The sequence below is a fragment of the Cervus elaphus genome, chromosome 6 (genome assembly GCF_910594005.1).
Source record: "Cervus elaphus chromosome 6, mCerEla1.1, whole genome shotgun sequence".
Taxonomy (NCBI): domain Eukaryota; kingdom Metazoa; phylum Chordata; class Mammalia; order Artiodactyla; family Cervidae; genus Cervus; species Cervus elaphus.
In genome coordinates, this window is record NC_057820.1 from 19,345,644 (window position 1) to 19,465,000 (window position 119,357).

General features: G+C 42.2%; 3 protein-coding genes and 2 pseudogenes across 11 annotated transcripts in view; 4 read left to right on the forward strand and 1 right to left on the reverse strand.

The window, feature by feature from the left end:
* Positions 1-18,690: 18,690 nt before the first annotated feature.
* ENOPH1 (enolase-phosphatase 1) lies at positions 18,691-54,082 on the reverse strand. Of its 3 annotated transcripts, none has more exons than XM_043906364.1 (6): positions 53,747-54,082; positions 29,050-29,151; positions 27,123-27,325; positions 25,500-25,632; positions 23,101-23,224; positions 18,691-19,781 (listed from the first exon to the last, which is right to left on the reverse strand). In XM_043906364.1, exons 1-6 carry the CDS (start codon positions 53,828-53,830, stop codon positions 19,642-19,644), a joined length of 786 nt encoding a protein of 261 aa, XP_043762299.1. In that variant the 5' UTR covers positions 53,831-54,082; the 3' UTR covers positions 18,691-19,641. The 3 variants fall into 3 exon arrangements, with proteins under 3 accessions (XP_043762299.1, XP_043762301.1, XP_043762300.1); XM_043906366.1 differs by having other exon boundaries at positions 53,776-54,080; XM_043906365.1 differs by lacking the exon at positions 53,747-54,082 and adding an exon at positions 53,423-53,444.
* A 450-nt stretch (positions 54,083-54,532) lies between these two features.
* On the forward strand, positions 54,533-60,072 carry HNRNPDL (heterogeneous nuclear ribonucleoprotein D like). Of its 4 annotated transcripts, XR_006341743.1 has the most exons (9): positions 54,533-55,429; positions 56,232-56,400; positions 56,497-56,658; positions 57,170-57,301; positions 57,458-57,572; positions 58,101-58,271; positions 58,562-58,653; positions 59,026-59,130; positions 59,811-60,072. XR_006341743.1 is itself a non-coding variant. In XM_043906362.1 (8 exons), the coding sequence occupies exons 1-7, from the start codon at positions 54,987-54,989 to the stop codon at positions 58,630-58,632; spliced, it is 1,263 nt and encodes a 420-aa protein (XP_043762297.1). In that variant the 5' UTR covers positions 54,533-54,986; the 3' UTR covers positions 58,633-58,653; positions 59,026-60,072. The 4 variants fall into 4 exon arrangements, 3 of the variants coding, with proteins under 3 accessions (XP_043762297.1, XP_043762296.1, XP_043762298.1); XM_043906362.1 differs by having other exon boundaries at positions 59,026-60,072; XM_043906361.1 differs by lacking the exon at positions 59,026-59,130.
* A 10,721-nt stretch (positions 60,073-70,793) lies between these two features.
* LOC122696158 lies at positions 70,794-71,842 on the forward strand (annotated as a pseudogene).
* A 422-nt stretch (positions 71,843-72,264) lies between these two features.
* On the forward strand, positions 72,265-74,419 carry LOC122696627 (annotated as a pseudogene).
* Positions 74,420-105,997: 31,578 nt separating this feature from the next.
* Positions 105,998-119,357, forward strand: part of HNRNPD (heterogeneous nuclear ribonucleoprotein D) — a 17,015-nt gene continuing 3,655 nt past the window's right edge. For 2 of the 4 annotated variants that reach the window (XM_043906367.1, XM_043906370.1), the window contains exons 1-4: positions 106,001-106,536; positions 108,401-108,457; positions 117,233-117,401; positions 118,004-118,165. In XM_043906367.1, the coding sequence (XP_043762302.1) occupies positions 106,304-106,536; positions 108,401-108,457; positions 117,233-117,401; positions 118,004-118,165 (621 nt within the window). In that variant the 5' untranslated portion in view covers positions 106,001-106,303. Of the gene's footprint in view, positions 106,537-108,400; positions 108,458-117,232; positions 117,402-118,003; positions 118,166-119,357 lie in introns of all 4 variants that reach the window. The other 2 variants (XM_043906369.1, XM_043906371.1) reach the window with 2 other exon arrangements.

The following is a 119,357-nucleotide window of genomic DNA, read 5'->3' on the forward strand; positions in this document are numbered from 1 at the left end:
TGATCAAAGGGGCTCATTTTGAGAAACAAAAGCTCCCCCTATCACTTGGAAAATTCCAAGCTTTAGGAGCTCTTGGCAGGAACCAAAGACAAAGACCAAATAAAATTTTGTATTAGAGCACAGAGACACGTAAAGATCTAGACGACAGAACCTCCTAGGAGTTAAGGACTCCAGTATTCATCTAGGAGGACAAGACCAGGGAGCCTGCATTTGGGGTGAGCATCCTTAGAGGAGCTAATGCAGACGACCCAGAGAACACAGTAGGAAATAACACTGCACTGTGTTTCTGGTAGTCCAGCTAAGTCTCTTGAAAACTGCCCTTCCTGGTTAGGAGAGAAATATTTTAAAAACAACATTCGAGGTTCAAGTTTTTGATTCAGTGGCGAACTGACAGTGAGGTCAAGTTGCATTACCTGTGTTACGTACTGGATTTTCTTTGCACACGGTATGGAAAAGCAAAACTTGCATATCCTGAAATTTGCAATTTGCTAGTTATCATGGAGACTGGTATATCACTGCTTATTTTTGTCCTTAGGCGCTGAGTCAGGATGAATTAGGTTTTTGCCTTCCCAAAATAAAACTAACAAAACTAAAGTTTATTTCTCAAACTAGGTGTCTATCCTAGATGAGCAAGGAGGCTCTGCTCATCATTATGACTCAGATGTTGGCTGACAGAGGCTTCATCTTTTTTTTCCCTCTAGCCACACCATGGACTATGTGGGATCTTAGTTTCTCGACCAGGGATTGAACTCAAGCCCCCCTGCTGTGGAATGGTGGAGCCCTCACCACTGGACTGCCAGGGAACTTCTAAATCTTCATCTTAAAACTGCTTTCATAGCTGCTTGACAGCCAAGAAGATGTGGGAGACTGCTCACTGGTTTTAAAACCGCTATGAAGTGACAAATATCACTTAGCTTGCGTTTCACTGGTGAGGGCAAATCACCATAGCCAAGGGTGGCTCTCTGGCTGTGTGCCCAGAGTAGGAGAAGCCTTTGTGAACAATCTTGTGACTTACTGCCACAAGATTCATATTTAGGTTTTTTTAGGGGGGTTGGAGGTGGGATGTTACTGATTTACTTTTATTGAAATCTCATTGACTTACATTAAGTTTTAAAGACTTTTTGAGTTACTGTCCTTCCTTTGAAATGGGAGAATTGTTAAAGAACTCATCAACAGGGACTTCCCTGGTGGTCCAGTGGCTAAGACTCTGTGCTCCCAATGCAGGGGGTCTAGGTTTGATCCCTGGTCAGGGAACGAGATCCCACATGCTGCAACGAAGAGTCTGCATGCCGCAACTAAAGATCCCACATGCCACAACCAAGATGGAAGATCTTGCATGCCGCAACTAAGACCCAGTGCTGCCAAAAAAAAAAGAAACTCATCATCATACAGAAATGGAGGAAGGAGGCGAACTGTGGGGTTAGTTAAACACCTAATTACAAGTGTGAAGAACCATCTAAACAGCAGCTAAATGACAGAAATGCAATTCCACCAAGCCTAAGGACTCTTAGCCACATTTAAAATGTGTCAGTCCTCCAAAGTAGTGGGAAGTTTGGAGAAAGAGAATTCCACATATGAAACAAGTTGACTTTCACATGGTATAGAAAAGCAAAACTTGCATATCCTGAAATTTGCAATTTGCTGGTTATCGTGGAGACAATAACTAGTTCTCTATCTGTTCAGAGTTCCTATTAACATTCCTCAAAGTGAGGGTTCCAAGGAACAGCAAATCTGAAGTGCAAGGAAGGGAAGGGGAGTGAGAAGGTTAGGTCCGTCACTGGGAAAGCAAAGATCTTTTCATTAGCATAAATATTCTTTTATTTCTCCTGTCTTAAAAAGTACACAGGGGCTTCCCTGGTGGTCCAGCGGTTAAGAATCCACCTGCCAATGCAAGGAATATGAGTTCAATCCCTGGTCCGGGAAGATCCCACATGCTGAGGAGCAACTCAGCCCATGCACCACATCTATGGAGCCTGTGCGCCCAGAGCCATGCTCTGCAACAAGAGAAGGTGCCACAATGAGAAGCCCGTGCACCGAAACCAGAGCAGCCCCCGACGGCTGCAACGAGAGAAGGCCCCCAGGCAGCAGTGAAGACCCAGCTCAGTCATAAAGAAACAAATTTTAAAGCAAACAAAAGAAACAACAAAAAGTCCATATTTGCTGTTCCCAGCCCCTCCCACTTTTTGTTTTTAATTTATTGAAATACAGTTGACTTACAATGTTGTATTATTTCTGCTGCACAACAAAGTGACTCAGTTATCCATTTTTTTTCATATTCTTTTCCATTACGGCTTATCACAGGATGCTGAATACAGTTCCCTGCGCCACATAGTAGGACCAGTTCTTGGCTGAACCCACTCCAGTCACGCTGTGGCTGGTACCACTTCACTGGACCTGCTGTCCTCAAGTTCTCCTTGTCATGTTGTAGACACAGTTTAATATTTTACAGAGCTTCACCACTGGATCACCTACACTGTCTTCATGTGGCTTCCAGAACATCACACTCTTAGTCTCCTTCCTGCTCCTGTCCACTCCTCAGTCTCCTTTCCTGGGCCGCCTTCTCCCAGACATCCTGACGTCGGATGACCATCCTAACACTGGTTCCGTGGCTCAGGCCTTGGAACTGTTCCTTCCCATCCACACTCCTGCTCTTGGTGACTTCATCCAGTCTTCTAGTTTGAACTGTTGCCATATACTCACCTCTCCCAGCTTTTCCAGCCCAGACCTTTATCCTAAATGCCAGGCCTATATATTCAACTACCTTTGTGGCATCTCCCCTCAAGCGCACCTCAAGTTTAACAGTCCTGATTTGATCCCTTTAAAGTCATTCCTTCAGGCATGTTCCCGTATAAGTTAAAGACAACTCATCTTCCAGTTGCCAGGCTGAAACCTTGAAGTCATTCTTATCTCTTCCTTCTTTCACACCCACATCTGTCAGCAAATTCATTCTGCTTTATCTTCAAATTATAGTAGAGTTTATCCCCTGCTACCATCTGGTCCAAACCACTTCCATCTCGCCTGGATTTTTATAATAGCTACAAAAACTAGTTTCTCTGCCTTTTCATTTGCTCCCTTCAGACTGTCCTCAACATAGCAGTCAAAATGATCTTAGATCATCATACTCCACTTAAAATCCTCCAATGGCTTCTCTTTTACTTAGACTAAAAGCCCAAATCACTGAAATGCCCTACAAAGGTTAATAACACCTGCCTCCTCATCTTAAAAAAAAAAAAAAAAAATGTGGCTGCAAGCCAGATCTTAGTTGTAGCACCTGAGATCTTCATTGCCACATGAGGGATTAGTTATGGTGTATGGGATCTAGTTCTCTGATCAGGGATAGAACCCAGGCCCCCTGCTCTGGGAGCGTGAAGTCTTAACTGCTAGACCACCAGGGAAGTCCTTGCCTCTCTCCTTTTCATTCTCTCTGATCCGGCCCCTCTGACTCCATGTGTTCCCCTAAGAGCCAGGCATGCTCTGAACTCAGGACCTTTGCACTTGATAAAAACCTCTGACTTGGATAATCTTCCCCCAGATACTTAAAACTCTTACCTTCTTCACCCCCTCAAGTGTTACTTTCTCACTGGGGCCTCTCTGGCCTCTAAAATCCACCCCCTGCAAGTCCATTCCAGCACGGTCCCTCTTTTCAGCTTTATTTTTGCTCCACAGCATTTTTAAAAAAACATGGTCCTATAATTATGAAAATGTTTAACATGCATAACACTAACACACTTTACTTATTTTATTATCGCATCCTCTCTACCCCTAAAAGGCAAGCCCCATGAGGGCAGGGATTTTTGTCTGCCACATACCTGGTTCCTAGAACAGTGCCTGGCACACAGTTAAGTGCTTAGCAAGTATTTTTTAAATAAATGGCTCTTAGTGACAACCCCGCCCGCTCTGTTAGTTTTATTTTCATTCTTTTTTTTTTTTTTTAAATATTTAGTCTTGTAAATATGAGCTACTCAGTGTCCAAGACACTTAGGAAACAATGGTAACAGGATGTCAGAGGATGCAATTGTTCCTCCACTTCTCATAGGAAACAGCTTTCCTGTGTCTTAAGGAGGAAAGTCTAGATTATAAAAAGGGTTATTTCTTACGATGTCTGCAGCAAATAGGACACATTAAATACCCAGGTTCTAATTAGGACCTGAAGTAATCTTCATGCAAGCTCTGTGTCATAACCTGATTTTCTCTTTTGGAGCTTCAAAAATAAAATCATTATTTTTGGATAACTGGGTACTTACCTGAAGAAAATTGCATCTATTTCATGGCTTTAAGACAGGAAGCTGAGATGAGCCTGCAAGTCATACTCAAATTTAAAAAAACTTTTTTATTCCCCGCCACCACACACACAGTATGGCATGTGGGATTTTAATTCCCTTGACAGGGATTGAACACGAAACCCCTTCATTGGAAGCATGGAGTCTTAACCACTGGACTGCCAGGGAAGTCCCATACTCAGATTTTAAAAATTTAGCTTGTCAAAAACTCTCCTTACAGATACTGTTTGGGTCAAGATAAAGAAAAAGGTGTAAGTTAGAACTAAGAGCTAACAGTCAACACCTAACACCTCCAGATGTCTGTAAACCAAGTTCAGATTTACAGCCAAGGATCACTCAGAGAGGCTGGAGGAAAAGCGCTTTGATTAAACACAGGAAGCAAGTGGACCTAGGGATTAGAAGCACTCCAGAGAATTCCCCAGCAGTCTGGTTCCGGCTCCGAGCTTCTACTGCAGGGGGTCCAGTTTCCATCCCTGGTCAAGGAGCTAAAATCCCACCAGTCACAGGGTGCAACAAAAAAATAAAAATAAATTTTTGTCTTTAACTTAAAATTAAAAAAAAAAGTACTCCACAAACTACCCACTTATTTGCTTCTCAAATAGCCCTGGAGGCACTTTCTCAAAATACAGCAGACTTCCACATACTGTCTATTAGTATTATCATCACTTGCCCCTGGAAAGCTTTAAACCCTACCCTTTTCTAGTATGAAACCTGGGAGCATGATGCCTGTTATTACTGGGTGTCTATTTCCATCTCATTGCATTGTATTCTGTAGGTAACAGTGAACTGGAATTTCAAGCACAAGCTGTTAGGAATGGAAAGAACAAACTTGTGAGGCGCTGTGAAAAAGACGGTGGGTGTGATTTGTTACTCAGGAGGGTGAAGTGTTAGTCGCTTAGCTGTGTCTGACTCTTTGTGGCCCCACCAGACTTTCCTGTCCATGGGATTCTCCAGGCAAGAACACTGGAGTGGGCTGCCATTCCCTTCTCCAGGGGACCTTCCTGACCCAGGGATCAAACCTGGGTCTCCTCCATTGCAGGCAGATTAATTTACCATTTGAGACACCAGGAAAGCCCCAGGAGGGTGAAGGGAAAGGAAAAATCAAAGACATTCTGAGGTTTCAAGCCTGGATGATTGGGGAGGTGGGGACACTCCGAAAATGGAGGAAGACAAGAGAGGCCGCTGTTCGGAGGGAGGAAAAGGGAGCTTGTGATACAATCCTGCTGGCCATCCCCTCCCCCCACCCCCCACCCCCTACACTTGTGAACACAGGCCCTTTAAATCCATCTGCACGCAAAGGGGCAAGTCTGTCCACTGCTTGATACCGTATGACTCACTTGGTGACTTTCCAGTTACTGTGGCTGCCTAGCAAATTACCGCAAAATGTAGCGGCATAAAAACAACTGTGTATTATGCTCAGATTCTGCGGGTCAGGAATTCAGACAGGGCACAGCAGGGACGGCTCATTTCTGCTCCAAGAGGTCTGAGGTCTCAGCTGGAAGCCTTGCGGGCTGAAGGCTCAAAGCCTCTGAAGGCCGGTTTATTCATATGTCTGCAGATTGAGGCTGGCTGTCAGCTTGGGACCTTTTTTTGAAAATATTTACTTGGCTGCACTGGGCCTTAGTTTATTTATTAGTATTTATTTATTTATTGGGGCGTCCCTGTTGGCTCAGAAGGTAAAGAATCTGCTTACAATTCGGGAGACCCAGCTTTGATCCCTGGGCTGGGAACATCCCCTGGAGAAGGGCATGGCAACCCACTCCAGTATTCTTGCCTGGAGAATCCCATGGACAGAGGAGCCTGGCGGGCTACAGTTCATGGGGTCACAAAGAGTGACTTAACACTTTCACTTTCATTTATTTATTTGACATGAAGGATCTTTAGTTGTGGTACGTGAATTCTTAGTTGCAGCATATGGGATCTAGTTCTCTGACCAGGGATTGAACCCAGGCCCCCTGAATTAAGCTTGGCGTCTTAGCCACTGGACCACCAGGGCAGTCCCAGCTTGGGGCCTCCTCTCCTCTCCCCAGGGGCCTCTCCACCTGGGCTAATTTGGGCTCTCACAGCACAGTAGCTGGTTCCCCAGGGCAAGTGGCCAACCCCTAGCTCCTGAAAAAAGTCTATAGCAGCTGTATCCTTTTCACAGTCTTGCCTGCAAAGTCCGAGTGTCACCTCTGAGGGCCTCTTTAGGTTGGAGTTGTCATAAGCTCCCACCCAGACTCAAGGAGGGAACAAAGGTCGCCACCTTCTTGGTGGGAGGAGTGTCAATGTCATATTGTTAAAGAGCATGGTGGGATGACAGTGAAAATGTAGGAGTACGGGAAGGCTTCCTGGAGCAACAAAATAGTGTGTCTGACTCCAGACCAGAAGGTTGTTGTTTAAATCACATTGGGGTCAAAGTGTTATTTTTGGTATAACAGAATGGGGCTTCCATGATGGTTCAGATGGTAAAGAATCTTCCTGCAATGTGGGAAGACCCAGGTTCGATCCCTGGGTGGAGAAGATACCCCAGAGAAGGGCATGGCAACCCACTCCAGTATTCTTGCCTGGAGAATCCCATGGACAGAGGAGCCTTGTGGGCTACAGTCCATGGGGTCATAATGAGTCAGCCATGACTGAGCAACTAACACACAAGGAACCTCAAAAGTCCTTCCCTCCAAGGGATTTCTCTGGTGGTCCAGTGGCTAAGATTCCAAGCATGCAGTGCAGGGGTCCCAGGTTCGATCCCTCCTCAGAGATCTAGATCCCTCATGCTGCAACTAAGAATTCACGTGCCTCAAGTAAGACCCAGTGCAGCCAAATGAACACATTAATTAATTACAGAACAAGTCCTTCCCTCCAAGGAAGCACAAATAGACTGGCAAAACCTGTCAGAATCAACTTTTTCAAAATTCTGGAAAGTAAGTAAAACCTTGCAGCAGCCCAGAGGGAAGGCTTAAGACAAAAACTGCTGAATCTCAGTAAAAACAGAGAGCATGGTGGAGTTTTAACTCTCTCTGGTCCCAGCCCTGCTCCCAGGCTCAAGGGTGGCCTTGACAGTGACAGCCTGCATTTCTGGTACAGGTAAGAGCAGAAAAATGGACCCCATTTGTTGAGAATTGTGGCTGTTCGCTTTGAGCTATGTGTTAGTTCAAGCAGCAGTTTAAAAAAAAAAGCACAGGCTGTTTGTTGAAGTTTATTTTTTCACAGTCTGGAGGCTGGCAAGTCCAAGATCAAGGTTCTGGCCAATTCAGTTTTCGGTGAGGGCTCTCTGGGGTCTCTTCCTCCTCTTGTAAGGACATAAATCCCATTGGATCAGGGCCCCACTGCGTGTGTGTGTGTGTGTGTGTGTGTGTGTCACTCAGTTGTGTCTGACTCTTTTCAACTCCATGGACTGTAACCCACCAGACTCCTCTGTCTATGGGATTCTCCAGGCAAGAATACTGGAGTGGATAGCCATTCCCTTCTCCAGAGGATTTTCCCGACCCAGGGATCGAACCAGGGTCTCCTGCGTTGCTGGCAGATTCTTTACTGACTGAGCCACTAGGGAAGCCCAGGGCCCCACCCTGCTGACTTGATCTAACCTTCGGTTTCAGTTCAGTTCAGTGGCTCAGTCGTGTTCAACTCTGCGACCCCATGAACTGCAGCACGCCAGGCCTCCCTGTCCATTGCCAACTCCCAGAGTTTACTCAAACTCATGTCCATTGAGTCGGTGATGTCATCCAGCCATCTCATCCTCTGTTGTCCCCTTCTCCTCCTGCCTTCAATCTTTTCCAGCATCAGGGTCTTTTCAAATGAGTTAGTTCTTCACATCAGGTGGCCAAAGTATTGGAGATTCAGCTTCAGCATCAGTCCTTCCAACGAACACCCAGGACTGATATCCTTCAGGATGGATTGGTTGGATCTCCCTGCTGTCCAAGGGACTCTCAAGAGTCTTCTCCAACACCACGGTTCAAAAGCATCAATTCTTCAGCGCTCAGCTTTCTTTAGATTTAGAGTCCAACTCTCAAATCCATACATGACTACTGGAAACACCATAGCTTTGATTAGACAGATCTTTGTTGGCAAACTAATGTCTCTGCTTTTTAATATGCGGTGTAGGTTGGTCATAACTTTTCTTCCAAGGAGCAAGCGTCTTTTTTAATTTCATGGCTGCGGTCAATTACCTCCTAAAATTCCCATCTCCAAAGACAGTCACAATGAAAGTCAGGACTTTAACATATGAATCTGAGAGGGGTTGGGTGGGGGGTGGCGGAGGGCCTAGAAACCTACTTCAGTCCATAACAACCATCTGGTGGCTTCTTGGGGGACTGGCTCAAAGCATTTGCCTTTTTCGTGCCTAACTAAGAATTCCGCCAGGCTTGAGGCAGCTACCCCACCCAAGGGCAATTGTCAAAAATGTCCCTGGTGGTGCAGTGGATAGGAATCTGCCTTCCAATGCAGGTTTGACCCCTGGTGTGGGAAGATTCCACATGCCTTGGAGCAATTAGGCCCCTGTGCCACAACTACTGAGTCCAAGTACTGCAACTACTGAGGCCCGTGTGCCGAGAGCCCATGCTCAGCAACAAGAGAACACACTGCAATGAGAAGCCCATACACTGCAACAAAGGCTAGAGGAAGTCCACACTGAAACCAACGAGGACACAGTGCTGCCAAAAACAAACAATAGATTTTTAAAAAAAGTTTAAAGTCAGTGGATCAGGCACAGCTACCCGGAGTACTGCAGAACAACTGGGATAATGACAGACTGACTAAAAAGCTTGAGAGGAAAGAGTAGACAGTGAGATTCGGCAAATGAGGGCTGTGAAAAGTTCTGACATGTTCCTGGTGTTATGGGTTGAATTGTGTTTCCCCAAAAAGATCTGTTCAAGTCCTAATCCCCAAGAGCTCAGAACGTGACCTTATTTAGAAACAGAATTGTGGCAGATGCAATCAGTTAAGATGAGGTCATGCTGGAGGAGGGTCGGCCCCTAATCCAATCTACTGGTGAGCCTGTAAGTCAGTCTGTGAAGACGCAGACACATGGGGAGAAAGCCACTGGAGATGGAGACAGAGATCAGAGTGATGTCTCTGCACGCCAAGTAACACTGAGCATCGGCAGCTGTCAGGAGAAGCGAGAGACAAGGGGCGGATTCTCCTTCGGTGCCTCCAGCAGGAACCAACTCTGCCGACACCTTCATTTCAGAGTTTTGGCATCCAGAACTGTGAGAGAACAAAGTTCTGTTGCTTTAAGCCACCCAATCTGCGGTTCTCTGCAGTCCTAGGGAACTAACACAATATTGATGTTGTTAAGTTGCTAAGTCATGTCTGACTCTTTTGCAACCCCATGGACTGCAGCCCACCACGGGATTTCCCAGGCAAGAATACTGGAGTGGGTTGCTATTATTTCCTTCTCCAGGGGATCTTCCCAACCCAGGAATCGAACCCATGGCTCCTGCCGCATCCCCTGCACTGCAGGCAGATTCTGTCCCACTGAGTCATTAAATGAAAATATAAATATAATTGCTGTTTGTAACTCCTTTTTTTCCTCATATCTGGTTTAAAAGACAAGGGCATAAAGAAATGATCATAAATCTATGTTCATGGGCACACAATAAAGATGTAATTTGTGACAAAAATATAAGCAGAAGAATGGCAGAGAATGGAGTTATATACGAGCAGAGTTTTATATCTATTAAAATTAAGGTAGTGCTAATTAGAAATGGATTGTTTTAAGATGTTAATTATAACCACCCAGAGAAAATATAACCACCTAGGAAAATACAATAACTCAAGAACATAATGTAAAAGAAAGAAACAAGGGAATTAAAATGGCATACTAGAAAATACTTATTTAACACAAAGGAAGGCAACAATGGAGGACTGAGGAACAAAAATGATACAAGAAATACAGAAATGAATTTTGAAGTATATAATGTAGTATTGTTGACCATAATCACAACATTATGTGTCAGATCTCCAGAACTTATTCATCTTCTAATTACAAGTTTGTACCCAATAGAAAAATGACAGAAGAAAGTCCTTACCAGTAATTACATGAAATGTGGAGAAATGAACTTCAATCAAAAAGCAGAGACTGGCAGAATGGATTTTTAAAATATAAGCCACTATACACTATCTACACAAAACACATTTTCAATGCAAAGGTAAAAACAGATTGAAAAGAAAAGGAGGAAAAAAGTCATGCCTTGTAGACAGTAACCAAAACAGGACTGGAGTGGCTATACTGACATCAGGTAAAATAGAGGTTAAGACAAAACTGTTACAAGAGACAAAGTTCACTCCTTATAATGAAGGGCCAATCTAGCAAGAAGATTATAAACATATATAGACCTAAAACAGAGAACCAAAGTAAACGAAGCAAAAACAGTCAGTGGAAGGAAGAAACGGTTCAACAATAACACATGGAGAATTGAATACTCCACATTCAACAATGGAAAAAACAATTAGAAGACTCAATACTACACACCAGTGAGACCCAGTGAACATCCATGGGGCACTCCCTCCACCCAACAGTGGCAGAAAACAACATTCTTCTCCAGGGCACAGAGAACACTCTCTTGGATAGACCATATGTTAGGCCACAAAATAAGTCTCAATAAATTTTAAAAGATCAAAATCATACAAAGTTCTCCAAGTATAATGGAATGAAGTAAGACATCAGTAACAGAAGGAAATTTAGAAAATTCACAAGTATGTGGAAATTCAACAACACACTCTTAAATGACTAATAAGTCAAAGAAGAAATCACAAGGGAAACCAGAAAATACTTCGAGATAAATGAAAATGAAAACACAAGATACCCAAACCTACAGGATGCAGTGAAAGCAGTATTCAGAGGGAAATTCCCAGCTATAAATGACTATATTTTTTTAAAAAAGAAAGATCTCAAAGCAGTAACCTAACTATCTACCTTAAGGAACTAGAAAAAGAACAAACTAAACTCAATACAAGCAGTAGAAAAGAAATAATGAAGATTAGAGTGAAGATAAAACAGAGAATTAAAATACCCAAAAGTTTGTTCTTTGAAAAGATCCACCAAACTGATAAGTCTTTAGACCTCATATTCTCTCTTCAGCTTCAACTAATCTTACTTTTAAAAAAAAATTATTTATTTTCGCTGTGTTGGGCCTTCATTGTGGCACGTGGGCATAGTTGCCCCTTGGCATGTGGTATCTGAGTTCCCCAACCAGGGATCGAACCTGCGTCCCCTGCATTGGGAGGCAGATTCTTACCACTGGACCACCAGGGAAGTCCCTAAACTCATCTTACTTTTATGCCTACTACTCCCGAGACTGCATTTGTCTAATCCTAGTACCACTGCTATTCTCAACTGACTTGCTTACCAGCACCTAACACATCTGAGCACTCTCTTCTTCATCTGGCTCACATGTCACTCCCCTGACTTTCCTTCCTCCATGCCCAATCCTTTTCCAGCTCCTTTGCTGACTATTCTCCTTAGCCTGATCTGTAATGTTAGAGCCCAAGGGCTCGGTCTAGGCTTTCTATCAACATTCTTCTTATGTGTTATATTTTTAAAGGATAAATGACTTGGGTTTTGATAGCATCTTCAGGCCATTGAACTCACTAATCTGATTTCCAGCCAGGGCAAGACCCTCAATTCTGGGCTTGGCCATAGAACTCACTAATCTGATTTCCAGCCAGGACAAGGCCCTCAATTCTGGGCTTAAATTCAACTGCTTGTTAGTCATGTCTACAATGGCATTTCACACTTGACATGCTACAACTCCTCAAGCTAAAAAATAGAAAAGTTTTTCTTCCAAATCCAATCAATAAACAAGTGCTATCACTGTTGCCTCTAAAACATACTCTCACTGTGTCCACTTCCATATATTTCCACTTCTGCCATCCTAAGCCAAGCCACCACCATCCTTTACCTGTATTACTGCAATAATCTTGTCTTAGATCTAGCAAATTGTCTCTCTCAAGCACCATTTTATTCACAAACTGGAGATGTTATAAACCTAAAAACATGTCCCAGACACTCTAATGTGTAGGAGCTCTAGGTTAGAATTCAATACTGTCCATTAAATGTACTAGCACAAAGTTAATAAAGAGAAGCAAGACCCAGAGGCAACCTTCCTATTGGTATTGCTGTTGGTAAGCAAGGTGACAGAGTACCAGTGTTTGGAAGAAGCTGTAACAGGCTAACTTGGTATTCCAGCGTCTGGCCAGCCCTAAGTAGCAATGTCAGTGGTGGCAGGATTCTCAAACTCTGGACTCAACTACTGCAGGTTTCCTTCAACTCTGTAATCCAGCAACACCACCTGCCACTACTCCTCCTCTAGTCCTTCCTGTTGATTTCACAAATGTCTCACTCTGCGTTTTAAATCCCTCTCTGAATAAAATACCTAAAGCGGCTTCTGCCTTGGCATTCAACTCTGATACATCTAACTGGTTTTCCTATGTCCACTCTTGCCCACCTATTATCCATTCTCCATCCAACAGAGAATTCCCTTAAAAATATAACTTACATCATGCCATCTTCCATTTAAAATTCTCTGGGAGCTTCCCACCACCTGCAGAAAACAACCCAAACTCCTTATTGTGGTACCAAGGCCTGATGACTTAGTTCCACCTGCTTCTCTGATGCTATCCAGCCACTGGCCTGCTCTCAATTTCTGAAATAAGCCAAGCTTTGCCCTATATCTTTACTGCATGCTCTTCCATCTTCATGGAATATTCTTCCTTCCAGTTGCTTGTCTAGTCTTTCATATTCAGATTAGATGGAAGAGCATCCTCCTTGTAAAAAGCCACTGTGTGCTATTTTCTCTTCAGGGCACTTACTGGTGTCTAATTTTCTATCATTTATTATCTGTTGACTGCTTCCTCCAAAAATGAACGTACTGAGGCTTCCCTGGTGGTCCAGTGGTTAAGAATCTGCCTTGTAATGCAGGGAATACCAGTTCCATCCCTGATCAGGGAAGATCCCACGACTCTGGACAACCAAGCCCATGTGCCACAACTACTGAGCCCGAGCATGTAGGGCCCAGGAGCTGTAACCAGTGAAGCCTGAGTACCCCAGAGCCTGTCCTCCACAAGAGAAGCCACCGCAGTGAGAAGCCTGCGCCCCTCAACTGAGTAGCCCCTGCTTACCGAACCAGAGAAAGCCCTCTGGAAGCAATGAAGACCCAGCACAGCCAAAAACCAATGAATTAAAGTTTTTAAAAAATGGATGTACCCTGAGAGTAGGGAGGGACTTTATCCCCTTATAGCACACTGTAGATGCTTAATAAATATTTGTATGAATAACTTGGGTAAAATCTGCAGAGTGAATTTTATTTCTGTTAGAGAGACTCCAATGCTTTGGCGAAAACTACAAAATTATTCTTAAACATGAGGCTGAAGATAACAGCAGTTTACCATCTGGGCACGGGTGGTGGGAATAACAAACTCTTCTAGCACATAGTACATTCAACTTTGTACTCCAAGGTTTTGTTTTTTTACCCCAAACAAGTTCATTTTAACACTGCATCTAGAAAAACCAGTTATCCAAAATCACGGATTTTTTTTTTTAATGTGACGTAGGGAACAAAGAAGGAAGAGAAATATTAGTGGCTAGATTTCATTATCACTGCTGTTTTTTCCCAAACTACTCTGACTTCCGCAACATCATGTTATGAATTTAAGGATAAATACTGTCATGGATTTAAGGATAAATACACTCATTTTGGGAGAAGGAAATGGCAACCCACTCCAGGATTCTTGCTTGGAGAGTCCCAAGGACAGAGGAGCCTGGCAGGCTACAGTCCCCGGGATCACAAGAGCCAGACACGACTTAGCAACTAAACCACCACCACCATAGCTGAGTTGGGAAATCATCTTCCTGCAATGCAGGAGATCCGGGTTCGATTCCTGGGTCAGGAAGATCCCCTGGAGAAGGAAATGACAACCCACTCCAGTATTCTTGCTTGGAGAGTCCCAAGGACAGAGCAGCCTGGCAGGCTATAGTCCCCGGGATCACAAGAGCCGGACACGACTTAGCAACTAAACCAGCACCACCACCACACTCATTTTGGGGCTTCCCTGGTGGTTCAGACAGAATCCGCCTGCGATTCAGGAGACCCACGTTTGATCCCTGAATCAGGAGGATCCCCTGGAGAAGAGACTGGCCACCGACTCCAGTATTTTTGCCTGAAGAATCCCATGGACAATGGAGCCTGGCAGGATAGTCCACGGGGTCTCAAAGAGTCAGACACGACTGACCGACCAACACTCACACACTCATTTTCTCTCTTAACGCTACCTCCTCATGCGCGCGCACGCACATACACACACACACACCTCCGGTTCTCTCTTAACGCTACCTCCTAGCGCCATCTGCTGTTAATTTGGGAGGACGCACACTTCCTAGTCCCCAGAGAAACAGCACCCTCTGCTGGACAAAGGCTGCCGTGCACCTGTCTTGGTGAAAAGTCACCAGTTAAGCTTAGCAACTCAAGCCAGCCTTGCAGAAGGCCGAACAGCAAGCCCTGCTACCCCAGAAGTGCTGCTAAGATTAGAGAAGCCCCTTTGCGGGAGGCTTCTCTTCTAAGAAACCAACTTTATCGACCTAAGATCGAAAGTGAGTGCTCCTGTGGGAGGAAGCACAACTAGGCTTCCCTGGTGGCTCAGATAGTAAAGAATCTGTCAGCAAAGTGGGAGACCCGGATTTGATCCCTGGGTCAGGAAGATGCCCTGGAGAAAGGAATGGCTACCCACTCCAGTATTCTTGCCTGGAGAATTCCATGGACAGAGGAGCCTAGTGGGCTAGAGTCCATGGGATTGGATATGACTGAGCGACTAACACAAGGCAGATCTGGATTAACAGGAATAAAAAGAGCCACGGCTTTAAGAGGCCTTTGTGCCCTGATATCTCTGCAGGCAAAAGCGAGAGGGAAAGTCAGTCAGTTGAGTCCAATTTTTTGTGACCCCCATGAACTATACAGTCCATGGAATTCCCCAGGCCAGAGTATGGGAGTGGGCAGCCTATCCCTTCTCCAGGGGATCTTCCTAACTCAGGAATCGAACCAGGGTCTCCTGCATTGCAGGGGACCAACTGAGCTATCAAGGAAGCAGGTAAAATGCTTAGCAAATTTAGTACCTTTGTCTCTTTCTGGAAATTCCAGAGGTGAGATTTTTCTTTTTCTATTACTAAGGATCATGATTTGACCTGGACTCAGCTCCTAGCTCACTCCCTACTCTCCAGGCATTTTTTCTTCCTCAGAACCAGCCTATTTGATAACTCAAGTTCTTCTAAGATCTTTTTCCATCACATTAATTATGAATGCATTTCTTAGGACCTCAGAAAGACCCCACTCACCTTTTCTTTTTCCCCTTCATTCCCAGCCCACGCTGACAAACTGAATCTAATATTTCAGTTTTCTCTTAATTTTTTAATCTATTTCTATCCTCAACTACTCATCATGAATTAGTGTTTCTGGGACCCGTTTTAAAAATGTTTTAACTTTACAATATTGCTTTACAATATTGTGCTGGTTTCTGCCATACAACAACGAGCATCAGCCCTAAGGTACACATATGTCCCCTCCCCTCGAAGTTCACTCCCACCCCTCATCCCACCCCTCACCCCACCCCTCCACGTTGTCACAGAGCACTGCGTTGAGCTCCCGTGTTATATACAGCCACTTCCCACAAGCTCTCTGTCTCACACGTGATAGTGTATATACGTCAATGCTGCTTCCTCAGGTCATCCCACCCTACCCTGCCCCTGACCACATCCACAAGTCTGTTCTCTGTCTGCGTCTCTCTTCCTGACTTACAAACAGGCTCATCAGTACCACTTTTCTAGATTCCATGTACATGTGTTAATACGGTATCTAGTACCCTTTTTATTATGCATAGTAAATGCTTCTAACTGCAGAATGAATGCTTGTGTTCCCCCTTCCTACCCCAAATTCTTACGTTGAAGTTTAACCCCCAAGGTGGTGCATTGGAGGCAGGACCTTTGAGAGGCCTTTGGGGCCATGAATGGGGTTAGTGTCCTTATAAATCCTCCACCACCACGTGCGGTGACAGCGACAAAGACAGCCAGCAGCAAGGGAACAGGCCTCTGCCCTCGTTTCTCATCTTCTCCTGCGAGAACACCAAAATCGCAACTAGCTGCTGAACAACCATCGACAGGGGGATGTTGGAACCCACAAAAAAAAGATATCCCCTGTCCAAAGACGAAGGAGAAGCTGCAACGAGACAGTAGGAGGGGGCACAGCCAGGTTAAAATCAAACTCCATATCTGCTAGAGACTCTTGGAGGACACAAAGAAAACCTTCTGCACACCAGGACCCAGAGGAAAGAAGCCGTGACCCCACAAGAGACTGAGCCGGACCTGCCTGTGAGTGTCCAGGAGTCTCCTGTGGAGGCGTGGGTCAACAGTGGCCTGCTGCGGGGACAGGGCCACTGGCAGCAGCCGTCCTGGGAGGCACAGTGTGTTGGCATAAGTCCTCTTGGAGGAGGTTGCCATCAGCCCTACCACAAAAGAAAAGTGAAAATGAAAATGAAAGTCGCTCAATAGAGTCCGACTCTTTGTGACCCCATGGACTATACAGTTCATGGAATTCTCCAGGCCAGAATACTGGAGTTGTTAGGGGAAGCACACTGATTGAAACTGCCCACCCTGGCCAGGCACCATAGTAACCATTTGCATGAGTTGTTTTATGACAGGAGATCCTGATAAGGAATACGGAACTAATAAGCCACCACCAGCCAGAAGAGTTTGGGAAAGGTCGAGAGGAGACCCTGCCTGTCCGTCCACTTCCCAGAATCCCTCTCGCTAGCATCCATCTTGGCTGAGCAATGCGTGCGCCACCAGGAAAGACTCTGAATTAGAATGACTGGCCAAAGACAACCCGGAAACTAATCCCATCACCATAAAACCCGAGACTGTGAGTCACGTGGCAGAGCAGTTCTCCTGGGTTCCCTTACCTACTGCTCTCCACCCGGGTGCCCTTTCCCAATAAAATCTCTTGCTTTGTCAGCATGTGTCTCCTCGGACAATTCATTTCTGAGTGTTAGACAAGAGCCCAGCTTCGGGCCCTGGAAGGGGTCCCCTTTCCTGCAACAGAGTGGTAGCCTTTCCCTTTTCCAGGGGATCTTCCCAACCCAGGGATCGAACACAGGTCTCCCACATTGCTGGTGGATTCTTTACCAGCAGAGTCACAAGGGAAGCCCAAGCTCTACCATAGAGGTATCATATGACAGCTCGACCATAGAGACTGCAGACTCCAGGACTGGGCAGCCTCAGGCCCCACCCGTCAGCAGAAAACTGGATTAAAGATTTACTGAGCATGGGCCTGCCCACCAGAGCAAGACCCAAGCTCTCCCCAGATGATGACTTCACCAGCACCTTGGTCTTGGACTTCCCAGCCTTCAGAACCGTGAAAAATAAAGTTGTGCTGTTTCTAAGCTACCTAGTCTCTCTGATTTTGTTATAGCAGCCTAGAGGGACTAAGATACTCTCCAGCTCAATTCTCCACTGGCTAGAAACTGAGCATTCTCCTTTTCATTTCTTTCTGATCTCGTCCCTGGTGCATAACTTTCTCTCATTCCTTCCTGACTTTTCCAGTTGTTCCTCTATCATTAAGCCATCCCCTTTCTTTTGTCTTCTCATAAGCTTTTTCAGAATCTGTATGAAGTTCATCCTTTATTACCATTTGTGGCTTTACTAACACTTACTAATTACTCCCATTTCTAAGATTTACTTACATTCATCTCCCTTTTACTACTCTTCTATATCTTCACATATCTTGCAAAGACCTTGAAGCTGGAAAAGATTGAAGGCAAGAGGAGAAGGGGATGACAGAGGATGAGATGGTTGGATGGCATCACCGACTCAATGGACACGAGTTTGAGCGTAGTCCGGGAGAGGGTGAAGGACAGGGAGGCCTGGCGTGCTGCAGTTCAAGGGGTCACAAAGAGTCAGACATGACTGAGCGACTGAACAATATCTTCACAGTCCTTAGATTTCTTAATTAGCTACTACAACACAGAAACTATCAACATAAAATCTTTTATGTTCCCTGTCCTCTCCTGTTTGCAAGGCTACTAAAATTATTACTCCACGATTCATTCATTTTTCTTGATTAATTGGGAGAATAGTTGCCTCCTCCAAGCATTATCTTATATACCTTAAACATAAGATTCTCAAAAATCTAAGAAATCCACTTATATCTTGAATGTTTACTATCCAAATGAAATAGTAACTACTAAGGCTACATATATATATATATATAACTCAAATAATGGTCAATGATTTTCTACTGGCATCTATTAAAATGCATACACACATTAACACCCATATCACAAACACACACTCAAGATTAAGGCAAAAGCTAAACTAAAATTCTTATTTATCCAATCTCTCTTCAGCTACTTTTTTGCTTATGGCAATAAGTAAGCTTCCATTAAAACTGAGTGAAGAAGAAAATGCTTTTATTAATCACATGAAACTGACATGCCATCCCATTAGGCTGAACCAGGATAAATAATGCTGTTATAAAATTTACATTTCTTGCATCCATTTCATATTAGATATCAGGGCTCTAGGTCTTTTGGACAAATTTCAGTAAACCATTTATTTTTTAATAGTAAATAGGAATTAACATATGTTCTCAAACTGTGCTAAGAAGTAGTTAGCTGGGCAACTCTGAAATCTGTAACAATGGGCAGGATTAGGGCTATTTGGTTAAACCTTAGGAAGCACATTTCTATTTCAGCTGTTACATTAGTGCATCTTTTCCACTGGTAAGGCAACTGCTTGCTGTGGGTACCACAATGATCAGCAAGTTTCTTAAGTAGCGGACACTTGGTTAATCAAGACTCACATGCCTTTTCTTTCCCAACTCTGCTCTCTTCTGGAGCAGAAACAAATAGCTTTGTCATTTGTAAATAGAGATTAATAGTTTCAAATTAGGTTGTTGTAATCTTAAACTCACAATTTAAAAGGGGAAGTAAATTATTATTAGGAATGTCTTTGAAAAACTTCTAGTTTCATAATAACAAGGCTTCTGAGAAACAGCTCAAACCAAACTATTTTGATACTTGACTTGATAAACATTAATACATTTGACCTGTTCAGTCATAATTTCTTCTCTCAACTATAAGTTGCCCTCCATAAGGGTTAGGGTTGTGGTCCCAAACAACTTCTACATATAGAGCATCTTTAAAATAAGTTTCCTTTTCACTGAACAGAGATTCTTTTTCCCACTTATGTGCTTGTGAAAGTAAGTCTGAACATACACACACTTAACAAAACTTCCATGTGTGTTTATCTGTATTTTTTTAGCAAATGCCTTTTACCATTAGAATAAAACTAGACGACAGGGACGCGCTGTGAAGACAGTCTGGTCTCCTCGGGGCCCCTCCCCTAGGCTGAGGAAGGCAGGTACAGTTCGCTGAAGGATGTGATGAGGCTGAAGTGGGTCTTCTCATCATCAGTTAACCCTGCGTTGCCCGGTCTTACCACCACGGCCACATGCACGTCCGCCTCCTCAGCAGCGCTGGCCTCTGTGAGAAGCAAAAGATATGTCGGAAACAGCAGAATAGGATGCTTGGGATTTGCTTCCAAGCGATCAGAGGGAGGTGGGACTGCAAGAAACAAGTCTCGGGACTTCCCTGATGGTCCAGAGGTTAAGACTTTGCCTGCCAATGCAGAGGGTTCGATCCTTGGTAAGGAAAGTAAGATCCCACATGCCTTGTGGCCAAAAAAACCAACACAATAAAACTGAAGCAATATAGTAAGAAATTCAACAAAGACATTAAAAAAAAAAAAAAAACTTAAAAAAAGAAAGAAATCTAGTCCAGATTCTATAACTATTGAAGCTAAAAAACAGGCACGTGGGGACTTCCCTGGTGGTCCAGTGGCTAAGCCTCCAAGCTCCCAATGCAGGGGGCCAGGGCTTGATCCCTGGCCAGGGAACTAGATCCCACATGCTGCAACTAAGTCCCAACACAAATAACTAAATAATCTTTAAAAAAAAAAAAGGCACATGGGGGTGGAATTATTGTTTTAAACTTTTCCAGAAAACATTTTTTCAAATATGTAACTGTACTGACAGACTAGAAAGATGATGTATCCTAGACTCCTGAGCTTTATTAACCGCTTATGAACGCACAAAGACAGAGCCGTGTCCTGCCGACAGCTTTCTTCCATTCCCTCCCATCAGTCCTCTAGAGACCTGAGCTGCTTCCCAGAGGACAGGCTGTCAGGAATAATTCCAATTGAACAGATACGGGACAAATGGAACCCCAGGATCTAATCAGGCTAAATACCTACTTATACCTGGAGCCCAAAGATGTCATAACCCTTGGCTAGACTGCCCCCCGTTTTCACCTGGCGGATTCCTACTCTTTGAAATTCAGCTCAAATATTCTATCTTCTAGAGCCACCACCATCTGTGTTAGAGCATCCTAGGTGCTCCGTGTATTTAGTTCCATCGGGACAATATGAGGCACATCCCAAGTGGCGCTGGTGGTAAAGAACCCACCTGCCAATGCAGGAGACATTAGAGATCTGGGTCTGATTCCCTGGGTCGGGAAGATCCCCTGGAGGAGGAAATGGCAACCCACTCCAGTATGCTTGCCTGGAGAATCCGATGGACAGAGGAGTCTGGAGGGCTACAGTCCGTAGGGTCGCAGAAAGTCGGACATGACTGGCGTGACTAAGCGTGCACAGGACAATGTGACCCGACCCGTCACTACCTGTTGTCTCTCTTCTCACTGGACCGGGAGTGCTTTAACATCAGTGACAGCATGGATGTGTTAGTCACTCAGTCATGTCCGACTCTTTCCAACCCCACGGCCCGCCAGCCTCCTCTGTCTAGGGGATTCTCCAGGCAAGAATACTGCACTGGGTTGCCATGCCCTCTTCCAGGGGATCTTCCCAAACCAGGGATCGAACTCAGGTCTCCTACATGGCAGGCAGATTCTTTACCATCTGACCCACCCGGGAAGCCCATAGCATGGATGGGTAGAAATAAAAACAGGATTAGTCAGAACTTCCCTGGTGGTCCACTGGTAAAGAATCTGCCTGTCAATGCAGGGGACATGGACTTGATCCCTGATCCAGCAAGATTCCACATGGCAGAGGGCAAGTAAGCTCTATGCCTCAACTACTGAGCCTGCAACCCTAGAGCCGGTGCTCTGCAACAAGAGAAAGCCCAAGGAAAGCAACAAAGACCCAGCGCAGCCAAAACAAACAAACAAACAAAAAACAGGACTAGTCAAATGAAACCAAGTAAGCCACATATTGCGGGGGATATCTCTAACATGTCTCGGGTTACAATCCCCTGCTCCTTTTGTTTCTGTCTGAAAGATAATAGCTAATACCTTGTGTTAAATTAGCAGCTACTATGTGCCAGGTACTATGCTAGGACCAGAAACAGGAACAAAGCAAAGGTCTTGTCTTCATGGAGTTTTCATTCCTATCTAAATCTTTCCAACAACCCTTAGGTAATTAGCTTTACACTACCATCCCCATTCTACAGACATGGAAACTGAGAGCTAGCCAGTGACAGAGCTGCAGGTTGAAATCATGTGTTAGGCTCTATGGTCTGTGCTCTAGAACGAAAGTCAGCAAATGACAGCCTACCGCGTGTCTTTGTAAACAGTTTTATTGGAAACAGCCAGGCCCACTCACTTCTATACTGTCTATGGCTGCTTCTGCGTTTCAAAGACCAGAGTTGAATAGCTGCATGGCCTGCAAAGCCTAAAATATTTACTGCCTGGCCCTTTACAGAACACCACTATCAACTCCTGCTCCCGAGCACTGCTGCTCTGAGCGGTCCCTGGACCAGCAGTGTGGGAATCACCTGGAAGCTTGTTAAAAATGCATGACTCAGGTCCTCAATGTGCAACTACTGAATTAGGACCCGCAATTTAACAAATGACTCCTCTGCACAGACTGTGAGCTTTGATCAGAAACTTCAAGGAAGGAAAACTGGCAAGAGAGGAGGCGCTGCAGGCAGACATAAAATACACGTGCAAACAGTGGAAGAAGGAGACAGGACACAGGTCTGCGGTCAGAGAGATGGGCAAAACAGGGCAAGAATCTGAAACACATGCTCTGGAATTCAGATCTGGTGTAATAAGAATCCCCAGTAGTTTCTCAACCTGAGGAAAACAGAGCAACAGAATGCATTAATTAAAGGGCGACAGGCTTCCTTCATGGCTCAGAAGGTGAAAACTCTGCCTGCAATGCAGGAGATCTGGGTTTGATCCATGGGTCGGGAAAATCCTCTGGAGAAGGGAATGGCAACCCACTCCGATTATTCTTGCCTGGAGAATCCCCATGGACAGAGGAGCCTGGCAGGCTACAGTCCATGGAGTCGCAAAGAGCTGGACACGACCGAGCGACTAACAAACTTTCACTTTAAGTATGAAAAGTAAATGGGGCAGAGCAGTCTCTTCTATGTTCCCACCTTCTGTGAAAGGACTGTCACCTCCCCGAAAAAGAGTGCTCCACACTCCCCTCCTCAGATGCATTCACTCAGCAGCAGGGCCACTGCCTTCCATGCACCCCGAGTTCCCAAGCACCCCTGCCTCTAGCACAGTCCTCTCGACCAGCAACCCAGCTTCTCGACCAAGCTGGGTCATCACTGTCCACGTGGGACTTGACACTGGTCAATGACCGTTTAGCATTAGACCTCTTACCAAGATCACCACCGAGCAAGTTTTGTCCGTAAGCATCTATTTGCAGTTTCCTTTAGAAACCTGTTTCATTTCGCATGGCTCCCCATGGAAACCTTCTTTATGAAGGCGAAGTGTTTCCAGTGCCCAGCTCCGCTCCCAACCTGGAGTGTACAATGCAAGAAGTCAGATTACTCACCTCGGGAAACATCCGTCAGAAACAAGATGTTGTTGGTTGAACAGCCGATGCTGCTGGCAATCTTTCGGTAACTCTCACTCTCCACCTTGTGTCCAATCTTGGTATCAAAGTGACCATCCACAAGCTGAACGCACAGGAGGGGAAAGAAGGATGCTATGAGCACATGTGCAACCCAGCCCCTCTGGTTCTCATCCCTTTTCTTTGAAATAACCATCATAGTCACTTCATCCACTCAAGAAATATTCCCTGTAGGTCTACTTCATAGAGAACTTTGTGGAGGCTATAAAAAATAAAGTAAGATTTTATAGAAATAAACATCTGGAAGAAGGAAACTACTGATCCAATGTATATAAGATCATTCTGTAATCTTTTCAGCTTTCTTTCATTTTCAATTTTATATCCAAAGTCTTTTACATATATATGCCCTATTTTCTACCATTACAATACTATATGCACTCAAACTACTTATGGACTAGGTTTTACCTCTGATGAAAAGGTTCTCCACATTGTCCTTTTGATGCCACCATGAACGGATTTCTCTAACCTGCCTCATTACTAAGCTGTTATCTTACTTCCAAGAAACTTTGATTTTCTAAATTAAACATTTTGAAATTCTATCCAACCCAATATTTTATCTAGCATTTTTGAGTAGTAATAGTGGCAGCCTTCCCAGGTAGCTCACTGGTAAAGAATCCACCTGCCAATGCAGGAACTGCAGGTTCGATCCCTGGGTCAGAAAGATCCCCTGGATGAGGAAATGGCAACCTGCTCCAGTATTCTTGCCCGGGAAGTCCCATGGACAGAAAAGCCTGGTGGGCTACAGTCCATGGTGTTACAAAGAGTTGGACACGACTGAGCACACATACACATTATATAATGTGATCTCTTGAATATTTTCAGAACTTTTCACAAACTAAAAATAAGCCTAACTAAAAACACTCAAACTAAAAACAATCACTCAAAGAAATTAAGGTATATTAATATTATGATTTTTAAAGTTAAGAATGGTTTTGCATATTTTCTTTCTCAAGTCTGTCTCACAATGAGCAAGTGGAGAATAAAGTATTCATTACTGAACCTAGCAGGTAATTATTACATCCTGTCTCCTATCACCTGATTGTTTTATCAGAGATAGCAGAAAAGAAGCTTAAATCTGTATTCAGAGGAGAATAGTTACCAAACAATGAAAGGGTTTTATCAATGAAAGCATTTTATTTAATATTTGATTTAGAATTAAGATGAAAAGAAGGAAAGTAAAATGAGACTGTGACAGTCTCCAACCAAACCTTTCTCTGTGTATGCTAAAGGGTCAATAAATATTTATTTTTAAAAAATAGTTAGTTCAGTAAACTATTGTGCTACATTAAGTTTGGCCTGTATTCAATTACTCAGCATTTTTTCTCTTTTCCAATGACCATCCTATCCACCAGGGGGCGCAGGGACAGTGGGACAGAAAAGCTAGCCAGACTTTTCTCAGGTACAAGAAGTGTTCAAAGATGGCCTTAAGTTATTTTGTGCAATAACATGGCCAGTTCTCTTCGAGAAGAATGAGGATTCTGCTAAAATAAAATCTGTCTCCAAAGTACCAGAAACAAAGGAAACTGCCGTGTCCTCTCAGGCACTCAAGAAGTCTGTGTGTCCTTTTCTGAGACCCAGGTTCCATCCCTGGGTCAGGAAGATCCCCTGGCGAAGGAAATGGCAACCCACTCCAGTATTTCCTTCCTGGAAATCCCATGGACAGAGGAGTCTGGCGGGCTGCCCCACATGGGGTAGCCAGAGTTGGGCACGACTTAGCGAGTAAACCACCACCACGAAGTTATGCGCCACTACTGTACATCTTACCTGATACCTTCAACAACCAAAAGAAGCCATCAGTTTCCCTTCCTTTAGGCTGACAATTTTCTAATACTGACAAGATAGCTGGTTGACAAGCTAACTCATGTCTTATTCAGCTGTGATAAATGTGTGTGTGTGGATGGATATATAGGTAGGTCAATCTATATACATATATAAATAAGTATATATAGCTAGTTTCAATACTACGGTCAACAGAATCACTTAGGGTGGATATTTTAAAATGCACATGCGTGACCCTCACCCCAGACCTGCTGATTCAAGATGTGCTACCAAGCGGGGCCCAGGGATCTACATTCTTAACAAACTTCTCAAGTTCCTTATGGGCAGCAAAGTATAACAACTTCTTACAAAGTGGTGCAAACTCTGGAACTATGGCTACAGTTCACCCTTCCATAATGTAATCCCCATTTTTTCCACTTTTTTCAACTCGCACATATGTAAAGGCAATTACCTGAATGCTGACTTAGTTTATAACTGTAGCACTCACAGTCACTATTTTATGCTTTGAGAGTGTCCAAAAAACAAAGTAATCGGCAACCTACCTCAAGAATATCTCCCTCTGTAGAATGCCCAAATAATAGTTTCTGTGCTTCCACGCTCCCTGAAGAATAGACATACACCTTCATCCCAGCCTCCCGCCACTTCCTGACGGCCGGAACCACGTCTTCAAAGAACCTAGAGGGAAGAGCACGGAGGTAAAATGCGGGAAAAGGTTATTCCAGCCAGACGAAAACCAGCCACACAGCTGTCACGAGCTTCTCTATTTGTGGACAAATGGACACCAGGGAAAGCACCTCCATGAGGCTGAGAGCTCCTGCAAAGGTCATGAGCGTGTCCCCAGCGTGCCATCGTCACAGCAGGTTAGGAGCAGTTTCAGGGGAGAGGGGAAGGGTTTTTGACACACAGCCACCCTAATGACAGTAAAAAGTGATTACGGACAAAGAGATAAAATAAGAAAGCAATTTTTTGAAGTCCTAAGGAATTCCAAAAAGCAAACAACAGTAATACTGCACTGCTGTGTAATCTTTAATTAGTTCATGACTAGAAAAGGTTATGTCCAGAGTGCCTTAATAAGAAAGCATGGAAATGCTTTTAGAAAGATCTGTATTCAAACAACTAAAAAAATGCTGGAGGAGTCTTCTGCTGGATGAAACACAACTCAATATATTACACAAATTGAAGGAAAGGGATCGACAATTTAGTTAAAAACCAGTTCACAAAAAAAAAAACCAAAAAAAAAACCAGTTCACATAACTGTGAGTTACTTCCTATGTTACTTTTCACTCAGAGGCAGGATTATTCTATGTTGAATCTACAGACTGATACTGCTCCAAAGCAGGGCTTAGAAGTCTAAGATGATTTACTTCAAGCCCTTGGTTTTACAATTAAGGAACGAAGACTATGAGAGGGCAGGGCTGACTCCTGTGACATGGTCTCCTGGCTCCACTCCTCTGGGTGTTTTACAGTGTGAACTAACTGATATTGATTTTCACATCACTGGCCTAGCCTGAAATTCTCAAGCATCCTTAAAAGGTAGAAGCCCCCTTGTAAAGCACCTAAAAGGAATAGCATCTCAATCGACAGAAGAAAGAAATATAAGCAGCTAGTAAGTCTTGGGTCTCAGGCTTTACATCAGGCAATGCCCTAGAATCCTAATAGATGTGACTTACTAAGACTCTCTTAGCAATACAGGACTCACGAGTCTCCTTTGGCAGGAGGGCTCAGACCCCAAGGTCTGTGGAAAAGTGCGGACACTGAGTAAGCCCACAGTGGCGGGTGCATCATTTCACAACATCGTTCCTTCTCCAACAGAGCGGAAGCAGGTGATCTAACAGTCCTGGGAAGCACCCAACGGTGCCATCACTCACACCCTAAGGATCAGGTATTGACTGAGCTCAAGGAAGTCGCCGTTTTCTACGGCTGGGGTTAAAAGTTTCCAACCATCACACCAAGCCAGATATAGGCCTGGGCAACTTAGCTGGGTGAACTAAATTTATCCCAGCTTTGAAAAAACAAAATAACACACTCACTTGTTGGAGTAAATAGAAGGATGATTTTAGCTACTTTACAAATCGTGCAACTAGCACCGGAGAGAGAAAAGCAGTGGAAAATGCATGTGCTTCAGGGGGCGGGTGAAGGGTTGAGTCACTTGAGGGGCTACGTACTCTGCTTTCATGTGCCCCGCCTTGAACGCCGCCCTCCACATGTGGCCCTGCAGCTGCTTCAGCGCCGTGGTCTTCCGGTCCAGCGACATCTGCCAGTACACGTTATCCACCACGGCCTGGATCATCCACTGCGGGTCGTCCGCCCCATTACCAGAGGCTGCCGGGATCGGAACAGCCCCATCCAGGTGGGAGTCCTCTTCAGCCTTTAAGTCAACAACAACACGAAATCTGTCAAGAGATCCCTTAAATGATACCTGAAAACCAGCAGACCCAACTTTCTCCAACTACCGTGAGCTCCGAGCCCTGTCACAAATTAAAGTATCCTATACTTTGGGACTGAAATGAATGATTCCTAAAAAATAGTGGATTATAATTCGTAAGTTTACAACAGCTTTCCTGTATCACTAAAGCTGAAACTTAAACAGAGAGGCATGTTGTGAGAAGAAAGAGCATAAAATGATAAAATGTTATAATAAGACCTGGTTTGTTGATTCACTTACCAGGATCAAACTTACTAGGATCAAACCAGGGCTTCAGTTAAATCTGATCATTTTCTCTGCACTATATCTAACTGAGGAAGAAATCAAGAAAATCTTAGTTTATGCTTGGAATTCAATGAAAAGAAACTAGTGAAGCAATGCCTGGGGTTGGTTCACATAGTCTCCTGCAATCAGCCTACATCTTGCAAAACCCTAATAGCTATTGAGCCTGTGACAATGTGTATGCCCAACCCCTAAAGATGCAATGATTCACATACTACAATGGGGGAATACATATGTATGTTTCCACAACAAGAGTTGAGACACCAAAAAAGGTGAAGAGGGGAATGTTTCAGACTGACCCTGAGTTATCTGGAAAATTTAACAAACCCAAATGCCCCATGCCCCAAAGGCTGTGACTCTCTTCAATCCGAACTCCTGAAAGAACTTACAGAGCCTCCCACACTGTCTGATGTAGAAAATTAACTCTAAAAGGACTGCCAGAGAGCGTGCTCTGCACAGCATGTAAGACCTTTGCCAGTGAAGCAATTTTAATAAGAAAAACAACAGAACAGCAGCTCCACAGAGCACAGTCGTGGGGTCAGAGCAGGACAGAGCATGTGCAACTAAAGGCAGGTATAAAGACTGGGCGGAGGGGCATTCCTGGTGGCTCAGTGGCAAAGAATCCGCCTGCCAACGCAGGAGGCACAGGTTCGATCCCTGGCCCAGGAGGATCCCACATGCCACAGAGTAACTAAGCCTGTGAGCCACAACTACTGAGCCTGTGCTCTGGAGTCTGGGAAGCACGACGACTGAAGCCCACGCACCTTAAAACCCAAGCTCTGCAGCAAGAGAAGCCACTGCAGTGAGAAGCTCTTGCACCACAGGAGAGTAGCCCCTGCTCACCGCAACTAGAGAAAAGCCCGCGTAGCAATGAAGACCCACTGCAGGCAAAAAATAAAATAAATAATAAATAAAATTTTTTTAAATTAAAAAAAAAAAAGAAGACTGGGCCGAGAGTGAGCTGGCCTGAGAGGTGCGGGCCCAGGAGTTCTTTGGCCAGGCAGCAGGGCCTTATGCCGTGGGGAGGAGACAGTGGAGAATGAGGTTAAGACGTGTAGTCACAAAGAGACATTCATGAAAAATGTGATGAAATGGCCCAAGACCTTTCTACATTCCACCCAGAAATGACTTAGTTTTATAAATACATGATATCTGCATGCAATTGAAACAGCTTCAGAAAGAGGCAACTGTAGAGACAATAAACTGCCATGATCTGGCCATTTAATTACATGGATTCCTAAGCAGGCAAGTCACGGCAACTTTCACGCCCTGTGAATCTAGAGCACTTATTTTAAAATAAGCCCAGAGCATATTCTAAGCCTTCAGGCATCCGCAGCTCTAACACCCTTGGGAATGTAGAAGCAAGGGAACAGAAACATCCCAACCTGTTTCCTCAAAAGACTGACATCCTGTTGGCACTCCTCTTCTTCCCAATGTGTCTGCAGATACTCTTTAACATTTTCTTTGATGTAAGGAAATAAAATGTCCTAGATAGAAGTGCAAAAGAAAAAAACAAGCATTAGCTTTTAGTTGTTTGCATGAGATCAAGTTCTTTAAAAATCACACCTCAGCTAATTCTAGCAAACAAGACACTGAAAGTTTCATTGAAAATATGAAAACTGTTGCTCTGGATATGAGTTAAAGACAGAGAAACGAACTAGATCAAGAGTCAGCACCTACAGCCCATGTGCCAAATTCAATCTCCTCTCGTTTTTATAAACGAAGTTGTATTGGAATATGGCCACACTCACTAGTTCACAGGGTGTCTGTGGCCACTTTGGGGTCACAATGCGAAGGTGAATACTTGTAACCAAGACCATATGGCCCTCAAATTTCAACATTTAGTATTTAGTCCTTTATAGAAAAAGTCAGCCGACTCCTAAACCAGATGGCTAGACCACGTGTCCGTGAGGGTGGGGATCAAGACTATCCAGTTTACACTAAGCACCTGGGACCTCGACATAACAAATATCTGCTGACAGAATGATGTCCACATATAACAAACATTTTAAAAATACCTGATCATCATGATTCCTGTTCGAAAATCAGAATACCTACAGAATATCCTAGGTATTCTTTTTTTAATTTTAATTGGGATATACTTGCTTTACAATGTTGTTAGTTTCTTCTGTACAACAAAGTCAATCAGTCATATGCATACATATATCCCTTCCCTCTTGGACTTTCTTTTTACTCCTCCATCCCATCCATCCTATTCTGATGTGCAAAACAATTCAGAAATAACCTGTCAGTAACCCATGCACTGGGAACATGATTTCTCTTAGGTCAAAATTTTTATATTTACTTGCAATTGTAGCATATGTGTCTTTTCAAATCCAGTGTGACACATTCAATAAAAACTGAGTGTCAACTATATGCCAAGTGGGGCTTCCCAAATGGCGCTAGTGGTAAAGAACCCGCGTGTCAATGCAGGAGACATGAAACATGAGTTCAATCCCTGGGTAGGGAAGATCCCCCAGAGGAAGGCATGGCAACCCACTCCAGTACTATTGCCTAGAGAATCCCACGGACAGAGGAGCCTGGCAGGCTACAATCCATAGGGTCACACAGAGTCGGACACAACTGAAGTGACTTAGCATGCACGCATATGCTAAGATAGGCTAGTGGGCCTTGGAGACGGGGACTGAAAAGATAAACAAGTCACAATCCCTTTTTATTTTTTCCACAATCCCTTTTCTCAATAAGTTTCTCAAGAATCTAGTTGGGGGGTGGGGGGGATGGTGATAAAATGATGCAGTCACTCTATAAAGGAGTCTGGCAGTTTCTTTAAAAGTTCAGCAGCTTATGATATGACTCAATGATTCCATTCAATGTTCCATCCTAAGAGAAATGAAAACTATTCACAAAGACTTGGATGTGAATGTGTCATGAAAAAGTAAAAGTGTTAGTCACTCAGGCGTGTCTGACTCTTTGTGATTCCATGGACTATAGCCACCGGGCTCCTCTGTCCATGGCATTCTCCAGGCAAGAATATTGGAGTGGGTAGCCATTCCCTTTTGCAGGGAATCTTCCCGACCCAGGGATGAAACCTGGCTCTCCTGCATTGCGGGAAGATTCTTTACCATTCAAGCTACCAGGAAATGAGTCATACTAGTGAAAAAGTGGAAACAATCCAAATGGCCATCAACTGGCAAATGGGTGAACAGAAAATTCATACAACAGAATACTGATACATGCTACTGCATGGATGAACCTCAGAAACATCATGCTAAGTAAGAGAAATCGGACACATAACCATATAAGATATGATCCCATTTATAATGAAATGACAAAAAAGGAAAATATCTAAAACAGATACTAAATTGGCGGTTACACTGGAGTGAGAAGCATGCAAATAGCCACAGATGGGGTCGTGAAACTTCCTCAACTATACTGATACATTACCTCCAGGTGTAATAACTCTCTTTTCTCATCTGGAAGTTAACCCAGGTTTGCTCACAGAAATTTTGGAAAATACAGAAATGTATAAAATACAAATCATGATAATCTCATGATCATCTTTCTTTAGAGAATTTTTTAAATAAATAAATCAGAGACTTCTCTGGTTGTCTAGTGGCTAATGCTATGCTCTCGATGCAGGGGGCCCGGATGAGATTCCAGGTCAGGGAATTAGATTCCACATGTCGCAACTAAGACCCAACGCAGCCAAGTGAATAGATATGAAAAATAAAAATACTACTTTAAAAAAATTAGTGAGGTGGGTGGGGGAACTATAATGCAGCGCAATGGGTGAGACAAGAGTATGAACAGAATGCTTGGCAGACCCAGGGAGTAATGGGCCTGCAACAGTTTTAGCAAGGATCAGCCTGAAGAAAAAGGAAAGGAACAGATGCCGTGAATGTAGACATCAGATAGACAATTCAGACAAGGGCTTACATTTCAAAGCAAAGTCTATAATCAAGTTGAATCCAAGAAGTCTGCTTATTTAAACTGACTTACTCATTTATTCAAACATGTCCTGAATGCCCAGCCCAGGGGCAGGCCCTTGCATAAAGGCTGAGGATATAATTGTGAGCAAAACCTACACATGATCCCAAATCTCAAGGAGCCAAGTAGCAGAAATAGAACATTATAAAGATGGTATTTTAATAAACTGTACAAACGAGAGGTACAATATTAAGGCATAAAATAGGAAAGTCTGACCTGGGAGGGAGGTCAGAAAAGGCGTCACTGGAGAAGTGACCACAGAACTGAGATCTAAAGCAATGATTCTCAAAGTGAAATTCAGGAGTCCTGGGGGTCTTGAGAACCCTTTCAGGGGGCTCCACAAGGTCAAACTATTTTCATAAAAATACTAAGATTATTTGCCTTTTCCACTTTACTCTTTCCCGAGTGTACAAGAGAGTCTTCCAGAGTCAACAGAATGAGTAATGCTATGAGAGACCCAATGTAGATGAGAATCCAGCCATCTTCCAGCCAGCTTATAAAATGCTAAACACTGTCTAAACTAGTCTTCCAGCCACATTTTCTGAAACAAACAAAAGAAACATTTTTCATAAAATTATATTATTGGGGCTTTCCACTAGTGGTAAAGAACCCACCTGACAATGTAGGAGATGTAAGAGATGCGAGTTTGATCCCTGGGTTGGGAAGATCCCCTGGAGGAGGGCATGGCAACCCACTCTGGTACCCTTGCCTGGACAAGCCCATGGACAGAGGAGCCTAGCAAGTCCATAGGGTCGCACAGAGTCAGACACAACTTAGCACACACATGCATATTATTTATTAATGTTAACAAAGCAAAGGGGTTTATTGTTTAAAATGAATAAATATTTTAAAATTTGTTTCAATTGCTAATATGGTAAATATTGATCAGTATAGCCCACATAAGTTCTTTGGGGCCGCAGTAATTTTTTAAAAATATTTATTATTTGGCTGCGTTGGGTCTCAGTTTTGGGTCTCGGGCTTTCCCTGAAGCATATAAGATTGCAGTTCCCCGATCAGGGCTTGAACTCACGTCCCCTGCATTGGAAGGTGGAATCTTAACCACTGGACCACCAGGGAAGTTGGGTCCTCAGTAAATTTTAAGTGTACAAAGAAATCTTGAGAATAAGAGGTCTGAGAACCACCAAAAGGAGATAGACCTAACCTGGAGAAGACAAGAGGAGAGAATTCCACACAGAAAGAACAGTGTGGGTAGGAAAAGGCTCCAGGAGGGTCGTCACCTGATTGAAGCCGGGTGTTTTCAAACGTTTCAAATGTTTCTGGGGATGTGCAGAGGCCCTGAAGAAAAGCAATCCTCGTCCCTGCAAAGCGGGCTCACTTACTGTAAAATAAGAACGGGCTCCAATTCATGAAGCACCAGCACGTGCCATTACAGGGTCATTGTGCCCGACAGAACGGCTGGCTTCTGTGGATTAGTGCTAGCTAGTACCAGCCCACCCCCCAGCTCCATGCTGAAAACCACTGATCTGTGTTCGTCTCCCTTCCTTCCCTTCCCACTTCCTCCTTATTACTTCTAGATCATGAGATTTCTAACTAGTAACACTATTACAAGAGAGTAAACACGGGCAAAAAGAGAAGAAAGAGGCTGGTTGTGGGGCGGGGGGGGTGGGGGGGGTGGGGGGGGGTGGAGGATGGGCAAAATAGATGGAGAGAATTAAGAGGCACAAACTTCCAGTTATAAAATAAATAATGGGAATGTACTGAATAGCATAGGAAATACAGTCAATATTAATGTAATAACTCTGTATGGTGACAGATGGAAACTAATCATGGTGATCATTTTGTAATGTAGAGAAATATTAAATCACTACGTTGTACACCTAAAACTGATTTAATATTTTAAGTTTGTGATTCTTCAATTGAAAAACAAAAAAAGGAAGCTGGCAGACAACTTATTTCATTTCCTACTAACAGGCCCAAGGGATGACATGATTAGGACATAGCTAACAGATTGTTACGAACAAAATCATGGGTTTTTTTTTTTTGGTGTGCATAGAATTTTTCTGACTCAAACAAGGCTTGGCTCCATAATCAGAACTTTTTTTTAACATTTCAGAAGATTCAACTCTAAGTTCAACTTAAATTGCACTCCCAAAAGAAAATATACAACACAAGAAAATTATTACAGATTTTTTTTTTTAATGGTAGGACTCTTCATACTATGTTATTCAAATTTCACCTGCCCCAGTAAAAACAAAGAAATCATTCAGTTTGCTTGTTCTCATGTGGCATTCCAGTAGCACTCAGCAGATTCTGAAGCATACAAACTGTGTGATCAGGCAAAATTTTCAGCATATTTGACATAAAAGTTTTGTTTAAGCTCAATAAAAACTTTCTTGATCTTAAAGGAAAACAAGCTAAGATTGATAGCTTTCTTTTTCTGCAAGAGATTCCTTTTACTGTACTGATATATCTCTTAAAAAATTTTTTTTTATTGACATATAGTTGATTTACAATGCTGTGTTGGGTTTTCTTCTCGGCCACACCCTGTGGCATGTGGGATCTTAGCTCCCCATCCAGGGATCAAACCTGTACCCCCTGCGCTGGAAGGCAGAGTCCTAACCACTGGAACACCAGGGAAAGTGTTAGTCGCTCAGGCATATCCAACTCTTTGCGACCCCATGGACTGTAGCCCGCCAGGCTCCTCTGTCCATGGACTTCTCCAGGCAAGAACACTGGAGTGGGCAGCCATTTCATTCTCCAGGGGATCTTCCTGACCCAGGGATTGAACCCGTGTTTCCTGCATTGGTAGGTTTACCCTTTCCCATACATTTCTGATTTTCTTTAAATAGTCAAGTTTTCCCAGGATGTTCCTCCTCATTGCCTTCCTTTCTCTGGCTTAGCATCTCTCCTACACTCATGCACCACGGCAGGACTGTAAACCAGCCCCTACTTGAGAGAGTGCTATCTGAGAAGATGTAGCAGAAGGAAGGTGCACATACACAGCTCTTCCTCTCCTAGGCAGACATACCTGTGCAGAGAGGAAAGCAAAAAAAGTGCTTCCTTGTCACCCTGTCACACTGGGGAGGCTGAAAGTTAACAGAAACATCCTAAATCATCATCAGCTAGAGAATATAAGGGCATATTCACACTCTCACACTCTAAAACATTAGTTAGCAGTTAACAATGAATGTACTAAAATTTTATTTATCAAAAAAAAATTGTATTTATCAATATGAACAGAAACTCTAGCATATGAATAAAATTAATACAAAATGAGATGTACCAAGGGCTTCAGGTATAGCTGTCATGTTTTATTTCTTTAAGATCTGCAATAAATATCATATGAGAGTTTAGTTAGCTTTGTGGTTGGTGTGCAGTTACGACATTAGTCTTTATCCTTGCTTCTTTTAAATGTATTGAAACAAACCAACTCTGATCCCTCATGCTACACCTTTCTCATCTGGTCCTTCTCCAGCATCCTGCCTCCAACATTCCTCAACTTCTAAGCAACTGAAAATACTCCCCATGGAAAATTTTTGGTCAGATTCAGGGCCACTCAGAGCTGAAGTCCTCAAAAACTTTTTAAACACATACAGTGCTATACTCTTTGTGTGCCACAAAATCGAATTTCCTATATCCAGCTTTATTGGTACCAAGAACCACTCAAGAGCCTGTTGATCCTGAGAGCAGGTACAGACTCTGGGCAGTAGGCCACGCCAGGGTTCCACCTCTTTCTTTCACTAACTGTGTTCGAGTAACTTATCCTCTTTGAGCCTATTTTCTCATCTGCTAAATGGCGATGATAATACCAAGCAAAGTCACTGCGGTCACTAGAGGTAATTAGATAGACGAAAACACCCAGTTCCTTACCACTAATTATATACTTCAGCATAAACATTTAAACACAGCAAGATCACCTTTCCCCCAATTTAGCGACAAATGATAGCACAGAAGTCCCCAGAGAACAAATCACAAAGATAACCAATTCATTCCTTCAACATCTACTGAGGACTTACTGAGTGCCACACGTTTCTAATTATATATATTTTTATTTACTTCTTGGCTGCTCGGCATGTGGGATCTCAGTTTCCAGATCAGGGATCGAAGCCGGACCCTCTGTAGTGGAAGCGCAAAGTCCCAACCACTGAACCACCAGGGAAGTGCCACCAGACATTTCTGATAGTGGAGAGATAGACCACAGACCTTATCCTCGGAGAACAGAAATAAACACAGAAATAAAAGGTCCAGATTTCAAGCAATTCTGTTTAGGAGAAGCTTCAGAAATTAGAATCTACTTTGAAACTTCTGATCATCCAACTTGCCTCTTTCCTCTACACGTAAAACTCCCCTCTGCACTGTCTGTCTGCACACAAAGGGAGGCAATGAAGTTAGAACTCAGGGTAACTGGAACTGGGAGGTTAGCAGACTGAAGTCTATTTTAGTGTGAGTGTTACTGCACAACATAAAACTACATGGGCAAAATAACTAAACTGTGAAGATTTTATCCATTCTTTCAACATCCTTACTATCATGCAAAACTAATAAAATGCCTTCAAGATGCTTATTGTTATTTTTTTATTTTTAAGATCCTTATTTTTAAAAGCCAACAATTACAGTCTGATAGGTACTATGGTACCAAACTGTTGTTGTTGTTCAGTCACCCAGTCGTGTCTAACTCTTTGTGACCCCATTGACTGCAGCATGCCAGGCCTCCCCGTCCCTCACCATCTTCTGAGGTTTGGCCAAGTTCATGTCCATTGCATTGGTGATGCCAACCAGCCATCTCATCCTCTGATGCTCTCTTCTCCTTCTGCCCTCAATCTTTTCCGGCATCAGCGACTTTTCCAATGAGTCGACAGTTCCCATCAGATGGTCAAAACACTGGAGCTTCAGCTTCAGCATCAGTCCTTCCAACAAGTATTCAGAGTTGATTTCCCTTAAGATTGACTGGTTTGATCTCCTTGCTGTCCAAGGGACTTGCAGGAGTCTTCTCCAGCACCACATTTCAAAGGCCTTAATTCTTTGGCATTCTGCCTTTTTTAGGGTTCAGGTCTCATAACCATACATCACCACTGGGAAGACCACAACCTTGATTATATGGACCTTTGTCACCAGAGTAATGTCTCTGCTTTTCAACACACTGTCTAGGTCTGTCATAGCTTTCCTGCCAAGAAGCAATCATCTTCTGACTTCATGGTTGTAGTCACCATCTGCAATGATTTCAGAGCCAGAAAGAGGAAATCTGTCATTACTTCCACCTATTCCCCTTCTATTTGCTTGAAGTAATGGGGCCAGATACCATGATCTTAGATTTTTAACTAATATTTAATTTTAAGCTGGCTCTTTCACCCTCATCAAGAGGCTCTTTAGTTCCTCTTCGCTTTCTGCCAATAGAGCGGTGTCATCCACATATCTGAGGTTGTTGATGCTTCTCCTGCCTATCTTGATTCCAGCTTGTAACTCATCCAGCCTGGCATTTCTCATGACGTGCTCAGAGGTTAAACAAACAGGGTGACAGCTGACAGCTGACTTTCCTCAATCTTGAACCAATCAGCTGTTCCATACAGGGTTCTAGCTGTTGCTTCTTGACCCGCACACAGGTTTCTCAGGAGACAGGTAAGATGGAGGAGGAGGATGAAATGGAGGAGGAGGGAATGGCAAATCATTCCATCATACTTGCCACGAGAACCTCATGAACTGTATAAAAGGACAAAAAGATACGACACCGAAAGATGAGTCCCCCAGGTTGGAAAGTGTTCAATATGCTACTGGGGAACAGCAGAGAACTACTAACAGCCCCAGAAAGAATGAAACGTCTGGGTCAAAGCGGAAATGACGCTCAGCTGTGGATGTATGTGGTGAAGAAAATAAAATCCGATGCTGCAAAGAACAGTACTGCGTGGGAACCTGGAATGTTAGGTCCATGAATCAAGGTAAATTGGACATTGTCAAGCAGGAGATGGTAAGAATAAACACTGGCATCTTTGAAATCAGTGAACTAAAACTGGACAGGAATGGGCGAATTTAACTCAGATGACCACTACATCTACTACTGTGGGCAGGAATCCCACAGAGTAAACAGAGTAGCCCTCGTAGTAAGAGTCCGAAACGCAGTGCTCAGGTGCGCCCTCAAAAACGACGGAGTGATCTTGGTTCATGTCTAAGGCGAGTCATTAAACATCACAGTAATTCCAGTCTATGCCCCAAACACCGATGCTGAAGAAGCTGAAGTTGATTGGTTCTATGAAGACCCAGAAGACCTCCTAGAACTAACACCAAAAAATGTCATATTCATCACTGGGGACTGGAATACAAAAGCAGGAAATCAAGAGGTACCTGGAGTAACTGGCAAGTTACTTCAAGGCAAGTTTGGCCTTGGAGAACAAAACGGTACCAAATTAGAATGTTCTAAAAACAAATTTTTTAAAGCTGGTAGTAGGACTTCCCTGGTGATCCAGTTAAGACTCTGCTTACACTGCAAGGGGGCATGAGTTCAATCCCTGGTCAAGGAACTAGGATCCCGTAGTGCCATGCAGCATGGCCAAAAAATAATAAAGAAAGAAAGAAATAAAGCTAATGCTTATCACCCAAACCTGCCCATTGAAAATTTTCAGGCTTTAAAAGTAATTCGAGAACAGCAATGATAAATTCTTTAACTTCAGTTATAATCCACTTATAGGCAATTCACAATTCTACCGTATGAAAACAACTGCTGTAATAAACCCAAGATTCTACAAACATGTAAATATTTTTAGTACACCAGGCACCTAAAGGGTTGTTACAGTTTCAGTAGTATGTATGAGGCTTCCCTGGTGGCTCAGCTGGTAAAGAATCCCCCTGCAATGAGGGAGACCTGGGTTCGATCCCTGGGTTGGGAAGATCCCCTGGAGAAGGGAAAGGATACCCACTCCAGTATTCTGACCTGGAGAATTCCATAGACTGTATACTCCATGTGGTCGCAAAGAGTGGGACACGACTGAGCGACTTCCACTTTCATAACAAAAGGGGCTTCCCTGTTGGGTCAGACAGTAAAGAATCTATCTGCAATGCAGGAGACCTGTGTTCAATCCCTGAGTCAGGAAGATCCCCTGAAAGAGGGCATGGCAACCCACTCCAGTATCTTTGTCTGGAGAATCCCATGGACAGAGTAATCTAGCGGGCTACAGTCGATGGGGTCGCAATAAGCTGGACATAACCGAGACACTCACACACACATGACAAAAGGCTATAGAACTAAACAACAGTACCTGTCTTTCAGGGGACTATGATTATTAATAAATTCTACTAAATGCTAGTGGGAGTACTATGCTAGCAGCACTTTATATTACTCTGCACAGCTCAGTGATAGCATTCTGAAATTACTCCATTAAGGGCCACAACATTTCTGAAGATCTAATTAAAGAAATTGCCTCATAAATGTTCAAAAGTCTAGATATGGATTTGCTTTATTGTCAAGTGGTTGTTTTAATGAAAAGGTCATAGAATCAATAAAAATAAAACTGTTGCTATATTTACTCATGTCTCCTCTGAAGAAAATGGGCAATAAAAAGGTAATGGGTGATACTTAAGAGTACTACAGCTATTTAAAGAAACTATTTTAAAAGCTTTCCAAAGGGACCACAGGGTGCAAATGATTTACAATATTTGAGAATTTAACATTTTCCAGCCGGAGAATTAAACATCACAAAGGCAATACTGGTGGACCTATTATTTCTGTATTAATCCCAGAGGATAAAAAACAAAAGAAAATCAAGTGGCTTGATGGGAACCAATCACATTCTCTAAATAAGAAATGAAAAAACAGGGTAATCATAGTTTGGGGACTATCTAAACAGATAAAATGAAACCTAGGAGAACAGGGACATAACAGGTTACAAAGGTTTTCTCTGGGACAAGAGATACCAAGGGAGGGGGAAAACTTTTTTTTTTAACATATCTATTTCTACAATGAAAGAGTACAGTCTTTTTTTAAGTTGATATAATTGATACAAAGCATTATATTAGTCACAGGTATGCAATGTATTGGGCTTCCCATAGCTCAATGGTAAAGAATAGGCCCACCAATGCAAGAGATGCAGGTTCGATCCCTGAGTCAGGAAGATCCTCTGGAGAAGGGAATGGCAAAAACCTACTCCAGTATTCTTGCCTGGAGAATCCCACGGACAGAGGAGCCTGGTGGGCTATACTCCATGAGGTCGCAAGAGTCGGACATGATTTTGTGACTAAACAATGAAGACAACACATTGGTTCAATGTTTGTGTATATTGGGAAATGAGCACCACAGTGAGACTTGTTGACATCCATCACAATTAAGAAAATTTTTTTCTTGTGATGAGACCTTTTAAGATCTACTCTCTTCACAGTCTTCAGGTATACAATACAATATTATTAACTCTAGTCACTATGTTGTATATTACTTCTCCACAACTTACTTACTTTATAACTGGATATTTGCACCTGCTTGAACATTTCTAACAATGAGGAATCTACTACTTCTTGGAGTGGTCCACACCATCCATCAGATAGATTCAACAGTTGTGGTATTAGAATTGCTCCTTAAATATCCTTCCTGAAGACCGTTACTAGGAACTACCAAGAGAAGTTTTGCATCTCTGGCTGCTACAAAGGGTCACCAGGGCTCAGAAATTGTAACTTTACTGTCTATTTTCATGGGTTAAGCAGAAATAATCATTCCCCTTTGAAAGCTGAAGCCTTTAGGAATGAACACTATCTTCATCTGCATTCAAAAAGCATATGCGTGATGCTGTAAGACAAACTTGTCTTCTAAATTCCATTAAGAAGATTAAACTGTAATTAAAGAAATATAAACTATAATCTAATTAACTTCAATGAATCACATCTCACAAGGGAAGGTTATCATTATTCACAAGGACTAGTAGTTGGGATAGGTCTTTAAAAGCAGCAGAGAGAAAGAACATCAGTGTCTCATAAGTTTCCGAGCAGGAGCCCTGACTGGTCCTAGGACAGAGTCCTAGCCCCTGTGAGTGTGCAGGGGAGGGAACTGACATTTACTTCCTTGAATCCACCTACATTGGTGCAAGGTGACCCCCTCTGAATAAATGGAGAAGCTGAGATTCAAAAAGGTTTCACTGCTGGTAGAGTAACTGCTGCTGCTGCTAAGTCACTTCAGTCGTGTCCGACTCTGTGCGACCCCATAGACAGCAGCCCACCAGGCTCCCCCGTCCCTGGGATTCTCCAGGCAAGATCACTGGAGTGGGTTGCCATTTCCTTCTCCAATGCATGAAAATGAAAAGTGAAATGAAGTCGCTCAGTCGTGTCCAACTCTTCACGACCCCATGGACTGCAGCCCACCAGGCTCCTCCATCCATGGGAGTTTCCAGCCAAGAGTACTGGAGCGGGGTGCCATTGCCTTCTCCGCTGGTAGGGTAAAGCCAGGACTAAAACCCAGATCAACTGAAGCCCAATGACTGAGCCTATCCAGCTCTGTGGGTGGATGACCTCGGGGAGCACAACTCACTAGGATCACCCAACCCCCCAGATCCTGATATTTTTTTCCCCACAGAAGTTTCTAATACTGCTTTTCTCAAAGAGATTTGCACTAAGAAAAGAAATGAGAGATTCTGGTTCACCTGGCAGTACTGTAACTGTTCCAATAAACAGGTATAATAAGTAATTATAGTAACAGAGGGAAGAACTGCCAACACTAACAGCCTTCACCGTTCCAGGCACTTCTCCTTCTACCGTCAGTCCTTAGTGATCGCGTCTAATCCATGATTTTAAATGCCATCTGTTGCCGTGGTAAATCACTTCAGTTGTGTCTGATGCTGTGCAACCCATGGACTGCAAGCTGCCAGCTTCCTCCGTCCATGGGATTCTCCAGGCAAGAATACTGGAGTGGGTTGCCATTTCCTCCTCCAGGGGATCTTTCTGACCCAGGCTTCGAACTCGCGTCTCTGTCTCCTGCATTGGCAAGCAGGTTCTTTACCACTTAGTTGTTAGTTCAGTCGCTCAGTCGTGTCTGACTCTTTGCGACCCCATGGACTGCAGCACGCTTCCCTGTCCATCACCAACTCCCGGAGCTTGCTCAAACTCATGTCCATCGCGTCGGTGATGCCATCCAACCACCTCATCCTCTGTCTTTACCGCTAGCACCATCCATATACCCATCTGTTGCCAATGACCCAAGTCCACAGCTTGAACCTGGACCTCTTCCCTGAACTCGACTGATTTTTTCTCAACTACCTTCCCCAAATCTCACTTGGATATCTGAAATTCAAACTCCCGTTTCTAGCCCTTAATCCTGCTCCTCCCACAGTCCCATCCCAGCCAAGTGGCAGCTCCATCCTTCCAAGATGCTCAGGCCGAAAGCCTTAGAGTGCTCTTCGACTCCTCTTGCTCTCACACCCCACATCCCACCAATTCATCAGCAAATGCTGCCAGCCCTTATCTTCAAAACACATCCAGAATCTAATCACTTCTCACCATCTGCCACTGCTCCCAAGCCCTCCAAATCTACTAAATGCATTGATTAATGAATAACCTGAATTACATCATTTCAATCTTCAAAATAACCCTATGAAACAAGAGCTCTTATTTCCTCAATTTCACAAAGGCACATAAAGGTTAAGCATAAACTCAGAAACTATAGTTTATCAATCAGGTCTTTTTTCCTTCTTTGGTTCGAAGAGTCAGATCCCCAGAGCCTGATCTTCTGGTCAAAGGGATCTGATTAGCTTAGACTTACAACGACTTGGTCCCAGCCAAGGCCCAGGGCAGGAGTCAGCCAGCCTCTTGGAGGATGGCAGCACAAACACTAGTCTGACCACGAGCTCCTCTCCGAAATCCCACCCAGGTCCCACTGCCAGGATTCCTACTAGTTTTCAAACTACACGTGTTAGTCTCTTTTTACCCAGTAGCAGCTCCACACTTCTTAGGACTTAAGAAAAGGAACTTGTTGGAAGGTCACATAATGAATCACTGAAAATCAAGTTAAGAAATGAAGCCCTCACGTGCATACCCAGAAGACAAAGAACCCTTTTCTGTATTAAAGAATTCTGTCTTGGAAAAGCAATCCATGTTTTTGAAAGTGGAGTTCCCTGGGAAGGGGCCAACGAGGTTCCAGAAGGGCCTCTGAGGACAATACTACTGACTTTCCATGTGACGGAGGACCGGATACAGCAAGATAAGGGTGGGCTGGCTGCAACCCTTCTTCTGACCCCTACCTCTACCAAAACCGATAATGAAAACTAAATGCTAATAAACGTGAAACTCAAAAGCTGCATACAAAAATAAGCTTTACTGTAAAAAGAATAGCTTTTGTGTGTGTGTGGAGGAGTTACATGGGATGAGCTTTAAGGATAGAAAATTTAAGAACCACAGAGAAGGGAGGTCTTTTCAGAGCTAAACACAGGATATCCTTAAAAAGTTTATCTGAGCAAAAGAAAGGCTTAGCTATCTATGTATTTTCTTTTTTTTTTTTTTCCCCACACCTATGTATTTTCAAAACAGAAGTTATATATTAGAATTGGTACTTTCGGGGAGTTGATCTGACTACATATACTTCAAGAAACTAAGTGACTTTAGGCATAGAAAAAAAAAATCAGAATATTCACCAAACTTTTAATGATTACTGCTAGGTGGTGGGAGCAAAAGCAGCATTCATTCTCTACACTATACTCTTCTGTAATGTCTGCAGTTCATAACAAGCGTGAATTAATTTCTGTGGAAAAATTGGGGGGGGGGGACACTCTTCTATCCTCACATTAACAGATACAAGTTTCCAAAGAATAATGTATTTAGCTCTTTAGATACTTAATTGTTAATAAAATTTATTTTATGGTGTTTAACGTCCATTGTTAACTCATTTCTCTAAAACTCACCAGTTTTAGAAATGCTGGGTCAAAGTTCTAATACTACTCTAGAAACACGACAGTTACATCGCATGCTGTGCAAGTAAGCTAAAACATCACCTTGAGGGGATCTGAAATAGCAAGGATAGCAGTAGTGGGAGCAAACAATGCCAGCCCCTCCCGGGCCCAGTCTGGAAGGCATCGCATCGCCATCAACGAGCATTTGCCGAACGCCGTATGCGCGAGCACTGTGCCAGGCTCTGCTCTCTGCCCTCACGGAGCTCTCAGCACGGCGGGGAGACGGCACCGCAAGGCAGCATCTGCGATGACGGCAAACACACGGCGCTGCAGAGCAGGGAGGGGGGGACTTGGAAATTCCTGCTTAAACCAAAGTCCTCTGAAAGCTGAAGTCGGTATCACCTGTATGTTCCCAAGGCCTAGCACGAGAAATATGCTTTAAACATGTTTTAGGTCAACGGGGACAGGGAACCAAGCTGCACTTGGAGAGGAAAAAGCATGCCATCCCAAGCTGGAGGAACGGCGGCGGCATAAAAGACTGGCACGACCCAAAGGGGCATGATCGGGTATTTACCAAAAAAGGGTAAAGCAACAGAGGAACAGGAAGTTGGAAAACCCGACTCACTCAAGGTGAGGAGCTGAAACTATCTTTGAGCCAACAGGAAACCCAAAAGGATTTTGATGGTGCAAAGACAACCCGTTTATGTACCTGTCTTCCTTACTTGATTCCTTAAGGGTGGCAACTGCATCTTTAAGAATTTTGGTTTCCTGGCAGCGCCTGGCACATGATAGGCATTCAAATAAGGGGATGTGGGGAAAAGGGGGGGAAGACTGATTAGCTGAAAACATTATGCATGTGCCATGCCATGGAAGGTTCTAGAAGAGTAAGAGACCAGAAATTAAGGCTGGAAGTGTTTTCTAATCCCTCTCATGATATACTCAGGCCCAATACAGTGATTCTCCAAAGGTTCCTCCCCTTGTTTCAAGCTGAATCAACAAAAATCCTCTTGTATTCCACCATGAGTATATCTCCCTGTAGGAATCCAGAGCAAGGGGAGGTTTGGGGGAATAGTATTCAAACCAGGAAATCCTGCCATTTCAGTGCAAGCTGTCTGAGAGCAGTCATGTTCTGTGTCTTGTTCTTGACTAGTTTCTGCCCAGGGCCATAGAAGCACAGGTAGAAGTCATCACAGTGAGTTTCAGTACATGTTAGCTCCCCCTTTTCCATACTGACTCCTCACAAGTGCTTTCTGTATCCAGTCTGGTATTTCCTACATTGTAATCAGTGTTTCTACTGGGCTTCGTATTTTTCAAAGTTTTTTTCTACCCCCCAGCTCAAGACTAAGTTATTTATTTAAGCCATCTCCTGCCATAAGCAACAGGACAGAAGATTAACATAATGGTCATCAAGTATAATGGCGGTCACTGGATACAGAAAAGTATACAGGACCTTAAGCTCACCTTCATGGCAAACAGATGGGGAAACAGTGGAAACAGTCAAAAGACTTTATTTTTGGGGGCTCCAAAATCACTGCAGATGGTGACCACAGCCATGAAATTAAAAGACGTTTACTCCTTGGAAGAAAAGTTATGACCAACCTAGACAGCATACTAAAAAGCAGAAACATTATTTTGCCAACAAAGGTCCGTCTAGTCAAGGCTATGGTTTTTCCAGTAGTCATATACGGATGTGAGAGTTGGACTATAAAGAAAGTTGAGCACCAAAGAATTGATGCTTTCAAACTGTGGTGTTGGAGAAGACTCTTGAGAGTCCCTTGGACTGCAGAGAGATCCAACCAGCCCACCCTAAATGAAATCAGTCCTGAATGTTCATTGGAAGGACTGATGTTGAAGCTGAAACTCCAATACTTTGGCCACCTGATGCGAAGAACTGACTCATTTGAAAAGACCCTGATGCTGGAAAGATTGAAGGCAGGAGAAGGGGACGACAGAGGATGATGTGGTTGGATGGCATCACCAACTCAATGGACATGAGTTTCAGTCAGCTCTGGGAGTTGGTGATGAATAGGGAGGCCTGGTGTGCTGCAGTCCATGGGGTCACAAAGAGTAGGACACGAATAAGCGACTGAACTGAACTGAACTGAGGCTCACCTTCTTGTATCCAGGGATCAAAGCTTTTTGTATCTATCTCATTCGATCTTCTTCTCTACTTTGTGAGCATGACAGATCCTACTCCCCCCATTCTTGGAGATGAAAAAGCCTGAATTCCTAGATTGAAGGAACCTAGGAAAAGTGACACAGTTACAGCATCAATAATAAACCACACGCAGGTGGAAAAAGCACCTGCGTGCTGTTTCTTGTGGGCAGTCTTGTAACAGTTTCATACTGAGGGTGGAGTCAGCACCCTATAGTTCTCAATGTTGAGAACATTAGAAATAATAATCCTTATTAAATGGATATTAAACTAAAGTTGGGAGATACTATCAAACAATACAAGCTCTCTTCCTAGAAAGACCATAAAATTAACATAATAGTTTTCATGAGAAAAAAAAAAAAGTCAGCTTCAACATTTCCTCATTATTATCTTCCAAAATATACTGTTAGACTGTAAGACAACATAAGAGTAAATTACAAGTATTATTAAACAATCGACTGTGTGAGCTATTTCTAAAAGCACTTTGGCATAAAATATAGTCCAAAGAAATTTACTAAACAAATGTCAGAAAAGCATACAAACAGGATTCCATTGTTAAACTGAATCAATATCTTTATCATTTTGACTTTCTATGAAATGAGTATCTGCTACTTCAAAAAAAAATACTACTGATAGGATCAAGGATTTGTCTGCTTAATTCAGGTTTTCTAATGGAGAAGATTAAGTTTGAGACATCTTCTTTTCTCTTGGTCTTATTCAAAACACTGCCAAAAATTCTGTACTCTAAGGTAAAACTCCAGTTCCTACGCGGTCTTTACCAACTTCCACACCACCATAGTCCTTAAACACAATCTTAAAAAAAAAAAAAAAAACTCAATTAAAAAAAAAAATGATAATCTCAGGACTTCCCTAGCAGTCCAGTGGTTTGGACTCAGTGTTTCCAATGCAGGGAGTGCAGGCTCTATCCCTGGTTGGGGAACTAAGATCCCAAATGCCACAGAGCAACTAAGCAAGTGCAGCAATTAAGATCTGATACAGCCAAATAAGTACATAAATATTTAAGAAAAAAATAAAAGAAAATTGCTTTGGACTTCCCTGGTGGTCCAGGGGCTAAGACTTCACACTCCCCCTGCTGGAAGCCCAGGTTTGATCCCGGGTCAGGGAAGTGGATCTTGCATGCCGCAACTAAGACCCAGCACAGGCAAACACATAAATAATAAAAAACACTCTGAACTTCCACTGCAGGGGCTGCGGGTTCAATCTCTGGTTGGGGAAGTTCCACAAACAACGGAAAAAAAGTTACTGTTACAGTTCAGTTCCTAGAAGACAATTTGCAAAAGCTGGAGAAGTGGCCACTTGCTTATTGCTTTGTTGTTTACCAGTTTATTTCACTATCTTGCTCTTTTGTCAATTTACTTGACTTCTGAGAGGTTTTGGTTCTGTTAATGACGACAGACCTCCTTTAATTCACCTACACTCTCTTGGTCTGCTCTGTCACCTCCAGTGAGCCATTAGGAAAGAGGGACGCTAACAGACCTTGGCTTCTGTATACAGCCTAACTACTCAGAGTTCAGTCCATGGACTGGCAGCACCAGCATCACCCAGGAACCTGTTCAAAACTCAGCTTCCATTCCATACTATTCAGCCATTAAAAAAAAGAGTGAAATCTTGCCACTTGTGATAACATAGATGGACCTAGAGAGTATTATGCTAAGTGAAACAAGGCAAAAACAAATACCGTCTGATTTCACATAGCTAAAAAACCAAACAAATGCAGGAACATAACAAAACAGAACAGACTCGTAGATAGAATAAACAGGCGGCTGCCAGAAGGGAGGAATCTGGAGAAATTAATGAAATAGGTGAGGGAGATTAAGAGGTACCAACTCCCAATTACAAAATAAATCAGGATGAAATGTACAGCATGAGGACTATAACCACTTATACTGTAGTATGTTTGTACGGTGACAGATGTTAACCAGACATATCATGGTGATCATTTTACAATGTACAGAAATATTGAATCACTATGACACCTGTAACTAACATAGCACTGTAGGTCAATTATACTTCCATTTAAAACACTACAGGATTTCACTGGCGGTCCAGTGGTTAAGACTCCGTACTCCCAATGCAGGGGGTACAGGCTCGATCCCTGGTCAGGGAACTAAGATCCTACATGCCACGTGGCCTGGCAAGAAAAAGAAAAAGAAAACAAACAAACATGTATACACTGGAAGGAAATGCACCAAAGTGCAAATAACACTTATCTCTGGTGGGAAGGGGGTCAGTGTGAATTATGGGTGATTGTCAATTTTTACTTTATGCTTTTACGTATTTCTATTTTCAATGAACATGTACTGCTTGTAAAATTAGAAAACAACAAATGTCACTAAAAATGAAAAAAAAAAAGTACCATTCCAGATCTTCTGAATCAGAAACTACATTTTAGCCAGATCTCTGGATTCTCTGTCTACACATTCAGGCACAGATCTAAGAAGCACAGATATAAAAGGCCACTGGCAAGAGTACTCTCCAAGACCCACTTAATACACTCTGTAGGAACAAATATTCTAATCAGATTCATACTTTCAGTTAATAGAAGGTTCTTAATTATTACAAAGACTTTACCTTCAAGCACAAAAAGTCTTTCTAAGGCATAAATGAAAAATATACCTCCCCACTGCCACTCACCCACTACTCTCTGACAAGGTTTGCTGATAGCAAATGAAATACTGATGGAAATATATTTACTGATTTTATACACGGGGCTGGTTAAATATTCATTCCTTGCTTCCCAGGTGGCTCAGTAGTCAAGAATTTGCCTGCCAAGGCAGGAGATGCAGGCCTCGGGTTCGATCCCTGGGTCAGGAAGATCCCCTGAGGAGGAAATGGCAACACACTTCAGTATTCTTGCCTGGAAAATCCCCTGGGCAGAGGAGACTGGAGGGCTATAGCCCACAGGGTCACAAAGAGTCGGACATGACTGAGTGAGCACAATCCCTGAGCACAAATATTCATTAAATGTTCATGCCTTATGAGGTTGCTATCCCCACAGTATAGGACATTGTACAGGACATTTGTACCCAGACACAAAAGACAATAACTAACTTGCCATAAATCATTCAGGGAGCCAGAAGCTAAGCCAGACTTGGTCACCAAGCTCATCCTGATAAATACTACACTGTCCAGCCAATCCCTGTTATTTAAAGATACTATATTTGAAAAGTTTCCTACCTACTAAAATTTATTCATAAATTAATCATTATTTACTGAACTTTCCCACTATTTTTGACAACAGGTACATACATGAGCAGAACAGCAAAACTTCTGAAAAACCAATTGCACACATTCCCATTATGAGGTGATGCTTTGCCTTACTTCACCTCTCATATTTTAAACAAGCATCCTTTTCAAAGTCTATTGGCCACTACATTTTCACATTTTGTGCTTTTTGTTGGTGATGTTGCAGTTTAAAATGGCCCCCGATGTGTTGAGGTGCTGTCTAGTGTTCCTAAGGCAAGAAAACTACCTGCCTTTGGAGCAAGCACATGGGTTAGATAAGCTCCACTAAAGCCTAAGTTATAGCGCCACTGGCAGTGAGCTCAATGTTAGGGAATCAATGATATGTATTAAATAAGACAAACAGAAACATGCAAAACAAGATTATCTATCCATCAGTTGTGATCAGAAGCTCACAGGAAACTTTCCCTTCATCTTCTCTATGGACAATGTTTCAGTATTTGCTAAGATGGTGTTTGCAGTGACTTCAGAGATCATAACTGCCCCAACTGTTGTTACAAGTACTAATTTGATGTGTAATGACAGGAAAAGCACCAAATTATAGAGCATTTTCAGAAACAAGAGATCATCTTCCCCAACTCAAAAACAATAGTTGAAGGTTCCTGACAGGATAACCACAGGACTGGTAATGGTGTTATTTCGCAGCTTACAGACCAAAATAATTGGAATAACACAATGCAAAAAGTCAGAAAATGAGTATTACACCACCATGGACAAAGATCTGTGGCAGTTCCATGGGGTGCAGGCAAAATGATTCAAGGGGATAAGGGAAGAAAATACAATCCCATTCATTTATACTCATTTAAACCTCATCTTTAAATTCTAATTTACTTTATAACTTAATAACAGTACACAATAAATTCTACTGGTTACAATAAATTCTATTGGTTATGCCTACCCCAACTCTACTGACACTTTGTGTATATATGTGTGTGTGTGTAGTCACTCAGTCGTTGTCTTACGCTCTGCAACCTTTTAGACTGTGGCCCGTCAAGCTCCTCTGTCCGTGGGATTCTCCAGGCAAGAACACTGGAAAGGGTTGCCATGCCCTTCTCCAAGGCATCTTCCCAACCCAGGAGTTGAACCTTTGTTTCTTGTGTCTCCTACACTGCTGGCAGATTCTTCACCCATTGAGCCATCGGGAAAGCCCGCTGACGGTTTATATAACCTAAAAATGTTGAGTGATCACCACCATAGAGGATCAAAGTCAGTGCTTGAAAAGAAAAGAAACTCCAGAGGCACACGTTCTGCAGTGAGGGGCAAGACTGGTGTCTTTGAGGACTCAGATGCACTGAGAACCATCAAGGGAAAGCTGGGTTCTACTGCTGTTCTGCCCCCAGCAAGTTGTGATGACCCTCACAAAGACATGCCTCTAGGCACCCATTGATTTATATGAGAAATTAATTAGCTGGTTGTGACACTGACTAGATGACCCGAGCAAGGAACACTTCTCGCTCCAGAAATTTGACCATTCTGACTCAAAGAAAATAAGATACATTAGCAGTTAAGTAAAACCATTGTTTATTATTGTCTGTAGCCTGAGGGTTAAAGGCATGCCCTGACAGAGCAACAGGCTGTCAACAACACATTTCCAGACTGGGAAGATCCTATGGAATCCTGTAAGGTATCTAGGAGTTAGTGTCATCTTTCATAGTTATAAGTTGCATCATAGACCCCTTCAACTCTAACTACTCAGCAAGGGGAAAAAGAGAGAGAGAAAGGGAAAAAATAAATATAACCAGTGCTAACCTGTCTGCCATTCCACTCATAGAAGGTATTCTGTTCCCTGGGAAGTCTCAGTTCCCCAGTGTCTCTGACAGCATGAATGGTCCAGTTTGAGCCTAGTGTTTGACACAATATATTTTTCATCTACGTCACCTAATCCCAAACCAACTACCTCCTCCGATGCTCAAGAGAAGCAGCAGCAATGTTTCAACTCTGAAGGGAAAATGGCTGCATGTGATCTACAGAAAGATGGACTCGGTCTCCAGAGAGGACTGGCTTCCTAACGCTATTTCAAAGGCATTTTTTTGGTAAACCTTTTCTTTCGTATTGGGGTATAACCATTTAACAACGCTGTGATAGTTTTAGGTGGACAGCAAAGGGACCCAGCCATATATATACATGTATCCATTCTCCCCCAAGCTCCCCTCCCACCCATTGAGCAGAGTTCCTCCTGCTATACAGTAGGTCCTTGTTGGTTATCCCTTTCAATTACAGCAGTGTGTACATGTCATCCCAAACTCCCTAACTATCCCTTCCTCCCCTCTCCCGCTCTCCCCCTCTCCCCCGCCCGAAACTGTTTGTTCTCAAGTCTGTGAGTCTCCTTCTGTTTTGTAAGTTCATTTGTATCATTTCTCAGATTCCACATACAAGGAATGGCATAGGATATTGCTCCTTCTCGGATCTACTTCACTCAGTATGGATTTACTTCACTCAGTATGACAATCACAAAGGCAATCTTTGACAATACTCAATTTTCACAGTGTATACTGACGGCAGAACCAAACCCCCAAATAAAGTATAGTTACTCTGTTCCAAGGGTGTACTCCTAAACCTATCACCAAGAGGTGGTGTAAACTAAAATTTGCCACCATATACTTTTATGGTATTTCATACTGATTAAAGTGCTCTCATGTCAGCTGTGTCATTTAACACCCACAAGACCAGGCAAGGAAGATGGAACAAGCACTGTGGTTCCCATTTCAGAGATGGAGCGCAATAATGGAGAGAGTAAGACGTGCTGTGTCAAGACAACTTGGTTTCAAATCCCAGGCATACTGCTCACTTTTTCAGAGCCTCAGTTTCCTATCAGTAATATGCAAACAGTGCATACAACCTGAATTGTAGTCAAGTATACCAGCTGCATCTCAATGTTTCCTTTCATCATTCCAAGTTCACACACTAACATGACTAAAGCCCAAAGTAGAACAGAGGTCCAAGAAGGATATAATTTAGCATCTCTTTAAAGGGTCTTCAAAAGATACAGACATTCTGCTGAAGGATTTTTTGGTTCAAATAAATTTGTGAAATGTTAGTCTCTTGAAGGTTCACAAAGCATTATGTGTGTGCAAGGGTGTGTATGATATAAAGGATCTGAGAAGGTGTGCAATAAAAAAAAACCTGGTTGAATACGAACAGAACATTTTCTCAATGCATTTAGTAATCTTTTTCTGCATAGTTACAATAAACGTCCACAAAGACCTAACGTTCTTCTGAACATACTTTCAGAAACACTGGTTTTGATCATTTAATGCATAGCAAACAGACAACTGTAGTAATTAATATTAATAGAAATAATAATAGGTTATAGTACAAAGCACAAGAAACTATCCTTTAAACAAGATCCTTGAATGATTTTTTTGAAGTCTGGTCTCAAATGCAAAAAAAAAAAAATCTATTTAGACCATTAAGGCATTTTTATTCTCAGAAAGATTTCAGAATAAGTCTGTCATAAACAAAGATTCAAAGAAGTGGCTCAGGTCATCTTGCAGAAGACAGTGGATTAAAAAAGGTGAAAGAGCTGTATTATTTTTTGTTACAAAATTGATTTGGATGAGATATCTTCTCCCTAAATAGATTTTCCAAGAATGGTACATATGCCATATTACTACTTGTCATTACTCCTGGTCTTCTGATAACAGTGGAAAGCAAGACTGTGACTTGTAAACTATGAACCATAAAAATGCAGAATCCTATTTTTTTTTTTTTAACTACAAGAAAGTAGTTATTTTGTCACAAACAACAAGAGAAAGAAAGTCCACTCGGTTATCAACATCTGGCCAATTCTGAGTATTTCTGCAGAGGCCTCACGTGTACTTAAAAACTTGGGGGAAAAAATGCCAAACTAGATTTCTTAAGAAACTTTGCTGGATGTCAAGATATTGTGATCCTGCTAAAGAATCTGTAAGTGGCTGTTACAGTGGAGACCTAAAAGTGTACACCAATTTTATATTATAACCTAGATCAAGAAAAACAGTCCTCACAGGTAACTTTAAAAATATAAATTAAAAAAATTAAAACTAAGACTTGCAGTTTGCTGGAAGATGGGTTTTCCCTACTTTGTAAACGGTATCTCAATTATTGCACGCAAGCACTTCTATGGGAACTTTCATCTTAAATCTCTAAAAGTCAAATAAACAGAAGATTAGGCTTGAGGGATTCTTTTAAAAATTATACTAATATCTGATATTTAATCATCTTGACAAATACAATATATATAAAAAAAGAACCTGCACTAATGCAAAGTTTTAAGTTTGTGAATTAGATGCAGACAACTGTTGGTAAGCACTGCCATCCTAGATGACTTTGGGTAAGAACTGTCTTTTTTTAAAAAAGGAAAATGGACGGAATCTAGACCGTTGCTAACCTAGTCCACGAACATTCAGTGAGAGGTTCGGCCACGAACAGCAGGAGTGGGAAAAGGCGAAGAATAACCATTACTGCCTAAGACACCAAGGCTACCTGAAAAGTCATCCTGACGCTTCAGTCTTTTCATTTTGCGGGACTGGAAGCCTCAGGCACCACTAGATCGCGGCCGCCGACTCCCCAGGTCCAAACTGGCTCGAGGCAGTCGCTTACCTGCAGGGCGACGGGGCGCACACCTGCCCGGCGGGCGGCGCCCATATCTCTTCGCCGCGGACCTGCCCTCCTCCGCCCTTCTTCACCACCACTTCCGTCCCTTCCCACCCACCTGCAAACAACCGAGGGCAGGGACGGGGGAAGGTGAAGATGAGAAGAAAAAGCATACAGCTATCCGCCGCAGACTACCTCCTCCCACCCCAGAGTCGGTGCAAAGCCACACCGTCTCTCCCACGCCTCGGGTCTCTAGTGCAAGGTCTACGATACCTTCAACATTTTTGGTTTAAAGCATAAGTAACTTCCCCGCTCCCTTCCGCCCCTCACCTTCACGAAAGCAATCGGGGTTGTGGTACCTTCGATATCTAACAGGATCACAGTGACTTCGGCGGGCACCGAAAGCACGACCATTTCCCCACCCCACCGACTGCTACCAAGACAATCGGCCTACTGGTAGAGGGCGGAAGGCGGCGCCGGCAGCGCCCCCAGCAAAGGGCTGGGCTTCTGGTGGCCCCGAAAAAGAGTCCCGGAACGGATAACCGCAGCGCGGCCTGACGCACGAGGCGGAGAGGACTCGTCCGAGCCTCCGGACGTAAAGAAATCCGCAGCCCAAGAACCCTGAACTCGCCAGCTGCCCGGGGCGGGAGGCCCAGACCACGTGGGCAGAAAGAGGGGCGGTCCTCACGAGGTTCCGAGGGGGCGGGGCGAGGCACGGTGCCGACGTCGATTGGCCGCTAGAGGGCCTCGAATCCGATCCGTCAAAATGGGGCCTCGCGTGGGCGGGAACAAAGAAGCGAACGCGGGAGACGGGTGCGCGGGTGCGCGCTCTCCGCAGACTGGTTGAGCGAGCGGGAGAGGCTCGGGGCACGTGCAGACGGGAGCCCCGCGAGTGGCGCGCCGGGGATGTGAGTGCCCCTTGCCCTCTACGGCACCTAGCCCCCTCCCTCCCCGCCCACTGCTTCGGCTTTGGCATTTTTTACAGTAATCCGACCGGGTCCGCGCCCCTCCTCCCGTTCCTCAGCCACCGAAGGAGGCCGTTCGGGTCCCGGTCAGCTGGACGGCGTGGCCGATCGGCTCCGCGAGGCCCGCCGCGCCCCCCTCGGCCCGCGCGCCTGGGGCGGCAGCGGAAGAGGCGTCCGCGCCGCGCGGCCGCCCGGAGAGGCCGCCGCGCGCCCGCTTCCTGTTCGGCTGGTTCCAGCCAGCTCGAGGACAAAACACGCGTGCGCGCGGCGGGCGGACGGCCGGCGCGCTCGCCGCCTCAGCCGCCGGCGCTGGGCGCAGTCCGCCTTTTTCTGGAGCGGCGCGGCCACGGTGCTAATCGATAGCAGCAGCTCTGCGCTGGGGGAACCGAGGGCGGAAAAAGGCGGGGTTGACGGCTCTTGGCTGGGAGTGGGCTGGACCGGACGCCAGAGACAAAAGGCTCTCAAGGCAAGAGGGACTGTGGCGTTGCTCGGGATTCTGACCCCAGGACTTCTCGCCCCGTCGTTGTTTCTCTTCTGACGCGTCTCTCTCTTCCCAAGCCCGCGTCCCCTCACCCGCGACCTCGCTTCTCAGCAGGAGGCCCGCGATGGAGGTCCCGCCCCGACTCTCCCATGTGCCGCCGCCATTGTTCCCCTCCGCTCCCGCTACTTTAGCCTCCCGCAGCCTCTCCCATTGGCGGCCGCGGGCGCCGCGGCAGCTTGCCCCGCTCCTCCCTTCGCTCGCTCCCAGCTCCGCCCGGCAGGGGGCGCGCCGGGCCCAGCGCCACGTCACCGCCCAGCAACCCTCCCGATTGGCGGGCGGGGCGGCTATAAAGGGAGGGCGCAGGCGGCGCCCGGATCTCTTCCGCCGCCATTTTAAATCCAGCTCCATACAACGCTCCGCCGCCGCTGCTGCCGCGACTCGGTCTGCGCGCCAGCACCCTCCGGCCGACCACTCCGCCGCTATGGAAGACATGAACGAGTACAGCAACATAGAGGAATTCGCAGAGGGATCCAAGATCAACGCGAGCAAGAACCAGCAGGATGACGGGTACCGCACGCTTCTCGCCTCTCCCCTCCCCTCCCTTCCCCCAGCGCGCCGCACGCTCCCTTCGTCCCTCGGGAGCCGCGCGCTACCCTTTCCCACCTCACCCCCCCCCATTGTTGGCCCGAGTCGATTCTCCCGCGTGCCCGCTGGAGCTCACTAGGGCGAAGGAAAGAGGAAAGTAGGAGACGGAGGGGGGTGACTGGAGAGCCCCGCGAAGATGGGGGAAGGGCAGAGGGTTTGGAGGCGGAGGGCGGCGGCGGCGTCTGGGGCCAGAGTGCGCAGGCGCCGCGTGGGGCCTCGGGGGGAGGGGCCGGGCCGGCCGCGCAGCACGCTGCGGCTGCTGCCGCCTTATCATTGTATCTGTTAGGGCTCTGGGCAGTTTTTCTGGGGAGGATGTAGGGGGACCCTTGGTTTGGGAACCTGTAGGCATCTTGTGCCCAGATCCCTGTATACGTGATGATGAGTTCTTCAGGTAGAACGTTGACATGACAGCTGAGGAAGACTGGGTAGTAGTGGTGTTCAGTTTAGAAAGTTGATTTTCCTAGTTCGGAACGGTCTTTTAACGTGTTTCGTTGGCCTCGTTTAAACTTTGCCTTGTGCAGTGTGGAGAGCAAAGATTTGGATAAGTGACCTCGATGGAATTGGGGGCTTTTTGTGGTCTTTGGTTCCTGTGTGTTTGTAAACAGGTGGAATTACTTGTACATGGGTATGAATTTCCCTGTGCTTATAGTTTGTAGCAAACGTCACTTTAGAATTTAACCGTTTTCGCTACTGCTGTTTGTAAGTAAACAACTTTTATTTCTAGTAAAATGTTTATTGGAGGCTTGAGCTGGGATACAAGCAAGAAAGATCTGACTGAATATTTGTCTCGATTTGGGGAAGTTGTGGACTGCACGATTAAAACAGATCCTGTTACTGGAAGATCACGAGGATTTGGATTTGTGCTTTTCAAGGATGCTGCTAGTGTTGATAAGGTATGAACCTGTTCGCATCGTGCTTTTTGTGTGCGTTTTGCAAATCGTTCGGCGGGTTGGTTGTAAGTTGTCAGATTACATAAATCTGTCTTCTAGGTTTTGGAACTGAAAGAACACAAACTGGATGGCAAATTGATAGACCCCAAACGGGCCAAAGCTTTAAAGGGGAAGGAACCCCCAAAAAAGGTTTTCGTGGGTGGATTGAGCCCAGATACTTCGGAGGAACAAATTAAAGAATATTTTGGAGCCTTTGGAGAGGTGGGCTGTGCTTTTGTTTGTGTATTTTCATTCGATACGTTTATATAACGTTTTGTCCCTGGCCCAGTTCTTACAGAGTAAAGAGTTCGGTCAGGGTGGAATTAAATTATTGCTCAAGTCCCTCCCTTATCACTATTTTATGTGTTACAATGGAAACTAGTATTTAAATTAATGGAATTTTTTAAATTATTAATGGAAATTAATAGTTAATTTATTTCAGCAAAAAGATGGATGCTTTGGTGTGGTCCAGACTGGAGTGGCATTATGTGGGGTACAAAATGCTGTTGAGGTTTTCCTCTCCCTTCTAAATAAATGCTTTGTAGATAAGCCAGGTTACTCTAGTTTGATGATGATAATGAAGCAGTTTATACAGAAGTCAATTGATGAGAATAACATACTTTGTTGAAGCTTGTGAATGATTTGTGTCATTCTAAAACATTTTGGTAGCTTTTTACCTTTACCGGGTGATCTTACCCGGTAAGATCTTACCGAGTGTGCATCTTAATTTCAGATTGAAAATATTGAACTTCCTATGGATACAAAAACAAATGAAAGAAGAGGATTTTGCTTTATTACATATACAGACGAGGAGCCAGTAAAGAAATTGTTAGAAAGCAGATACCATCAAATTGGTTCTGGGAAGGTAAAGCCATTTGGATTCTATTTAGTGAACAGTGGGCTGGGTTGATTGGTTTGTTTTTTAAGGGAAATTTCTCAACCTGTTTTGAGAAGGAAAAAAATGGCTTGACGTTAGGAACAGTGGTAACAATTTTGTTCTCTTTTTACCTTTTGTTTATAGTGTGAAATCAAAGTTGCACAACCCAAAGAGGTATATAGACAGCAACAGCAACAACAGAAGGGAGGAAGAGGTGCTGCAGCTGGTGGGCGAGGAGGTACTAGGGGTCGTGGCCGAGGTGAGACTTAATTCCAGGGAAGTGAACCAATGGTTTAAGCTATCAACTGCTAAATATGAATAAGCCCATAGAAGAGTAAAGCCAAATTTAAACTGTTACAGCATGCAAAGTGCTCATTTTAGTCCACAGGTTTTTGTTTTATTGGTTTCACTTCTTCAAAGAATAGTCACTCTGACAGTGTCAGTACTGATGGGAAAATAATACCATTGAATGTAATTAAGATTACATGATACACCTTGGCATGATAGGTTTTTTATGGCAGGAGTCCTTGTTGTAAACACGCTTGCTGTCGTCTTGATTTTTTTCCCCCTTTTAGATTTAGGAAGCCTGATACTGGCACAATTGGACTTTCTACACCCGTCCCCCCCTTTTTTTTATGACAACTGTAGTGATATTTTCTTGACCAGATAGCACTGTGGGTGTCCATTCGTTTTTAAGATTTGCAAAGTGAGGGACAGGAATGCATCATTTTATGTTAGGATTGGGGATCAGAAGTTGTTTCCTAACAATCATTGTGCATTGTTTCAGGTCAGGGCCAAAACTGGAACCAAGGATTTAATAACTATTATGATCAAGGATATGGAAATTACAATAGTGCCTATGGTGGTGATCAAAACTATAGTGGCTATGGCGGCTATGATTATACTGGGTATAACTATGGGAACTATGGATATGGACAGGGATATGCAGACTACAGTGGTAAGAATATTTACTTAATTTCATAAACCAATGGTATTAAGATGCATCTCAGTTCTGAGATTGTGTGTGTTCTATTTATAGAAGTGTTTAGAGTTAAATTTTTGAGATGTAATAGTCTCGGGGTTATACTGATTTAGTGGCTGGTTATTAGCATTCTAGAATGTGGTATGTGCCTAATTTATAACGACTTAAAATATCTAATTCTACTATTTGGCATGCAGAATTTTGCATATCTATAGAAAAACCGTATCATTAAAGGCTAAGTATAATTTTTTGTCTTTTCAATATAGGCCAACAGAGCACTTATGGCAAGGCATCTCGAGGGGGTGGCAATCACCAAAATAATTACCAGCCATATTAAAAGGGACGCTGGAGAAAACAGGTGTGTATAAGAGTTCAAGAAACCAGTGGAAATGTCTAATTTAATTTAAAGATCAATAGACAAATGAAAATGAGTAAAAACAAAATACCATGTAGCGTGTTTTTACTAAATTGTTAAATTTTTACTTGCTTTATGAGCCTGTTTTGCCTAAAGTGTCTATAGATCTTTAACTTTAAAGTTTTATCTCACTTTCTTTAGTAATACAGAAAAACTTAAGAGTTTTTCTGTTTGCTTTGTGTACCAGGTGGTCTAGAGGAATAATTAAACTTTTTTAGAACTATTAACAGGTAAAGTACTGAAATGGGTACAACTTAAGGAAAACAAGAATGTTGTCTTCTAACTCTGACATTATACCTTGTTTGTACCCGCCAGCGGGAACTTCATTGCAGGCCGTGTGTCACCCTGACCACGTCTATCTCTGGGGGTCGCACGTTGCGGGCAGAGCGCAAGGCATACACCAGAAAACGCTGTCCTGTGGTATGGTCTCTTCCAACTTCATGTACCAGCGTAAAGATTAAAGTGGAAAACTTCAGACTTTGGCTTCTTTTTTAATCTTTTTGAAGATTAAGTGTCTAAACTTAACTTAAATGGTTTTTTACAGGAGTTAAAGTACATAAATGCCTTTTTACAGCTTAATCATTTTGGTCTTCTGTTTAGTGTTGTATTTCAATTGTGGAGCCTCATTTTAAGTGTTCATTCTTTAAGATTTAATGCTTGCTTTTTCTTTTTATAGCTAATAGTGAAATCTACAAACCAAAACAAGAACTTTAAAATCTGGGATTTAAATTAAAGATCATATGCACATAGCAATTTGTTGCCTTGCAATACAAGCGTGTTAGAAATTCATGTTGGTAATAGAATTTTACATGGCTTACTAGAGACACTTCTAGTAAACCTTGCATCTAGCACAGTTCAACCTGTGAATTTGAAAAGATTGTGTTCCCTGATTTTCTAAGTAAGTTTTAACATCATTTGGGAACTTCAAGGTGAGATGATGATGATTACAATTAACCCAAACTGCGTTTTGCCAATGAATTTGCATGTGATCTTTAATTATTGAAGAAAAGAATAAAGTGAGAACTTAATTCATGAAAGTGGACCTTAGAAAGCTTGCCGGAGTTGCACAAGTCTAATTGCCATTTTGTTTTTGTTTTTAGGAAGAGATTGCTAACGTAACCATCTTGCAGGAGGACATTGAAGATTGGTCTTCTGTTGATCTAAGATGATTATTTTGTAAAAGACTTTCTAGTGTACAAGACACAATTTGTGTCCAACTGTATATAGCCGCCAATTAGTTTTTTTTGTTTTTACTTTGTCTTTTGCTATCTGTGTTATGACTCTGTGGATTTGTGTTTATACAAACTTTATTTGTATGATTACATGTTAAACCTCAAATAAATGCTTCCTTATGTGATTGTTTTTCTGCGTCAGGTACTAAATAGCTCTGTAAAAGTGTAATTTTAAATAAGCAATAATTAACGCACAGTTTATTTTGTAGGGAGTTTTGCTCCATAGGAAGAGGAGAAAACTGGTCCTTTATAAATAGCCAGCTACAGTGTCTGCTCTGTTCCCCTTTTTTGTTAGATGTATTCTATGCTCTTTAGACTTCATTTCTGTCTCTTAACTGAGGCTTCCATCATAACCTTTAATGTTGTTTTCCTCTCTGCCTATCTGGAGACATTGTCATGAAAGTTTCTGTGGCATAATTACACTGTTGTGATTAGTGGGAGCTTTCTAGTAGACCATGAGTCTTTGGCTATATTTTGAAAAATAAATGTTTAATGGCACAAAGCATGCTGGTAGCTCCTTTTATGAAGAAAATGTTTTGCTTTGTTCTTGTCTCCGGAAAAGCATTTTTTAATGGTTTGCTGTATTCAGTGGTCTGCTAGAAAGAGCTTTGACTAATCATAATACAGTAACTTAATGTTTTCTTGATTAAAATGTCCAGATATACCCATTGCGGGGGGGAGGGGGGCTAAACTGTGTTATAGGAGCTACAGGTTAAGAATATCAGATATAGTTAGATTTTACACAATTTTGGCAAATAGGTGTGAAGTTTGAACAAAAGTTAGATTACAAGATTTGAAGTAGTAAACAGTAAATTAATTGTATACTGTTCTGTTGGTTTTATGTCACAGCAAGCACCAAACTGAACAAAATGTTTTCTCTTGGGGCATTGTTAGGAAGCTGTACTGGGTGTTAACTGTTACATGATGTGAGTTCTTAGAAGGCATGGGTAGTAGGTTTCAGTCATTTTTTTATGTGGTTAGTGCATGAGCTGGGTAGTTGAGCATATTCACATTCAGACAAAGAATAATGGAGAAGGATGACCCTTGATTCTTATGTAAATGCAAGTCTTCAGTGTGACCAAGTCATGTCATTACAACAGATCTTCCTGGTGCGTTAAAAAGAAAACCTTTTAGCTCTAGATTTGGGAGGATATCCTAGATAAGTTCAAGTTTTGAATTTCACATTCAGTGTAGTTAACTGAGTTTAATGTTTTCAGTTTTGTTGCTTTGGTTTCATGTTCGCCATTAGGATTGGCATACATGTTTACTTGTGGAATAGTTCACCTCACCTTCAACCAAGTGTAAATTTTTTTATGCTAATGAACCTGCCTCTTGTTTTCTTTGGTGCCTGCAACTTTCTTTATTCCAGTGATGTTTGTACTTGATGGGCTATCAAGTTATAATGCTTTTGGCCTTGTTTTGCTCCTGTTTTGCTATTTGACCTTAAACCTAAGCCAAGTATCACTGTTGGCTGTTGCAAGGGATTGTTTATTCTTTCAACGTGCAACCTTAGGGGACAGAAAGGAGATTTTCATTTTAAGTTATGTTGTCAAAAGTCAGGTGCAGTGTCTTTAGGGCAGTAAATCTTGTAAGTTCAAATTTATGATTAGGTGACAAGTTGACATTGAGATTGTCCTTTCCCTGATCAAAAATGAATAAAGGCTTTTTTTAAACAAAATCCATACTCTTCAGTCAAGTCTTGATATATATGATTTTGAAGAAATACACTACATCTAGAGATTGTCTGAGGTCTTTTAGAAAAATGAAGTACCTATGACAGACATACTCAATTAGCCTGTATTTTTCTTAAATATACTTCCTGAGTAGTTTTGACCAAGTTGTGTGTGTTGCTCCCTACCCTGAAAGACACATTAATTATTTAACAGTTTTATTGATCAGCATGTTAATACTGTAGTCTCAGATACATTTACATGATTAAGAATTAAGAGTGAAATTAAGATGCTTATTGAGAAACTAACATGGATAAACATCATTTATTCCATTCTCTTCCATGCATCTTTTTCATAATGGTGAAGGGAACTGGATCCTTTGTCAAGATTTGATAGGATGTCAACTATAAGATGCTGTTTCACTAATTACATAATTGCATTTTTAATGCAGTTTTTAGTTACAGGAGGTAGAACTAATGGTGTGTTTCTACCATTTGAATTTCTCCTACCAGTAATGCAAAATCAAGAAATGTCCTTCTGTAAAAATAATTACCTCAGAATTTTCAACTTAACAGGGCTTTCCTGGTAACTCAGCTGGTAAAGAATCCACCTGCAGTGCCGGAGACCTGGGTTCGATCCCTGGGTTGGGAAGATCTCCTGGAGAAGGGAAAGGCTACCCACTCCAGTATTCTTGCCTGGAGAATTCCATGGACTGTATGTAGTCCATGGGGTCACAAAGAGTCAGACACACCTGAGTGCCTTTCGCTTCACTTTGAACGTAACAGAATTGCCATCTACTGTGGTCTCTAGTTTTGTGGCTGCCCTGTTCTGCTCATGGCATTTTAATTTATGTTTAATAATGTATTTTTGTCTTGAAATAGTAAAATTAGGTGTGAGATTTCAGCTGTTCTGGTTGAAGCGAAAAAAGTCAATCACTTTTGCTCAACCACTGCATTTTATAAAATGTAGGGAAGAGTTTGCTGGTGTTCTGTGGATTTCAGGGAAATGCTGAACATTCTAAAGTTTGTGTAAAGTTTGTTACTTTAAATGGCAGTTAAATTTCTGACTTTCTGTCAGGAGGAGTCACCCTATTTGGGGAGGTAGATCATAATTTCAGAGGGTTGACAGGGCTTAGGTGTGATTGAGAAGGACTATTCAATGATCTCTGATTTCTTAAAAATTTCAAGTAACAGTGCTTAAGGTTTTGGTTTATCAAAAACCAGCACATTGTAGAAATACATGAGAAACACTGTACTGCAGACAAGTTCTCACACTGTTTGAATGCTTACCTCCTTTTGAGACTGATCAAAAATGGTTTCTCTTCAGACAACAGAAGAAATGAATGTCTATACATAAACACTAAAAAAGACACACTTGTAATTGACTTGTGGGATCTTAGTTCCCTGACCAGGATTGAACCCAGATCCCAAACAGCTGAACCGAAACCACTGGACCAGCAGGTAATTGCCAGCATTTGCTGTTGATTAGGTTGCCCAAAGGCAGTTTCTTTAGAAGTATTTCCTCAGAAATTGTGTTGACTGGTGAACACATACATGGGGTGGTGGATGAGACAGGAATGCCCAGCCCTGCAGAATAACCTCTGGAAAACAATCGCCTGATTTTTCTCAAGTTGAAGGAGTTAGCTACTAGAAAATTCGGGATCTATTACAGTCCCATCAGGCATCTCTGAGGCTTAGGTTCAGTGTTCAGGAGTGATCTTACTAAAGTTGGTGCCAAGATCTTTTGTAGGAAAGTAGGATTTTATTACAGTTGATTGATGAAACGGGCCTAGATAAACTGGAGCAACTACTTAACTCCAGTGAGAGAGCTGTCCTATGGGATTGACTGATTACTTTGGTTGCCCTTGCATGGTGAGACATTTGATACATAGAAGTTCATAGGCCAGACAGGGGCCAAGAGAGGGTGTGTCAGTGAAGACTAAAATACAGCGTAATTCCAGTATTTTTCATTACCAGGAAAGCCTTCCCATGGCCTATATGTTGAATGGTTTATGTGTCACATTGCTCTCATTATGTAGTGACATATCTATTAAAGGCATGTGGCTGTCAGAACAGGTACAGTGATACTCAGCATTGTACCATCAATTTATTGACACCAGGTAAAAAAGAAGCATTTCCATTAGCTTTTACACATGTATTTTAATGTGTGATTTTTTTTCCAACCAAAATTTTAAATTATTTTTGGTGGCGCTGGGTGTTGGTTGCTGCCTGAGAATTTCTCTACCTGCTGCCTGAGAATTTCTCTACCTGCTCTCCACTGTGGTGCACAGACACTGGCGGCTTGTCCTGCTGTGGACACAGGCTCTGAGTGTAGGCTTAGTAGTTGTGGCTGAGGAGTTCAGCGGCGCTGTGGCATGTCTTAACCTTCCCAAATCAGGGATCGAACCCTGCCTTAGCAGGCAGACTCTTAGCTACTGGACCACCAGGGAAATCCTCATCATGTGACTTGCGTGCGACTTTTAAAATACTGGAAATAGGACTTCCCTGCTGGCCCAGTGATAAGAATCTGCCTGCCAGTGCGGGGGACACAGGTTTGATTCCTGGTCTGGGAAGATTCCATGTGCAGGGGAGCAACTTAAGCCTGCGTGCTCTACAGCCAACAAGCAGCAACTGCGCCCTTAGGCCACAACTGCCGAAGCCCCCGTGCCCTAGAGCCAGCAAGCTGCAAAAAGCCAGCAGCAAGCCTGCATGCTGCAGCCGCCACAGCCCCTGTGCCCTAAAACCTGAACTCCAGAAGGAGAGAAGACACCGCAACTAGAGAGGAGCCCCTGTTCACTGCCTGAGTGCGGCAATGGAGAGTCAGCACAACCAAAGATAGTTAGGAAGTTGTGTATATGTAAAAAATATTTTTAGTAAGATACTGAAAACAAGTCCAATAATTTTTGCTACTCTCTAGGACTTAAGAACTATTCTCAGTACATCATTGGAGATAAGGAAAGAGAAAAGTCATTTTTTAGTATGTGTAATTTTTCATAATTTGGAAAAATGATAAAATATTTGTACAGATACAATTATAATTTTTAAAAATTATGCATTTGAATGACCAGAAATAAACAGACCCCCGAATTACACCTTGACCTCATTTTAAATGTCTATTTTTTCATATATATGTTTTTAGTTACAATTATGTAAAAATAGAACTTAGAGCCTGTCATAACTAACTTCCCATATTCCTGCTTTGGCGGGGGGATGGGTAGTCGTACCATTCTTAGTTACCTAATGATCAGAGATCAAACCTGTACCCCTTGCCTTGGCACCAGAGTCTTAACCACTGGACTGCCAGGAAAGTTACCAGACACTCTCAACCAGGAAATAACACAGGCATTAATTGCTGTTCTCTTGACAATTTCATGGGAAAATATGGAGACTCTTAGTATAACTGAAGAGCAACCATCACAGTTTATTAACTCCATTTAGGAGTTGCCATAGGAATGAAAAAGCACTATGTGAAGATGTCAAAGTTTCTCAAAATTACTCCATAAATCACTGCTAAGATTCTATTATTTTTTGAATTTTTTTTTCTTTTCATTTATTTTATTTTATTATTATTTTTTTTTGGTCATTCACCAGTTATATTTGAAATCTAAGCTCTTTGAGCTATACACGTGCACAAATGATTCACTTGGTGGGAATCTTCCCCTCCCCCTCCACAGTTAAACTTTTCAAACAAAATAGTGCTGAATAGGCTTGCATCCTGTGGGTCAGGGGGATACTGAGGCAAATAGTTAGGAGGCTAATTACTTTACAATATTGTAGTGGTTTTTGTCATACATTGACATGAATCAGCCATGGAGTTACATGTATTCCCCATCCCAATCCCCCCTCCCACCTCTCTCTCCACCCCAATATATATTTACATTTCTGTGCATTAGTGCACTCCTACCTATAGTGTGAATAGTATCCAGATGTACATATATATAACTCCATGAGATATAAAAGGCATTCAGGCATACCTTGGAAATAACTGCAGGTACTGTTTCAGATTATCTCAAGCAATAAGGTGAGTCACACACATTCTTTGGTTTCCCGGATCCTATAAAACTTATGTTTACACTATAATCGACTAAGTGTGTAATAGCATTATGTCTAAAAAATGTCTACACCTTAATTTAAAGATATTGCTAAAAAGCTCTAACCATCATTGGAGCCTTCAGCAAGTAGCCTTTTTGCTGCTGGAGGGTTTTGCCTCAGTGTTGCTGCTGACTGATCAGAGTGGTGGTTGCTGAAGGCTGGGGACAAAAATGAGGTTTGCCATATTGAATGATTCTTCCTTTCATGATCAATTTCTCTATAGCTCTTAATGCTGTTTAATATCATTTACTCACAGTAGAACTTTCAGAATTGGAGTCAATCCTCTCAAACTGCCACTGCTTTACCAACTAAGTTTATGTCATATTCTAAATTCTTTGATGCCATTTCAACAATCTTCACAGAATCAACAGGAGTAGTTTACATCTCAAGAAACCACTGTATTTGTTCATAAGAAGCAATTCCTCTTCCATTTTATTATGAGACTGCAGTAATTCAGACATATCCTCAGACTTCACTTCTAACTCTAAATCTCTCCATTTACACCACATCTCCCTGCTGAAGTCATGAACTCCTCAAAGTCATCCATGAGAGCTGGAATCAACTTCTTCCAAACTGGCATCTGACATTTTGACCTCATGAGGCACAGATGTTCTTTAATGACATCTAGAATGGTGGATCTTTTCGACAAGATTTTCCATTGACTTTGCCCAGATCCATCAGAGGAATCACAAAGCATGACAGCTATAGCCTTAACGAGGATGGACATTGCAGGGACTGATGCTGAAGCTCCAAAACCCTGGCCACCTGATGCAAAGAGCCAACTCGTTGGAAAAGACCCTGATACTGGGAAAGATTGAAGGCAAGAGGAGAACGGGATGACAGAGGATATGATGGTTGGATGGCTTTGCTGACTCAATAGACGTGAGTTTGAGCAAACTCCAGGAGATGGTGAAGGACAGGGAGACCAGGCATGCTGCAGTCGATAGATTTGCAAAGAGTCAGACACCACTGAGCAACTGAACAACAACAGTAGCCTTACGAAATGGATTTCTTCAGTGAGACTTGAAATCGAAACTACTTGATCCATGGGCTGCAGAATGGGTGATGTGTTAGCAGTCATGAAAATAGCAATTATCTCATTGTGCATCTCCATCAGAGCTCTTGGGTGCATTGTCAGTAAGCAGTAATACTTTGAAAGGAATCGTCTCTTCTGAGTAGTTCTCTCAACAGTGGACTTAAAATAGGAAACCATGTTGTCAACAGATGTGCTGTCCTCCAGACTGTGGCCATTTATAGATCACGGGAGATGGCTTCTTTCCTTAAACACCAAGAACCAGCCTCTGCTGGCTTCAAACTTTTATTCTGCAGCTTCCTCACCTCTCTCGACCCTCAGAGAACTGAAGAGAGTTAGGACTTTGGTCTGGAGTAGGCTCTGGCTTGAGAGAGACTTGTGGCTGGTTTGGTCTCCTGTCCAGACCACTCAGATTTTCTCCATAACAACAGCAAGGTTGTTTGGCTTTCTTATCATTCATGTGTTCACTGGAGTAGCACTTCTAATTTTCTTCAAGAACTTTTCCTTTGCATTCACAACTTGGCTGTTTGATGCAAGAGATGCATTATTAATGCCTATCTCAGTTTTGGACATGCCTTCCTCATGAAGCTTAATCATGTTTAGCTTTTGGTTTAAACTGAGAGATGTGGAACTCTTGATTTCACCCGAACACTCAGAGGCTACTGTAGGATTGTTAACTGGCCTAATGTCAATACTGTTGTGTCTCAAACAGCAGAGAGGCCTGAGGAGAGGGAGAGAGATGGGGGACTAGATGGTCAGTGGAGCAATCAGAACACACACCTTAGGACTCCCCTGGTGGTCCAGTGGTTAAGAATCTGCCCGTCAATGCAGGCGACACAGGTTTGATCCCTGGTCCTGGGAGATTCCACATATCGCCAGGCAACCGAGCCTTTGCACAGCAACTGCTGACGCCTATGTGTCCTGGAGCCCATGCTCCACAGTAAGAGAAGTCACTGCAATGAGAAACCCAAGTACAGCAATAAAGACCCAGTGCAGCTAAAACTTAATTATTAAAAAAAAAAACAAAACCATTTATTGATTGCATTCTTTAATGGGCATGGTTCCCAGTGCCCAAAACAATTACAATTTTTAAATCGAGGAACACTGTTGGCATATCACCATAAGAAATATGAAAGTAATTTTAAAAGTTTTCTGTCTTTTGACGATTACCAAAATGTCACGCAGAGACACTAAAGTGAGCAAATGCTATTGGAAAAATGGTACCAATAGTTGCTCAATGCAGGGTTGCCACAAACTGTCCATTAAAAAAGAAAAAAGGATTAATAACATCTGGAAAACACAATAAAGTGCAATAAAATGAGGTATTCATGTATAATTTTTCATAAAGTGTTTACTTGCCTCTGCAAGTAATGCTCTGAATGCTGCCTGCATTCAGCAACTATGGCCTAAATAGTTCAATCCTAAAGAAAATTAAGCAGGATAAATTTTTTTTTAAGTCTTCTTAAGAGAACTGAGATCATGGCATCTAGTTCCATCACTTCATAGCAAATAGATGAGGAAAAAATGAAAACAGTGGCAGATTTTATTTTCTTGGGCTCCAAAATCACTGTGGACAGTGACTGCAGCCATGAAATTAAAAGAAGCTTGCTCATTGGAAGAAAAGCTGTGACAGACAAACCCAGACATTGCATTAAAAAGCAGGAACATCTTTGATGACAAGGGTACATCTAGTTAAATCTTTGGTCTTTCCAGGAGTCATGTACCGATGTGAGAGTTGGACCATAAAGAAGGCTGAGTGCTGAAGAACTGATGCTTTTGAACTGTGGTGTTGGAGAAGACTCTTGGGAGTCCCTTGGACAGCAAGGAGATCACACCAGTCCTAAAGGAAATCAACCCTGAATATTCATTGGAAGGACTGATACTGAAGCTGAAAGTCTAATACTTTGGGCCATTTGATGCAAAGAGCTGACTCATTGGAAAAGACCCTGATGCTGAGAAAGATTGAAGGCAGGAGAAGGGGATGACAGAGGATGAGATGGTTGGATCGCATCACTGACTCAATGGGCATGAGTTTGAGCAAACTCTGGGAGGTAGTGGAGGACAGGGAAGCCTGGTGTGCTGCAGTCCATGGGGTAGCAAAGAGTCGGATATGACTTAGCAACTGAACAACAACAAGAGAACTGGAAGAGTTGAAAAGGTAACGGGAGTTTAGCTGGCTAAAATCTGAGAGAAGATTAAAACCTAGAGAAGCAAACCTAGCACTCAAATATGGGTTTGATGGCCTCATTGGGCTAAGGGCACAGAAGCCAAAAATGTAGGTCCAGTTCCCAGTGGAAACTCCTGATACCCTATTACTCCATTAAACTAAGGGCTTCCAAAGGGCTACACTTTCCAGACGAGAGAGAACCTGGGTTCCTCATCTGGGTGGTTAAGGCAACTTCAGTCTCAGAATTTAGATTAAGATAGTGCTAGGAAAAGTAAAGGGGCTCAAGAGCTTGAAAGAATCAAATGAAAATCATTATTTCATCCTAGGTTTCTGATTGTTTCTACAAATATTTATTCAAACATAATGTCCCATAAATAAAACCAGCTACAAATATTTATTCAAACATAATGTCCCATAAATAAAACCAGCATAAGTGAGAATCAGCACACACAATGTACAATTCCAGGAAGCATCAGGCCTCCATGCTTATCATGTTGAAATAATATATAAGCTTGAAAATACCTCCAGGGAAGAGGAAACTATAAAAACATGACAGTAGATCTGATAAAGAATCAAACAGGACTTACACAAATAAAACAGCACAATAAATGAAATTAAAAGCAAAAGATAGGTGGGTTGGTCTAACCACAGATTGGGCACAATTTAAGAATACGGAACTGAAGGATGAATAAGAAGTAACAATCCAAAATGTAGTATGGAAAGACAAAAACAAGAAAATTGCCTTAGAGAACCAGTGACATTAAGGATACAGTGGATAGATATAAGATGATAAGATGTTTAATTGGAAGTTTAGAATATGAGGCAATACGGGGCTTCCCTGGTGGTTCAGTGATAAAGAATCCACCTGCCAATGTAGGAAACGTGGGCTCAATCCCTGATCCTGGAAGATCCCACATGCCTCAGAGCAACTAAGCCGATGTGCCACAGCTATTGAGCCTGTGATCTAAAGCCTCGAAGCCACAACTACCGAAGCCCTTGTGCCCTAGAGCCCGTGCTCTGCAACAAGAGAAGCCACCGCAACAAGAAGCCTGCTCACCGAAACACCAGAAACTACAGGAAAGCCCATGCAGCAACAAAGACCCAGCACAGAATAAAAGACAATGAAGAGATAAATGGCTGACATTTTTTCAGAAGTGTTGGAAGACAATCTACTGACTCAGGGTACCAACAAACTGTAAGTAACAAAAAATACTGAGAAATCTTTACAAAGACACATCATGGTGAAAGCAAAATATTCAACAACAAAGAGAAAATCCTTAATACATCTACATCTAGATCCAACCACCAGTAAGCAGGAAATACAAGAAATAGAGGCACATGTTAAACTACCATGAGGATGCAATGATCCAAATCCAGATTGTGGGAAATTCAGCTATTAGAATATCCCACATCTTCAAAAAATAAATAAATAACTGGGGAGTGGAGGTGGTTCAACTGTAAAAGACTTACGGTAATCAATATATATTATGGTAAGCAAGCATTTAAAGTATAAATCACTATTTCTTTAATTATGACATAGCATGGGTTTCCCGGGTGGCACAGTGGTAAACAATCTGCCTGCCAGTGCAGGAGACAGGAGTTCAATCCCTCCTCTGGGAAGATCCCCTAGAGAAGGAACTAGCAATCCACTGCAGTATTCTTGTCTGGGAAATCCCACGGACATAGGAGCCTGGCAGGCTACAGTCCATGGGGTCACAAAAGAGTGGGACATGACTGAGTGACTGAACAAGTATGGATTTTATGGAAAATGGAGACTGCCTCCCCATGTTTGGGGAATTCCCATCATAGGAGTCTTGGCATACCACTTAACGAACTATTGAAAAAATCAACTTTCCAAGTCCCAGAGCTAAAGCCGGGAGATTGAAAACCATGCAGACCCCTGGGGCGTTACTCATTCTTCCTGCTCTTATCTGCTCTTTCTGTTCTTCAGTTGCTAAGTCCTGTCCAAATCTCTGTGACCCCACAAATTGCAGCACACCAGGCTTCCCTGTCCTTCACTGTCTCCCAGAGTTTGCTCAAACTCATGTCCACTGAGTCAGTGATGCCATCTCAACCTGTTGCCCCCTTCTCCTGCCTTCAATCTTTCCCAGCATCGGGGTCTTTTCCAATGAGTCAGCTCTTCAAATCAAGTGGCCAGAGTTTTGGAGCTTCGGCATCAGCCCTTCTGATGAATATTCAGGACTGATTTCCTTTAGGATGGACTGGTTTGATATTCTTGCAGTCCAAGGGACTCTCAAGAGTCTTCTCCAGTACCACAATCTAAAAGCATCAGTTCTTCAGCGTTCAGCCAACTCTCACATCCATTCATGACTCCTGAGAAACACATAGTTTTGACTATACGGACCTTTGTCAGCAAAATGATGTCTCTGCTTTTCAATATGCTGTCTAGGTTTGTCATAGCTTCATCTTCCAAGGAGTAAGCGTCATTTAATTTTGTGGCTACAGTCACCATCCACAGTAACTTTGGAGCCCAAGAAAATAAAATCTGTCACTGTTTCCATCACTTCATGGCAAACAGATTCAGAAAAAAGTGGAAACAGTGACCGATGTACTCTTGTCCCAGGGGGTCTGATCAGGCTTGTGTCTGCCTCCTTCCTGAGGAAGCCAGAGGTCCCATCTGAACAGCCTTCCCACAGCAGTGTCCCACTGTAGGGGGCCAGGCGGGAGCCCCAGACCAGTGCTATCTCCTGGAATATTGACACAGAAGCCAAGTTTATTGGTGCCGGGGCTGCCACAGTTGGCGTGGCTGGTTCAGGAGCCAGCATTGGAACAGTCTTTGGCAGCTTGACTGCTGACTATGCCAGGAATCTGTCCCTGAAGCAGCGACTCTTCCCTGTGCCATTCTGGGCTTTGCCGTGTCTGAGGCTAGGAGGCTCTTCTGTCCAATGGCCCCCTTCCTCATCTTCTTCACCGTGTGAGACTCTGTGGAGGGCACCTTATCTCTCAACTCCAGGCCACGCCCAGTGCTTTACCATTAAACACAGCATTTCTGGGACTTCCCTGGTGGTCCAGTGGTTAAGACTTCACCTTCCAATGCAGGGGAGAGAGTTCCATCCCTGACTAGGGAGCTAAAATCCCATATTCCTCCAGGCCAAAAAACCAAAACAGAGGACAAAGGCAATACTGTAACAAATTCAGTGAAGACTTTTTCTTAGAGTCTGGTCCACAGAATAAATTTTTAAAAAATAATAATACTGAAAAAAAGGACATTGAGTCACTTTATAATTTTATCTCTAAAGATCACTGATTATAATTAAACCTTGTGTAAATAAAAATAAATAAATGCAAAAATTACAGTCCACAGGAAGAAAAAAAGTCTTAAGAAAAAGTTTCTCTAAAAATGAAAAAACTTTCCCAGCCTCTCTCACAGCCAGAGCACAGATTTACGACCTCAACTCTATCAGTCAGGCTTCTCCTATAGCAGACGTTGAAACAGGCAGAAGTGAATTGATTCAGCGGGATCAGTGCTAGGACAGGTGGCCACTGTGGTGGTAATCTTCTTCCAAGAGAGCAGTGGTGTATTAGCAGCAGCATCCAGATTCCAGCATTGATAGCATCAGTGCCGAAAGCAGCAGGTTCGTGGACAGCAGGAGCAGCAGGAGAAACAAGGGGAGCTTTATGGAGCCCATTCTGCGGTGTGATTTTGGAAATAATTCCTGGATGAGAGTTCCCAGTGTGGCTTTCCAACTCTCCTAGAGAGTCTAAGTACTAAAATAGTCATTATTAAATTCACTTTTAGTTTAAAAAAAAAAGAAAAAGAGGAAAGGATATATAACAGATGAATTAATGGAAGCAGTGCCAGAATAGCAGATTGAGGACATCCAAAATTTCACTACTTCATAAAAGAAATGAGAACAGTAGCCAAAGTGGTCAAAATCAACTTCTTCAGAACTCTGGAAATAAAGTCTTGCAAGGATCCAAGGAGAGGTCTTTTGGCTTAAAGCTCAACATTCAGAAAACAATAGATCATGGCATCTGGTCCCATCTACTTCACAGCAAATAGATGGGGAAACAACAGAAACAGTGAGAGACTTTATTTTCCTGGGCTCCAAAATAACTGCAGATGGTGACTGCAGCCATGAAATTAAAAGACGCTTGCTCCTTGGAAGAAAAGCTATGACCAACCTAGACAGCGTATTGAAAAGCAGAGACATTATTTTGCCAACAAAGATCCATCTAGTCAAAGCTATGGTTTTTCCAGTAGTCATGTATGGATGTGAGAGTTGGACTCTGAAGAAAGCTGAGTGCCAAAGAATTGATGCTTTTGAACTGTGGTGTTGGAGAAGACTCTTGAGAGTCCCTTGGACTGCAAGGAGATCAAGCCAGTGAATCCTAAAGGAAATCAGTCCTGAATATTCATTGGAAGGACTGATACTGAGGCTGAAACCCCAATACTTTGGCCACCTGATGTGAAGAGCTGACTTCTTGGAAAAGACCCTAATGCTGGGAAAGATTGAAGGCAGGAGGAGAAGGGGATGACAGAGTATGAGATGGTTGGATGCCATCACTGACTCGATGGACATCAGTTTGAGCAAGCTCCAGGAGTTGGTGATGGACAGGGAAGCCTGGCATGCTGCAGTTTCGGGGGTCACAAAGAGTCAGACAGGACTGAGCGACGGAACCGATGGGAGAGCTGGCCAAGAACTTGAGTAGGCAACTTTGGAACCATCATTGGGAAAACATTTAAAACCAGTCAGATGGGAAGATGTTTTTATGGCTGGAAGAGCTGCTGTTGTTCTTGGTGCTTTGTGCTTTGATGACTTGGGAATGTCCAATGAGATTGGAGCTATTGAAAAGGCTATAATTTGGCCTCAGTATGTGAAAAGTAGAATTCCACTGTATGTATTAACTCTTAGCAGGAAGTATTGGCTTAACAGCTTCATCTGCTTTGGCAGTGAGCAGAACTCCGTCTCTCAAGAACTTCATGATGAAAGGCTCTTCGGTGTTGATTGGTGCAACCTTTGCAGCCATACCTGGAGCTGGAATGCTGGTACAGTCAGTATCCTATTCTTGGAACCCAGGCCCAAAACATCTCGCTTGGTTATTACTATCAGGTGTGATCAGTGCAGTGGTGGCTCCTCAAAATATTATGAGGGCTCTTCTCATCAGAGCAGAGGGGTACACTGCTGCCATTGTGGGAGACCTTTCCACCGTGGCCATGTGTCCACCCAGTGAGAAGTTTCTGAACATGGGAGCACCCTTGGGCATGGGCCTAGATCTTATCTTTGTGTTCTCACTGGCATCTGGGTTTCTTCCACCTACCATGGTGGCTGTTGCCACTGTATGCTCAGTAGCAATTTGTGGTAGATTAGTTCCTTTCAGCATGTTTCTTATGTATGATATGCAGGAATCAATCAAGTGTGCAGAAGTAGTACCAGTGTATACGGTTCAAAAATATGACCCTATCAATTCAATTGGGAATCTACATGGAGACATTAAATATATTTATGCTGGTTGTCAGTATTCTACCAACTGAAGGCAACAGAAAGAAGTGAAGTGACTCAGCTTCTGACTTCCTTAATACTTCAGATATCTGGCTTAATAGGGGAAGATTTTCCCTAAATAGGGGCTTCCCGGGTTGCTCTAATGATAAAGAACCTGCCTGCCTCCATCATGCAGGAGATGTAAGAGACATGGGTTCAATCCCTGGGTTGGGGAGATCCCCTGGAGGAGTGTGTGACAACACGCTCCAGTATTCTTGCCTGGAGAATCTCATGGACAGAGGACCCTGGCAAGCTATAGTCCATAGGGTTGCAAAGAGTCGGACACAACTGAAGCGACTTAGCTCACATGCATGCACATTAATTAAATAGTTTGTGCAAGCAGCTTTCATTGAAGTTTAGAAGACAAGAAACTGTCAACATGTTTCAGGTGTTACAGCAATGTGATGCTTCAGGTCTGCTTTTTCTTCTGGAGAATAAATTCAGGAGTTCTCTTCCAAATAGCTCACTCATTTTCAATTCTCATGTTTGAGTAATTCTAAAATGTTCTGATGAATGTGAAAACCGGTTTGTGTCGCAGGAATTAAAGTGTTTTATCGATTTTTAAATTTATTTGGTTAATGATATTTAGGAAACTCGTGTGCCTGCATTTGTTTTTTGTTTTTTTTTTTTTTTTGAGTGTGGGATATTAATAAGTAATGTTATTTTTTTTATATTAATAAGTAATGTTATAAGTGACATAAGGGTTTGGTAAAAGGACGAGAGAGAAGTAAAGGGTCAGCTGTGGTCTTTCTGTGAATACTTAGAACTTGGCACATATGTAATTGTGGTGAGCCAGGGAGGGAGTCTGGATGTTTGAAAATAAGTTATGGCTGTACATCTGCTAAGTTATCAGAAGCATTGAGCAGAAAGCAGACATAGACGATTCTCAGGACTCTCCTTACAACATAGATGTGGTCATGTTTGACTTCTCATTGTTTGACACTGTTGGGGAGTCCACAATGTTAAATATATGGAGAATTCCTGTTACATAATATATATTAAAAACAAAAAAAGGACAAGAGGGCAGCAGAGGATGAGATGGTTAGATAGCATCACTGACTCCCCTTGGATGTGAACTTGAGCAAACTCTAGAAGATAGTAGAGGGTGGGGAAGTCTGGCGAGCCACAGACCATGGAGTTGCAGTACACGACTTACTGACTGAACAACAGCCATATATATTACATATGTGTGTTGAAGTCTTGAATCGTCTAGAACAAAATATCCTTAAAACACTCAGGACAAAATATTCAAAGCATGAAAATTCTTGCATTTTTAAGTATACAAAACAGACTCACAGATATAGAGAACAAATTAATGGTTACCAGTGGGGAGAGGGAAGGGGCAGAGGCAATATAGGGATGGGAGAGTAAAAGGTACAAACTATAATGTATAAAATAAACTGCAAGGATATATTGTATAATCCAGGAAATATAGCCAGTATTTTATGGTAAGTATAAATGGAGCCTAATCTTTAAAAATTATACTGTGAATCACTATATTGTAATATGTAACATGTAATATATCAACTGTATAACTAAGTTAAGAAGTTATAACTATATAACTAAATTTAAAAGTATACAAACAATATGTGCATAATTGCTGAATAGTTTTGCAAATTTATTGAAATGTTTAAAGGAATACATGCTTGCCTTTCTCCTCTCTTCAAGTTTTAGAGCTTTTATCAAAAAGCCTGTTTGTATTACACTTGAGATTATGAAAACAGTTTTCCCCCTCAGATTTGGTTTCTTGAATTTCATCTCAGAGGAATCACTAAAAAAAGGAAGGCAAAGTGAGGCTTTTTTCATGAATTGTATCAATCAAAAATGTAATGGAGATGGGGTGGGAGTTGGGAGGGAAGTTTAAGAGGGAGGGGACATACATAAACCTATGGCTGATTCATGTGGATATACGGCAGAAATGAACACAATATTGTAAAGCAATTATCCTCCAATTAAAAATAAAAAAAGAAACAATGAGTCTACAAAACAAAAAAGAAATAAAAAATGCTTTGTTCGAGTTTCACATAGCAGAATTTTCCTTCTCTACTCCATAGACCATTACTTAACTCTCCCATTCAATTTTTAAGTTTTTCTTTGATACAAGAGTTATTTTTGGAAGTTCTTATGAATGAAATAACTGTGTGATTATTGAGATGGTTGGTGATTTTTTTAAATTTATTTTTAACTGGAGGATAATTGCTTTACAATGTTGTGTTGGTTTCTGCCATACACCAACTGGAATCAGCTCTAAGTATACATATGTCCCCTCCCTCTTGAACGTCCCTCCCACCCATGGTTGGTGGTTTTGACAAATATTTATTATAGTAATCCAGAAATAACTATTCTAGCCATTTCAATTTACATAGGATGCTTATTTCTGAAATAATAAACGGTTCAGCCAGGGAAAAAAAACAGATAAATTGGATTTTATTAAAATTAAAAATGTCTGTGCTTCAAAGTACACCATCAAATGAGTGAAAACAGTCTACAGAATGGGAAAATATTGCAAAACATATATCTGATGGAAAAAAAAACACTTTGTAACTGGAGTATTAAAAAATACAACTCGATGAAGCTGGGGGGAAAGACAAATAACACAATTTTAAGACAGGCAAAGAATCCAAATAGAAGTTTTCCCAAAGAATATATACAAATGGGTCAAAAGTACATGAAAAGATGCTGAACATCAGTAGTCATTGCGTGCATGCCTACTAAGTCACTTCAGCCATGACCAACTCTTTGCAACCCTATGGACTGTAGCTGCCAGGCTTCTCTGTCCATGGGATTCTCCAGGCAAGATACTGGAGTGGGTTGCCATGCCCTCTTCCAGTGGATCTTTCTAACCCAGGGATCTAACTGGAGTTTCTTACCTCTCCTGCATTGGCAGGCAGATTCTTGACCACTAGTGCCACCTGGGAAGCCCTCAGTAGTCATTAGGGAAATGCAAATATCAAAACTTTGCTTTGATACTGCTTTGAACTAGTTAGTTCCTAAAATGCATGTGGAAATAGTAGATCCACCAAATGTTAGACCCTTTAGGACAATGGAAAAGTCCTGAATGATCACAAGTTACTCTCATAATCTCCTCGTGTATTTTCTAAGAAAGAAACATAAATTATCAGCCTTATACCAAATTAAAAATGAATATTAGTGGTATGAATGACATCAAGTTGATTTCATCTAAAACTGCACGTGACAAAATTAGTGATACACATTTTATTTAAAAAAAATCCCATCTCTTTTTTTTCCTTTTTAAATTTCTCTATGCATTCGTAGACGTACAAGAGCAGTTTTATTTTTATATTTTGGCTGTGCTGTGTCTTCATTGTAGCCCATGGGCTTAGTTCCCTGACCAGGGATGGAACCCACATCCCCGGGGTTAGAAGGCGGATTCTTAACCACTGGAGCACCAGGGAAGTCCCACATCTCTTTTTACATCACTTCCACTAATAAAAATAAATGGTAAAAAAAAAAAAATGAAAACTTTGAATATTGACTTAAGAAAGCTTAGGAAGCCACGAGTCAGGCCGGTGGAGCCTCGAGGTGACTGCTGCTGTGGGTGGATTCCGGGGCCCAAAGCAGACTTGTGTGGGAGAACTCCAGGTGCCCAACTCCACATAAAGTCAATAGCCAAATGGGCCCTGGGAAAAGTGATTGGGACAACAATTCAACAAACTGCTACAGTGAGAGTAACCAGGCTTGTTCTGGATCGCTACTTATTAAAGCATTTTATTTTGTTAATTATGTTTATTTATTTTTAATTGATTGATGACTGCTTTATAATATTGGTTTGATTTCTATCATACACGAGCAGGAATTAACCATAGTTGTACATATGTTCCCCTCTCTCTTGAACCTTCTTCCCATCTCCCACCCCTTTCTACCCCTCCAAGTTGTTACAGAGCCCCAGTTTTGAGTTCCTGAGTCATAGAGCACATTTCCATTGACTATCTATTTTACATATGTTAGTGTATAGAAAGCATTTTCTTTTTTATTCTTAAAAAATATTTATTTATTTTTGACTGCCATCACCATCTTAGTCGTGGAGTACATGCTCTCAAGTGGTGGCATGTGGGCTTACTCGCCCCTCAGCATGTGGAATCCTCCCCAACCTGGGATCGAACCCACATCCTCTGCATTGGCAGGCAGACAACCAACCCCTGCACCACCATGGAAGGCCCCATTAAGGTGTTTTAGTAAGTGAAAAACCCATCTCGTTCATGATGCTCTTTAGCAGCATGTTTCTGCTAAAAAGCAGCATGTTTCTGTTTCTCACTGCTTTATTTGTCACATGAACAAAGCACGTGAAACACGAACTGCCTGAGATCATTTTCAAAGCTGGACAAGTCATAGATCTAGTGACCGGGAAACTGTGAGCAGGAATTCCTTACCTGGAGAGTCCAGTCAGTTTGGAAACCACTCATTTAACACAGAATTTGGCACCTCTTCAACACAGTGAAGGAGGGTTGGAAGACAGAGACACGAGCAAAGATTTCTAAGTTTGCTTCATGGAAAAAGTTTTCTAAGTTTCACCACAAACTGTCCAATTCATCCTCTGATATTCATGAAATACCAGAAGTAAATGAAATAAAGGCCTTGTTACAATTTTTCATGTTTCAAGTTTCTTTATCGGTGACATCTTTTCTGTTACACTGAGACTCAGCCTGATGCTGGGAAAGATTGAAGGCAGGAGGAGAAGGGTACGACAGAGGATGAGATGGTTGGATGGCATCACTGACTGGATGGACTTGAGTTTGAGATAGCTCTGGGAGTTGGTGAAGGACAGGGAGACCTGGCATGCTGCAGTCTATGGGGCCCCAAAGAGTCTGACATGACTGAGCGACTGAACAGAAATGAAGTGCATCTAGTAATCCACAGCATTATTTTATAATGTTTATAATCTTTGTATAATTTTATAATGTTTTGTTTTAGAAGGTGCATTATTTTCATTCAAAGAAATCTTGAATGCATCTTAGAATCTTTATTTGGAAGAAGAGAATCTACCTTTTGAGATCATAAACAGATAAGGCCACATTAAGTGAATTGTTATTTTTGAGGGTATGTAATACAATACTGTGTTCGTAGTGATGCTTTCTAATGTCCACTTGACTTCACATTCCAGGATGTCTGGTTCTAGGTGAGTGATCACACCATGGTGATTATCTGGGTCGTGAAGATATTTTTTGTACAGTTCTTTTGTGTATTCTTGTCACATCTTCTTAATATCTTCTGCTTCTGTTAGGTCCATACCATTTCTGTCCTTTATTGAGCCCATCTTTGCATGAAATGTTCCCTTGGTATCTCTAATTTTCTTGAAGAGCAAATCTGAAAAACTCAGCTGTGGCCACAGGACTGGAAAAGGTCAGTTTTCATTCCAATCCCCAAGAAAGACAATGCCAAAGAATGCTCAAACTACTGCACAATTACACTCATCTCACATGCTAGTAAAGTAATGCTCAAAATTCTCCAAGCCAGGCTTCAGCAATACGTGAACCGTGAACTTCCAGATGTTCAAGCTGCTTTTAGAAAAGGCAGAGGAACCAGAGATCAAATTGCCAACATCCACTGGATCATCGAAAAAGTAAGAGAGTTCCAGTAAAACATCTATTTCTGCTTTATTGGCTATGCCAAAGCCTTTGACTGTGTGGATCACAATAAACTGTGGGAAATTCTGAAAGAGACAGGAATACCAGACCACCTGACCTGCCTCTTGAGAAACCTGTATGCAGGTCAGGAAGCAACAGTTAGAACTGGAAATGGAACAACAGACTGGCTCCAAATAAGAAAAGGAGTACGTCAAGGTTGTGTATTGTCACCCTGCTTATTTAACTTATATGCAGAGTACATCATGAGAAATGCTGGGCTGGAAGAAGCACAAGCTGGAATCAAGATTTCCAGGAGAAATATCAATAACCTCAGATATGCAGAGGACACCACCCTTATGGTAGAAAGTGAAGAGGAACCAAAAAGCCTCTTGATCAAAGTGAAGGAGGAGAGTGGAAAAGTTGGCTTACAGCTCAACATTCAGAAAACTAAGATCATGGGATCCGGTCCCATCACTTCATGGCAAATAGATGGGGAAACAGTGTCAGACTTTATTTTTCTGGTCTCCAAAATCAGTGCAGATGGTGACTGCAGCCATGAACTTAAAAGACGCTTACTCCTTCCTGAACTTAAAAGACGCTTACTCCTTGGAAGGAAAGTTATGACCAACCTGGATAGCATATTTAAAAGCAGAGACATTACTTTGCCAACAAAGGTCCGTCTAGTCAAGGCTATGGTTTTCTCAGTAGTCATGCATGGATGTGATAGTTGGATGGTGAAGAAAGCTGAGCACCGAAGAATTGATGCTTTGGAACTGTGGTGTTGGAGAAGACTCTTGAGAGTCCCTTGGACTGCAAGAAGATCCAACCAGTCCATCCTAAAGGAGATCAGTCCTGGGTGTTCATTGGAAGGACTGATGCTGAAGCTGAAACTCCAGTACTTTGGCCACCTCAGGCGAAGAGTTGACTCATTGGAAAAGACCCTGATGCTGGGAAGGATTGGGGGCAGGAGGAGAAGGGGATGACAGAGGATGAGATGGCTGGATGGCATCACTGACTTGATGGACATGGGTTTGGGTAGACTCCAGGAGTTGGTGATGGACAGGGAGGCCTGGCGTGCTACGATTCATGGGGTTGCAAAGAGTCGGACACGACTGAGCGACTGAACTGAACTGAACTGAATACAATACTAAATTTTTTTCTCTGACTTAACCAGTTCTAAGTTGAAATATTTAACATGCTTGGGTCAGACCTTATCAGATTCAGATCTGTATTAATAAGAATGTTGACCCTTAGAAAATAAAACTTAAAAATTAACAAAAGGGGCGCGCAACGGGTTCTAGGCTGCAGGCAGCGCGAGGACCCGCGGCCCCGCCCCGAAAAAAAAAAAAATTAACAAAAGGAAACCTTTGAAATAATGAACACAAAACAAAACTTTGAACAGACCGAAGAAAAAGACTTTAGTAACTAAAAATCAAAGAGTGAAATCTTTTGACAAAATTTAGATATGCAAAATTATGACTGGGAAATTTTTATTTGGTAGAAATTATGGTCATAAAAAGAAATTATAGGGAATTCCCTGATGGAACAGTGGTTAGGACTCTGCACTTTCACTGCTGAGGGCCTGAATGCAATCCCTAGTTAAGGAATTAAGATCCCACACAAGGCTAAAAAAAGAAAAAAATTATAGTGGCAAAATCTTCAGTGGTAAAATTAGATATGGGCAAGATGTGACCAAATCTTCAAAACAAAGAACTGATTCTGATTAAATAATTTCAGAGAAATAAAATGAAAAACACTGAAAATGACTTTACTGCTCTCCATATCAAATTAAGCAAAGATTTAAATTTACTTTATATTTAGCTATAGGAAAAATTTGGTAATTCATCAGAGTATCATTCTATTGAAATATTTTTATTGATAAAATATGTAATAAAATGTTACTAATCACAAAACAGCAGCATAAAAAGTACTCAATTTCATATTAGATGTGCACTGGGGAAAGGGGTGAATGGGTTAGAAAATACTATTTTCAGTTGTTAGTTTTTCCTTTTGTCTGTATTTCCCCATAACAATTTTGTGAAATAAATTCAAAAATTTACTTCTTAACACAATTCAGGTGTACAGGGAAAAAACAAGAAGTTCTTGGGGTTTTGTTTTCCTTTCATACTAGACCTTTTATTTAGTAGAAATATGGCACTGCAGTCCATCCTGACATTCTGAGATTCTGTAACTTATTTTCCCAAAGCAAGGTTTTAGTCACATAATAAATTATCCTAAGACTGTACCATAATGCTTTTGTTACCCCATTGATTTATAATTAAGTTTGTTTGGTCAGTTACCCACTAATAAAATAACCCTGTGGGGTATAACATATGGGTTTTCTCAAGCTAAAACTATTCTGACTTTCCTCTTAGTTAGTGGGAGAGAAAATTATTAAACATCGAATCCAATTTTTGTCTACCCCGACAACCTAAATGATCCATTTAGTCCTCCAAGAATGGAAACCGTGCCTGTGGAATATTTAAAGTAGAAAAAGAAAACTGCTATTGGAACTAGAGTAATCATATTTGGATATTTCAAGGACTGTTATGTGGAGGCATGATTATATTTATTCTCTGTAACCAAAGACTGGGACTGGAATACATAAAATCACAGAAAGGGAGATTCTATTCTGTTTAAGAAAGAACTAATATTTGGAGCTGTCCGCGAATTGAATGGAGCTTCCCTCATGGCTCAGCTGGTAAAGAATCCGCCTGCAATGCGGGAGACCTGGATTTGATCCCTGGGTTGGGAAGATCCCCTGGAGAAGGAAAAGTTTACCCACTCCAGTATTATGGTCTGGAGAATTCCATGGACTGTATAGTCCACGGGGTCACAAAGAGTTGGATACGACGCTTATGAGAGACAAGATTTACATCATCAGGAATAGTCAAGCTGAGGTTCTGGGGTGTTGAAAGAAGCATCTTTGGTTGAGATCAATCCTTGAGATCAGTCACAGGGAAATTGTTACCTGTGGTTTAAGGAGGGCCAGTGTTTGCAGTTTCAGCATTAGTTCTACAATGATGTCTCTTTCAACTACTTGCAGTTCACTGATGTTAGTTGAAGTGGAAACACAGGAACAGGGTTTTGGTGCAAATACATCCTTGGAAGTATGTTTTGCAGGAGAAAATCACCATGTCTTTAATACCAAAAAAAGGATTAAAAAGACCACTGGTCTGATAATCTTAAAAATGTCTTCAATTTTTGAGAATCCAAGGTTCTGCATCTGGAAAGCTGTGTAGCTTCGGTCTGGAGAACTGGTTGGAGACACCTGCAGAGGTTGAGGGAAGAAAGAGCTGGTGTCTGAAGTAAAGAGTGATTTGGCCACATGCGAGTCCTCAAGAGGGAAAAGTGGGAACTGGGTTAATAAACAAACCAGCCAAGGTAAAGACAGAAGGTGGAGTTTGGTCACCAGGAAGAAAGCCAGAGACTAACTTCTCTAAGTAGAGTTCAACGAAACCAAGACCCCTCATGGTCTTGAGGGGTCAGTCTTTCCTGAGAGTCCAGAGAGTCAGGACCCTCTCCCTGTCAACACCAGACTCTCTGCACACACAGGCCACTCTGCCTGGAACACTGCTTCCTCCCTTATCTACCTGGGGTTCACAGTCTCCTCCAGACAGAGCTTACAATCAGCTCCTCTGTGAAGTCTTCCCAGGTCTCTCCAGATGGGGGGAGAGACTTGATCCTCTGTGTTCCAACAGCACCCTCCACATCAAGATGAACTACCCGTGGCCTGTAGCCTACCAGGCTCCTCTGTCCATGGGATTCTCCAGGTAAGAATACTGGAGTCGGTAGCCATTCCCTTCTCCAGGGGATCTTCCCAATCCAGGGATTAAACCTGGGTCTCTTGCATTGCAGGCAGATTCTTTACCATCTGAGCCACCAGGGAAGCCCAATATAATTATTGTCAAGATGTCTGACTCTCTCACTAGACCATGAGCCTCTTGAAGCTAGGAGCCATGTCCTGTTGATTTTTCTGTCATCAGAATTAAAATCGTGTCAAGCACATTTGTACCTCAATAGATATTTGACGAATGAGTAAGTGAATGAGTGAATGAGCCCAAGTGCAGCAGCACAGCTGAGCCCATTCTGCGGATGCAGATGCTCGGTTCCTCTGGTTCACCAGCAAGAGCAAGCTCTCGCATGATAGCTGAGTAGCTCCAACTATGAGATCAAAATATTCCTGGGATAGAGAGCCAGGCATGCCATTACAAGGGTTCTCATATTACCCTGAAATCCTCTAGAGACTCTGGCACACTGTTTTGTCTAATAAATATGATGATTTGCACTATATGTATATGTATTTGTTCAACTGAGTGCACAAGTATATGAATAAATGAATGAAAACCTCCAAAATTAAAAAAAAGATCCATTAGATTCATGAAGCCAGTGAGAAGAATATCTGGAGTGAGTGCAACAGCAAGACAGTCTTAGGCAAAGTGAGGTGATCTTACTTTGAGTGACAGCTTATCACCTTTGCCATATTCTACTGGTTGCAGAAGCAAGCCAGAAGTCCCACCATGCTCAAGTGTAACTGATTACGCAAAGGCATGAATGTGAGAAATGATTTTCTACCCAGCTTCAGAGAACCACATTCCACCTTTACCTTAACTTTGTCATTTCCAAGGAAACAAGCCTGTTCATTTTGGCAGGCCAGATCTAAGTATATTACATTATGTGTTTATTTTTGGTTGCGCTGGCTCTTTGTTGCTGGGTGCGGGCCTTCTATAGTTGCCGCAAGTTGGGTCTTGCAGAGTGATGACTTCTCATCGTGGTGGCTTCTCTTGTTGGGAAGCACAGGCTCTCGGTGCTCGGGCTCAGTAGTTGTGGCGCACAGACTTAGTGGCCCTGCGGCATGTGGGATCTTCCCTGACCAGGGACTGAACTTGTGTCCCCGTGATGGAAGGCAGATTCTTAACCACTGGACCACCAGGGACGTCCTGGCAGGCCACAACTGATGCTGTCACCTTTACCTACAACCCTGCTTTGTTTTGATCCCATCACAACATTTGACTTTCCTTTAAATTTCACCTAAATATGGCATTCTCTCCATTCCTATAACTCTTTTCCTTTGAGACACCTATAATTTCTCCCATGTGCAATCTCTCTTGTTGCAACATGTGTGTTTGACTACAGGTTTGTTCCTAGCTGTCTTAGGCTGATTGGCCTGGAACAACTGCCATCAAGGTATGGACAAGTCCTTTGCTGCCACAAACCAGGACCTCAACTCAGTAGCAATAAACACATCTGAGACCCCTTGTGTTTCCCCTGCCAAGCGCTCCCTGTCCTTAACTGCAGGGTTTTATGCTGAATCTGGACTTTTATATTCTTTTTGGGCTTCAGAGACACACTGGTTTTTTGAGTAAGCAGGCAGGGCAACTAATCCTTGGGGTGTTAGGGCCCAAAACTCTTGTAAGTTCTATTTTTATTTTTGACCAAATGTCAGCCAACTTCTCATGGGTTGTCTGCTAATAAACTTGCACTACTTTCTGATATAGCTTCATAGAAGATGGTTTGGAATTGTACTGGCTACTCTGCGGAACTTTGACCTAAATAAGATGGTTCATTTTAGGGACACATTAGAATAAAAAAAGAGAAAGAGAAAACAACTCTGTCTTGAAGGGACTGTCTATCTTAGCCGTCTGAAAGATCATTTGGTTTCAAGAAAAACTTCTTCCCTCCTCAAACATCCTTCATGTCCATTCTGATGGGATTAATATTGGCTGTTTTATTCTGTAACTTGATAAAATTGTCAAGAGTCTGAGTTACTGTTTAAGTCAGTTAAAAGGATTTGTGTGTGTGTGTTGAAATGGGTTTTTTTTTTTCTCTCTTTCTTTTTCTCTCTCTTTCTCTGCACCAGGTTTTAGTTGTCTCATGTGGGACCTAGTTCCCTGACCAGGGATTGAACCCAGGCCACCTGCACTGGAAGCATGGAATCTTAGCCACTGGACACCAGGGAAATCCCAAAGCGAACTTTTCTAAATCTATTTTTTTCCCTCTCTTTGGAGCAGAAATATTATTAAGCTTTCTCCAATGATGATTTTTTTTAATGTTTTTTTTCCAATGATGATTTTATATTTGTCTAAAGCTTATTCCCTTTCCCTTTTTTTCCCTTCTGTCTCCTCCTTCTTTGCTCCTCTTTCTTAAAGGTGAATTGATGAGAAAGGAAATAAAGCTATCCATTTTCAAAAGTATTGCCTATGATCAAACTGGTGATGGGTTAAGTCTCTGGGTATACATGACACCAGCAATCCATAATCTCCGAGTGAGTGAAGGAGCAGAATGTTTGAGGAAAGGCACTGTACTGAACATCAGGAGCCAAGGGCTGTAGTCCAGCTCTGACACTTCGTGAGTGACTGTCAGCAGGACAGTTAGTCTCCTGGCCTCATTTTCCTCATCTGCAAAAAGGGAAGCTCAGACCAGCTGATCTCTGATCTCTCTTCTGCTCTCACATGTTTCGCTTCTTTGCATTGCATGATCTCTATCATACTGACGCATTGAAGATTTTTCTACTTTTTTAAAAAAAATTTTTGGCCACATCACAAAGTATGCTGGATCTTAGTTCCCCAACCAGGCAGCAAACCCATGCCCTCTGTCGTGGAAGCATGGAGTCTTATCCACTGAACCATGGTGGGATTCCCTTTTCTTTTTTTAATGATTTATTTTTGGCTGTGCTGGGTCTTCGCTGCTGCGGGCAGGCTTTTTCTCTAGTTGTGACATGCAGGCTTCTCGTTGCTGTGGCTTCTCTTGCTGTGGAGCATGGGCTTTAGGCCAGGGGCTTCAGAAGTTGCGGCTCCCAGGCTCTAGGGCACAGGCTCAATGGTTGCAGCACCCAGGCTTAGTTGCTCCATAGCATGTGGGATTTTCCCAGATTGAAAATCTGGGATTTTCAGGGATTGAACCTGTGTCTCCTGCATCGGCAGTCAGATTCTTTACCACTGAGCCATCAGAGAAGCCCTGCTTTCTTTTCTAAGGTTTCAAATTTTGGATTCAAATATCTCTTTTTTTTTAAAGAAATTTGACTTATTTCGGCCACATGAAGAGCATGTGAGAACTTAACTTCCTGGATCAGGCATCAAACCCACATCCCATGCAGCGGAAGTGTGGAGTCTTAACCACTGGAGCACCAGAGAAGTCCCTCTCTGTCTCTTGTACCTCATTTCTTCCTTCTGGGTTCAGTTTTTTTTTATCGTGAAGCTGAGATAATCACATTAATATTTGAAAAGAGTGAACTTTGAGGGATTAAAAAGGAACAATATAGGGGCGTTTGGGGCAGGCTTCCCCAGAACGTGCTACTTTCACATGTGGATTATTTTGAGCTGAAGATAATCAAGGCCCAGCAGAGTCAGGAAGACCTTTCTTTTTAACCTTCTCCTTAACTGTCTAAAAGAGTTTAAACAGGGGGCCTATACCAGAAAAAGAGTACCCCAGAGATAGTTTTTTTAATATCAGAAGGACTTATCTGCATGTCAGAGTAAACATTTACTCTCTTCTTCATCCTATGACTTGTCCTCCTCCGCTTTGAGGGCCCACACCCTACCCCCTTCTTAGCTTAGAATAGTATGTAAGCCTCAATTGCCTCTGAGTCTCCTGTCTTTAGGGCTACCCGCATAGCTCTGCTGGTCAAGAATCTGCCTGCAATGCAGGAGATCCATTCAATTCCTGGGTCAGGAAGATCCCCTGGAGAAGGAATAGGCTACCCACGCCAGTATTCTTGGGTTTCCCAGGTGGCTCAGATGGTAAAAAATCTACCTGCAACGTGGGAGACCTGCGTTTGATACCTGGGTTGGGAAGATCCCCTGGAGGAGGGCATGGCAACCCACTCCAGTATTCTTGCCTGGAGAATCCACTGACAGAGGAGCCTGGCGGGCTACAGTCCACGGGGTGGCCAAGAGTCAGACACGACTCCGTGACCAAGCACAGCACAGCATTCATGTCTTTATGGGCATCCTGAACATACAAAGTGATGTTTGTTTTTCTTCTGTTAATCTGTTTTATGTCAGCTAGTTATTATTCCAGCCAACAAACTTAGAAGGGAAGAAGAGAAAGCTTTTCCTCTCCAGGTACATAATGATAAAATGTTGATGAATCCAATTCAATGAAAGATGCTGGGGCAACTGGACCTTGATGGGCAAAAACCAGAATCTCAACCTAAACCTCACAGCTTATGCAAAAATAAACTCAAAATTAGTCACAGAGTTATATAAAAAACATGAAACTTTTAGACAAAAATATAGGAGAAAATCTTTGGGAACTCAGGCTAGGCAAAGCCTACTTGAGCTTGATACCAAAAGCAAAATTTATAACAGGAAAAATCGACAAACTGGACTTCATCAAAATTAAAACTTTTGTTCTGTGACAGCACCTAGGAAGAAAAGACAAGATACAAACTTGGATAAATATCTGGAAGCCACACAAAAGAAAAAGGACTAGTGCTTAGAATATATTGAGTTGGTCAAAAGGTTGTTCAGGTTTACTGAACAACCTTTTGGCCAACTCAATATAAAGATTATAAAGACCAGAGTTCAGTCATAAAAGATAAAGAACTGAGCAGTTCCCTGGTGGCCCAGTGGTTAGGATTCAGGGTTTTCATTACCATGCCCCAGGTTCAATCCCTGGTTGGAGAACTGAGATCCCATAAGTGCATCAATGTGTGTGGGGGGTGGGTCTCAGAGAAAGGGTAACAAATTAGAATATGGGCAAAAGACATCATGGTATTGTGATTTATGATATTTTTGTCCCTTCCTGGCACATAATTCCTAAAACACTTGTAATTTTCTAGCTGAACAGAGCAACAGAGGCATCTTTTGTTATAATAATGACATCTTTTTGTTTCTGAAATAGCTTTAGAGCAATAAAGGTGAAATATGTGTCTTCTGTTATTCATAAAAATTCCCTTTCCCCCATCTGTGTACGATAGTAAAGTGATTTTTGGAAAACTCCTAGATAATCATGTGATGGGAGCTGGTTGTCGGGGAACCAACCATGTGATTAGATAGTTGGAACTTTTGCCCACCTCCTGATCTCCAAGGAGGGGAGAGGGGCTGAATTCTTCATAAAAGACTGATGATTCAATTGACCACACCTACGAGAGAAGGCCTCCATACAAATCCAAAAGGACAAGGTCAGGGGAGCTTCTAGGTTGGTGGAAACAGAGATGCTGGGAGAGCGATGCATTCAGAGAAGGCTTGGGTGCGCTGTGCCTCTCCCCCACCTTGTCCTCTGCATCTCTTCCATCTGGTTGTTCCTGAGTCATATCCTTTTATATTAAACTGGTGATCAAGTAAACTGTTCTCCCGAGTCCTGTGAGCCACTCCAGCAAACTAATGGAAACTGAGAAAGGGTTGTGGGAAACTCTGATTTACAGCTGGTTGGTCAAAAGAATAGATAAAGACCCGGACTTGCAATCGGCATCTGAAGTGGCCAGGGGCAGCGTTGTGAGTCCGAGCCCTTAATCTGTGGGAGCTGTTGCTATCTACAAGTCAACAGTGTCAGAACTGAGTTAAACTGTAAACACCCAGCTGGTGTCGGGAGGAACTGAGAACTGCTTGGTGTTGAGGAAAAACACATGCACCTCTGGTCAAAGTGTTGTGAATGTAAGTAAAGAGGAAATAAGGTATTTTTTTCCATTAGATTGAGTGTCAGAGGTGTTATGAACTGTGAAAGTGTGAGAACAGTGGAAATAGGGTAGAGCAGAAACTCAAGAAGTGATTTCCCTATAAACACATACAGACATCCCACCAAAGTGGGTATCAGTTCAATTGCTCAGTCCTGTCCAACTCTTTGCAACCCCATGGACTGCAGCACACCAGGCCTCCCTGTCCATCACCAACTCCCGGAGCTTGCTCAAACTCATGTCCATTGAGTCAGTGATGCCATCCAACCATCACATCCTCTGTTATCCCCTTCTCCTCCTGCCTTCAATCTTTCCCAGCATCAGGGTCTTTTCCAAGGAGTCAGTTCTTCGCATCAGGTGGCCAAAGGATTGGAGTTTCAGCTTCAGCATCAGTCCGTCCAATGAATATTCAGGACTGATTTCCTTGAGGATGGACTGGTTGGATCTCTTTGCAGTCCAAGGGACTCTCAAGAGCCTTCTCCAACACCACAGTTCAAAAGCATCAATTCTTCAGTGCTCAGCTTTCTTTATAGTCCAACTCTCACATTCATACATGACTACAGGAAAAATCATAGTTTTGACTAGACAGACCTTTGTTGGCAACGTAATGTCTCTGCTTTTTAATAGGCTGTCTAGGTTGGTCATAGCTGTTCTTCCAAGGAGCAAGTATCTTTAATTTCATGGCTGCAGTCACCATCTGCAGTGATTTTGGAGTCAAAGAAAAGAAAGTCTCTCACTGTTTCCATTGTTTCCGCATCTATTTGCCATGAAGTGATGAAACTGGAAGGTATGATCTTAGTTTTCTAAATGTTGAGTTTTAAGCCAACTTTTTCACTCTCCTCTTTCACTTTCATCAAGAAGCACTTTAGTTCTTTTTTGCTTTCTGCCATAAGGGTGGTGTCATCTGTGTATCTGAGGTTAATATTTCTCCTGGCAATCTTGATTCCAGCTTGTGCTTCATCCAGCCCAGCGTTTCTCATGATGTACTCTGCATATAAGTTAAATAAGCAGGGTGACAATATACAGCCTTGACGTACTCCTTTCCCAATTTGGAACAAGTCTGTTGTTCCATGTCTAGTTCTAACTGTTGCTTCTCGACCTGCATACAGATTTCTCAGGAGGCAGGTAAGGTGGTCTGGTATTCGCATTTCTTTAAGAATGTTCCACATTTTGTTGTGATCCGCACAGTCAAAGGCTTTGACATAGTCAATGAAGCAGAAGTAGATGTTTTTCTAGAACTCTTGCTTTTTTGTGCAAGGTAAATAATCACATGAAAAGATGTATGACATCACCAGACATGAGGAAATGCAAATTAAAACCACAATGAGCAATCACTACATACCTCTCAGGATGGCTGAAATAAATAGTGATAATATCAAATACTGGTGAAGATGCAGAAGTGCATCATTAGAGTGTTGGTGAGAATGTAAAATGGTACAGTCACCCTGAAAAAGTTTGGCAGTTTTTTATAAAACAAAATATGCACGTACTGTCTGAACCAGCAATTACACTCTTGGGTGTTTATTCTAAAGAAATGAACATTTATGTTCATAGAAAACGTGTACATGAATGTTCATAGTGGCTTTACTTGTTGTAATCCTAAACTGGAAATTGCTCAGATGAACTTAAACAGCTGAATGCTTTAAGTAAACTGTCCTGCATTCACATCAGGGTATACCATGCAACAATAAAAAGGAATAAACTTTTTAAAAAAATTTGCTGTGCTTGGTCTTATTTGTGGCATGTGGGATATAGTTCCCTGAAAATGAAAGTGAAGTCGCTCAGTCATGTCCGACTCTTTGCGACCCCATGGACTGTAGCCTACCAGGCTCCTCCAGCCATGGGATTTTCCAAGCAAGGGTACTGGAATGGGTTGCTATTTCCTTCTCCAGGGGATCTTCCCGACCCAGGAATCGAACCCAGGTCTCCCACATTTCAGGCAGATGCTTTACCATTTGAGCCACCAATAAAAAGGAATAAACTTAAAAAAAAATTTGCTGTGCTTGGTCTTAGTTGTGGCATATGGGATCTTTCTAGTTCCTTGACCAGGGATCAAACCTGGGCCCCTTGCTTTGGGAGTACTGAGTCTTAACCACTGGACCACCAGGGAAGTTCCATGAACATAAAACTTGAGAGATGCAAAATGGTAAAGTCTAACTATCTCCAACCCTATAAAAAAGAACTTCTTTCTTATGATAAAAATAGCTATATATACTCAGTCAGGAATTTCTTTTCAGAATTTCAAACTGGAGAGAACTAGATCTGCAGTCTTGTTTTTATAGTATAACTGATCAGTAAATATTAGGTAGCCATGATAACTTTAGCTATGAAGATTATGCAGCAACACAGGAAATATATATGGCATAATATCTGATGAAACAAAGGAGAACATGTAGTTTCACTGTTAAAAAAGTCCACACATAAGGGAAAAATCACATGAAACATACCAAAATGCTCAGAGTGGTTATATTAGGAAGGCAGTCATATGAATGATTTCTTTTCTTTCCTTTGATTGCTTTTCAGACTAAGATTATTTTTAATGACTAAAAAAAATTACAACTGGATCTTATGTAGTGACTACCGCATTTTTCTTCTCAAATCTCCTGAGTTTGCATATAGTCACTAAATAATCCCTCATCCTCAGGTCACTTCTTTTCTGACAGAAATGGTTATTCGATTAGATTAGTGAAATGCTATAGACACAATATATCCTGACTTCTGCTTAGCATTTAATAAATCTTTGCTTTTGGTCAAGGTTCTTTGGGTCACAATAACAAATGTGCTCAGATTTGCTCAAGCAAAGTGTGCATCTTGGGAAATAGGACCATTGTATATAACCCAAGGGAGGAAGTTCAGCTGAGGACAGCAGTCAGTGACTAGTATGTGGTGAAGAACCAAGGCAGATACCATCTTTCAGGATCATGTGGTCTCCGGTTCTTTCTACACATCTGCTCATTCTTTCTCTCTCTCCTTCTTCACACTCAAAACGTATCTTCTCAGCTTCTCTGATCCACATGGTGCAAAAAGGCTGCTCACTCTCATAATCAGATTTCCCCCTAGCTCTAGCCCTCTAGTCAAATGCTTCAGCTCAGTTCAGTTCAGTTGCTCAGTCGTGTCCGACTCTTTTGTGACCCCATGAATCGCAGCACGCCAGGCCTCCCTGTCCATCACCAACTCCTGGAGTTTACCCAAATTCATGTCCATCTAGTTGGTGATGCCATCCAGCCATCTCATCCTCTGTCGTCCCCTTCTCCTCCTGCCCCCAATCCCCTCCAGCGTCAAATGCTTAGAGTCCCAGTATTCGAATTTATATTCAATTTTAATTCCCAGGAGAGAAAATCCAATTGATCAGTGAGTCAGCTGTCTACCCCAGCTTTGATTCTGTTTGGCATTGGAGGTGGGGGTGGGGATTGTATAATATAAATTTGGCTGCAAAGGGTCCACCCTTGGTTGAGGAGAGGATTTGGAGAAAGGGGCCTTGGTTTGGCAGACAACTTAAAAGATATTTACCACTTGGGTTTTTTAATTTATGAATTTATTGGACTGTGCTGAGTCTTCATTGCTTTTGCGCAGGCTTTCTTGAGTTATGGCAAGCAGGGGCTACTCTTCGTTTGGTGTGTGGGCTTCTCATTGTGGTGGCTTCTCTTGTTGTGGAACACAGGCTCTAGGCGAGTAGACTTCAGTAGTTGCAGCACACAGACAGGCTCAGTAGGGCTTCCCTGGTGGTTCAGCGGGTGAGGAATCTGTCTGCAATACAGGAGACCCAGGTTCAACCCCTGGGTTGGGAAGATCCCCTGGAGAAGGGAATGGCTCCCACTCCAGTATTCTCGCCTGGAGAACCCCATGGACAGAGGAGTCTGGTGGGCTAAAGTTCAAGAGCCAGACACAACTTAATGACTAAATCACCACCACCAGGCAAAGTCGCTGTGGTGCATGGACCTAGTCACTTTGTGTCATGTGGAATCTTCCTGGACCAGGGATTGAATTCCTGTTCCTTACATTTGCAAGTGGATTCCTATTCACTGCACTAATGGGGAAGTCCACCACCTGGGTTTCTCATGAGTCCTCAGCATCAAGCTGGAGAAACAGGAGTTGGTTGAATACACAAGAAGGTATACTGTAACTGGGTAAATGACCACACCCACAGAAGATAAATCAGTGACACCCTGCCTAAGATTTCTGGAAAAAGTGGCTTTCAAATCTTATGAGCAGACCTATGATAGCTTCCAGTAAAGGCTCTATGAGGGCTCTGTCCTGATCAACATTTTTTCTTAAAGTCTTGAATTCCCTGGGCCTGGGGAACTTGTGTTTCCCTTTTCCTTAACATTCTTAAATCTTCTCTGCCTCCATCCCTGCCTGCGTGGATGTGTGCTAAGTTGCTTCAGTCATGTCCAACTCTGTGACCCTTTGGACTGTAGCCCGCCAGGCTCCTCTGTTTATGGGATTCTCTAGGCAAGAATACCGAAGTGGGTTGCCATGCACTCCTCCAGCGGATCTTTCCAACCCAGTGACTGAACCTGCATCTCTTATGTCTCCTGCATTGGCAGGCAGGTTCTTTACCACTAGCGCAACCTGGGAAGCCCCCACCCCTGTCTACTCTCTGCTAATGATAGACTTTTTTATTTTAATTGTAGTTGATTTACAATGTTATGTTAATTACTGCTGTATAGCAAAGTGATTCAGTTTTTCTTTTTAAATATTCTTTTCCATCATAGGACACTGAATATAGCTCTCTTTGCTATACAACAGGACCTTGTTGTTTATCCGTTCTATGTATAAAACCTTACATCTGGCTAACCCAACCTCCCACTCCACCTCTCCCTTATCCGCCTCACTCTTGGCAACCACAAGTCCGTTCTCTATGCTAACGGCCGACTTCTTAACCAGAAGAGAAGAATAGGAGCAATCAGATCTGTTTATCACCAAACCTAATGATTTACCTACATCTGGACTCATATAATCGTCCTTCCCTCTTATACCACATGTGAATCATATCTACCCCAATGTGTGCATTGATCCCATCTTCCCTCACCTACTTAAGAACCTGGCTTCTGCAATTATCCCATTTCTATGCTACATCACCAGTTTTTGTCCTTCTACTGTATTATTACCATAATCATACAACTATGCTAAAATATAAAAAGAAATCAGCCCCCACAAATAGAGTTATATGTCATCTAGACTGCCAGTTAGCTATAATGTCAAACTATCAGCAGACCAAAAAACCTTTATGGTCTGGTCCTCTTGAACAAATACTGTATCCTTTGTATCAAATACTTTGAGAAATGTTTTAGTAATCTTCACAAATGTCCTTTCAAATTTGTTAAATGACGGTCAACACCATAGAATAATATGCAATGTACTTGTTCCACTGGGGTCTTTCAGGATTTGAGTCTAGTTGTTAGTCTAGAAGCAAGGAAAGAAGTGATATGGGTCTTGAGGAGAATCAGCATTCATCTGCAAAGCACCTACTTCAGGATAGGTCATTACAGGTTCTTCAGGCAAGGGGACCCTAATCTCCAGACAGTTAGATGGATCAGATTGAAACGGATCAGGACCATATGGTCCTTGTCCCCTAACCAAGTCCTCTGCCTGCCTTTGCCTGTGGAAAACTTCAGTCAAAGAATGTTTAATCAGAGAAGTGAGAAATGCTGAAACAAAGGAAAACAGTCATCAAAGGAGACTAAATAATACTTATGTAGTCATTAAGCATAGTCAAGGATCTTTAGTTCTTTTTCAAGGGCTATAGATAATATTCTGAGCCACCTCCTGTGAGCTGTCTGATAGACACCAAAACACCAGGTGGAGAAGTTAACTAAAAGATGATCAGATTGTACCAAGGACGTGAGATGCCACAATTCCAAGAATTGACTGTAAAAAAAATGGGAACAAGTTCACACTGGAAGTGAAGATTAACTGTACCTAAAACAACCAAAATGATGCTAGTCAGACCACTGATGACCAATCGAAGATGGCTGTTAGAGATGACTGTGCTGTTTCTGCATGTAACCCCCTCAACTCTGTCTATAGAAGCTCTCACCCTCTGCTTATCGTGGGGGGAGTCGGCCTTTGGACAGATGTCTACCACTCTCCCCCACCAGTTGTTGGCACCTGAAATAAAGCAAACTTTCCTTTCCACCAACCTGGCCAGTTTATTGGCTTTTGAGCAGAGAGCAGCGAGACTTCCCACACATACCCTTCAGTAACAAGATTCCTATTGCTGCTGGAACAAATTACTACAAATCTAGAGGCTTAAAACAACACAAATTTATTATTTTACATTTTGGAAAATCTCATTGGGCTAAACAAGGGGTCACATGGCTTCATTCCTTTTGGAAGCTTTAGGGGAGATTTTCTTTCCTAGGTTCTAGGGGAAATGAATGTATACTGGCTTTTCTCAAAGCCAGTAGTGAACCTTCATATTTTTTGTATTTCTCTTTCTGCCTATGACCTTTTGCCTCTTGTAAAGATCCCTGTGATTACACTGGGCCCACCTGGATAATCCAGGATAATCTTCCCAGTAAAGGAGACTTTATTTAATTAAACTGCACAATCCCTTCCACAATCCCTGCATTCAGTTGGGAAAGGTACACCCAACTGAATGCTGAGTTCCAGAGAAAGACAAGGAGAGACAAGATGGCCTTCTTCAATGAACAGTGCAAAGAAATAGAGGAAAACAGCAGAAAGGGAAAGACTAGAGATCTCCTCAAGAAAACTGGAGATATCAAAGGAACATTTCATGCAAAGATGGGCACAAAAAAGGACAGAAACGGGGAAGACCTAGTAGAAGCAGAACAGATCAAGAAGAGATGGCAAGAATATAGAGAACTGTACAAAAAAAAGATCTTAATGACCCAGATAACCACCATGGGGTGGTCACTCACCTAGAGCCAGACATTCTGGAGTGTGAAGTCAAGTGGGCCTTAGGAAGCACTGATGCCAATAAAGCTCATGGAGGTGATAGGATTTCAGCAAAGCTATTTAAAAACACTAAAAGATGTGTTGTTATAGTGCTGTCTTCATTATGTCAGCAAATCTGGAAAACCCAGCAGTGGCTACAGGACTGGAAAAGGTCAGTCTTCATCCCAATTCCCAAGAAGAGCATACTAAAGAATGTTCAAACTACTACACAATTGTGCTCATTTCCCATGCTAGGGAGGTTATGTTCAACCACCCTAATAGCAGAAAGTGAAGAGGAACTAAAGAGTCCCTTGATGAAGGTGAAAGAAGATAGTGAAAAAGCTGGCTTAAAACTCAATTTTCAAAAAACGAAGATCTGGTATCTGGTCCCATCATTTCATGGCAAATAGATTGGGGAAAAAATGGAAACAGTGAGAGATTTTATTTTCTTGACTCCAAAGTCACTGCAGATGATTACTGCAGCCACGGGATTAAAAGATGCTTGCTCCTTGGAAGAAAAACTATGACCAACCTAGACAGCATATTAAAAAGCAGAGACATCACTTTGCCCAGTCATGATTTTTCTAGTAGTCATGTATGGTTGTGAGAGCTGGACCATAAAGAAAGCTGAGTGTTGAAGAATTGATGCTTTTGAACTGTGGTGTTGGAAAAGACTCTTGAGTCCCTTGGACTGCAAGGAGATCAAAGCAGTCAATCCTCAGTTCAGTTCAGTTCAGTTGCTCGACAGTATCTGACTTTGTGACCCCATGGACTGCAGCATGCCAGGCTTTCCTGTCCATCACCAGAGTGATGACAGGAGTTTACTCAACTCCCGGAGTTTACTCAAGCTCAAGTTCATCAAGTCGGTGATGCCATCCAACCATCTCTTCCTCTGTCATCCCCTTCTCCTCCTGCCTTCAATCTTTCTCAGCATCAGGGTCTTTTCCAAGGAGTCAGTTCTTTGCATCAGGTGGCCAAAGTATTGGAGTTTCAGCTTCAGCATCAGTCCATCCAATGAATATTCAGGACTGATTTCCTTTAGAATTGACTGGTTGGATCTCCCTGCAGTCCAAGAGACTCTCAAGAGTCTTCTCCAACACCACAGTTCAAAAGCATCAATTCTTTGGTGCTCAGCTTTCTTTAGAGTCCAACTCTCACATCCATACATGACTATTGGAAAAGCCATAGCTTTGACTAGACGGACCTTTGTTGGCAAAGTAACGTCTCTGCTTTTTAGTATGCTATCTAGGTTGGTCATAGCTGTTCTTCCAAGGAGCAAGCATCTTTTAATTTCATGGCTGCGGTCACCATCTGCAATGATTTTGGAGCCCAAGAAAAGAAAGTCTCTCAGTTTCCATTGTTTCCTCATCTATTAGCCATGAAGTGATAGGACCAGATGCCCTGATCTTGGTTTTCTGAATGTTGAATTTTAAGACTTTTTCACTCTCCTCTTTCACTTTCCTCAAGAAGCTCTTTAGTTCTCCTTTGTTTTCTGCCATAAGGGTGGTGTCATCTGCATATCCGAGGTTATTGATGTTTCTCCCAGCATCTTGATTCTAGCTTGTGCATTATCCAGCCTGGCATTTTGCATGATGTACTCTGCATATAAGTTAAACAAGGAGGGTGACAATATACAGCCTTGACATACCGTTTTCCTAATTCAGCCCCAGGATAGAAGCAGAAGATATTAAAAAGAGGTGACAAGAATACACAGAAGAACTATACAAAAAAGATCATGACCCAGATAACCATGATGATATGATCACTCACCTAGCATTAGATATCCTGGAATGCGAAGTCAAGTGGGCCTTAGGAAGCATCAGTATAAACAAAGCTAGTGGAGGTGATGGAATTCCAGTTGAGCTATTTCAAATCCTAAAAGATGATGCTGTGAAAGTGCTGCACTCAATATGCCAGCAAATTTGGAAAACTCAGCAGTGGCCACAGGACAGGAAATGGTCAGTTTTCATTCCAATCCCAAAGAAAGGCAATGCCAAAGAATGTTCAAACTACCGCACTCATCTCACACGCTAGCAAATGCTCAAAATTCTACAAGCCAGGCTTCAACAGTATGTGAACCGTGAACTTCCAGATGTTCAAGCTGAATTTAGAAAAGGCAGAGGAACCAGAGATCAAATTGCCAACATGTTGGATCATTGAAAAAGGAAGAGAGTTTCATAAAAACACCTACTTCTTTATTGACTACACCAAAGCATTTGACTGTGTAGATCACAACAAACTGTGGAAAATTCTTCAAGAGATGGGAATACCAGACCACCTTACCTGACTCCTGAGAAATCTTCATGCAGGTCAAGAAGCAACAGTTAGAACTGGACATGGAACAACAGACTGGTTCCAAATCTGAAAAGGAGTACATCAAGGTTGTATATTGTCACCCCGCTTATTTAACTCATATGCAGAGTACATCATGCGAAATGCTGGGCTTGATGAAGCACAAGCCAGTCAATCCTAAAGGAAATCAACCCTGAATATTCATTGGAAGGACTGATGCTGAAGTTGAAGCTCCAGTAATTTAGCCACTGGATGTGAAGAGCTGACTTATTGGAAAAGACCCTGATGCCAGGAAAGACTGATGGCAGGAGGAGAAGGGGGTGACAGAGGATGAGGTGGCTAGATGGCATCACCGACTCAATGGAAATGAGTCTGAGCAAGTTCTGGGAGATTCTAAAGGATAGGGAAGCCTGGCATGCTGCAGTCCCTGAGGTTGCAGTCAGACACGCCTTAGCTACTGAACGAGAACCTTGAGTCTGAGCACCTGAGAACTCCCAAATAGGGTGTAAGAAGGTGACTGTTCTCAGGCAGCTGGTACAGGATGAGGCATATCAAATGACTCAGAGCCACTGCAATAAAGGCCTGGCTCCAAACAGCCCCAGGACAATAAACTCATTCCTAAACTTTTGAGGCTTTCAATATTTGTTAGTTGAACCCTAACCTGAAACCCCAGAGAAGGCAATGGCAATTCACTCCAGTACTCTTGCCTGGAAAATCCCACGGACGGAGGAGCCTGGTAGGCTGCAGTCCATGGGGTCACTAGGAGTTGGACACGACTGAGCGACTTCACTTTCACTTTTCACTCTCATGCATTGGAGAACGAAATGGCAACCCACTCCAGTGTTCTTGCCTGGAGAATCCCAGGGACGGGGGAGCCTGGTGGGCTGCCGTCTATGGGGTCACACAGAGTCGGACACGACTGAAGTGACTTAGCAGCAGCAGCAGCAGCAACCTGAAACCCGCAACTTGTCTATATTCTGTTCTCTTTCAAGAATTATTCCCTTGAACTGTAGCTGCTAAAAACCAAAGAAGGGTCTTCCCTGGTGGTCTAGTGGTTAAGACTCCGAGCTTCCAATGCAGGGGGCTTGGGTTTGATCCCTAGTCAGGGAACTAAGATCCCACATGCTGAGCAGCATGACCAAAAAAAAAAAAAAAGAAAAAAAACACCAAAGTAGGACAACTATAAAATTAGTTAAAAGAAACTTACAGGTAGTTTGTGAAGCAAAACCCGCTATACTTTGGCTTCAGCCTGGGAAAAGAAAGACGTCTGGAGGATCCAAGATGCCAGAACTCAGTTCAAGTCTGGATAAACACTATCCACAGCAGTTAACCACAATTTCACCCCAGGGCTTCAGAAAGGGGCAGGGAAAAAAGGAAAAAGTACTGAATTTAATGAAAATGTTCATCTTATTCTTTATGGGAAATGTTATTATTAACCCAATTCTTGGTTTTATTTGCAATGATCCTTTGCTGTATCAAAGCGTGTTTTTCTTCGCAGAAAATGTCGCTCTAGGAAAAAAATTAACTCATGACCGCACATAAAAAACACTTTATTTGGAGATTAGCCTGTCATCAGAAGAAATCAGCGGTGAGAGGCCCCTCATGACAACCGCCTTCTGACTCATCTTCCTGCTACCCTTCCACGGTTTGTGGTCCATACAACATTCAGAATGATCTAGATGACTGGAATCCAGATTATCGTTATCTGGATTCTTCTGGCCACTTTTTTTTTTTTTTCTTTCTGGCCATTTTAAGTGAGGTCACATCCTCCCCCTGCTCAAAACTCTACTATAGTTTCTCATCACATTGATAATAAAAGCAAAGTGCTAACTACTGCAGCTTACAAAGTCCTGGGTGACCTGGTTTCTGGGTCTCTTTTAGGTATGATCTATTATGCTTTCTTGCCTTCACTCTGTCCATCCACGTTGGCCTCTATTGTTCACTGAAAGTGCCCAGCACAGTTCTGTCTTTGTTTTGTAGTCTTCCCTGAGCTGTGTATGACTTTCTTCCTCACCTCCTTCAGGGCTCTATTTAAAATAGTACCTCCTTGAAGGGTCTTCTGAACACTGTATCTAAAATAGCACAAAATCAGGACTTCCCTGATAGTCTGAGGGCTAAGATTCTGAACTCCCAATGCAGGGAACCTGGGTTCGATCCCTGGTCAAGGGAACTAGATCTCACATGCTGCAACTAAGAGTTTGCATGCTGCAACTAAAGCCAAAACAAACACATACCCTATCTCTGTACGCATATTTAGTTGCTCAGTCGTGTCCGACTCTGCAACCCTATAGACTGTAGACCGCCAGGTTCCTCTGTCCATGGAGTTTTTCAGGCAAGAATACTGTGGTGGCTTGCCATTTCCTACTTCAGGGGATTTTTCCCCACCCAGGGAGAGAACCCAGGTCTCTTGCATCTCCTGCATTGGCAGGCGGAGTCTTTACTGCTGTGCCACCTGGAAAGCCCCTACTCTATCTCTAGCACCTTGCTAATTCTTCCTATCACTAAGATTATACTACATTTTGCCTACTGTTTGTCTCTCCCACTATAATGTCAGCTCCGTAGGATCAAAGACATCTGCTTTGGTCACTGTTACATTCCCAGTGCCAGAAATGTACCTTGTCATGTGTTACGTGGTTGAATGTGAATAAATCTAGCTTTAATAACCCACCGTCAATGTTATAAGAAGCATTTGGATTAATGCAGACATATTTTGGAGGTAGGAGTTGGTGACTGATTGGAGATGCAGGGTGAAGGTGGGGGTGGTATCAAGGATTCCCTGATTTTTTCAGGAACTCACCAGTGGGTGGAAGCATCAGTTACCAAGACGAGGAGGAAGACCAAAGAAGCTGATTTGTAGGGAGGGTGAGCTCAGTTTTGTACACCTAAACCTTGAGATGCCTGTGGGACAACCAGGTGTAGAAGTTAAGTAGGCAGTTGGATATGGGATAATTAATTTTTAAAATTGTTTGAATCTTTTTTGAGCTAGGTTTTAACTGAATTAAAAGGCACCCTACTGACATCTCTGTGGTCAAGCATAACTCAAACTCTATGACAGACTTGCTAAAGTTAAAATCTGACAGTTTACAATGACAGGGACTCTATTTTTTTCTAAGTGAAAAGAGAGCTTCCTGGTAACCAAGAATGATGATTGAGAATGTTCACTTTTTTGGCAAATGGTTACTTCACCTAAAATCACGAGCTAATTCTTTAAGAAAAAGCTTAAATCCTCCTGAGGCTGTCCTGCAAGTGAGTAAATGTTTAACATGGATGCAGAAGAGGCTCAACTGTGTGTACCTTGCATAAGAAACGGGTTCTTCTTGCATTTTCTTCTGGACAGTTTATTCTAGGTTGTTGAATGGAATGTGTATTCCACTTCTGAGCACAAATTTGCTTACTCCATTTGTAGGGTGTATTTATTTATTTTAAAAATTTTTTGGCCATGCCACACAGCTTGCAGGATCTGTTTCCTGCCAGGAACTGAACCTGGGCCAGGGCGGTGAAAGTATGGAATCCTAACCTGTGGAGTGTATTTATTAGATTAAAACTGTGATTTCTTGACTTAAGTGTGTATATCCTGTTCTGGACAAAAGTGATTTGTTTAAAATCTCAAATGAACTCTGCCTTTCATAAATACTGCAGGTTTTGCTTCATAAATGCTGATTTCAACGAGGCTCTAGCATTTCAGTGTGTTATCTGAAACACTGGGAACCTCCTGAGGCATGGAATTTCTGATGTCAACACGGAGAGGGGATACTAGTTTTCCGCAGGGTTGGCACCAGTCTAACATACTGCCAGTACACAATCTTCAGTCACTTAAATATCAAACTCTTACCAATGACTACAGAATACAAATTTGGTTTTCCCTCTTAAGAAATGTCACACGTCAGAAAAAAAAAAATTTCACACGTCAGCAAGTGGTTTGAGGAAGTGATTTTATGGCAGAGATTAAGTGAGATGGTTCAGTTTAGTTGCTCAGGCATGTCCGACTCTTTGCAACCCCATGAACCGCAGCACGCCATGCCTCCCCGTCTATCACCAACTCCCGGAGTTCACCCAAACCCATGTCCACTGAGTCGGTGATGCCATCCAACCATCTCATCCTCTGTCGTCCCCTTCTCCTCTTGCCTTCAATCTTTCCCAGCATCAGGGTCTTTTCATTTAAAAAAAAAAATTTATTTATTTATAGACAGGGTCTTTTCAAATGAGCCAGTTCTTTGCATCAGGTGGCCAAAGTATTGGAGTTTCAGCTGCAACATCAGCCCTATCAATGAACACCCAGGACTGATCTCCTTTAGGATGGACTGGTTGGATCTCCTTGCAGTCCAAGGGTCTCTCAAGAGTCTTCTCCAACACCACAGTTCAAAAGCATCAATTCTTCGGCGCTCCGTTTTCTTTATAGTCCAACTGTCACATTCATACATGACCACTGGAAAAACCAGTGAGTTGGTAGTAAGAGACTTTTAAGTCTCTGGAAGAATACCTAGTTTACCCAAAAGATCCTAAAGCTAAGTTGTCATTCAATAATTCAACCAGCAGTTAGTTTACTATGTGTGCATATGGGCATAAGGGAGGAAGGATGCTTAGAACACATATCTTTACTCTTCAGAAACTCAAGGTCTAGTAAAATCACATATTTAGAAAAACAGAAGAAAAGATCAAGACTGTGACAATATATGATTAATTCTACCTCAGGTAGTCTGGGAAGGATTCACAGAAGTAGAAACATTTAATTGGAGTTTTGAAGGACAAATACGTGTTTTACTAGGCAGATAACGAACATTAGAGAACTAGGGTTGAAGTTAAATGAGTTCTAAGAGGAATGTTGGGTGGATGTGGGAGCATAAGATGCAGAGAGCTGGACCACAATACGTAGGGATATGAGTTTTAAGGCATCATATATACTCACATAACACATAGTAACAACTGTGTTTTTAAATTGTTATAACTTCACACCTTTTTGAAACCTGCCCTACAAAATTTGTTTGGCTTAAACGTCAAAGCCGTGACAATTTGTTCTTTGATGTGATTGTATTTCCAATTTCTTGTTCATGTAAGATTTCAATAAAACTCAAAAATCTATTCAAAAAAAAAAAAAAAGTGTTAGCTTTAAAATCACTCCTAGGTTTCCTGGAATTTTTAATATAAACTGCAAGAACTCCTGGAGAAGGAAATGGAAACCCACTCCAGTATTCTTGCCTGGAGAATCCCACGGACAAAGGAGCCTTGCGGGCTACAAGTCCATGGGATCATGAGAGTCAGACACCACTTAACAACTAAACCACCAAGAAGTCCAGAAGCGACAGGGCTATATGTGAATTAAAATAAACCTTTTGGGAGTCTTTTACTAAAAAGCAGGCACGTGATAAGTTGTCTGAAGAGCAAAAGAATCCTCCCTTTTAGACAGAAGAGATTCAAAAGACACCCCCTTCAGATCATCTTCTTAGTCATCTCTAAATTGGAATATTTGGTTTGAGCACAAGACTCACTTTCTTCTTGGCTACTTTTATTTTTTTGGCTCATATGGCTGGGCATCTGGGATTTTAGCTCCCTGACTAGGAATTTAATTCCACACCCCCTCCCCCACCACCCGCGGCAGTGGAAATGCAGTCTTAACCACTGAACCACCAGGGAAGTCCCTTGGCTACTATTTTGACAGGTGGAGACAGACCTGAAGTCATTACCACCTGATGAAAGATGCATATTCTTGGCATTGCCTGGGTATGACTTACTTAATATAGTTCAGTAAGATTATATGTTTAAGACGTTTTCAGAAATTGATCCGTAGTCTTGGGTTTTAATTATTCTGTAACGCTATTTCTAACTTGACTAATTATTAAGGAAAAAATAAAGTTTTTAGTCTTCCTTTGAGAATTTTGGATGGTGTTAATACAAATTCATTTAATTACAAAATGGAAAACAAATATTTAAACTCTTCAGAGTTCTTAGCTATACTTCACACTAGTCTTCGTTTCTCCGGCGCCTAAGCACACGCTAAACATGCAAATAATCACTTGTTGACTAAAGAAGTACCTAAAATCTTCGTATTCTTCTAAATGTAATTGCAAGAAGCTGCAAATTGCAAAGCCCGAATAAACCAGCTTCCAGTCAAGGCGCTTGGGATTTCTCATAGGTCTATTAAAGAACTTGACTGTTAACATCATAACACTCCGAGCGGTGTTTAACAACAACAAAAACTCCCCTAGTCCACAACACACCGAGAAACCTTGTAAAGATGACTCACAGCATTTATAAACTCTCTATAGCACAAATGCTAAATAACATTAACATTAAATGAACCCTTGGTTGATTTGACACACTTCCCAACTCCTAGCATTTTCAAAGAATCGTGGTAGGTTTCAGGATCCTCAATGACAGCAAAGCAAAACCACCCCGTTCCTTAGGATACGTAAGTTACCTACTTCTGGCGAAAAATTTCAGAAGAATAGCAGGCAAGCAAGTATCTTATTTGGAAAGTACATCTTAAAAGGCAAGCAGCCCTGATCGTCAACAACCTCAGCCGGCCCGTCACGGGTTGGGAAGCAGGGGCAGCTGGGGAACCCTCAAAATGTCACCCGGTCGCCAGCGACTACGGCGGCTGGAGGAGCTGCCGCAGTCCGTGCCCGCGCGCGGCCAGCCGGGGCGCCTCGCTCAGGCCACCTCGACCCAGGCGTCCCCAGGAGCCCGCGGGACGGGGTCGAGAGCTCTGGGCCGACTCCCTTTCCTGGCGGGCACCGCTGACACCCAGGGAGCCGCCGGCTGCGCGCCTCCCCTCCCCCACCCCAAATCCGCAGGCGCACAGGGCACAGCTGCCTTCCGGGAGGTGCTACCACACCCCGACCCGACGCCTCGCCTCCCGCCCGCAGCTGGGCTGTGCGGGAGGGGCTGCTGGGAGAGCCGACCAGGAACCCTCGGAAAAGCGGGGGCGGAGGAAGGGGCCCCTCTAGCCGCGCCTTCGAAACAGCGCTCCTTGTTCTCGATGGTCCCCGCGCGGCCGTCTTATCGAACGCCATTTCCGGTTCCTTTTAAAGGCCCCACGCTGTGCGGTGCTGCGCGTGCGAGGAAGGTATAAAAGGGAGCGAGAGGGCGGGACCGAAGAGGAAGGGGGGGGAAGAAGAAAACTAGCGGTAAAGGGGGCGGGGGAGGTGCAAAGGGCGCGCTCGCGCGTCACGTGACCGGGACGCGCCGTTCTTCCGTCGGCCATTTTAGGTGGTCCGCGGCGGCGCCATTAAAGCGAGGAGGAGGCAAGAGCGGCCGCCGCTGCTTATTCTTTTTTAGTGCAGCGGGCGAGAGCGGGAGTGCGCGCCGCGCGAGAGTGGGAGGCGAGGGGGGCAGGCCAGGGAGAGGCGCGGGAGCCTTTGCAGCCACGCGCGCCTTCTCTGCCTTGTTGTGTGCTTCGCGCGGTAGAGCGGGCGCGCGGCGGCGGCGGCGGGGATTACTTTGCTGCTAGTTTCGGTTCGCGGCAGCGGAGGGTGTAGTCTCGGCGGCGGCGGAGGCAGTAACACCATGTCGGAGGAGCAGTTCGGCGGGGACGGGGCGGCGGCGGCGGCAACAACGGCGGTAGGCGGCTCGGCGGGCGAGCAGGAGGGAGCCATGGTGGCGGCGGCGCAGGGGGCAGCGGCGGCGGCGGGAAGTGGAGCCGGGACCGGGGGCGGAACCGCGGCCGGCGGCACCGAAGGGAGCAGCGCCGAGTCGGAGGGGGCGAAGATCGATGCCAGTAAGAACGAGGAGGATGAAGGGTGAGTAAGGGGCGGCCCGGGATAGTCAGGCCCAACTATCCCCCCTCCCCCTCCCTACCCCCCCGCCATTAGGCCTCGTTCCCGCTCTCCGCCCGCCCTCCAGGCGCCCGTGCAGCCTCTTTGCACTGTCCTCCCCTTCTCTACCCTGGTCTCCCCGGGGCTTTCATTTCCTTCTCCCCCCAGCCTGCTAATCGCCCCCTCCCCCATCACACACGTTTCCACCTTTAGCCGTCACCATGCTGCTCCCCGGCCCGCCCTCCTTCCCTCCCTTGCCTCGGGTCTCCTCCCACCGACTTAGCCGCCGGAATTTTTTCCCGCCTGTCGAGGGGGTAACCTTTTTTCTAGCCCCGGTGTCCTCTCGCTGCCCAGTTTTCTTAAAAGTCCTGGGCATAAAAAACGCAATCAGACAGAAAGGCTTGTATGCCTGGACACTTAAGGGTTATTGGGTGCTTCTCACTGCAGCATCCCGAGACGATGCTTTTCTTCTCAGAACACATGCTTCGGGGAATGTGTAGGCTGTCCAGCTCTGCTCCTTTCCCGTCTCGGCTTCAGGCCGAATTTTTTTTTTTTTTTTTTTTTTAAGTATTTTGAGTAAGTTTCGCCTCGATCTTCGCCTTTTTTTTCTATGCACCATCGCCCGACGGCTTGCTCACATAGTCCCTACTTTTCAGCTTTATGGAACCCAGTGGGCCCGGTAAAATTGCCCGATCGCCTGTTGGTACGTTGGTTTTGCTGCCAGGGCTTTCCTGAAGTTCCTGGTCGGCGGGCCTGCGCTTGACTGGAGCTGTTCTACCTCCGTCTTGCAGGCTGCCCTTCCCCCACCCCGCTGAGTTATTCTAACCGCGCACCTTTTTCGCGCCCTCGGCTATTGGATTCCCCGACTGTTGGTACAGATAGTACTTTTACCTTACCTCTTCTGGGCGGTTTTCAGTTTTTACAACCCACCTTGTGCCCGGGATCCTTTTTTTGGTCTCTCTTGATTTTTCCTTCCCGCTCTCACCCACTTAAGTTAGAGGAGGCCTACCAGCCTTTTTTCATAAAACGAACAAATCCTGTATTGTGCTATGGCTTTTTTTTTGGCAGGTTTTTAAGTAGTAAGTTGTTTGCTCCATTTGGAATACGTTGTGTGTATTACTTAAAGCTGCATAGTATTTATTAGAACGCAGCCTTTGGGAGCCGGGAGCATAATACAGGAGTTAGCAGGAGGGACTAAATCGAGGTTCTTGCTTGAGTTTTCTTATTCCCGTTACTGATCGCTCATGTTGGGTTAACGCTTCCATTACTCTTTGTGGTTGGGGCGGGGGGTGTGTCTGTAAACTTTTTTCCGCTGTAACAAGGAGAAAGGTGTTGGTAGAAGGTAAAAACAGTAAAATGTCGCTTTAACCCAATATTAGAAAACACGGTTTCCTTTATTGGGGAAAAGCACCAGCTTTGCAGCGGGAGAGAGATAAGCCCTTTGGATCCAGGATTTAATATTCTCAGCCGAGGCAGACTTGTGTGGGGCTGTTTTGCTGATTGCTGGCTTTGGGAGAGTAGAGGTGGGATGGGGAACTTCATTTATCTTGAATTATGTACGACTTAGTTTAAGAAAGGGATATGTTAAATGTTTGGCAACTTAAGCCTTTAACATTTTTTTTTTTTTCTGAATTCTGTTCTTTGGACAGAGGCAGCCAAATGATTAATTGCTTAACTTACTGTTTGGGGCAGGCTTTCTGTTCTGATTTTTCAAATCACAAAGCAGCTGCCTTTGTAGTTTATCTACTATTGAACTAGAGTGTAAATGAATTAAAGTTTTTAACCCTAACGTGTCAAACACTAAAACTAGAATTTTGATTGGTTGCTGTACCGGTTGTTAATTCCCTAGCCATTCAAACTCCTCCCCACGACACTCTGAAGCAGCGACGGCACAGCGGGAAGAATGGTAAAACTTTTACATTTTATTTCTGTATTATAAAGGTTTCAGTAGTCGTAACATGTGGAGGCTGTGAATTGGTTAGTTGCCCATTGATTCCCAGGAAATTCTAGACTTTAGTACAGTAGGATATTGTACCTGGGATATAAAACCTTTTAGGCATCGTGTGTGATCTTTGGGCAAAATTGATGCCATTACATGGTTTTTGGTCTGTGGTAATGCATGTATTTGTGGTTTGGCCAATTAAAGCTTAATATAATTAGTAATGATGTTTTCTATGTGAGCAAGAAAAAGTAAATTTAAAGTTGATTTGTTTTTGTTAAGACGAAATTTTTTTGTTGTATTTCTAACTTTAATGCTATGTGTGAAGGTTATCTGATATGAAGTATTGTGTGTTTAAAATATATTGCATGTTATACTGAAGTATTCTGGACATGTCAATAGTAAAACTATTTTTAAAGTAGTATTGTGTATATGTATGCAAAAATGAAGTTTCTTTTTTTTTAAATCACCAAACATTTGTAAACACAACTTTAATAAGAATTGCACATTCATATTAAAGCATACTGATGTGGCTTTCCACTACAGCTTAAATCAGATTTTTAGATGTTCAGTGTGATTTGGCTGGAATGTTAATTACAGTTGGTTTACATGTATTCACAATTGCATGACTTTTTGGAAGTCTGGTAGATTATTGTTCTTTTTATCCCTCCCTTTCTCCAAATGTCACTATTTCAGCCTTTGGGTTATATCTAAGAGTTTGTATTTACTACCACTGGTGTTTAGAGGGCAGGTAAATTGCAGGTAGTTGACTGATAGCTGTAGAAACTACATTCTAAGAGCCCAGTTGGGATAACATTTAAATCTTAAAGGAGCTTATTACTGTTATTTTCTTTCACTGAAATCTGTCCAGTATTATATTGGAGATGAAGTTTGACATACCGAATAAAAGTTTTTTGATGCAAATTAATCTGTTTGGCCCTTTGATAGTTGAATTTTATTTCTAGGTAATAGTGGCAAACTAAAATAAGTATAAATTATAACTGTACTTGACTTTACTGCTCCATTACTTATTTCATCTTATGTAAGCAATTATTTTTAGTAATTTGAAAGGACCATACACTTAGGTATAAAGGTTTCTTGTTTTTTTTTTACTTTAAGATAATTTTTGTATTCTGTTACCTAATACTATAACTTTGCAAGTTTTTTGAGTGATCCCTTAGGAAAATTGGACAATTGAATATTTACAGTTAACAATTTTAGATTATGAAATTTACTTTGTACATTTAACAAATATTTTCATTTTTAAAGTCTAATAATTTGACTTAAAAAAATTACTGTCTCGTTAGTTAGCCTTGTGCTTTACACATACTGTTTCTTAGACAAAAAAAATCCCTCAAAATTTCTGATCTTTTTGGTGTCTGCACTTGCCACCCTATATGTTCTTCTCTGTGTCCCAATTTGAGGAAAACTGGGGAAAAGTTTCATAATAGTAGTGAAATAGTGGTTACTACATACAAAATTATCTAAATTTCTTAAACACATCTTTTTGTGTGTTTCTTTTTACAATTCTAACTTGAGACTAAAGTGACTACGATTTCCTCTTAAAAGTATTTTAAATTATTGTAGACTGAAGTGTTGTTTATTTTTAATATAAGAATAAACAGGTATTTTGAGGAGGGCATGCTTGTTAAACCTCTAGTGGAATAAAGGGTTTCCACAATTTACCGTGGGCCTTTAGAGTATTTCCATAGTAAAATGCCTGCCTGAGTTCACCTCATTTTAATTTTTAACTTTAACGTCCCAAGTTTTTACTTAGAAACTACTACACTGGGATTGCCCATTTTGGTGTGGACTACTCCTTCTCTATAGGGCTACAATCCTTTTAGATGCTCTAAAATTAGTGTCTGGTAAAAGAACACATCCCATGTAGAGCAAGCTGCCTGGAGACGGAGTTTTTACATTCTAATGATTCATGGGGAGCTGTAATAACTGTGTTAACCTTCAGACAGTTTTACAGGGTAGGTGCATTGACTTGCCTTCACTGGATTAGACAAGAAGCAGAATAATCCCCCATTCGTCAATCAGCCAAAGTACAGCAATACTTTCCTGTTAATAGGGCGATTGATCTATCTACTGTAACTATTAGTGTATAAACTTAAGTATGATTCTTCCTGTTTGAGGATATTGTAAATTAAATGTGCTATAGGTTGTCACCCATCTAATTTTTAAGAAATGGGTCTACCTAACAAGTTTTTGTTTTAATATTTGAGATTATACTCTATACCCTGGGGCTTCTGGGGCATCTTGAGCATTGCTTTCTAGAACAGTTACTTTTAGATAAAGTAGTCTCACGCCAAATTGACTGGCCTTTGATTCAGTACATTGGATTTACTATAAAGTTGAGACCCTGAGTAGACTGAATTTTAGCATTCTTTGGGACCTTTGACAGCTTTCCAGGGCTAAAATTGCAGAAATGGATGCCCCCAGATCTTAAGATGATGAACCTCTAAGGAAGGGAGTACTCAATTCTCTTCGTTTCACATTCTTACTCTAATACACAGGATACTAAAATCACCTGACCTTTTGGGTTTGAAATTGGAGAGTATCATTGAATATCAGTTTTTAAGTGCTGCTTTTTGAGATGAATATACTTGTGGCCCCTTCTATAAATTAAGTATGTTTACTGTGGGTGTTTTTTTTTTTTTTTTAAACATTACCTGGGTACTCTGTCATCTGTAAGGGTGCCCTAATAGAGTTTTGAATTTACCATTGTGTGTGATTTCATGGCCAATATTGAGGGTGATTAGTTTTAGCTTGAAAGCATTTAAAAAGGAATAGAATTAATTTTTCCCCCATTCCAGTTAAAATTGCACCTTGAGAGTGTGCAGATTCACAAATGGAGTGATGAACAACTTTTGTTAGTTGAAGTTTTATTTGACTTTAGTTCTGCTTCAACGTTCTAGTAGATAGGGCACTGAACGGGATGCTGGAAGCGTGGGATCTGTCTCTGTTACTTCACTCCCAACAGTGTGGTCTCAGGTAACACAACATGCTTTTACTTGGTTTGCTGATCTGTGTGATGGAAACACTGCTCCTCACAGGAAGATTGACTCCATAGCCTGCTTTCATAGCTTGTGTATTTATCCTGTGCCTTAATAGTTGGTACTGCCAGTGGTTTACTCTTGTGGAGTAAAGGTAAGCATGTTTTAGTTTCTGGAGTATTATATTGTACATTGGAACTAGACATTTAAGACTATTTGGGGGTGGATTGGGGAAACTCATTACTGGCAGTGTTTGGCCAATAATCAAGGTGATAGTTTTAAGTATTGGGTCATGTTCTGTAAGCTCCTGCTTATCTAAACTTGAAGCTATCACAAAGCCCAAACAGCTTTGTCTCCCTACCTCAAGAAAGATAGATGAAACTATCAGCCAGTATACTCAAAAAGCAATCAACAGTGTCATGGAATGAATCTTAAATACTTTTCCCCTTACATTATTAAAAAGTAATGTGATTTTAAAGCATTGCAAGATTCTGAAGTTCTATCAAGAAAGGTGAAAATTACTTGATGAGTTTAGTGTTGATAAAGAATTGTGAATGTGTAGTAATCTCAGTTAACCAGAATCTTAACCTCTAGGTAGAACAGTGTTTACCTTACAAAGTTGATTGAGAGTTTATTTTAAAAGCAAAAATACAAGATGTCGATCTTGCTTGGGAATGAAATGGGGAAATTTTGGGTTAAACATTTAAAGTTTGTTCAAAAGCTCTCATGTTTATTAGCTATTCTGTTTCAACTCAGTTGTCTTTTTTAGTCATTTAGGTTCATTCAAAGTATGAAGAAATAAGATCTGATACATTAGCTAGAAGAATTTTTTTTTATTTACTTGCTAAAAGTTTGTCAAGCCATTTCCAGGGGTATTTTTTTAATACAGATTCTGAAATGATACCATATGATATCTAGTTGCAAAAAATGAACCCCTCCCTGTTTAGGTAACTGCTGACTTAATTTTAAACTAAATCTGTATTTTATAAGGAAGAATAAATACTTATTTTTTTATCTATTGGTAAGATTCTTATTATCAATAACTTTTAATATTTTAGGATTGTAAAGACATAATGATAAAATACCAGAAATTTTATTTAAATAAGGATTAGTGTTTATGCTTGAGTGACATTACTCTAAAAGGTGACAGTAATTGGCTAGTCATGTTACATACTTGAGATGTATTATCAGTTTGACATTCTGTTGTAGTTTTTAAACTGTCAGAATTTGTTATGAAATTACATATGGAAGATTACAAGTTGTTGGGAAGTTTTAAAAGTTAAGAGAACTTGTTTGCCCTTTTCCAAAATTGGAAAGAAGTGTAATAATTGTATTACTCTGAAAAGGGTATTTGACGGTAAAGCCTTGTTAGGGGAAGTATCTTTATATAAAAAGTACTATTGAGTTTGGAGTGTTTAACCCTAGGGGCCTCAGTAGTATAGAGAATAAAGTTCTTAGATGGGAAGAGACAGAACAGCTTCCTGCAACCAGTACTGCTCCTTCCATACTGCTTTCTATATCAGAAATGCTTCCTTATTGAAGGTACTGGCATTTATGTGGAGTACAGACAAGTCGTTAGTGTGAATTTGGAACTACATTTACGAGTTTCAGACAACCTAATTTCCTGTCTGTATTTTTTATATGGGATATTTAAAGTTTTGAGGCTAAGTCTTCAGCATTAAAAATAATCTTAGGATCCATTTATATAAAACTCATCCTGGCCTATACCCCTTTAATGTTGGAAACTTTCATTAGCTCATGCAGATTAAAAAAATTCAAGTCATTGAATAAATGAAAAAGTTATTTAATAATTAGATATAGTTTGTGTTCTACCCTTCTAAATAGTAATTTGTTTTTATGGAGCACTTAGAGTGTGTCATACCATGTTCTGTGCCATTTAAATCCTTATTGCAGATAGCTGAGGTAAGCTTTTAGTAAGTTCTGGAAGAAGGATTTAAACCCCAAGTAGCTTGGCTCACTGCCTCTAAATTTACTTCCTCTAGAGGAGAATGTCCCACAAAGCACCCTCAAGTCTCTTTTGGAGAGTTATCTGCAGTGCTTGTTATTTAATATTACAGTATGGTATAATGTCAGTATCTATAAGGCAAGGGTATTTTAATTGCTCAGTAGGTGTTGTAAGTTGTATACTGTATTGCCTCTGGGGTGCTAAATAACTTTATAGATAGGATTAAAATATTAAACTTTGTTGATGCTGTAGATGAAGTTCTCCACTTCAGTTGGGATTATTGATTCACTTAGAGGTAAGGATCAGATTTAAAACTTGTAGTATTAGGGACCCATTTTTGCTACTTGAACAAGTCCTGTGCTGTAGTTTTAACTTCACTGCTCAGGATTTTTAGGAAAGTCCAGCTCTCCTTCATTGTAAAATGTTTGCCTGTCTCTGCAGGGGTGTAAGTAACTTTAAAGTCAGTCTTTGCATTCAAGGCAGCAAAGGTAATCTGTGCTTTAAGTAAGATACAGTAATATAAAATATAGATAGTTTAAATTGATATCTTACACCATCTCATAATTTGAAGCAGGGCATGTGGGAATGCTCATATTACAGAGATGCTAAAATAAGTTTCCATTTATCCAGAATTAAGATAACAGGCTTTTTTTATGTTTATATTTTTGGTATGTCTACTGAATAAAAATGGGATGGATTTGGTACAGTATGTTCATTGTAGTATATCCACCTGTCTGGTTATCAGTTTTGTGCAGCAACCTTCCTTATTAGAGCAGCAGATGAGCGTTTTGGGACTGCCAAAATGGTAATGAATTTGTCTCAAAAAAAGCCAGTTAAACTCTTGGTCAGAGGCTGTTTACTGTTACTTTACCAAAAATTAGAAAAAATCAAGTGCCAACGAACTTCCCCCAAAATGGAGTAGGGAGCATTTTAGAATAGCGGCTGCTGATTAATCTGGCAAAAATGAAAACTAGAACTAAGAAAGCTAGAGCCAAGAAATAAGGTGTATTTAATTCATTAATAAAAAGTTCAGACGATCGCAGGCATGCTACAAGCCGCATAAGGAGTCAGTGGTGACTGACTCTTGGCGTGTTAAATCATTACAGCAGGAGTATGTGCAGTGTGCTGTAGGGCGAACAGAAAAAAATCGAATGCAGTGTGTTCATTGCTCAGTCATGTCCGACTCTTTGGGACCCCACGGACTGTAGCCGGCCAGACTCCTCTGTCCATGGGATTCTCCAGGCAAGAATACTGGAATGGGTTGCCATTCCATCCAGGGGCATTCCAAGTAATTGAACGTTAAACAATTGAGAGGCTAGGAAAACAGGCAATACTTGAAGGAAGGTGGGCTATCTGGCTCATTCTCTAAAGGTGCTGGATGGCTAAAGTTTTATTGCTACATATTTTGCTCTAATTTTTTGGCAAACAGTAATCATTCTCTGGTATATCTATAAATTACAGTTGTCTAGGACATTTGCTGTTCTGGATAAATGGGATTTGACTGTTAGTTTAAGAAGGATAGCCCCTTCAGTTACCTTTCAACTCTTAAGGTAGGCACATTTAACTACGTTTTGATCCTCAGGACTCTTATTAAATGTGCAAAGTTTCTCTAGAGAACACTTAATGGGCCAATTGATGAATTAGTATGCTTATGTAGTTAAGAAAACTGATATCTAATGTTGACAAAAAGTTTGGGGTGTGTGAATAATAGAATGTGCCTCATTCTTGGTGTTATAATTTATTTCTTTGTAACTATTTTTCATTAATTTTAAATTGAGGACACAACTCAATAAAAACATTGCCTTGGGTAAATAAAACATTACCTTGCGTAAATAAAATCAAAACTAGTTTTGCCTCAGTATCTGAGGAACAGGCCAGACAGCCACAGGATTTTCTTGCCTTTCAATTTTAGTTTTTTAAAAAAGGTTTCTTTTATTTATTCTCTTCAGGTTGAAATAATTTCAAACTGTTAAATTATTGATGGAAAGTTTCTGTAGTAATCACAATAGTAATTTGATAGTTAAATTTTAGCATAATTGAAATTGTGTCTATCAAGAACATCCCATGAATATTGGAGTAAGAGGCCATTGCTGTATAGTCAGATTCTTTCTCATGAAAAAGATAGCAGTGTCCTCTTCACCTTGAAAGAGTAAATGTTGATAATGTACTTTCATCTATGAAGGTAGGTACTCAGGATCTTTAGGTTAAAAATAAAAGTGCTTAAAGCAATTTAAGTAACTTGGACTGTATATTATTTCACTGGATATGAAAGAAAATGTCATTGAAAATACCTCAACTTTTTCCCCATGGAATTAGCTATAAACATTAAAAGTACCTGTACATTATGAGTGTTTTGTTACACTCCTTTGATTATAAAATACAAAAAGGGTTAATAAAAGTTACTTAAGAGTGTGGAAATTTTATTAGAATTCTGAATGTTAAGCATATAAATAATCCAATTCTAGAATACAGGTACAAGTTGAAAACCTAACTTAAAGGGGAAGCACACTGTATGCCTAAAAATGACTTCTTTTGTGTTACATTTATCATTAGAAGTGAGAACAAGACTGATAATAGTAAGATCAGTAACACCTCAGTTAATCTGGCATTTTTAGGTTAAGCGGAAGCAGGATCTTCTTCTAGAGATAAGACTTTGTCCTTTAGTTGAAAGAATTGGTTTTAGTGGCAAAATTCTAAGAAGCCCACAAGATGGAGATGTTCTTGCTTTAATTTCTTTCCAGAGCTGAAAGTTAGCACCACATTCCCCCGCTGCCCCTACCTCTGACCCACTGCAGTTAGAAAGACAAAAGTCGTTGACCAAGCATGATTTTGTTCCCGTGTTGAAATTGATTTTTAGTCCTCACATAACAAATTCTGACAGTTTACCCTTAAAGTAACAATATTCAGTCTCTCCAAAGGGTAGGAGGTAATGTTAGCTCTTCTGTGGGAGTGGGTAAAGAGGGTTCACAGAGCTGCCAGACCTGAGCTTTATGACCTTTTGCTGTAATAAAAATAAGATTTCATGTTAAATTTTCTTTTGGGGGGGGTGTAGTTTGGTTTTAAAGTGTCTTGGTGGTTTCCACTTACCGCCTGTCACTTGTAGCATTTTAAAGATTTAAATATCTTATTGCTGGTTAACTGAGGTTCTACTGGAAATAAATCATCTAGGTTAATTAGTGGGTTTTGCTTCAGTGGATAATTCTTTTTGTTTATTAAATTGCTTATGTGATTAGTTTTGTCTTTATTAAGGATTCTTAGCACATCCAAAAACTTGGTTTACAACTTAACTGTGAGACTCTCTTTTTTTGTGCTAAGAGTTTTATTAATGAGAGAACTGTTAGAAAAGACACTTCAGCGTAAGCACATGGGAGCTGCTGTGATTAGCGGGGACTGCATAGCCTTTTTATAAGTTTAATAAAGATTTGGAAGAGAAATTTCAAGGTGAAATTCTGTATTTTGCTATTACCAGTATTGTAATTTAAGAAAGACGGTATACACTCTTTTTATGTTGGGGATGCACTTATCTTTTTGATAAGTCAAAAGACTTAATCTGCTGCTTGCTCACTATCTTGTAATTATGCAGGCGCAGTAGTGATAAAACTCTCCAAAACTGTAAATAGGATGTTCTTGATATGTGGTTATGTAGGAAGAGTGACATTTTAATATACTGCCCAGTAAATCGGTGCAGTTTGGGGAAAGTATATTATTGATGTGGATACTTAAGGCAAAATCAGAAGCTTTTTAGCATTTTAATATTGCTTTTTGTCTTTACAGGAAAATGTTTATAGGAGGCCTTAGCTGGGACACTACAAAGAAAGATCTGAAGGACTACTTCTCCAAATTTGGTGAAGTCGTAGACTGCACTCTGAAGTTAGATCCTATCACAGGGCGATCAAGGGGTTTTGGCTTTGTGCTATTTAAAGAGTCGGAGAGTGTAGATAAGGTAGTGTGCTATGTGTTCTAATCAGTTAATAAAATATGTGAATAGTTTGATACAATTAATATGCCCATTATTTGTGATTTCCCTCTTTGTGCTTATATGAAGAAAAAGATAACGGTTTTTGCCAACACATTTTAAGAATCAGATTGAAGAATTGTTTCCTGAATACTTCATGTGCCAGGCTCTACTACATTAAAATTAAATTTAAAAACCTTTAAAGATGCTTGATTGTAAAGACGTGCTGTGACACGTTCACAGAAGTACAGACGTTGAAATCTGTAGGCAGGAAACTGGACTGAATCATTTTACATTTCAGTCTTTAGTCCTCGGGGAAGTAGCAGTCATGCTTATAATGCTGATAGATAGACGCATGATGATTTTCTGGTAGTTGATTAACCCTTCTCATTCTTAACTGACCTTGAGGTTTAGACACTAGTATGTATTAGCAGATATCCCATCACCACAATTGGCACTTTGTGAGCTGGTCAACATATGTCTGGCATTAGCTACATTTATTTAACTATAGTTATTCTTAAGTAAGTTAATAATCTCTGAACTTTAGTTAAGATACACATCTTTCAAATGAAAAACTTCAATTTCCTTAGGTCATGGATCAGAAAGAACATAAATTGAATGGGAAGGTGATTGATCCTAAGAGGGCCAAAGCCATGAAAACAAAAGAGCCTGTTAAAAAAATTTTTGTTGGTGGCCTTTCTCCAGATACACCTGAAGAGAAAATAAGGGAGTACTTTGGTGGTTTTGGTGAGGTATGTGATAATATTTTGACCCTTTTTTTTTTTTTTTTTTTGGTCAAATTTAGTATAAATACAGTTATCACATTACAGATTTCTCACTGGGTCTTCCCAAATTGTTTTGAAGTTTGGATAGACAATGTGATTTGTTTTGAAATAAGGATAGTGTAGATACTTTTTTAGCAGTATTTTCAGAGCAGTATCTTGGAAGGTTAGAAGACTGCCTGTTCTGGTTTACTGAGGCGCTGTTGTGGGCACAGTGGCCACAAAGACTTTCAGAGTAGAAATTTACTGGATTAGTAGAAGGAATAAAACTGTAAATGAAGAAGAAATCCAGATTGGATTACCTGAGATGTACAAGGAGATGCTTCAGTTGAGAATAGGAAAGAAAGAAAATACGGTGTAGTGACTTCTCAATTTAGGTACATGTATATGTGCAGATTTTATGAACCTAATTACAGACTTGGTGAGATTCTGTTTGTGAATTAATGATTTAAAGCTGAGAAATTTGAGTCTTTAGACCCACATACAGTCAGCAGACATCGTTGGTATGATTCAGACAGATAAATTGTTTGTTTTGTTGTTAGTATTTAGGAGCTGAAATGCCTGCAAAAATCTGAGCATTTACCTTTTCTTCAATATTTGTAAGATCGAGCAACATTGGGATTGCCTTCTTTGCAATCATCCAACTGTGGCTTGGTTACAGCCATCTTAAGATTTAAGTGTAGCAGCTTCCACTTTCGATTGCTTGAATGTTCTTTATAGTTTTTAGCAGTTCTCACCATTCCTCCATATTCTCCCAAACACAGTTACTTTAATTCTTTTTCTCTTAAAATTGACTGTTTGGGGATGTTCCTGGCGGTCCATTGGTTAAGACTTTGCTCTTGCCATACAGGGGGCGTGGGTTTGCTCCTTGGTCAGGGAACTAAGATCGCACATGCTGAGCAGCACGGCCAAAATTTTTAAAAAATGTATTGTTTCCTTCTGCTTGTGCTTAGTGGGCATTTGAGTTTGTGATCCTTGAATTAGATAATAGATATCAGTGCCGTGGGAAGCTGTTTCTTAATAAAAAGTTTAAAAACTAGGTGGAGTGCATATTCTAATATGAAGACTTTTTTTAAAAGAGTAAAGTAAACGGAGAGATAGAATAAAGCTTAAGTGCCAAATGCTTGTTTTCTGTGTGCATTTTCACCACTAAACTTGCAAA

Excerpts from the sequence above, each read along its gene's own strand:
- HNRNPDL (XM_043906363.1), top strand. The coding sequence starts at position 54,987 with ATGGAGGTCCCGCCCCGACTCTCCCATGTGCCGCCGCCATTGTTCCCC. Across the intron at positions 55,430-56,231 it reads AAGAACCAGCAGGATGACGG|TAAAATGTTTATTGGAGGCT; the intron begins GTACCGCACGCT and ends TTTTATTTCTAG. Across the intron at positions 58,272-58,561 it reads GGGATATGCAGACTACAGTG|GCCAACAGAGCACTTATGGC; the intron begins GTAAGAATATTT and ends TTTTCAATATAG.
- ENOPH1 (XM_043906364.1), bottom strand. The coding sequence starts at position 53,830 with ATGGTCGTGCTTTCGGTGCCCGCCGAAGTCACTGTGATCCTGTTAGAT. Across the intron at positions 29,152-53,746 it reads CCCCGATTGCTTTCGTGAAG|GACATTTTATTTCCTTACAT; the intron begins GTGAGGGGCGGA and ends ACTTCTATCTAG. Across the intron at positions 23,225-25,499 it reads CAGAGGGAGATATTCTTGAG|CTTGTGGATGGTCACTTTGA; the intron begins GTAGGTTGCCGA and ends CTGTGCGTTCAG.